The sequence below is a fragment of the Rhincodon typus genome, chromosome 11 (assembly GCF_021869965.1).
Source record: "Rhincodon typus isolate 14 chromosome 11, sRhiTyp1.1, whole genome shotgun sequence".
Taxonomy (NCBI): Eukaryota; Metazoa; Chordata; class Chondrichthyes; order Orectolobiformes; family Rhincodontidae; genus Rhincodon; species Rhincodon typus.
In genome coordinates this window covers 27,947,635-28,091,813 of record NC_063342.1, presented here as the reverse complement: position 1 = coordinate 28,091,813, position 144,179 = coordinate 27,947,635, and the positions used below count along the sequence as shown (strand labels likewise).

Sequence of the window (144,179 nt, the reverse complement as noted above, 5' to 3'; positions counted from 1 at the left end):
GAAACATGATCAAGCAGCACCCCAAACAACAAGCTCTGCTTCGATATAAATGAAAAGCTTTTTACTACCCTCAGACACCATGAGCATGATGTGATTTGAACAGGCAGCCTTCTTTTCTGGAGTCAGACACGCTACCGTTGTGCCACAAGCTCACAGTTCTTGAGTGTTGTTGGAGCTGCACCCATCCAGGGAAATGGGGAGTATTCCATCAAAGAGCTGACTTGTGCCTAAGGCATTAAAAGAAGTAACTACAGAGATCGTGGATACATTGGCCCTAATCTTCCAACAATCCTTAGATTAGGGATAAGTGCCAGAGCAACACATCTATTTCAAAGAAGGAGGAGGCAAAAAAAAAGGTAACTTTCAGCCAGTTACCTTAACATCATGGTCAGTGATGTTGTCAGTCTCTTGCAGTAGTTTTGCTAGGCCTCTGTGAAAATCAACAAGACAGATATGTAGCCAAAAAAGTGCAATATTCAGTCCAATATGTTTGGCTGTGAATTCACAACTTTCCTGAAATGGAACTTAAATCCACAATTTCTTGCTCACAGGCAAGGGTGCTGCCCTTGCATTCCAAGTAATCCACGATATTAAATCCAATCTGAGACCATGATGTTTACATTAAAGTATTAAAAAAACAACTTCTATTTATGTAGCACCTTTAATGTAGTAAACGATTCTGAGAAAGATTGTAAAGCTAGATTCATGCCCATAAGGCAATATCAGTACATATGGTCAAAACCTTGGTAAAGATGAAGGTCTTAAGTACATCTTAAAGGCAGAAAGTGACATATAGGGACAGAGGGTAGTCCAGAGCTTTGTGCCCAGGCAGCTAAAGGCACAGCCACTAATAGTGGAGCAATTAAAATCAGGGATCCCCAATAGGCCACTATTTGATGAGGTCATGTATCACAGAGGGTTGTGAAACCAGAGAAAGTTACAGAAAGAGAGAGGAGTAATGCCATAAGGGAATCTGAAAACAAGGATAAACCTTTTTTAAAAGATCAATGCATTGCAAAAACACCAAAGTAGGTCAGCGATTACAGGGGGTGATAGGTTAACAAGCTTGAAGTGAGCAAGGACGTCGGTAGTTGGCAGCCTCAACTTTAAGCAGCAAATGTACAAAAGACCAGCTAGGAGCATGTTGAAATAGTCAAGTCTAGAAGTTACATCATCATGACTGAGGGTTTCTTCAGCAAATGAATTGAGGCAAGGACAAAGTCAGGAGCTGGAATTAGAGCTTGGAACTCAGAAGACTACAACGCATCAGAGTGAACCTGGTCAGTTCATCTTGTAGCATCTAGATTCTTGGTAAACAGATGGAATAATGTGTTGATTGTGTGCTTTCTGAGAGCTAAAGCGTTACTAATAAGAAGGAAGTTGCATTAGATTCTAATTTGGCTGTCTATTATTTATCCTTCACAAAATTTGTGACCCAATTGGGAAAGGGATCGACATTTCTGGCGTCCTTGGGTGATCTGGAATTTGTTAAATGTGTTCAGGGAAGCTACCTCAAGTAGTATACAGAGGGTCTTACTCAGGAAGGGGCAAAACTCAACCTGCTCCTGGGAAATAGGGCAGGACAGGTGACAGAGGTGAGCACTTTGGGACCAGCGACCATAGTTCCATTAATTTTAAAATAGTTATGAAGAAGAACAAAACTGGTCCACAGGTTCAAGTTCTAAATTGGGGCAAGGCAAATTTTGATGGAATTAGACAGCAGCTTGCAGGGGTTGATTGGAGCAGTTTGTTTGCAGGCAAAGGGACCTCTGGCAAGTGGGAGGCCTATAAAAGTGTGATAGCTATAGTTCAAGATCTATATGTTCCTGTGAGGATGAAGGGCAAGGTTGGCAGGAGTAGGGAACCCTGGATGACAAGGGATAATGAGGCTTTGACAATAAAAAAGGAGGAGGCATGGCTCAGGTAGAGGCAGCTGGGATCAAGGGAATCCCTGGAGGTATATAAGGGATACAGGTGTTTACTGAATAAGGAAATTAAGAGGGTGAAAAGGGGGAACGAGATAGCTTTGTCTGAGAATATTAGGGTGAATCCAAGGAGATTAAGTATATCAAAGGAAAAAGAATACAGAAAATAGGACAGCTCAAGACCAAAGTGGACATATGTGGAACCGCAGGAGATGGGCGAGGTCCTCAATGAATATTTCTCTTCTGTGTTTACCGTGGAGAAAGACATGAAGACTTGGAAACTTGGGGAAGTTATTGGTGATATCTTGGGGACAGTCCATATCACAGTACAGGTGGTGTTGGGCAAATTAAAATGTATGAAGATGGATAAATCTCCTGGTCCTGATCAGATATATCCAAGAGCATGTAAGAGGCTAGAGAAGAAATTGTGGGGGCCCTGGCTGATATACTTGCATCATCATTGTTTACAGGTGAGGTCCTGGAAGACTGGAGGGTCGCGAATGTTGTGCCCTTATTCCAGAAGGGCTGCAATGAGAAACCTGGGAATTATAGACCAGTAAGCTTAACATCTGTGGTAGGTAAGCTACTTGAGAAGATTCTGAAGGATAAAATATGCAAACATTTGGAAAGACAGGGTTTGATTAGGAGGAGTCAGATGGCTTCGTGCATGGGAGATCATGCCTAACAAATTTGTTAGACTTCTTTGATAAAGTGACCAGGAAAGTTGATGAGGGCAAGGCAGCAGACATAGTCTGTGTGGATTTTAGTAAAGCCTTTGATAAGGTTCCGCAGAGTGGGTTGGTTTGGAAGGCTAGATCACATGGAATCCAGGGAGAGCTGGCAAATTGGATACACAATTGGCTTAATGGTAGGAAGCAGAGGGTAATACTGGAAGGATACTTGTCTGACTGAAGTCCTGTGATTAGTGGTGTGCCTCAGGGGTTGGTGCTGGGCCCATTGCTGTTTGTTATTTATACCAATGACATGGATGAGAATGCACAAGGCATGATTAGAAGGTTTGCGGATGACACTAAAATAGGCAATATCCTGGATAGGCAGGAAGGTTATCAGAAATTGCAGCAGGATCTTGATCAGCCGGGGAAGTGGCCCGAGAAATGGCAAATAGAGTTGAATACAAATAAGTGTGAGGTGTTGCATTTTGGAAAGTCAAATTCAGGTAGGAGTTTCATGGTGAATGGTAGGGTCTTAAGGAGTGTAGTGGAAGAGAGGGACTTTGGAGTTCAGGTGTACAATTCTCTGAAATTGGAGTCACAGGTAGACAGGGCAGTGAAGAAGGCTTTTGGCACACTGGCTTCATCAGTCAGGGCATTGAAAATAGAAGTTGAGAAGTTATGTTGCAGTTGTTCAGGACATTGGTGAGGCCGGACTTGGAGTATGGTGTTCAGTTTTGGTCACCTAGCTACAGGAAGGATGTTGTTAAACTGAAGAGCGCAGAAGAAATTTACAAGGGTGTTGCCAGGACTCAAGGGACTGAGTTGTAGGGAGAAGTTAGGAGTTTTTCCTTTAGTGTGTAGGAGACTGAGGGGGGATTTTATAGAAGTGTATAAGATCATGAGAGGTGTGGATAGGGTGAATGCACTCAGTCTTTTTCCCAGGGTTGGAGAATCGAGGACTAGAGGGCATCAGTTTAAGGTAAGAGGGGAAAGAATACATGGGAACCTGAGAGGCAACATTTTTACACAGTGGGTGGTATGCATATAGAATGAGCTGCCATCAGAAATGGTTGAGGCAGGTACATTAACAACATTTAAAAGGCATTTGGATGAACACATAGATAGGAAAGTTTTAGAAGGATATTGGCCAAGTGCAGGGAAATGGGGATATTGTGGATGGACATTTTGGTCAGCATGGGCCTGTCTCCGTGCTGTTTGACTCTATGACTCTATGAAATGAATATCTGATTAGGTCAGGGTACTTTTTCAGGTGGATAAACGTTTTTACACTTAATTCTACCACAGTGGAGACCGTGATCAAAACACTGAAGACAATTTTTATCAGATGAGATTGTATCAGACAACAGTCTGCAGTTTGTGAATAAAGAGTTTAAGAGGTTCACAGCAAAATTAGGAACCAAACATGTCATTAGTTCCCCTCTTCATTCACAGGCCAATGGAGAATTAGAGAGCAGTGAATGTTGTTATGATCAAAGGCAGTGATTGGAATTTAGTTTTATTGAATCACAGGTCAACATCTTTAACTAAAGGATATTAATCAGCAGAGTTCCTTATGAGTAGAAGGTTGAAAGCAGAAATCCCAATACTACAGCAAGATCTCAGACCAAACATCACACCTCAAGAACATCAGACAAGAAGAATCAAAAGAATTGGTATAATTCATGCATAGACCATAGAATTTATCCACTTTGCTACCAAGCCTGGATCAGAGATAGGAAATCAGAAGGTACAGACCTCAGAAAAGCAAAACCGCCATGGTCTTACATTACTCAAATTCCAATAGGAACATTCAGAAAGAACAAAAAAATTGGGATAACAAGAAGAGACTACATTAAATACCTTGCAAATGGTTACACAGGTTACCAAACATGGCTGTCAACTAAGTGGTTTGACTTTCTCCAGAAAGGATGAAGAAAAGAGAAATAAAGCATCTTACTTATAGCTCACTCCTAACTCATAATTACTGGCCTGCTTTTACTGATTACCCAATCCGAAATCTGGGAGAATGTGAAATCCAGCACAGTTTTGATCCTAATAATGCTAGATTTTGAACAGTGCCTGTACGATTGTAAAGAGACATGACACATAGCCTAACCTGGGACAAATTGAGTCAAATACTCAAACCACTGTCGCATGGTGGAATCTCCAAGCAAGCAGACAATTTTTCTACGGAGGCATTCTTTAATTTTTGCAGGAGTGTCAAAACGGTGAATATTGCAGGTCGTTGACATCCACTGGTCCTGATAATAAAAGCCAGATGGTGACACCATGGGCTGTCCCCGGACACATTCTCCAAGAGCCGGAGCTGAAAATAAAGAGAAACGAGGTACAGGAATTGTGATATGCTACATCTTCAAATATCAACACACTTCTCCAATGTTTCCAAAGCAATGACAATCCCAGCAGGGCCATTAGCTGTTGCCACAGGAAGTAAACAAGTACATGAAGAAAAATAATCTAAATAATATTGTGAACAAGTCTGTGTCAATGGGTAAATGCACCAGCTGGTGTGTCACTGAGCTATCATGATAAGGAGGTCTCCCCTTTAAATCTGTTATAATGATAATGGAACCACTTAATAGGTTACATTTAAAGATCATAATCATGTTCCATTAGATATCACATGCAATATACATGGCTGTCAACTAGACCATTAACTATGACCTGAAATTATGATGAAAAAAGCAAATTTTACATGAAACTAAGAAATGACTTCTGACATCTAACTATTGGTTCCTTTGAATTAATTTCCAGTTCAAATACCTTGCACTGTGCTAGCGATAAATATTAAGCAAGACAAGACATATTATATCTATTATCCTTGATATAGAATATAAAGAATATGAACTAATTCTTGAATGGCTTCAGTTAGTTATGTTTTTAATCCAAAACTCCAAAAATAAGCTACATTCAGCATTCTCATGACATAAATATTTAATTTGAGAAGAGTAGAAACAGATTCCATACGTTCAGTAAAATCCATGATTGAAATTACTCTTTAGGTGGAATCTTAAAGGGGGCTGAAATGACATGGGCTGTGGTGAAAACTGTAGCAGAATGACGAAACGTCCAGCGAGGTCAATCTCAACATCGGAAGCAGCTTGCTCTGTCTTTCAAGTATCTGTCAAGCGTTGAGGCAAATTTCTTGCTCGGTAGCGACATGTTGCCTATTAAAGGGACTATTGCTTCTTGATGACCTTATTAAGTGCAGATTGCAGGGGAGGCGATGGCCTATTGGTATTATCGCTGGACTGTTAATCCAGAGACCCAGACAACGTTCTGGGGACCTGGATTCGAATCCTGATATGGCAGATGGTGAAATTTGAATTCAATAAAAATATCTGGAATTAAGTGTCTAATGATGACCATGAATCCATTGTCAATTGTTGGGAAAAACCCATCTGGTTCACTAATGTCCTTGAGGGAAGGAACACTGTCATCCTTATCTGGTCTGGCCTAGATGTGACTCCAGTCCCACAGCAATGTGGTTGACTCTTAACTGCCCTCTGGGCAATTAGAAATGGGCAATAAATGCTGCCCAGCCAGTGACACCCTCATCCCGTGAATGAATAAAGAAAAAAAATTACACCCCACGAATATGCAGGTTTATATTTTATCACCTGGCACAAGCAAAATTGATGAGGCAAGTTCTCGGCATGGAATTCAGGGCAGGCAGCCAGCAACTTCAGCTTGACTTTTGCTCCAAAATCTCTATGTTAGACACTAGGCACCACCAGCTCAAGGCACACTCCATGGGTAACAGCTACTGTGCCCATGTCACAGACATTTGCATCCAACATGCGTCAGCCTCCAAGAATCCTGAAGGTGCATTGTTGATCTATTTACACCATGTTTCTTCAGTTCATTGCTGCACTTCGGAGGAATACAGTAACTATCATTGAAATGTTACAAAAAAGGATGCTGTGTGTTCAGGGACAAGCACCCAGCTTGTGGACTGGACCATGTTGCATCTCTGACTTGTTCGCTTGCTCTCTTAGTGATGATTCAACCTACCTGGATGTTCACAGCATCCCTGCTTTGTATTGCCTTGCATTGCCTTCCCGCGTTTTATTTTCCATGGGAAAGTCGATTGGGATCATGCCCCATGCAGCCCCAGATCCATAGGATTTGGAGATACTTGTGTATGAAACACAGAAAGCTAGCACACGGATGCAGCAGATAATCAGGAAGACTAATGAAATGTTAATCTTTATTTTAAGGGGATTGGAGAATAAGAGTAGAGAAGTCTTACTGCAACTGTACAAATTGCTTGTGAGACCACACCTGGAGTAATGAGAGCAGTTTTAATCCCCTTATTTAAGCAAAGATATTATTTCATTGGAGGCAGTTCAGAGAAAGTTCACTAAAATGATCCATGTATGGAGAAATTATCTTTATGAGCAAAGGCTAAATAGTTTGGAACTCTACTCACTGGAGTTTAGAAGAACGAAAGGTGATCTCATTGAAACATATAAAAATTTTTAAGTAGCTTCACAGGGAAAATGCGAGAGGATGTTTCCTTCTATGGGAGAATCTAGGACCAGAGTGGGTAGTTTCAGAATTAAGGTGTGCTAATTTAAGGCTGAGATGAAGAGAACTTCTTTCTTTAGGAGGATTGTGAGTCTTTGGAAGCATTTGGCACTGAGAGCTGTGGGGGCAGAGACCTGGTGTAATTTAAGGCTGAGTTAGAGAGATTCTTGTTCAGCAAGGGAATAAAGAGTTATGGGGAAAGGGCAGGAAAGTAGATGTGAGGAATGTTGACGGCTATGATCTGAATGAATGGCGGAATAGGCCTGAGGGGCTGAATGGCCTACTCCTGCTCCTATTTCTTGTGGTCTGATTGTCCTATCTTGACTATGCCTATTCTGGGCTGTTTTCCTCGTAGAATGAGAGAGGAGCAGGTATTATGGATGATGAAAATGAATGGCACAGCTGTTACTTTGGTGCAAATTGGGAGTTAAGTGAGTAAGGACCAACAGAGTTAGCAGTGCCAGGGTTCAGGTGGGTGAGAATCAGTGAGGCAAGATGTTGTGGGTATTAGAGAGGGTATTGGTTCCTTGATGGGGAGGTGAGTACAGTAGCAGAGATAGAGTGAGTGTTAGGTATTGGAGAGAAGATGGAAGAGTGGAGAAGGTCTTCCTACATTGCTGGGAATTCCTCCAGGTGGCTGAGACTACAATGAGCTAGGTGGCAACTTGGACTAGACTGGTGTTGTGACCTCTTCTGCTAGTCCTCAGGCAAGGGGACATCCCACCTCGCCACGACCTCAACGACCAGGAACCCCAGTTCCATGTCCATAAGGTGAGCTGCCAATTTTCCCTTTTCTGCCATGTCTGGGGTAAACGTCAGAAACTGTGCAGGAAGACATCAGACTAAAACCACTTCTCTGGTACGTAAATGTCTTTTAAAGATGGTGGCAACCCCAGGGATTCCAGTCCATTGCGGGATATCCTGGCAGTTACAAGTTGTTCCGAGTACGGCAAGTGGTAGGATGGGAATTGGATTAGAGGGATGACATAGAGACAGAGTAGGTTATTAATGAGACAAGTTTGGTCAGATGAGCTGAAATCACTCACTCAGCCTTCAGGAGAAAAACACTCTGAGAAACTCGACAAAGCTGACAGCCAAAAGGAAAGAACGATCTCAGCCCTATATTTATTTCATAGTGCAGGCCCCTTCCTGAACAACAGAGGGACTGTTGGCAGGAGCTTCACTGTTGTCCAGCTGAGGTCTCACATTCCTGTTCCACAGGCAAAGATACTTTGGGAATTCAATCATTTGCAGCAGGGACAGAAACAGGTGATTGCAGATCAGCTGCCTATTCTCCATTCTTTGCCAATACACTGTCTATATCATAGCAGAGATGGTGCAGAGGCATGGAACAAAGTCTGAGCCCAATGTTATTATATTATTCTCAATCAAACGGCATTTGGTTTCATAAAGCACACACTAGGAGCAGATATACATAGAAAGCATGCATTATAACAAATGCTGTATTTAGATTGTTTCATTTTATTTAAAGATTGGCTCCATGTTTATTAATCAGCAAACACCAATCCTCTATGCCCAGCAGTACGATTCCAATATCAAATGCTGTAAACAATGCTCCACAACATGAGAAACAGTGTTATTTAAGGAACTTGTCAGCATGAACCAAAAGAGGATGTAGATGTTAATAATGTTGGATTACATCATACCTGCCTGGATTTCACCTGAATGTTCATCTTCAGCGAGTTAAACAGAAGGTAGTGGATTGGCAGCCCATTATATTCTCCATCTATTTTACTTTCTATTGAAGACAGCACTTAGAGTTAAATGCTGCTGTTTCTATAGAAGTACTTCATTAGCTGTACAGCACTTTGAGGCATTCAGTTGTTATGAAAAGGGATATGTTAATACATGGGGTGTACGTTCCCAATGCAAAAATGGTCACAGTGATCTGTCTGTGCATGCACTGTCTCATCCGGGCCATCATGTCAGCATAACATTAAACTTTAACCATTTGTAAGATCTGGATCCAGAAAACTTAGCAATCATTATAATTAGTTTGTAATTTTCTTAGTAGGAGAGTCCCTAGCTTCAACGAAAAGAAGGCTGATGAATAATCAGACAGCGTTGTACTGCATCTGTATAGAGACCAGACTTTTAACAATGCCCAGAGCACCAATTTGCAAAGAAATTTAGAGACTCATTGTAACTGTTGATATGTTTTCTTGGATCTTACAATTAGGTTAACAGTTAATGTAATAAATTGTTGCTGTCTGGTTATTTGTTTACTGATCAAAATTGTTTTCAGCACAAAAGATATTTTCGTTTTTACTTGATTCAGGCTGGTACGACTCTCCTTTCACAGATTGTGTGCTCCTTCTTACGGTGGCATTGCTCATAAAAATAAAACTATAAATGGCAGACACTTTTCTCTCACTGTGGAAATCTGATTCGGTAAAGTCAATGGAAGGTAAACTCGACCTGAGATTGCAATGGGTGGCTGATCAGCTCCAGCTGTTATATTTCACTCCCTCTGAAGTTGGAATGAAAGTTTAGCTGTTTAAAATCTAATAACATAGAATGAAATGTCATAGTTCGTTGCCATTAACAAACCTTGCACGTAAATTAATCAATTGGAAAACATAGTGATTTATTGGTGGTGGTTAAGTAATGGAAAAAAGATATCGTAGGTGATTTGGTGATGGAAAAATAGTTCAGTTGTGTGTATAAGTACTTTTGGATATTAAAAAATTTAAAATGTTATCATTAGGATGCTCATGTAGCACAGTGGTAGTTTCCCTGACTTGGAGCCAAGCAGCTCTTGTTCAAGTTTCCCTATTGCAGAGACTTGTAACAACATCTCTGAACAGGGAAATATATGAAATGCTGTAGTTCAGATTGTTTGAGTACAATTGGGATTCTTTTTTTAAATCTCATTTTCATATCAGAAATTGAAATATATAAAATTTACCAAAATAATCAAGACTTCACCATTCTACATAATGTAAAATGGTATGGACATTAATAAATGTATGATGTTAAACATCTTGGATCAGGGTTAGTCAGACCTGACTGCACAGAGATCATATGTTTATGCTGGTTAAGTCCTATTTATTGTAAACAAGCAAAGACTCAAAATGCTAATTTACTTAAGGAAATACATGGGAAATTAAATTACACTTTATTTCAAAAAGTTACAAATTCTTGCCTATTTGCAGCAAGGGATTATGCCAACATTCTCCTAATTCGTGTGTCCTCTAACATACCAACCCTTCGATGTAATAGTCAGTGAAATATAATTATCTTACTTGGTTGAGGTGAAGGTTCCACCATTACATACCCTGGTGCTCTGGGTAATATGGGCTTCTTGATATTGACATTACTGTGAAAATAAATATATCATAGGTTGGTCATCGTAATAATGACACAACTGAATACACACAGGACATCACCCAAAAGTACTTTCAACCACCCCATTCTTCCAATCTACAGTAACAATTTGAATTATATTGCCAACATTGCCAGTGAGCATCCCAGTAGGTGCAATGTGAGTGTGTGAACAGCCCTGAGATGCTATATGGTCCAGTCAATGAAGTGAAGTGTCCCTGCACACAAAGTGTCCTTGCCACAGCATTGCCATTAAAGTACAAAGTGCAGCATTAAAGTGTAGAAGTGTACTGTAAGTAAATGAGAAAAGTGTGACATTGAAGTGATGAAGCTGGGATAAATCAAATATTAACTTCCATGGATGTGAGGTGTCTGTGACTGTTGCCCATATAGCATGCAATGAGATGTCAGTAAAATAAAATATAGGAACAGGAACAGGCCATTCAGCCCTTCGAGCCAGTCCACCATTCACATGATCCAACTCATTACTGTTCATACTCACACTTTCTCCCCATATCCTTTGATTCCTTTAACCCTCAGAACTTTATCTGCATCTTTCTTGAAAGTCATCAATAGTTTTTTCTCCTCGACAGTTTCCTGTGGCAGAGAATTCCATTGACTCACCACTCTCTGAGTGAATTCATTTCTCTTCAGCTCAGTCCTAAAAGGCCTACCCCATATCCTTAGACTGTAACCCCTGGTTCTGGATTCTCCAGTCATAGAGAAAATCCTTTCTATATCTACCTTATCTAATCCTGTTAGAATTTTATCGATTTCTATGAGATCTTCCATTATTCTTTTAAACTGCAGTGAATATAATCATAACTGATCCAACTCATCCCTGTATGTTAGTCCTCCCATCCCAAGAAATGGTCTGGTAAACCTTCTTTGCATTTCCTCAATAGCCAGAACATCTCTCCTCACTTAAGGAGCCCAAAACAGCAGACAATATTCCAGGTGTAGTCTTACCAATGCCCATGCAGGATCAGACATCCCTGCTCCTATTATTGAATTCTCTCACTATGAAGGCCTATATACCATTTGACTTCCTCACCACCTGCTGCACCTGCCTGTTTCCTTTCAGTGACTGGTGTACAACTCCACCCAAGTTTTGTTGCACCACCCGCTTCCTCAATCTATTGCTATTCAGATAATAATTCGCCCATCTGTTTTTGTTAACCTCACATTTATCCACATTATACTGCATCTACCATGCATTTGCCCACTTACTCAAATTGTCCAAATCACACAGAAGCTTCTTTGCATCCGCCTTACAGAAGACCCACCCAACAAGCTTTGAGTCATCTACAAGCTTAGAGATTTGGAATGTAGTTTCATCATCTGAATCATAAATACATATTGTGAATAGCTGGGGTTTAAACATTGATCCCTGTGGTGGCCCACTAGTCTCTTCCTACCACTCAGAAAAAGACCTGTTTATTCTTACTCTTTGTTTCCTGATTGTCAGCCAGTTCTCAATCCACTTCAGTATATTACCAACAATTCCATGCTCTTCAATTTTACACGCTACTGTCTTATATGGCACCCTGTTGAAAGTCTTCTAAAAATCCAGCATCCAACATCCACCAGCTCCCCCTTATCCAGTCCACAAGTTGTATCCTCAACAAATTCCAACAGATTCATCAAACACATTTTCACCCTCATAAATCCATGCTGACTCTATCCGATATTTCCACTATCTTCCATGGCTAGTATTATATCTTTCCTAATGGACTCTAGCATTTTTCCCACGACCAATATTTAGCTAACTAGTCTATAATTCTGAGGAAGGGTCATTCGACCCTAAACGTTAACTCTGATTTTTCTCCACAGATGCTGCCAAACCTGCTGAGCTTTTCCAGCAATTTCTGTTTTTGTTTCTGGTTTACAGCATCCACATTTCTTTCAGTTTTTATAATTCATTGTTTTCTCTCTGCCTCCCTCCTTAACTAGTGTGGCTACATTAACTACCCTCGGATTCATAGAAACTGTTCCAGAATTATAGAATTTTGCAAAATGACTACCAGCGCATCTGTTATTTCTAGGACTACTTCTTCTTCATGTTTCTAAGCTCAACTCATGCAGATACTACTTCACCAGAGCTAATATCCTTCCTCACAATCACATCTCTAAAACTGAAAACCTCTGCATATTCAGTTCCCATTCCTGGTCACCTTGCAGCCATGTTTCTGAAATCCCCACTGTGTCAAGGCCATTTAAACTTATTTGCATCACTAATTCACCTGTTTTATTCTGAATGTTCAGCACCACAAAGCACACATTCCAAGGGCTAATCACTTTAGTGTTCTTTGTCTCAATTACAATGGTCATGCTCGATTCTAGTCCTTGAATTCTCTGCCTGCCACATTTCTTATTTCCCATTTTGTCTTTTGGTCTAGTTTGGGATTATGGTTGGCGTGGACTAGTTGGACCAAACAGTCTGTTTCTGCGCTGTATGACACTATGACTCTATGTCCCTTTAAGAGCTCAGCAGGTAAATCAGCCAAGTGTCTGGATGCTATTGTCTGCATCCAGGCTGTCTGCAATGTAGCACTTGAAGCACAGATTGCATCTGGAGACTAATGAGTACTGTATATATCAGTTTAGTTTTAAATAAACACACTAGATATCTTCAAGTAAACGGAATTCACACACCTCATTTGAGTTACATTTTGATAACAAGAATATTCTAAGGAATATTTTTCAATATTTTCCAAGGAAGAGGAAGCCAACAGCATATTAGTAGAAGTAGAGGTTGCAGCGCTAATGGATGGATCGAAATTGATGCAAAGGATGAACTGTAAACACCGAGTGTGCTTCAAGTCAACAGGTTGCCTGGTCCAGAAGCCCAGTGTTCCAGGTTATTAAAGGGCATTGGAGTGCATACAGATGAAGGCTTCCTCTAATCATCCAAGATACAGGGAAGGGACCAGAGGATTAGAAAGTGACAAGAAGTATTCAAGAAAGAGTCTCAGAAAACTCCCAGCAGCTACAAGTCGGTCAGTTTAACATTAGAAGTGGGTAAGGTTTTAACAGCCATATTTTGTGGTTAAAAAAAAGGGGAGATAGCACAGATTTGTTCACTAATTTAGTTTATTTTTTGATGGAATAACAGTAAAAGTTAATAAATGGTAAACAGTGTATGTTGCCTATATGGAATGTGAATAACGCCTTGACAAAGTGCCACATAAAAACTGAGTATCAAAATTGAGGCTCAGAGAACAGGAGGGTGAGTGTCGGCTTGGATACAAAATTGTTTCAGGACAATAAACCAGAAGTCATGGCAACTGGTTGCTTTTTAGAATGAATGTCGGGAGACAGTTTTATCCCTGAACGGCAAGTGCCAGGACCACTGCTTTTCTTGATACACGTATATGAAAGTCTTGGATACTGGAATAAAAGGTAAAATTTCAAAACTTGCCAATGATTTCAAACTTGGAGATGTGGCTGAGGGCAGTACATATACACTTAACGATAAGGTCCTCGTGAGTGTTGCTGAATAAAGAGACCTTGCGGTGCGGGTTCATAGTTCCTTGAAAGTGAAATCACAGGTAGATAGGATAGTGAAGAAGGTGTTTGGTATGCTTGCCTTTATTGGTCAGTGCATTGAGTACAGGAGTTGGAAGGTCATGTTGTGGCTGTACAGAACATTGGTTAGGCCACTTTTGGAATACTGCATACAATTCTGGTCTCCCTGCTATATGTTGTGAAATATGAAAGGTTTCAGAAAAGATTTACAAGAATGTTGGTGGGGTTGGCAGGTTTGTGCTACAGGGAGAGATGGAATAGGCTGGGGCTATTTTCCTTGGAGCGTCAGAAGCTGAGGGATGACCTTATAGAGGTTTATAAAATCATGAGGGACATGGATAGGGTAAATAGTCAAGGTCTTTTCCCCGGGGGTAGGGGAGTCCAAAACTAGTGGGCATAAGTTTAAGGTGAGGAAAGAAGGTTTTAAAAGGGGACTAAGGGGCATCTTTTTCACACAGCAGGTGGTGCATGTTTGGAATGAGCTGCCAGAGGAAGTGATGGAGGCCAGTACGATTACAACATTTAAAAGACATCTGGATGGGTATATGAATAGGAAGGGTTTTGATGGATATGGGCCAAATTCCGGCAAATGGGACTAGATTAATTTAGGATATCTAGTTGGTATGGACAAAGGGTTTGTTTTTGTGCTATACATCTCTATGCCTCTTTGACAGTTAGAATGACCATAAATATAACTAGGACAGAAATAAACAACAAAATGAGCAGTCAAGTACCAGATGAAATTTAAAACAGACGTGTTTAAGTAATGCATTTTAGCAGAAGGAATAAGAAAAAACAGAATATCAATGGACAGGGAAACCTGGGGCTGCTTTTGCACAGATCTTTTGAGATGACAAAGCATATTGAGATTTTGATTAGCAACTTAAATGGGACCTTAGTCTTTATAAATAGAAATGTTGAGCACAAAAGAAGACAAGTAATGTACAAAACTCTGGTTAGACCACAATTAAAAAATTGTGTCCGACTCTCACCACACTTTATGAAGGATTGTTTTAACCCAGTCCATGAATGGTTGTGCATCACTTGGCTATAGCAGCGTTCATTGTTCCATCGAAATTGCATCAGGAGAAGATAGTGGTGAGCTGCCTTCTTGAATGGCTGCTGTTCTTGGGGTAGAGAGACACACATAGTGCTGTTAGGAAGGGAGCCCCTAGTGAAAGACAGTGAAGGGATGGTGATATAATTCCAATTCAGGACAGTGTGTGGCTTTGAGATTAACTTGCAGGTGGTGGTGTCCCCATGCATCAGCTGTCCTTCTAGGTGGCAGAGTTCATGGGTTAGAAAGATACTGCTGGAAAAGGCATGGTGAGTTTCTGCAATGTATCTTGCAGCTAGCACACACTGCTGTCACTCTGTATCAGTGATGAAGGAAATATTGAAGGTGGCAGATGTAGTGCCAGTCAAGCAAGCTACGTTGCTCTGGATGGTGTCAAGTTTCTTATGTGGTGTTGGAGCTACGCCCATCCAAACAAGTCACCCTCTTGCAGATAGTGGGCAGGCACTGGGAAGTTAGGAGGTGAGTTACACACCACAGAATTTCTAGAATCTCACTTGCTTTTATAGCCAAAGTATATATATGGCTACTCCAGTTCAATTACTGATGAATGTCAACCCTGCACCCCTCCCCCACCTTAATCCTTGAATTTTGACAGTGGAGAATCAATAAATGTTATGCTATTGAAAATTTAGTGGGGGGGAGAAATAATTAAATTCTGGATTGTTGGAGATGGTCTTTGCCTGGAACTTGTATGCTAAAAATATTATCTGCCACTTTATCAGCCCAAGCCAGATGATTGCCAGGTCTTGCTGCAGATGGACGTGGACTGCTTCAGTATATGAGGAGTCATGGATTTGTGCATTCATCAGCAAATATCCCCACTACTGATCTTATGAGAGAGGGCCATTGATGAAGCAGTTAAAGATGGTTGCACCTAGAACAATATGTGACGATGCTGTCACTTTAAAAAGGTTATTGTATCCTGGGTTTTTTTCAAGAGAAGTTGTAAAGGCAGATGTGACGAACTGGCTACTGAAAATGGCTTAAGTAAATAATTTAGGATGCCTTTAGGTTTTTTTAAGACAGTTGTAACAACGGAAGGTGTGTGGCCAACTCTCAAAGACCAGGCTTTCCAGTTTTTTTTAGGTGTAGCATCAGAAGCTGTTTGGGTTCCAGAAGATTTGGAAGCTTCAGTAAATGATTCCTAACTGCTACATACTCTGAAATCTCTCTTGATGTTGTTTCCTCCTGGATTGGAGAACTGCATGTGAGATCTGTATCTGAATTGACCTTTTTCCCAAAGGGGAGTGTTTATGGGATGTTACTATATTGAAACAGTTAATTAGTAATTGGTACTGTATTTATTATTCAGTTAAGTCTTCCAATAGTTAGGTTATTCTAAATTCCTATTTCTTTTGGTTATATTTTAACTATAGTGTTTAAATAAATTATGTTCTGCTTAACGAGGAGTAGTTTGACCAGTCACATCACATCTAGAACTTGCACTTCACATCTACCTTTAAAATAAGAAAAAGTTAGGGCCTAGGCTACCTTCTTGAAATATTCTGAGGGGGACTGGTCTGGTCCATAACAAATTGGGGCTCTTGTCAGGATCAAAATCTGTACTTCCAAGTTGGGTTTAGGATTGTTGGACTCAAAGGCGGCAAGTGGTAGGTGTTAGTGTCTTGTGTTTCGGCTGTTGAATTTGGTTGTTAATGTAGTAATGGCACTTTTGGTCACTAAGAGTTTTCTGGGGGTGGAAGAAGTGATTTCAGGAATTTTACAAACAGTGAGCAAGGCAAAGCTGTTGGAATTGGCAAACAAGCTGGATTTGGGATTACCTTTGTGAGAAAAGGGGAGATAATTGCAGCGATAGCTTGACATTTGCTGGAAATGCCATTGGAATCTTTGGAAATGACTAGAATTAATTTGCAGATGAAGCAGCTTGAACATGAAAAGGAAATGAAACAGTTTGAATTATGATTAAAAGCAAAGGAACAAGAAAAGGACAGGAAAGTCTGAGCAGAAGAAGGGCAGAAAGAGAGAGAAGAAAAACAGGCAGAGAGAGAGTTTACATTTCAGAAGTTGGCAATTAGAAAGGAAAGTCAATTTAAAAGGATGGAGGTGAAGGTAAAAGGTAGGCTTAGTAAGGAAGATAGTGATGATGAGCGAACCCATCATAGCCAAAGGCCTGGTGGGGATCTGTTTAAATCTATCCAAGCATTGCCTAAATTCAACAAGAAGGATGTAGAAGCCTTTCTCATTTCATTTGAGAAAGTGGCTAAACAAATGAAATGGCCAGTGACCATGTAGATATTATTGATTCAAACAAAGTTGGTAGGTAGAGCTAGTGAGGTATTTACATCACTAACAGAGGAGGTATCTGGGGAGTATAACGAGGTGAAAAATACTATCTTAAGTGTATATAAGCTAGTACCAGAAGCCTACAGACAACATTTCAGGAATCTAAGGAGGGACCCTGGTCAAATGAACATTGAGTTTGAAAGGATCACAAACAAAGTAATTTTGACAGGTGGATAAGGGCATTGAAAATGGATCAAACATATGATGCTCTTAGAGAGACGATTATTTTGGAGGAGTTCAAAAATTCACTTTTTGACATAGTGAGAACTCATGTGGAAGAGCAGAGGGTTAAAACTGCAAGATTAGCAGCTAAAATGACTGATGATTATGAGTTGGTTCATAAATCAAAGGTTGGCTTCCGACATCAATTTCAGTCTGCTAGGGATAGGAATTGGGGAAAAGAGAAATATTCGGGTGGTAAGGGAAAAGTAGATCTCATTGAAGATAATGAAGATAATTTACCACAGGGTAAAAAGGAAACCCATGAAGGTAGGCTACATGAAGTTGTAGTGTTGGTGGTTTAGAAAAAGCAGTGGAAAGACAGATGTAGGAAAATGGGATAAGCCAGTGAATTTTGTTAAAGTGGTAAAGGAAAGCAAGTGGAACTCAAAAGCTGCACCAGGATGTTACAACCTGGTTGAAGATTGATTGAGAAGAAAGTGCCAGATCCTCTTATACCATTTGCTGGTGAGGGTAAGGTTTACTTGCATATGCCACGGGGAGTAGGTAAAGAAATTACAATTTTAAGGGATACAGAAGCTTGTCAATCTTTGATGTACAGAGATGAGGAGATATGTCATTCAGAAGGACTATTGCCAGAAAAAGTGGTAAAATGTGGAATTCATGGTGAAATGAGAAGTACTTTGTTATGTAAAGTGAGGTTGGAGTGCTCGGTGAAATGTGGAGAAGTAGTGGTAGGAGTACTGGAGGAATTCTCATTTCCAGGAATGCAATTTGTCCTGGGTAATGTATAGCTGGATCACAGGTAGGAGTGGTTGAAAAGCCAGTGGAAAAGTATATCCTGGGAATTTTCCTGACTGTGTGATAACAAGATCGCAAAGCCACCAGTTGAAGCAGGAGGAGAAGTCAAAGAATACAGATAAGGAAGTTGAAGTAGAATTATCAGAGACCATGTTTGAAGGGGAGGCGATGGCCTAGTGGTATTATCACTGGACTGTTAATCCAGAGACCCAGATAACGTTCTGAGGACATGGGTTTGAATCCTGCCATGGCAGATGGTGGAATTTGAATCCAATAAATATCTGGAATTAAGAGTCTAATGATGATCATGAATCCATTGTCAATTGTTGGGAGAAAACCCATCTGGTTCACTAATGTCCTTTAGCGAAGAAAACTGCCATCCTTACCTGGTCTGGCCTACATGTGACTCCAGACCCACAGCAATGTGGTTGACTCTGAACTGTCCTCTGGGCAATTGGGGATGGGCAATAAAATGCTGCCTAACCAGCAACACCCTCATCCCATAAATGAATAAAAAAAACCCTAATGATTGAGTCGAAACAAGAACAGATGGAGGACAAAGTGAATATTTTTAGTTCAGAGAAATTAGTTGAGTTACAACAGAAAGATGAAAAACTGAAGCAATTCTATCAAAAATCATACACAGAAGAAGAATCTGAGCGTAACCCAGAATGTTACAATTTTAAAAATAACGTCTTGATGAGGAAATGGAGACCATCACATATTCAGGTGGATGAGAAATGAGCAGAAGTTCATCAAGTTGTATTACCAGTGGGTTATACAAAGGAGGTGTTGCAGGTACCATATGAATTACCAGTAGGAGGTCATTGAGGACTGAGGAAAATTCAAGCCAAAATACAAAAACATCTTTAATGGCCTGGACTGCATAAGGATGTAGTAGAATTTTGCCAGACATGTCAAACGTGTCAGATAATTGGAAAACCTCAGGCAGCAATAAAACTAGCATCTTTAATACTCATTCCTGCATTTGAGGAATCTTTTACAAGAATCTTAATTGATTGCATAGGAACGCTACCTAAAACAAAAAGTATTTGCTGACAAGAAGGGATGTGTCCACTTGATTTCCAAAGGCCAATCTATTACACAATATCACAGTTAAAAGGATTGTAGAAGAGTTACTCAAATTTTTCACTAGATACGGACTATCCACAGAGATACAATCAGATCAAGGGTCAAATTTTGCATCAAAATTATTCAGGGAGGTTAAGGTTAGCTTAGGAGTAAAACAATTCAAATCCACGGTGTACCATCCAGAATTGCACAGAACATTAGAACAGTAGCATCAAACTTTAAAGACTGTGCTGAAAGCATATAGTCACTATCCACACAATTGGGTTAAAGGAATTCTGTTTGTACTTTTTGCAGTTAGGGATGCACCAAATGAATCGACCAAATTCAGTCCATTTGAATTCATTTTTGGGCATGAGATGAGAGGACCACTGAAATTAATTCAGGAGAAGTTGGTGAGTCAGAGTTCAGGGACCACATATTTGGACAATGTATCAAATTTTAGGCAAAGATTAAATAGACCAGGTGAGTTAGCTAGACAGCATTTAAAAGTAGCACAGCATTTGATGAAACAGGAAATAGACAAGAAATCAAAATTCGCAAGTTTGCTAATAGAGATAACGTGTTAGTGTTACTTCCAGTGGTAGGTGAACTTTTAAAAGTAAGGTTTAGTGGGCCTTATCAAATCGAAAGGAGATTGAATGAGGTGAATTATTTGATAAGAATGCCAGATAGAAAGAAATCTCATCGTATGTGTTATGTGAACATGCTCAGAAGGTATTTTGATAGGGAAGGAAAGAAAAAGGTGAATGTGTTACTGGTTACAACACAGAGTGAAGAACCAAGTCAAGAAGATTCTGAACTGGACATTCCTAAAATTAAACCGGACAATAAGGAAGTTCTGAAAAATTGGGATAAATTATAGACTTACCTTGCAGAGGAAAATTGAAATGACCTGAAAGAGTTATGGCTATCGCATGGGAAGATAAGTGGGAGTAAGCTGGGAAATACTAATCTAATGACACATGATATAGATACAGGAAATGCTGTTCCAATTAAGCAACATCCTTATAGACTTAACCCTCTACAGTTGGCACAAATTCAAAAAGAGATTGAATGCATACCCACAGACAGCATAATCAAAGTGAGTTGCAGTGACTGGAGATTACCTGCGATAGGGTTATAATGATGCCAAAACCAGACGGTACCCAATGATTATGTGTGGACTACCGCAAAGTGAATGCAGTTACAAAGTCTGATTCATATCCTATTCCACATTTGGAAGACTGTATTGAAAAGGTGGGACAAGCAACTTATATTTTCACGTTGGATTTACTCAGAGGATACTGGCAGGTTCCTTTATCTGAAAGAGTGAAGACAATTTCAGCTTTCGTGACACTGTAGGGACAATATCAATTTAAAGTCATGCCATTTGGTATGAAAAATGTGCCAGCCACATTTCAAAGACTAACCAATAAGGTCATTTCTGGATTAACCAATTATGTGGTGCACATCGATGACCTGGTGATTTTTAATTACACATGGAAGGAACATTTGCAACATTTATTGGAATGGTTCAATCGACTTCGGCAGACAGGCTTGGTGATCACCCTGACTAAGAGGGAATTCTCAAAAGCACGAGTCACATTCCCGGGCCAGTTATCGGACACAGACAGATGGCCCCATGGGATGTGAACACAAAGGTTATTGGGGAGTTTCCCATACCATCAACGAAGACAGCAGTACTATGATTCCTGAGATTGAGTGGGTTTTATCAGGAGTTTTTATACTGGATTTTAGTAGTGTGGTTGACCCACTGACTGACTTAATGAAGAAGTACAGAAAATTTTAGTGAATGGTGGACTGTCAGAAGGCATTTGTTAACCACTGCCCCAGTGTTAGGCACACCTAATTACACAAAGCTATTCAAGGTGGCTATTGATGTGGGCGTCAGTGATGTACTCTTACAAGAAGACAACAAGAAGATAGAAAGACCTACCAGGTATTTTTCCAGAAAATTGAATGGTCATCTATTGAACTATTCCATGAATGAGAAGGAAACCTTGAGCTTGGTGGTGGCATTACAACATTTTAACATTTATGTTACCAGTAACGTGTCTGAGACAATTGTATATATTGATCGTCTGCGCTCACAAGATAGTGCAGAATGTCATACAAGCACAAAGCAATGCCATCCGTGCTCTCTAGATCGACCACAGCATTGTCATCAAACCAGCAAACAAAGGAGGAGCCATCATCATACAGAATACTGCAAAGAAGCATCCCGACAACTGAACACCGGGAACACTACAGACAATTCCCTGCCGATCTGACCAAAGAACACACCCGTCAACTCAACAGACCAATCAAGACCTTTGATCCAGACCATCAGAGTATCCCATGCGCTGTCATCCCACGTACTTCTCGCATAGGAGACTTCTACTGCCTTCCAAAAATACACAAAGCAAACACACCCGGACATCCCATCATATCAGGCAACAGGGATCCTGTTGGAGAACCTCTCTGGCTATGTCGAGGGCATCCTGAAACCCATTGTACAAAGAACCCCCAAGCTTCTGTTGAAATACTACAGACTTTTACAGAAACTCAGCACCCACAGACCACTTGAACCAGGAGCATTCCTCATCACAATGGATATTTTAGCACTCTACATCAGCATCCTCCATGACGACAGCATCAGCCTCAGTACTCAATACCAACAACTGCCAATTTCCAGACGCCATCCTACATCTCATCCACTTCATCCTCGACCACAACGTCTTCACCTTCGACAATCAGATCTTCATCCAGAGGAAGAAGCACGTGACGGAATCTACAAACGCTGAAAGACTCCCTCATAAGAATGGGATACAATGCTCAACTCATCAATTGCCAGATCTGGTATGCCACAGCAAAAAACTGCAACGACCTCCTCAGAAGACAGCCACGGGACTCAACCAATAGAGTACTCTTCGTCATCCAGCACTTCCCCGGAAGGGAAAAACTATGCCATGTTCTTCGTAGCCTTCAACATGTCATTGATGATGACAAACATTTTGCCAAAGCCATCCCCACGCCTCTATTTCTTGCCTTCAAACAAATTCTGAACTTCAAACAGACCATCGTTTGCAGCAAACTACCCAGCCTTCTGGAGAACAGCGGCCACAATACCACCCAAACCCACCACAGCAACCTCTGCAAGACATGTCAGATCATCAACATGGACACTACCATTACTTGAGGGAACACCACCCACCATGTACACGGCAGATACTCATGTGACTTGGCAAACGTTGTCTGCCTCATACACTACAGGAAAGGATGCTCTGAGGCATGGTATATTGGCGAGACCATGCAAACACTACAATAACGGATGACACAACAACGACATGACACAACAATCGCCATACAGTAGTGTTCCCTCCCAGTTGGGGAACACTTCAGCGGTCAAGGACATTCAGCCCCGATCTTTGGGTAAGCATTCTCCAAGGCAGCCTTCGAGATGCACAACAACACAGAATTGCTGAGCAAAAACTGATAGCCAAGTTCCATACCCATGATGACAGCCTCAACCGGGGTCTTGGGTTCGTGTCAGGCCACATGTGACCCCACCACACTGTTCTGTATCTGTAAAATCTTCCTTTCTGTCCTGTTTTGACACCATCACCTTGGTAACTTGTTATGATCTCTCTATCTTAATTAGTTTGTACAGTTTTGGATTACTTGTTACTTTGGTTAGACCCTCATCATGCAATTCCAGTCATTTAGTTCATCTCTAGCGCCATCTTATTTTTGATTTTTTGGAATTATCTCTCTGCCTTAATTAATCAGGTCATTGGTCATCCCTTCACTTGATATTCAGCTGTTGACACTTTATGCACACCATTTGATACTTTTGGTCACCTGCAAAGACTTGTTATTCAGCCTGTCGTCACTCTACACACAATATTTGTACTATTTTTTGACACTCTTTATTATGTGCGATTATCTTGCAATTATCTCTCCGCCTATAAACTGTGTGCTTGTGTGCTTCTCTCCACTTCACCTCACAAAGGAGCAGAAGAAGGGTCTAGGCCCGGAACACCATCCTTCCTGCTCTTCTGATGCTGCTTGGCCTGCTGTGTTCATCCAGCTCTACACCTTGTTATCTCAGATTCTCCAGCATCTGCAGCTCCTACTATCTCTGAACCATACTGAAAGCTTCTGATTTCAAATAAACCTATTGGACTGTAACCTGATGTCGTGTGACTTCTGACTTCGTCCACCCCAGTTCAACACCGGCACCTCCACATCACATTTAGAAAGACAATGGTTCATTTGAACTTCACCAGATACAAATTCAAGTCATATACAATTCTGAATTGGAACTATATCCCTATTCCCTCATCATCACTGAGTCAAAATCTTAGAACTTCTTCCCTAAAGACATAAGTGTAATTAGGGATGGGCAATAAATGTTGGATGTGACAGAAAAGCCAACATCCCATGGATGTATCATAGACAATTAACATGCTGAGTCTGAGATGTCAACCAATTTTAAGGCCACTGATAACACCATAACTGGGAATGTCTTAACTTTCTCAGAGGATAGTCTATGATAACTTATTCAATTTTTAATTTTGTTACAGTGAACATGCATCTGAACTTCCTTAAATTAATGACAGCTCCAAATCAATGCACCAACAAAGGTTGTAAATATTGTTATGCTCCAGAAAGTATCTCATGTTCAACTTTTTAAATGATTTTCTAGCGTTGGGAAGTCTGGCTCTATACTTGGTGTCTTCACTATAATCTGAGTCAGAAAGAAATTTGGGAAAACAAATATAAATAAAAGAACCTTAATTGACACACCTTTGGAAATAACGGCTCTCTTCTCCAATTAAGAGATTTTTCTCATAACCTCCTTTAAAATAGTTGATACGAGCATAGCAGGGAAGCTTCTTTGGTTTGTAACAGAACCAGGGCTCCCCAGTCCTGGGATCAGTAAAGTTACAGAGTGGTTGAGATTGAGACAAACAAAGATTACACACACTGATCTCAGAGGCAGCACCATGATATTTGAAGGTACTTTTTAAATACACTCTTTCCGGCCATTCCTCACGTAGTCTTTCAAGTGCTTGGATCCCTTCACTGGGATGAACTAATAAAACAAAAACTTCAACTTTCCCTGGCCAAGATAAATTAAAATTGATATAGTAAAATCCATTTTCGTTGTCTATAACCGTTCCTGCTGAACGAGCTTTTAAAGCTGGGCTGTGGATCCGAGCTTGGAGATAGTCACCTCCATATCGCTTTGGGTGACCTTCAAAATCATACATCTGCAGCATCACTTGTAACTGATCTCCCACATAGAAAGTCTTTGCAGAATTTAAAATTACAAAGCCAACACAGGCTGGTTTGCTGCTTTTCTGAAAGGGCACAGAAGAGTTGGGTGGTTTTGGCCATTCGATCATTTTCATAAGGAACGTTCCCTCTGACCTTTCTTCAGGGGTGAAGCTGTGATTCTGATAGCCATATTGCACCAGCCTGTCAGTCCAATGGAGATTCCTGGTTTCCACTTTCTGCCCTATGGTGTGATTAAACTCCTCCATTTGGAATCAGATCCAATAACCTGAAGTTTATCATACTATGAAAGAAAAAGAAAATTAATGAATAGCTTTTCCACTACCATGTCACACATGTTAGTTCCTAGCAAACACCCTCCATCAGTCAAATAAGAATTTCGCAAATTCAGTTCAGATCACAGGATTCTTTGGAATTGCAGCATCACAATTAATGAGTTATGTATTTCAACAAAACAGCAAGCATTAAGTAAGTTATATTCTCAGACTGCAGCTCAGATCAGCAGAGGGAACAATCCAGGATAAACCTACTCCCAGACTGCTCAGTGAAACCCTCCTGAAGGTGACCAGACCAGGAAAGTTCCCAGTTTAATTCCCAATCTGTGCAGAGTTAGCCTCAGCATTGCTGAGATTGTGAGAGGAAAATGTGCAATCAGTCTGTATTCCCAATCCTGAGCACTGTCCAATGACTCACATTTGAAGAACACATGAAGCTTGAGATTAGGAACAGAGCTGGGCTTCATTACAATGTTGTCCTTCAGATGAGGTAACAGTTAAGTACTCTTGATCTAAGAACTCAATATCACAACTACCTACCAAACTGTGCACGCCAGCATAATTATTTTCGATAACTCTATTCATAATCTTGACAGTTTTAATTAGTTCAGCAGTTTCATGTTCGGATGGTGGCTCAGTGGTTAGCACTGCTGCCTCACAGTGCCAAAGAACTTGGTTCAATCTCAGCCTTGGCTGACTGTCTGTGTGGAGTTTGCATGTCCTCCCTCTGCCTGCATGGGTTTCTGCTGGATGCTTCAGTTTTTCCCACAGTCCAAACATGTGCAAGGTAGATGGATTAGCCATGGGAAATGCAGGATTACAGAGACAGGGTGTGGCCCTGGGTCTGCTGGGATGCTCTTCGGAGGGGGGCTGCAGACCCATCGGGCTGAATGGTCTCTTTCTGCGCTTTAAGGATTCTACAATTCTGTAAGCATCCTTATCAATGTCAAGCAATTTCAGTCGGACATGTTTAATAAGAACCAAGAACTTTGCCACGAGTGAAATTGTAGCAGCTTGATTTTCCTGAAACTAAACACAGACTGGAGGACTGAGGATTTGTGAAGTTTGACCTCTTGGCACAGCATTAGTTCTTTGTTTCAAAGTACCTCTGTCTTTCTGATTGCATCTTCTCTAAAAAAAAGAGAAAGCCAGAAACAACACCTAAATTTTAACTGCATTATGTTAAGATTCTGTGGAGTGTAATTCTCCATCTGAATCCCCAAAGCCTGACCCCACCTCCAAGGTACAAATGAGAAATACGGTGCAAATCTCAGAGTAAGTCTCCAGGACAAAGCGGCCTGCTCAAGCAGAAGCCCACCCAGCACCTTCAACATTCAATCCTGCCATCTCTGCCACATCTGGCTGCTATATGTACATCTACAAGATGCACTGCACCAATTCACCAAGGCCTATTCAACCTCTCCCTCCAAACACCCAACCTCAACCACCATGAATTGAACTGGTTGCATGGGAACACTACTATCTCCAGGTTCTCCTCAAAGTCACACACCTTTCTGAATGAACTGAGATGCCCCACCGGACATGCTACTTAAGGTACATCTGCACCAAATAGACTGCAGCAGCTCATTCAAGAATGTGGACTATCACTGCTTTCTCAAGGGCAATTATGGATGGAAAATAGTGTATCGGATAAGAGAGTGATGGAATAGGAGTGTGATGGACTACTCCCCACTTGTCTGAATGAGTGCAGCTCCAACAACACTCAAGACGCTTAACACCATCCAGGACAAAGCAGCCCGCTTGATTGGCACTACATCCACACGTATCCACTCCCTCCACTACCAACGCTCAGTAGCAGCAGTGTGTACTATCTACAAGATGCACTGCAGAAATTCACCAAAGATCCTCAGACAGCACCTTCCAAACCCACAAACATTTCCATCCAGAAGGACAAGGGCAGCAGATATATGGGAACATTACCACCTTCAAGTTTCCCTCCAACCATCCTGGCTTGGAAATAAATCACCATTCCTTGACTGTTGCTGTGTCAAAATCCTGGAATTCCCTCCCTCATGGCATTGTGGGTCAACCCAAGGAAGGTGGATTGCAGCAGTTCAAGAAGGCAGCTCACCACCATCTTCTCAAGGGCAACCTGGGACAGCAATAAATGTTGGCCAGCCAGTGATGCCCACAACCCACAAATCAATAAATTAAAGGAAAGAATAAATAAAAAATATTGGCTTTGTCATCGACAACCATATCCCATGAATGAATGAAAAAGATTTGATCACTTTTTTTATTGTAGCACGAAAGATCACCAGGGACGATGAATTGAAACAGATTCTTCTTACTGATATTTTATCAGTCAGTATGGGGACACCACTTCTGTTCAGACCACAATGGGCCGTGAGTCACTGAGGCTGTAATAGCTACCTGTAGCGGGTGCTGAGAAGCAGAGGAGAGGGATAAAACAATATATCCTCACCAGATGAATGTTGGGCACCTCCGAGCAAGTGGCCAAAGAGAGTGTGGCCAAAGATCTAGAACATTTTCATTATGTAACAAAAATATATACCCCAGCAGGACCTAACATGGGAAAAAGCCTCAGCTCTGGATTAACGAGAAAACAAATGAAACAATCATATTGGCATCTAAAACATGTGATCCGTGAGAGATAAACCATCCTATTTTTAAACAATCCTATTTTGAACCTTGGAAAAATGATTAATTTACTCAAAAGTTGCTCATGACTCCATTCCACATACCGTTATATGATATAAATTCAGAATTAGCAGCATCAGAGTCATTAGCAGCAATATAAAGTGGGAATGATGTATGGAAAAGTGGAGAATATTTTTTTCATGACTTGTTCATCCATACTGAAACGTCACTGTGCATTAATATACAATCAGCCTGTTCTGCATTGGAAATCTGTAACAAAAGAATTAAATAAATTGAATATCAAGAAATGAGTGGGCGATGTTAGTTTTCACTGGAGAGTAAGTATGATTTCACAAAATACACTGGAAAATAAAACTAGAGGTTTGAAATAAAACATCAAAAAAGAGGCAGGTTTAAGCCAAATAAGTAGAGACCAGTCAATCTTACTTCAGATCTCTGTAAGTTATTAACCTATAATCACAAAGAAACACAAACTCTGAGGGCCGGTAAACACTGATTGGAGGGTAACAAATGGGGTAATTAAATGGTTGCAGAGGTATTCAGGGGAAATGAGGAGGGCTTGGGGGCACAGGAACAGAGATGTTGGAGTACTGTGAGCCTTATCACTGAGGGTGTGATGGAGTTGTTTCTAGATGAGGGCCAGGGACGTGTAAGTAGCCCAGGCTCCAATTCTTTATACAGTCATAGAGCCATGTAGCATGGAAACAGATTCTTCAATCCAACTCATTCGCACCAACCAGAAAGCCTAAACTGATCTAGTCCCATTTGTAGGCATTTGGTCCATATCTCTCTAAACCCTTCCTGTTCATGAACCCATCCAGATGCCTTTTAAATGTTGTAATTGTACCAGCCGCTACCACTTCCTCTGGCAGCTCGTTTCATACACTCAACACCCTCTGCGTGAAAAAGTTACCCCTCCAGTCCTCTTTAAATCTTTCCCCTCTCACCTTAAACCTATGCCCTCTAGTTTTGGACTCCCCATCCTGGAAAAAAGACCTTGGCCACTCCCACTATCCATGTCCCTCATGATTTTATAAACCTCTCTTAGGTCACTCCTCAGCTTCCAAAGCTCCAGAAAAATAGCCCCAGCCTATTCAGCCTTGCCCTGTAGCTCAAAGACTCCAACCCCAGCAACATCCTTGTAAATCTTTTCTGAAGCCTCTCAGGTTTATAGCATCCTTCTTATAGCAAGGAGACCAGAATTGTACGCACTCTTCTAAAAGTGGCCTAACCGATGATCTGTACAGCAGTAACATGACATCCCAATTCCTATCTCTCTCTGTCACTCACTCTCTCTTACGCACACACTCTGTCTTATTCTCTCTTACACACTCTGTCTCTCTCTCCTTCTGTCTCTCACACACTCTTTCTCTCACACACACACTCTCACTCTCCCTCATTCTCTCTCACACATTCTCTCTCTCTCTCACACACACTGTCTCTCTCTGTCACACACACACACACACACACAGGCACACACACACACACTCTCTCTCTCTCTCTCACGCACACGCACATACACTCTTTCTCACTCACACACACAATCTCTCTCTCTTTCTCTCTCTCAGTGATGTTCCGGAATTTTCTCTTTGGGTCCTGGTCATTAATTACCCATAATGCATCACTCCTTCCTGTTCAGATAAGATTTGACATCGGTGCAACGTACAATACACAACACTTACACTCTGTCTGTCACATGGTTACAGTGTGTGTGTCACATGATTATGGTGGGGTAAGGGGACGGTGTGTGTGTCATGTGGTTACAGCATGGGTGCTATTAATAATTCTCATTGTGTATTTTACACATCAGCAATAAAACTTGTTCTCAACAAAATCATTTTAATTTTTAATGTTCTTGGAAATTTCTGTTAATGGTTAATATAATAATAAAATGCATACCAACATAAAAATACACTCCTTGGACAAATTGGGGTTTTGCTTTTATCTTGGTGGGACTAAGATTTTTTGACAAAATAATGATACATAAGATGCAAAAGTTTGAGAACCACTGTTGTATTCCCTTGATAACGCAAAATGAAAGGATGAAGTAACTGCAATGTCTTGGGTGACTAAAGGAGTTGGAAGTAATTCGAGGGAAACTGTTTTCTCTGATGTGGTGTCCCAACTGGGGACATAGTCTTAATATTAGAGCTAGACCATTCTGTGTTGACATCAGTAAACAGTAATACACCCAGAGAGGAATAGAAATCTGGAACAGTCTCCCTCAAAACATTGTCAATCTCAGCTGCAAATATTTAAAATGTATATATTATTTCAGACAAGTTTGTTAAGGCTTAGAGAATCAAAGTGGGTATATTGTTTATATTCATTCTTTGAATCTGAGCATTCCTGTCAAGAGCCGAATTTGCTGGAAATGCTCAGCAGGTCTGGCAGCATTTGTGAAGAGAAATCAGAGTTAATGTTGGTTACCCTTCCTCAGAACTGATGGTAGCCAGGAAAACATCAGCTTATCTGCAGAAGATAGGGTGGGTGGATGTGGTCAGGAGTCAACGATAGGTGGGGATAGAGCCCAAAGAGAGAGAAGAACAGCTGGACAGACAAAGGAGTGGATAACGATCTGGCTAGGAGGGAGAATAGCTGTTAATGGAGACTGTCAATGGCTGACGTTAGGTAGTGTGTAATGGCAGACTGGAGGAGCTGGCAAAAGCTATATGATTCAGTATTGAGAGTGAGACGGAAGCAGGGGCTTGCTGAGATAGATGTCTGGGAGCCTGCTGCCTTTTCTCTGAGGCTGGAGGAATCATACAGGTGCCTTATGACAAAACCAAGTGAACTTTCTGTGGAGACCAGAGCCAGCTTTCTACCAAAGTCAGCCGAGAGCCTTCCACCTTTTTGCGAGGCCAGCAGATGCTCTTTTGCCAAGGTGGCCATTAGCAGAGTCTGGGGGCAGCGTTGGAGGGAAAAAGGAAGTTCCAAGTAAGGATGGAGGTAGATACGGACTAAAGAGAGAGGCAGTAAGGAGGATAGGAGAGAGAAATCAAGGCTAGAAGGAAAGGAAGAGGCAAGGAGGCTGAAACACTGGGGGCAAAACAGATCGCAGAGAAGAGAGAATAGGTTTGAACCCATCATCAAATGAACAACTAGCCAAGTCAAAGCCAGTAAAATTTGAAATTGCCAAGATAATGAATTGCTTGAATATCAATGTAGAATTTCTACCCTGTGGCTGCATGTTTTCAGGAGCTACTGTATGGGAAAAATGCATGTAAATTATTGTAATGATTGTTGTGTCAATTATTAAATTTAAATTTGAGATTGAGATCTGAGATGCAATAAATAAAAATGCAACTTACTGGATTAATATTTTCCTCCTTTGTGAATTATGCAATGGCAAATTGTTACTTATGGCTTCTGGAAGTTATGGATGGGGTGACGGATGTTTGTGTGTAGAACAGTGAGCCGATTACTTTGCAAAAATAAACTTGCCAACTTATGGCCTTGTGCCAATTTAAGTACTGCAGCATCTAGGAAAACAATGCTTTCCTTGGGTGTTGTAGTTTTAAATTTACTGGAGGGTTGATTATGAAGATACTGATGAATTATTCTGTGTGAGTCCAAATACCCCAGATATCAACATGATACACTGTATCTCAAAATAAACAAAGTATATAACAATGAAAAAGAAACTCCTGGAAACAAAAACCTAGCCACCAGGTGTCAAAACGTAGGCCTCCAGAAATCCCAAGAAGCGCCCTTAAAACAGAAAATGATTTTGTTCCCCTGAATGTGTGAATATTACTTGTACTTTATCAACCTAAGCCTGAACGCTGTCCAGGTTTTGATACATATAAGCATTGGCTGCTTCAGAAGCTGCTCCATGCGTAGGTTTTAATAGCTTCTCTTTATGAATAAAGGATTATACAAAGTCGGAGTAGAAGTAGGCCATTCAGTCCTTCAAGCCTGCTCCATCATTCAGAAAGATCATAGATTACGTTATTCAGATTTCACATTCTCATCTATTCCTGATGAGACATCATTGCCTAATGTCATAACCCACTCGGGAAAGTGCTCTGATACTCAATGTCCACTACTCCCGTGGTCACCACAAAATTTAAAGATCAAATCAAATTGCTCAAAGTCCCTGATTTATCCAGGACTCAGGTTAACAGAAAGCACTGACCAAGTTTCTGTATTTAACAGGAAGCTACTATTTATTCCAAATAAATCAATTCTAAACAAAGGCAAACAAAAATACAAATTATCAACATATAACTCTACTAGCTGAAATTCGCACTACCTGCTCCATCTTTGCTGGTTAACTTCCTTGATTCAAAACATATGGAAATACCGTATAACCCTTCTCTGCCTCACTTCAGCATACACACATATAGAGACATACAAAGAAAAACAAACGTAGATGATTTGGGATGTAAGATTGTTACAGCTCATGAGAAAGAGTACTAGGGAAACACAGTTCAATTGCACCAGTGCACAGGATTCAATAAGGCTTCCTAAGACCTTCTGTTCTCTAATCTCCTTTTAGTTTCAGATTCTTTAAATGCTTTGCCGAGGTAGTTAGCAGACTAATTGTGAAGTCTTTCTGTCACTGGCTAAAGGTAACAGCTTACAGTAATTGGTGGAAGAGAATGACTATCTCCCGTGATTTTATTAAAAATTTTATTGCAGAGAGACAGAGATAGAAAAGAGACCTTGGGAAGTCTGAGTGACATGACCGATGGTGAGATATGTGGAAGAATCAGGTGACAAGGGCAACGAGATCCTCTGGCTTCATCTTTTATATTGTTCACAAGCAACCTGGCAAATTTCATGCTAGGAAGCATCAAGATGCCAATTGACAGTCATTGTTGATTGTTAAATGTCTTTTTAATACCATAAGTCAATTTAATAATATTCACACTCCCATCTTGCTAATCTCGCCAAAAAGCTGGATTCCAGGAAATCTTGACAAAGAAATCCAGTGGATTTAGCTCCCCACTTGCTCTGAATGGCCCTTATACTGGAAACCAGGCACTGTCCCCACGCACCCCATATTCCCAGACATTAACATCCGACATTTGCCTGAAACATTTGCTCATCACTGTCCTACATTCCAGTCTTCCTGCCCAGTCCACCAGGGCCAGATCGGTCCTCCTGTCTATGTAATTACCTTTGTTTAACTCTAGATCACTAATGTGGGACTTGCAATTTCTAATGAGCCTGGTTTTGATAATATGTCATTACATTTAATTCAACTTGCTCTAATAGTTATTTCCTTCTGCAGTGTTTCCTTAAAAACTGGATCTAACCTAGTTCCATTTGACAGAATTTGGCCTATATCCTTCTAAACCCTTCCTAATCACGTGTCCATCCAGATGTCTTTTAAATGTTGTAATTGTACCCGCCTCCACCGCTTCCTCTGGCAGCTCATGCCATACACGCACCACCCTCTGTGTGAAAAAGCTACCCCTCAGGTCCTTTTAAAATTTTGTCCCCCTCACCTTAAACCTTGTTTTGGAAAACGTTTTCCACATACTTTATAACCCCGCTCTGCCTCAGCGGAGTAATTGACATTTCTACCCTGGGGAAAAAACTCTGACTATCCATTCTATCCATGCCTCTCATAAGTTTGTAAACTTCTATCAGGTCACTCTCTGCCTCCAACATTCAAGCAAAAATAAACCAATCTCTCCTATAGCTAATACCCTCCATACCAGGCAACATCCTGGTTAACGGTTTCTGTAATCTCTCCAAAGCCTTCACATCCTTCTCATGGTGTAATGACCAGTACACAATATTCCAAATGAGGCCTAACCAAAGTTCATTATAGCTGCAATATGACTTGCCCATTTTTATACTTTATGCCCCAACTGATGAACGCAAGCATGCCATATGCTTTATTGACTGCTTTATCCACTTTCAGGGAACTGTGGACTTGTGTGCCAAATCCTTCTGTATGTTAGTGCTTCTAAGAGTTCTGCCATTTATTGCATACATCCCTCCTGCATTAGATTTTCCAAAATGCATCACCTTGCCTTTGTCCTGATCAAATTCTATCTGCCAGTTCTCTGCCCAAGTCTCCAGCCTATCTATATCCTGCTGTATCTTCTGGTAATCCTCCTCACCAGTCACAGCTCCCCCACACCTCCAGGTGTGGTCTTAGCACAAGCTTACTAGTCAGACCAACTAGATTCTCCTACAAGTCATTTACATATATTGAAAACTACAAGAGTCCCAGCACTGATCCCTGCAGAATACGACTGGCCAGAGGTGTCAAGTCTGAAACTACTAAATCTGTATTCAATGACCAAGCCAATTCTGGATCCATCTTACCAACTCACCATGGATCCCATGTGACTTCACTTTCTGTATCAACTTGCAATGAGGGACCTTGTCAAAGGCCTTGCTAAGTCCATGTAGACAATATCTACTCCCTGCCCTCAATCATCTTTGTCACTTCCTCAAATAGCTCAATTAAGTTTGTGAGACACAAACTTTCCCTCACAAAGCCATGCTATCTGTTGCTAATAAATCCATAAATATTCCAAATGTGAGTAAATCCTGTCCCTAAGAATCTTCTGCAATAATTTCCCAACTACTGACAAAAGGCTCACTGGCCTGTAATTTCCCAGATTATCCCTGATGCCATTCTTAAATGAAGGAATAACATTGGCTATTCTCCAGTCTCTGGGACTTCTCCTGTGACTAAAGAGGATACAAAGATTTCATACAAGGCCTAGCAGTTAACTTCCAGCAATTAACTTTGGAATATCCAAATGTATACCTATGAAAGGATGTTAATTTCATTGCAGGACTCCCACAGCTACCTAGAATACACCTCTTCTCACCCACCTTCCTGCAAAAAGGCCATCCCCTATTCCCAATTCCTTCGCCTCTGCTGCATCTGCTCCCAAGATGAAGCATTCCACTCCCGGACATCCCAGATGTCCTCGTTTTTCAAGGACCGCAACTTCCCCTCCACAGTGGTCGAAAATGCCCTCGACCGTGTCTCTCGCATTTCCCGCAACTAATCCCTCACACCCCCTACCCGCAATAACAACCAAAACAGAATCCCCCTCGTCCTCACGTACCACCCCACCAACCTCCGAATCCAACGCATCATCCTCTGACACTTCCGCCATCTGCAATCCAACCCCACCACCAAAGACATTTTTCCCTCCCCACCCTTATCTGCTTTCTGGAGGGACCACTCCCTCTGTTACTCCCTTGTCCGCTCCACACTTCCCTCCAGCCCCACCACCTCCCTCACTTTTCCCTGCAACTGGAGCAAGTGCTACACCTGCCCCTACACCTCCCCCATCACCCCCATCCCAGGCCCTGAGAAGACCTTCCACATCAAACAGATGTTCACCTGCACATCTGCTAATGTGGTATACTGTATCTGCTGTTCCCGTTGTGTCCTCCTCTACATCAGGGAAACCAAGCGGAGGCTTGGGGACCGCTTTGCAGAACACCTACGCTCAGTTCGCAACAAACAAACACAGTTCCCTTCCAGTTGCGAACCATTTCAACTCCCCCTCCCACACTTTGGACGACATGTCCATCCTGGGCCTCCTGCAGTGCCACAATGATGCCACCCGAAAGCTGCAGGAACAGCATCTCATATTTCGCTTGGGAACCCTGCAGCCCAAGGGTATCAATGTGGACTTCACAAGCTTCAAAATCTCCCCTCCCCCGACTGTATCCCAAAACCAGCCTAGCTCGTCCCCGCCTCCCTAACCATTCCTCCCAACTCAAGCCCCACCCCCATCTCCTACCCACTAACCTCATCCCGCCTCCTTGACCTGGCCATTCTCCCTGGGCCGACCTATCCCCTCCTTAACTCCCCACCTACACTCACCTTTACTGGCTCCATCCCCGCCTCTTTGACCTGTCTGTCTCCTCTCTACCTATCTTCTCCTTTATCCATCTTCTGTCCGCCTCCCCTTCTCTCCCTATTTATTTCAGAACCCCCTTCCCCTCCCCCATTTCTGAAGAAGGGTCTTGACCCGAAACATCAGCTTTCCTGCTCCTCTGATACTGCTTGGCCTGCTGTGTTCATCTAGCTCTACACCGTGTTATCTCAGATTCTCCAGCATCGGCAGTTCCTACTATCTCTGTATTAATTTCATTGCATCACTTTTTGGTTCCAGTCTTTCTTCTTTATCATTTTGGCATCCTTCAGTCTACTCTCTAAAACTAGTTCCCTTCCATCCACAGAATTTCTATTTCTCCAATTTCCTTGTGGATTTCAATCAGAACATTTTCCCCATCTGTAATGGTCTGTTCGAGAACCACCAGCACTGCTGTTTCCTAATCTTCAACACTTGATGCTCATCTAAATAAGTTTTTCCTAAAAATTAGCAGAAATATATTTCTGAACTCTTCCATGATCACAATTTCCCTTACATCCTCAATTCTTCTCTCGCTTAAAGGATCTAAAACACCAATCACACAGACTTTCTTTCTCCATGCAAATTTGATGAGTGGTTAACTTTTCTTTTTCAGACCTAAATGTCAATTAAGAAAATTCGGACACAAGCTGATGATCATTGAATATTGCCTCTTTGGCAGTTTCATACTCTGCAGATTGTACTTTTGACAAACTGGCATATACAGTTACACTGTCAAATTTGTCAAAACACGATGTAACATTAAAGTCCAAACTTCTTTTGGCCACCTCATCCACCCTCAAGTGAAGTAAAAATACCTTTGGATTCCCTCCTCATTAAATTTAGGCAATAAGGATAGATTCTTAGTGAAATCAAATTCCACATTGGAATCAGAATAAGCATCCAAGCTGCTATGTTTTTCTTCGCTGTTTATTCTAAAGTTTTCCTTTGCCCGCTTATGTCCTCTAATTTCTTTATCAGTTTGGAATTTAAGTTCTTTTTTAATTCCATTGCCCTTTGCTTTTCTATTTCCTCTCTTTCTGTTATCCTCCATGTTTTTGTTTTATCCTCTAACTCAAGGCTTCTCAATTCTCTTTATCTTTTAATCTAGTTTTATCATTTCTGTTTCTTAGCTAATTCCAGCTGTGACACCCTAGTTCAGGTTTCCCTTTGTCCAATTCTAACTATTGTGTAAAGTATTTAATCCTTACAAGACCCTGCTTTTTGGTTCTACCTTCAATTTATTTGCTAACTACTTCCTTTTTTTAGTACTTCACTCACAGGATCGGGTGTCACTGGCTGGGTTAGCATTTATTGTCCATCCCAAGTTGCTCTTCAGAAGGTGGTGGTGAGCTGTCTTCTTAAGCCATTATAGTTCGTGTGCTACAGGTGGACTCACAATGCTATTTGGGAGTGAATTCTAACATTTTGATCCAATGACACTGAAGGAACAGTGATATATATCCAAGTTAGGATGATAAGTGGCTTAGAGGGGAGCTTGTAGGTGAATGTATTACCATGTGTTTGCTGTCCTTGTCTATGGAAGTCATCATGGATTTGGATGTTGAGCTTTAGTCAAAGATTTTAAATAATCTATAGTTATATCGTCTTCTTGCAGAAAACGTTTAGCAATATTCAAAGCCATCTTCAAATTTCTATGCAATAAGCATCACCACAACATAGCTGATTTAGACACGGAACCACTCAGAAACCATTACATTAAAAAGGAAGACACAGATGCTTCTTAAATCCAGTGTATTTAAAAATTGCATGAAGTGCTCCAAATTGTTCAGATCCCACTTGATGTTGTTACTGAAAATGTCAGATTCCAGACTGAAATTTGGCTTGATAGGTCATATTTTGTTTTGTTTTTGTTTTAACGAGTTGGTCCTTCACTCGAATATATGTAGACAATGCTGCAGGTTAGTTTTAACAATAACACACAAGGTTATTGAGCAAAAAAATAAAATAAATTAATCTATTTACATATAACACAAACTTAATGATTTTGAAACAGATAAAATACAATCACATCAATCCCAAAAACAGATTCTTACAGATCCTAAACCACCCCATGCAGAGTACCCAAAAGAACCCTTTATACAGTACACACATCAGAGGAGAAAATCTCTGTCTCTAATGCCATGGTAGGCTTAAATAATCTGTGGTTTCAGCTCTCAGTCTGGAAAATCTGATAACCTCTTCTTTGAACTTTCATAAACTTTATTTTGAACATTCTCAGTTTCACATAACCTCGTCAGGGTCTTATCCAAACAGTTCTGAAATTATTACTAAGCTCCTTCCTCTAAGGTAATCTATTTTCTGTCTTCTTCCTTTCTCAGGAGCACTGCTTTAAACATCCAACTTCACCCAAGACATCAGTAGAACAGAAGTTTTTTTTTAAACAAAATTTCTTTTCAGCAACCTTTCAGTTCCCTCAACTCAAAAAGAACAAAGTCCAGAAGATTCAAGCTAAGAACTTACCGTACAATGATTTGCCTTGATCAGTCATAAAATTCTCCTATTGTGAATCAAAGCCCATTAGTCCTGGAGGCTATTTCTCTGCCAAGTTGTTTGAAAATAATCACCCATGGCGACAGAAAAACTTACAAGTTAATTACTAATCCATCCAGACACACAGAAACAACTCATGTCACTATTTCAAAAGTCCAAGTTTAAAAGAAATGATATTGAAATATATATAAAAATCACATTTACATCATACATGAATCTCTTCAAATATGTATTGAGTTCCTTAGAGATTGTAGAGAGTCTGTGCATTTCAGAACTTCTTCTCCAGGGGTCCTCATCCCTTGATTGTGTATTAGCAACTGCATTACCTTGGATTTTCCCTTGAGAATCAGGATATCCAATCCATCCAACAATCAGCTCCTTTTTTTTAGCAAAATCAAGGCATCTCTGTTTCTTCAGAAACTGCCATTTGTAATTTTTCACTAGTTGCAGCTTTCTAAAATTGGTGGCCTCTTACTGCTGATCCTGAAGCACCCCCTTTTCAATGTGAGCAGGTCATGAGCTCTGTGTCTCCAGCTGGAGGAGTGGACTTAGTCTATCCTACAACACCCTTCTTTTTATCATGCTTCTTTATGGTCCTGAACCGTAACATTTAGCAGTTAATTATGTGCAAGTTAAGATAGTTGGACTTGACTGTGACCCTTCAAAAGCTGTCATGGGTAAAAGACATTCTGTAATGGGACAGAGCAAAAGTTAGTTAAGGCTAAATAAAAATCCTCCTTCTTTGTCAGGTGATCTTTTATGTTATGTAGCCCTCTCTTGGCTTTTCTCACCTTGAGGATGCCTCACTGAATTTGTAACATGGACAAATCCATATCCTGCTGCAAAGAGTTGGAAACACTGGTAGATAAATTGTGGTTCATTATCAGAGATGACTACTCCCAGAATTCTATGTGTGGAAAAGTTTCTCTTCAAGTAGGTCATCATAGCCTTTGAGGTGATTCAATATATCTCAATTCATCAGGAATAATAGTCAAGCAGGATAAGAAAAGCTGTCCAATTAAATTTAGATTGATCAATGCCAAGGCGTTCCTATGGTCTAGTTGGAAGTACAGAAGTGGCTTCCTTAGCTCTTGTCTGTCAGTGGCACCAGTGACACACTTAGACACCATGTCGTCAATGGAACATGAGATACCTGGCCAGCAATACAGCTTATACAGATAGTAGGAACTGCCGATGCTGGAGAATCTGAGATAACAAGGTGTAGAGCTGGATGAACACAACAGGCCAAGCAGCATCAGAGGAGCAGGACCCTTCTTCAGAAATGGGGGAGGGGAAGGGGGATCTGAAATAAATAGAGAGAGAGGGGGAGGCGGATAGAAGATGGATAAAGGAGAAGATAGGTGGAGAGGAGACAGACAGGTCAAAGAGGCGGGGGTGGAGCCAGTAAAGGTGAGTGTGGGTGGTGAGTTAGGGAGGAGATAGGTCAGTCCAGGGAGGAGGGACAGGTCAAGAAGGCGGGATGAGGCTAGTAGGTAGGAGATGGGGGTGGTGCTTGAGGTGGGAGGAGGGGATAGGTGGAAGAAAGTACCGGTTAGGGAGGCAGGGACGAGCTGGGCTGGTTTTGGGATGCGGTAGGGGGAGGGGAGATTTTGAAACTTGTGAAGTCCACATTGATACCATTGGGCTGCAGGGTTCCCAAGCGGAATATGAGTTGCTGTTTCTGCAACCTTCGGGTGGCATCGTTGTGGCACTGCAGGAGGCCCAGGATGGACATGTCATCCAAGGAGTGGGAAGGGGAGTTGAAATGGTTCGCGACTGGGAGGTGCAGTTGTTTGTTTGCAGTTGGTTGCAGTTGTTTGTTGTCCCACCCACAGCCTCTAACCTCATCATTCCACAACCCCGCACCGCCCGTTTCTATCTCCTTCCCAAAATCCACAAACCTGACTGCCCTGGTCGACCCATTGTCTCCGCCTGCTCCTGCCGCACCGAACTTATCTCTAATTATCTCGACTCCATTTTCTCCCCCTTGGTCCAGCAACTCCCCACTTACGTCCGGGACACCACCCACGCCCTCCACCTCCTCCAAAACTTCCAATTCCCTGGTCCACAACACCTCATCTTTACCATGGACGTCCAGTCCCTATACACCTGCATTCCCCATACAGATGGCCTAAAGGCCCTCCGCTTCTTCCTGTCCTGCAGGCCGACCAGTCCCCCTCCACCGACACCCTTATCCGCTTAGCTGAACTCGTCCTCACCCTCAACAAATTCTCTTTCAATTCCTCCCACTTCCTACAGACAAAGGGTGTGGCCATGGGTACCCGCATGGGCCCAAGCTACGCCTGCCTCTTTGTAGGTTATGTGGAACAATCCCTCTTCCGTAGCTACACCGGCCCTAAACCCCACCTCTTCCTCCGTTACATCGATGACTGTATCGGCACAGCCTCGTGCTCCCATGAGGAGCTCGAACAGTTCATCCACTTCACCAACACCTTCCACCCCAACCTAAAGTTCACCTGGACCATCTCCAATACCTCTCTCTCCTTCCTGGACCTTTCTGTTTCCATCTCTGGCAACCACCTGGAAACCGATATCCATTTCAAACCTACCGACTCCCTCAGCTACCTAGAATACACCTCCTCCCACCCACCTTCCTGCAAAAATGCCATCCCCTATTCCCAATTCCTTCGCCTCCACCGCATCTGCTCATAGGATGAGGCATTACACTCCCGAACATCTCAGATATCCTCATTTTTCAAGGACCGCAACTACTCCCCCTCAGTGGTCGAGAACGCCCTCGATCGGGTCTCAAACATTTCCCGCAACTCATCCCTCACACCCCCACCCCACAATAACAACCAAAACAGAATCCCCCTCGTCCTCACGTACCACTCCACCAACCTCCAGATCCAACACATCGTCCTCCGACACTTTCGCCATCTGGAATCAGACACCACCACCAAAGACATTTTTCCCTCCCCACCCTTATCTGCTTTCCAGAGGGAGCACTCTCTCCGTGATTCCCTTGTCCGCTCCACACTCCCCTCCAGCCCCACCACACCCGGCACTTTGCCCTGCAACCGCAGGAAGTACCACAGCTGCCCCTACACCTCTCCCGTCACCCCCATCCCAGGCCCGAAGAAGACCTTCCACATCAAGCAGATGTTCACCTGCACATCTGCTAATGTGGTATACTGTATCCACTATTCCAGATGTGGCCTCCTCTACATCGGGGAAACCAAGCAGAGGCTTGGGGACCGCTTTGTGGAACACCTATGCTCAGTTCGCACTAAACAACTGCACCTCCCAAGTGCGAACCATTTCAACTACCCCTCCCATTCCTTAGACGACATGTCCATCCTGGGCCTCCTGCAGTGCCACAATGATGCCACCCAAAAGCTGCAGGAACAGCATCTCATATTTCACTTGGGAACCCTGCAGCCCAATGGTATCAATGTGGACTTCACAAGGTTCAAAATCTCCCCTCCCCCGACCGCATCCCAAAACCAGCCCAGCTCGTCCCCGCCTCCCTAACCATTCCTCCCAACTCAAGCCCAACCCGCATCTCCTACCCACTAACCTCATTCCACCTCCTTGACCTGTCCGTCCTCCCTGGATCGACATATCCCCTCCCAATCTCCCCACCTACATTCACCTTTATTGGTTCCAACCCCGCCTTTTTGACCTGTCTGTCTCCTCTCCACCTATCTTCTCCTTTATCCATCTTCTATCCGCCTTCCCCTCTCTCCCTATTTATTTCAGAATCCCCTTCCCCTCCCCCATTTCTGAAGAAGGGTCTAGGCCCGAAACGTCAGCCTTTCTGCTCCTATGATGCTGCTTGGCCTGCTGTGTTCATCCAGCCCTGCACCTTGTTGTCTCAGATTCTCCAGCATCTGCAGTTCCTACTATCTCCTTAGACAATCTTGTGATTAATGAGAAGAGGCTTTCATCTTAAACAAGTACACCAATCAGACCATGTAGATCCCAACCTAAACCGAGAATGGTAGAAGCAAATCTGCCTTATAATAAACAACAGATTCATAGACTTATGGTAAATAACAGACTCATAGATTTATGTAGGAACAGACTATAGTAGGAACATGATGAACAGGAGCAAGTATTCATTATAAGACATTCATCATATCTTGTGACACACTGTACCTAGGAATGAGGTAACATGTTCTAGCTGCTGACTTCCACTTTCACTTCAAAATTTCTTCTTTGTAGCAAACCTCCTCCTCCCACCACAGGGAACAGGGATATCCTGTGGGTCCTACAATCATTTGCATCATGTTCATGAATATTCTGGAAAAGTGAGAAGTGCCTATCCAGCTGGCAAGTTCCTGTCTACTTGTGGACTCTTCCATGATGTATTAATTCTAATTAAAAAGTTAAAACATAATCATTTCAACCAGAAATCTGAACAACATGCCCAATGTTAAATGATCTACAATTTACAACCACTTCCTTTAATCATTGCTCAGGCCCATTTCAAGTCTAATAATACTGAAACAAATTAAGAAACTTTGATCTGACTTGTGCAACCACTTCCTGTCCCATTCATCATCAAAGCATGAACGCATATTTCTTACTTTAACTTCAGCTGGCGCACCATTCACCATCTTCAACATTCACTCCTTTTGCCTTCACCTATTTACATTCACAATTTTGTCAATGTCTTTAACAATGATTTTAACAGTTTCTGTTTCCTTGTCCTAATCATTTCCACAGACATCCAGTCCTTCAATATCTCCCTCACCAATCAATCTGGTCTGAGGCCTTCTGCATTGTTTCAAAACAGAACACAGTCAGCGTTCTTTCTACTTTCTCTACGTATTAAAGAACCGATATGTCTATGACATTCCCAGTTCTGATGAAAGAGCACAAACCTGAAATGTTGGGGAACTATCTGGTTCATTTTGAAAGCCAACAATGTGTACCATCTGCAAGATGCAGTGCAGCAGCTGACCAAGGTTCCTTCAACAGTAACTTCTAAACCCGCAATCTCTAGCAGCTTGAAGATCTAGAGCAGATACATGGGAACAGTATCAGCCAGAAGTTCCCCTGCAAGCTACACAACATCTTGCCTCAGAACGATTTCACCATCCCTTGTTTAGGAGCACCTAACCATGTTCCCAAGATGGCTGAATTCATCCTCCAGGATTACTGACCAACCTGCCAGATACCCAATGCCTATCCCCTCTCCAGGAAATTAACCTCACTTCCTCCATGATGGTTTAACCCTATCTGTAGAGTCACTGAAAGCCTCTTGTGATTGCCAACTACCACAGCGCCCCACCTCTAGCCTCTACTAACCCCCAGACTGGAACTACCCCAAATAATTAGAATTCAACCCTCACTGTCATGATATGATTGCAGCTTCTCTACCTAGCCCTGAGATGTTGCCTCCTACAGAGTATTTCCTGGATGACAAGGAACCAGCTCTGTCAACCACATTACTTTCTAGAGCCTACTAGGAAGAAAAGTGCATAGTGTGGGTCAAAATTTCTTAGCGTGGGATCTAGTCGTCCAGGTTTCCTGACCACCAAACTTTCTCCCCATGCTCAGAAATCCTGACCTAGTCAAAAGCAAGCCCTTGATCTAGTCTGAGTGGCTTTTTGAGCTATTTCAGAGTGCAGTATAAACGTTAACCAGGTTTATGTGGGCATGGGGTCACACATAGACCAGTCCGGTAAGGACAGCAGACTTTGTTCCCAAAAAGACAGTAGTGAATCAAGGTTGTGTGGTGGGATTTGAGTCCTGTCCAGAATATTCACGCAGGTCCAGATTACACCTAGATTACCAGTGATATTATTACATATGCTACCATTTCCATTATTTTGTTTTCTTTAATGTTTTATGGGATATGGGCTTATTTGGCTAGGCCAGCAGTTATTGCCCATTCCTAGCTATGCTTTAGAATGTTGTGGTGCCTTCTTGAACTATTACTTTCCTTGTGCCCTGTAGAAGGTGAACAAGCTTTTGGGAGTCAGGGAGAGAGCTACTCATTGCAGGATTCCTATTCCTTGACTTACTCTCTGGCCACAGTATCTGGCCAGACCAGTTATGTTGCTTGTGAATGGTGATCCCCTAGGATGTCGCTGGTGAGAATTCAGTTATAGCAATGTGCTTGAATGTCAAGAAAAGATCAATGGATTGTCGTTTGCTCTAGATGGTCGATGCCTAGCACTTGTGTAGTTCAAATATTACTTTCCACTCATCAGCCCAAGTGTGACTATTGTCCAGTTCTTGCTGCATGCAGGTATGGACTGCTTCAGCATCTGAGGAGTTCCTCATGGTAGATGGATGCCAGTCAAGCAGACTGCTTCTGGTGTCAAACTTGTTATGTGTGATTGAAGTTGCAGCCATTCAGGCAAAGGGACAATATTCCATCACAATACTGGCTTGTACCTTGTGTCTTATAAGTAATAGATAGGCTTTGGGAAGTCAGGAGTAAAGTTACTTGACATAAAATATATATTTTCATGTAACCAACAGCTGGAGGACAGTTGCAGAAAATCTTTATTTCGTACATTGACATTACCTACTCTACAGATGGAAACAAATCTTAGAATATGCCGTCAATATAAAGGTTGCCAACTTGAATGGTTGAACCTCTGTATACTAATTGTATAACATGCTTCTGTTTTCCTCTGCACTGCTTCTAGCTTTTTGTTTCTATTTTTTTGTACTCAATATGTTCACCCAAAATGTTGTAGTTTTCATTGCTTATAATAAAAGGAAAGACCTGCATTTATATAACGTCTTACGCTACCTCACAATGTCTCAATCATTCTACAAACCAGTGTAGTCACTGTTGTAATATAGGAAATAGGGCAACTGTTTCACACACAGCAAGCTCCCACAAACAGGCATGTGATAATGACACAAAAATAAAAATTGCTGGAAAAACTCAGTAAGTTTGGCAATATCTGTGGAGAGAAAACAGGGTCAACATTTCGAGTCCAGTTACCCTTTTGTTTTTGTTTCAGATTTCCAGCATCTATGGTTCCTCATCTGATTTTATGTGATGATGACGACTAGAGCATCTGTTTAAGTGGTATTGATTGATGGATAAACATTGACCAGTGCTCTAAAGATACACAAATTTAGTGCACTCACCTCATTTGAATGGTAGTAACATTGGGTCCAGCAGAACAAACACTGCCAATATTTTAAGGATTCAGAATGAGTTACTGTTGTACTTGTGTAAAAGTTACTATGGGGTTATGCTGAAGTTAACTGGGCATCTGCTCAGTTATTGGGCTCTCCTGATGCCTCAAATATATGTAAATATAGTCTTGTACAATTAAGAAATGCTTTTTTTGGATGGAGTCAAAATCCAGTGTTTGTTTGTTTCTTCATATGCTACTGTACAGAACCAATCTGCTTCAGTGACTATGTATGTATGCAAAGATACTTTTATGAATAAAGTATATTTTTGAAACTAAACAGAAAACAACATACTGCTGAGGGGCACACTAAAGCCTGGGGCAACTGTCACCAAGGCACATTGAGGAAAATCCACCATTTAGGATCTTTCTGCCAAAGTGTAACAAGGGTCCATTTAGTTATTAGACCTTCATGGTGCCTTCTAACGAATATAAGTAGTTTCCTGCGTAAGTAAAAATGCCTTTGTTTTTTGCAACTGTAAGAAAATCTGAGAAATGTCAAACTTCCAATGTCTTATTTGGTTTTTTTTTGCTCTCTGCCAAGTCTGCACAGAACAGATTTAGAACATTTATATATACTCATAGCTGATTTTATGAATAAAGTGCATTTTTGAAATAAAAAATGTTGAGTTTCCAAGATTAAGTTCTTAATTAAAAAGCTGAAATCCACCTTCATCCACTTGCTACCACCAAGTTAGTCCATTGAAGACTGTTCCAGCTGATTCCACCCACAAAAGTACCAAAAAAGTATTTTTATTATTAAATTGTTGCTCAATAATAAGTAATAACCTCTACAGAAACAGACTTTAATCTTGTGCACAAAATTTATCAAGTTGATTAAAAACGAAAGCCGTATTTTCACATTTATTCAATTTCACTCTTTTTTTCACAGCGAAGAATACTAATTGACAGCTGAGTATGGACTGAACATGTTTTAAAATCTGTAAAATCACCCTCCTCCTCATTTTTATAACCAAATCACACATCCCAATCTGATCCTTGAATAGCATTGTTGTAATGCTTCAAAAATCATTTGACACAGAGCTGGTTAGGGATTCAAACAAGGCAAGGACTTTAGTCTAGTCTATGGGGATACAGCTCAAGACAGATTGTTCAACAAGCAACAGTTCCTTAATATTTTAATACACTTTGTCGTATGACCAATAGGCTGTACAAGACAGTTACAGTATCAATGTCCAATTAAAAGATTAAATCCGTCCCAGATTGGGATAAGTGTTTTCCATTGTAGGCTGATCAACTTCCTGCTTTGCCTATGTCCAGCAACCCTGCTTTTTGAAACTGCAAACAGGCTCCTATTTACAGTAATTATCTCTCTCAAATTAATAAGTTTGATTTTTTACATACACTGTCATAATTACGTATCTTTGATTAGCTAACTGGTTCATGTCTCCTCTATGTCTAAGTTCTAAATTAAGCTTACATTCAATATATTTTGTGTTAAACCTTAAAGCCTGAGCCAATTGTCAACCTACACCAGTGGTTTTACAATGGGTGTGCTGTAATGAGGTGAGAAGTGTGCTGTGAAATTTTGGGGAAGCAGTGCTGTTTTACCTGAATGCTGAGGACCCTTCTGACCTCCTCCAGAGCCTCGATGTCTTATTGAAGGCAGTATCTGCTGACATTGATCACCGTGCATGTGCAAGAGAAAGAAAATCCAATCTATGTGCCATGGGATTGGTTGTTTGTCTTGTTGAACTGTACCTTGATACTGAAAAGATTCGGAACCATTGTCCTATACCAAACTCCCAGCCTGCTGTGTACCTACATATATATTTCTGGTTATCAAATTAATTTCTATACCTATGGGCATCCACCACTTCTCACCCTTTTAGACTATGGTTGTGCCCAAGGAAGCCACAATCATTGGTGACTCTCGTTCCTCATCCTGGATTCTGCTAGTGAGTCAGTAGGTTAGATTTGTAAGGTCCAATTAATCTGCATAGCTATACCCCTTACCTCCCGAGAAGCCCTTGCCTAACTGGTTGAAACCCTTGAGATCATGCTTTTGCCAGCGCTTGTTGGCATCAATGCCAGCAGCAACTCCATTTTCAATAGTGATTACCAGTGGCACTACCATCAGTACATCGGAAGAAATTCCAATCCAGGGATGAGCATCCAACTTAATACCCCAGTCCCACACCATCAGCCACTACCTTGCATCTTCTAGTTCAGCTTCCACATCTTCTACAGGTTGTTCAATTGCCGGTCGGATTCACTGATACTGCCTCATTGCTGCCCAAGCCTCTCCCTTAATCTTCCGTAGACATTCCCACAGTTTTGGGATTTGTTTCTCCTTGGGAAGTAGGTATCTCAGCAAGTCCTCAGTTAGATCATTAGTTATGTTCATCCACTTCCTAAGGGGAGACCAGATGCTAGACATCACCAAATGTCCAAACATCACCGGATGTGGGGTTGGATGCAGAGACTTGAATTGCTCACCAGGCAGTGGATGATACTGTACTGATATTGAGGCTCACCGAAGGCCAGGCAGTATTCCTCTCCTCCACATTATACCATCATTTTGTGGCAGCACTGGAAATCTCAAGGGTAAAATTTAAGATGATAATAAAACCATATGTCGTTTTCATCCCTAACCCTAAGGGATTTAGGCAGACATTCTCTATACCCAAACAGCAAGCTATGTATTTGGGTAAGTCCTTTATTGCTCACTCCTATGACCCTTGTATTTTTAAGTGTTTTACTAACATTTAAATTCACAATCAAACTTAATTCCATTTGAACAATGCTTTGCTCAATGCCATTTAGAAGTCAACAAGCTTGCTATAGTTAACAGTTTTAATTCATTAATAGATACAGATTAGCCCCCAGACAATTATGCAGGCAAGTCAAAATCCCATTTGTTTTAAAATTAAGGGTTAGAATTGAATCAATGACTCTAGTGGTATCGTTCAGCTACATAATTGGTCCACGTGTTCATGGAGTTTAGTAGTTTCTCTCAGTCAGACTACAAACATTAAACAAGTCAATACATTGTGGAGCTGGAGGAACACAGCAGGTCAGGCAGCATCAGAGGAGCAGGCGGGTCAACGTTTCAAGCCTAGATCCTTCATCAGGACTGGGGAAGGGGAAGGCAGCTGGGAAGTAAATAGATGGAGGAGGGCTGGGCTGGAGAAAGGTAGGTGGGATGGCAATAGGTGGATGCAGGTACAGGGTAGTGGGGATTTGTTAGTGGAAAGGATGGGGCGGATAGGTAGGGAAGGAGATGGACAGATAGTGTCAGGTCAAGGAGGCGGGGATAAGAGGGAGGGTTGGACATAGGATGAGGCCGGGCCTGGGGAGATTTTGAAACTGGTGAATTCTATGTTGAGGCCATTGGGCTGTAGGCTCCTGAGGCGGAATAGGAGGTGTTTGCATGTGGCATCATTATAGCATTGCAGGAGGCCCAGGGTGGACATGTAATCAAGGGAAGTGGGAGGTGGAGTTAAAATGGTAGGTGACTGGAAGGTGCTGTCAATAGTCGTGTACAGAGCGCAGATTCTTCACAAAGTGGTCCCGAGTCTGCGCTTGGTCTCACTGATGTAGAGGATCACACATCGAGAGCAGCAGAATGACCAGGTTCGAGGATGTGCAGATGAACCCCTGGCCCATGAATGGAGGTGAAGGAGGGGAGGTGTAGGGGCTGGTGTAGCACTCCCTGCGGTTGCAGGGAAAGGTGCCGGGGATGGTGGGGCTAGTGGGGAGTGGGGAGCAGATGAGGGAGTCACATAGTGAGTGGTCCCTACGAAAGGCAGATAGGGGTGGGGAGGGAAATATCTCTTTGATCATTGGGTCGGATTGGAGGTGGCAGAAATGGCGGAGAATGACACACTGGATGCAGAGTTTGGTGGGGTGGTATGTAAGGACAAGGGGGATTCTGACTTTACTTTTGTGGGAGGAGGCGATGTGAGGGCAGAAGTGCAGAAAATGGAAGAGCTGCAGTTGAAGACATTTTTGATCACCGGAGGGAGGATGTTGCAGTCCTTGAAACAGGTGGACATCTGGGATGTATGGGAGTGGAACTCTCCACCTTGGTAGCAGATGCGGCGGAGGCGGAGGAATTGGGAGTAGGGGGATCACATTCTTGCGGGAGGGTGGGTGAGAGGAGGTGTAGTCTAGGTAGCTATGGGAGTTGGTGGGTTCGAAATAGATGTTGGTGTTGAGACAGTTACCGGATACGGAGACAGAGATGTCCAGGAAGGGGAGGGAGGTATTAGAAATAGCCCAGGTGAACTTGAGGTTGGGGTGAAAGGTGTTAGTAAAATTGATGAACTGTTCAAGCTCCTCATGGAAGCATGAGGCAGCGCTGATACAGTCATCGATGTAGCGGAGGAAGAGGTGAGGGATGGTGCCAGTGTAAGAGGGACTGTTCCAGGTATCCTATGAAGAGGCAGACATAGCTCGGACCCATACAGGTGCCCACGGCCACCCATTTGGTTTGTGGGAAGAGGGAGGAGTTAAAGGAAAATTTGTTTAGGGTAAGGACAAGTTCTGTTAAGTGGATGAGGGTGTCGGTGGAGGGAGACTGGTTGGGCCTGTGGGAGAGGAAGAAGCGGAGGGCTTTTAGGCCATCTGTGTGGGGGAAACAAGTATACAAGGATTGGATGTCCATAGTGAAGATGAGGTATTGGGGGCCAGGGAATTGGAAGTCCTGGTGGAGGTGGACGGCAACGGTAATGTCCCGAATGTAGGTGGGGAGTTCGTGAACGAGGAGGAAAAGACAAAGCCAATGTATGCAGAGATGAGTTCGGTGGGGCAGGAGCAGACAGAGACGATGGGTTGACCAGGGCAGTCAGGTTTGTGGATTTTGGGAAGGTGATAGAACTGGACGGTGCGAGGTTGAGGAATAATGAGGTTGGAGGCTGTGGGTGGGAGATCACCTGAGGTGATGAGGTTATGGATGGTCCGAGAGACGATGGTCTGGTGATCTGGGGTGGGGTCATAATCGAGGGGGTGATAGGAGGAGATAAGTTATCCAAAATGTGACAGCACTCATAATGGTTAGACAGGTTGACAACTTGAGTAATATTTAATCTGACACAAGTATAGTTATAATTAGGATTATGAAAATCTAAGGTGCAGTGAGGGATACTGATGCTAGATTTAAACATAACAGCTTAAGTATAAAAGAAACCTTAATTGCTACACTTTGCAATACTCAGACACTGCTGTTCATCATTCCCAGCTGTTCCGAGCTACTCCTTAGTCACGCTAGTTTGTTCACCTTGACAGTTAATCTTCACACTCATGATTGCAAGTTGCATTGTTCAAGTTCTTATGGAACAGGCCTTGTTGGATCCCCTGCCAAGTCACTTGGTTCTTATTGAATCACAAATGCCAAACATATCACTAGTACTGCAATTTCCTGATCCTGTGAAGAAAGAATATAGCAGACACCAGCCGTTACCAGTTAGTTGTTATTTTTCTTTACACTTCCATACTCCTTAGTCTGTGTAAAATGCTTCCACCAGCCTTTGTCTTCCACCTACACATGCAAGCGTTTCTGGTTATCACAAATCTATAAGTTCCTTGCCCCAGCAGAATGCTACCCAGGTTTTGCAAGTAGGACCTAACCATTCCTTGAACCCCTCATACAATTGAAACTTTAGATAATGATCACTGAATCTTTGCTTTGACTACTGCAACTTCCTTCTGTCTCTATAGTATTTTAAAATATCCTTTCACGTTGAGGTAATGTATATCCCCATGCACTAGTCCAAATATAAACCTAATGTGCATGTGCATGTTGATTCACTTACCACATCTTACCCCCAACCTTTAGAGATTAAGCTGATGCTACAGATTATGTGGTCTTAGCTTAAGGTAGCTTTTGAAACCATTATCTAGGGCTATACAAGTTCAGAGTAATTGGTTTGTTTAAAGTGCAAGTTGTTTGACCACTCAGTAACTATTTCATATCAGTAGTCTGTAGGAGTCATGGATTCCTGTGTTCCCTGGGAGTTGACAACATTTTAATTGTTTCTTTTTCAAGAGGGATGATTTGGTCTGAGAGTTTAGAATTTAAAGTAGACTAGGGCTTCATCTACAGTCACAGTTATGTATTTTAACTTTAACATCACACTGTCACTCTTACTCAGTAATCTGAAATTTAAATTATCTAAAATGTTTGAAATTGAAATAAATTCGTCAGAGTCTTTTGAGAAATCACAGGACCCAGAAGCCTCAAATCGTTTAACTTTGCCATACATTTTTAAGCCTAAGATCCATCCAATCCAATGCCAAATTCATTATAATTAATTTTTTTTTAAAAATAAAGTACACGGACCTTTAATCCAAGTCTTAAATTTCACTTCAAGCTACAAACGTCACTTTCTCAGCACACTGACCTGTCATATATTTCTGCATCATTCCTCCCCTTGTTAATCCCTTCCTTTTTTTAATAGATTCTATGTCCTGTCTGCTACGATGTACATACCTTCCCAATTGGCTACACTTTTCCTGCCTCTGCTCACCCTTAGCTGGACCCTTGCATCCACTGTTCTGCCTCTTCTACAGGGTTGTTGGAAGTCTGTGCAACATGGACCCTATCTAGAAATTCCACTACCAGCAGGTTAAAAATCAATGCTTGCTAATCATCTAAACCCTGCTTGCTGCCTCTTTCAATTGCAAGAATTTAATACAACTTTGCTCAGACATGCTTCGCAATCATTCATATTTACCATTCACCAGCTTTTGACACACAGAGAGTCAGAACACAGACATAGACTCACACACAGAATTTTCTTTTTTCTATTCATTTTGTGGGATGTGGGCATCGCTGGCTGGACAGCATTTCTTGCCCATCCCTAGTTGCCTATGAGAAGGTGGTGGTGAGCTGCCTTCTTGAACTGCTGCAGTCCTCCTGCTGTGGGTTGACCCACAATGCTATTAGGGAGGGATTTCCAGGATTTTGACCCAGCGACAGTGAAGGAACGGCGATATATTTCCAAGTCAGGATGGTGAGTGACTTGGAGGGGAACTTGGAGGTGGTAGTGTTCCCATATACCTGCTGCCTTTGTCCTTCTAGATGGAAGTGGTCGTGGGTTTGGAAGGTGCTGTCTGAGGATCGTCGGTAAATTTCTGCAGAGCATCTTGTAGATAGTACACATTGCTGCTACTGAGCGTCGGTGGTGGAGAGAGTGGATTCTTGTGGATGTAGTGCCAATCAAGCAGGCTGCTTTGTCCTGGATGGTGTCAAGCTTCTTGAGTGTTGTTGGGGCTGTGCTCATCCAGGGAAATGGGGAGTATTCCATCACACTCCTGACTTGTTCCTTGTAGATGGTGGACAGGCTGTGAGGAGTCAGGAGGTGAGTTACTCGCCACAGTATTCCCAGCTTCTGGCCTGCTCTTGTAGCCACTTTGTTAATGTGGTGAGTCCAGTTGAGTTTCTGGTCAATGGTAACCCCCAGGATGTTAATAGTGGGGGATTCAGTGATGGTAACACTATTAAATGTCAAGGGACAGCGGTTAGATTGTCTCTTATTGGTGATGGTCATAGCCTGGCATTTGTATGGCATAAATGTCACTTGCCACTTGTCAGCCAAACCTGGATATTATCCAGATCTTGTTGTATGTGAACATGGACTGCTTCAGTATCTGAGGAGTCACGAATGGTGCTGAACATTATGCAATCATTGGCGAGCATTCCCAGTTCTGACCTTAAGATGGAGGGAAGGTCATTGATGAAGCAGCTGAAGATTGTTGGGCCTAGGACACTACCCTGAGGACCTCCTGCAGAGACGTCCTGGAACTGAGATGAGTTAGCTGAAATTAGTTTTGCTTCTTTTGTCTTTTCCACAGGAGTCTAGACCACTATTGTATTTCCTAGGTTATTTCTCCTAACATTTCTCAGACTTTTGTCCAGGTTTGTTGTTGCATCTCACACATTTTTGCTTCTCTGGTGAGCCACCAGGATGCAAACGCTTTTCCTTAACTTTATCTATTAATTTTGCTCTCATATCCACCGAAACATTAGTTTTTGAACCTTGAGTCTCCAAATACAGGAGTTGCCTCCAGATATGTGGCTATTCTCAGCAACTACTACCTTAAGTAATTTCTCCTTGGCTCTACGACTATTTACCCACTCCTGCCCCATGGTGACACTCGCCCTTTTCACACAATGGTTCTTAATCTACCCACTGTTAGTCCTGGCCTGACTGCCACGTGCAGGTTACATCCTCCTGGCAGATCTGGGCTCCATATGTTCCCCTTTGTCTTGTTCTACTCCACCATCTCCGAATTCAATCTCAGTTGACTGTTCATCCAGCTGCCAAACTAACACCCTACCTAGAGGTGGTAAAGAAAGGCAAACACTATGGAGGCTCAGTGGTTAGCACTGCTATCCCACAGCCCCAGGGACCTGGGTTCAATCCCAGCCTTGGGTAACTGTCTGTGTGGAGTTTGCACGTTCCCCAAATCTGTGTGGGTTTCCTCCCACAGGCTAAAGATATGCAGGTTAGGTGAATTGATCAAGCTAAATTTTTCATAGTGTCCAGGGATGTGCAGGCTAGTTGAGTGAGCTATGATAAATGTGGGATTATGGTGACAGGGTTGGGGAGTGGAATGCTCTTCAGAGGGTTGGTGCAGATATGATGGACCAAATAGCCTCCAACTGCACTATAGGAACTCTATGACAATAAGGTGTGGAGCTGGATGATCTCTGACTCACCACTGTGGGACATCTGATTATCTGGCTTCAACATCATTAGTACGGAACCCTGCTTGCATTGCCAATTGTCATAGTGTTTCAAGAGACAGCTGATATGGACATGGTTGGTGGTTCACACAAGCAAAGGCCTTTTTTGTACAAAATGCATGTAGGAATACAGCTCAAAAGCAAAGGTTTTGTTACATTTTTATACACTTCAGGGTATACCATTTGTCACATGGCTATCAAAGGTACAAGACAATTACAATATTGATGTCCCCTTAGAAGGCTGGTCCAGTCTGCCGTTGGAATAAATGCTTTCCATTGGAAGGCTCATAAAACGCTGCATTGTTCATGTTGTTGCCTGTATGTTTGTGAATTAAGCTTACAGCAACATCATCTTCATCAGCAATCAGGGATTTCAACACTAGGGGGCATATTTTTACATGAGAGGAGAGAGATTTTAAAAAAACATGAGGGACAATTTTTCTTACATAGAGGTTGATTCGTATGTGGCATGAACTTCCTGAGGAAGTGGTGGATGTAGGCACAGTCCTGCATTTGCCATATTTCGCAAGAGCTTCTGTTGAATTTCTCTCTTTGTTTAAGTTTCTCCTTGCCTTCTTATCCAGTCCTAATATTCCTAAACACCCTCTGGGCTTGTTGTTGCTACATTTCACCCTAAAGGGAACATGTTGGGCCTGTACTCTCTGCTTCCATTTTGAACAACCCCCAATCCCACTACCCCTGTCCCTTCTGCTGTTCTTTTGTAGACTTATCCAGAAGTAGCTGGTCCCTGTCTACTTAGGCCAGATCCTGCCCTATTTTAACAAAATCTGCCTTCCTCCAATCCCAATACCCTTTTTTGCAGACCACCATTTTTCTTTCCCATAATAAACTTACAATAGGTGTTGTAGTCACTCTCCCACAGCCACCTCAAACACCCATCCAGCTTCATTTCCCAGAATTAGGTCCAGCAGGGTGCCGGCCCTAATTGGACTTGCTATATATTAATATAAAAAGCTCTCCTGAAAACATTTCAAGAAATCTGCATTCAACAAATGTTGAGGAAGTTGAAATCCCTGAATTTAATTATCCTATTAGCGTTTTTATACACCTTAGTGAGTTGTCTACATATCTGCTCCCCTATTGCACATTGACTGTTTGGGGGGATGTAATACGCTCCCAACAATGTGACTTGCCCCCCTCCCCCCTTTTATTCCTATTCTCTACCCACCAAGCCTGATTTGAGGACCCTTCGAAGATATCGCCCCTCCTTACTGCAGTCCCGTCTCCTTAATTAATATCATAAACACCACCTTCTCATTTACACCCTACCATGTCTTGCCTGATAATTCCTTGCCCCGGAATGTTGTGTTGCCAATCCTGACCCTCCCTCAATTAGTCAACAATATAGCAACATTATAAATCTACATGTAAATCTAAGCCCTTAGCTCATCTGTATTCTCCATAATACTCTAACACTAAAGTAGAGACTTCACTCAACATGGCTGAATTCTCTCTACCTTGGTTCCTTTACTAAGATATGCTGTGTCCCTATTATGATAACACTCTGTGTCACCTCCCGCTGTTGAAATAGTTTAAATTCCTCCTCGCAGCCCTAGCAAACATACCCACAAGGAAGTCCTTCAATTCTGAAGAAGGGTCACTAGACCCAAAACATTAACTCTGATTTCTGTCCACAGATGCTGCCAGATCTGCTGAGATTTTCCAGCAATTTCTGTTTTTGTTTGTGACACCCACAAGGATGTTGGTCCCATTTGAATTCAAGCGAAGACCATCTGCTTGTACAAATCCCACCTTTCTCAGAAACAGTCCCAGTGATCCAGGAATCTAAAACCTTCCCTTCTCCACTAACTCTTGAAGCTGTGCCTTCATCTGCTTATTCTCCTATTTCTGTACTCGCTAGCATGTGACACTGGAAGTAATTCTGAGATTACAATCTTAGAGAAAACAAAAATAGAGATTGCTTGAAAAACTCAGCAGGTCTGGCAGCATCTGTGGAGTGAAATCAGAGTTAATGTTTCGGATCGCGTGACCCTTGCTCAGAACTGGATCTTTGAGGTCCTACAATCTTAGAGATCCTGCCTTTTAGTCTACTATCTAGCTCCCTAAATTCTTGATGGAAGTCCTCATCCCTCTATATCATTGGTACCAGTATATACTACAACCTTTGTACTATCAACCTTCCCCTTACGGGGACCTGCAACCATGCAGTGACATCCCTGACCCTGGCATTACCAGGGGCAACATACCATCCTGGAGTCACATCTGTAACCACAGAAACACCTGTCTGTGTCCCTAACTAATGAAGTTCTCTCGCTGGTGTTCTTGCTTCCCTACAAGCTTTCCCCCACCCAACACCCCCATACAGTCAGGCTACTTGTGATGCCAAAAGCTTGGCTCAGTCTGCATTCCCTTGTGGAGCCAGCTCCATCATCGGCTTCCAAAATGGGAAGCTCAGGGGACTCCTGCACCTGTTTCTCTTCGACTGCCTGGTGATCACCCATTCCTTTCTTTCCTCCAGTCCCTTGAGCTGTTGTGAGAGCACCTCTTCAAACGTGCTTTCGTGTAACTCTCAGCCTCACTGATGTGCAGAATCTCGAGCTCTGAAACATGGAGCTTATGTTTCTGCAGCAGGGAGTACATCCATCATCTAGCACCCCGGTAGGGTCTATGACTTCCCACATGTGACAGCTTACATATGTCATTCGACCGACCTCAGATGCCATGACTCAAACTTGCTCAGTCTTACAAATTCCTTACCCATGCACTGCCAAAAAGACTTTACAAACTATAAACAGCATTTAAAAAAGCAAAAAGCACCTCTTCCACTCTGCACCAAATTCCCACTGTGCTGCAAATTCTCAGAAATGCACACTCACTCTGGATGTATCTCACTAAGGATATATTCTCTCCCAATTGCTTATGCAAAGCTTACTTTGTCATTTAAACTTTACCATTAATGTGGATGACTACTCCTTCAGGGAATTGCTGTTTGGAGGTACTTTTTCTCTTGCTTGTCATTACTGATTAAGCTTTGTTCCGTTGGACATAACAACAACACAACTGTGAAGCTAATCTTTACATGGTCAGTTGCCTTCACTAACATTGTGTTCTTTCTGACCTCATGCACCATTTGACCGACTGGCATGTCAAATTTATGGCCATCTCACTGAGATTCCTAATTCAGGTCTATTTATATTCATTCCTTTGTCAATAATTGATGTTAAACTGCAGAAATTTGATAAATGTGCTATCAACAAATTCTACCAGAAGACATTGTAAAATCTTCTTCTTCTGTCGCAGTACAAATGTGTTTATCTCCTGTAAGCCGAGTATGAAAAATCCAGTTGATATTTATTACAGAGATAGTAGGAACTGCAGATGCTGGAGAATCCGGGACAACAAGGTGCAGGGCTGGATGAACACAGCAGGCCAAGCAGCATCATAGGAGCAGAAAGGCTGACATTTCGGGCCTAGACCCTTCATCAGAAATGGGGGAGGGGAAGGGGGTTCTGAAATAAATAGGGAGAGAGTGGGAGGCGGATAGAAGATGGATAGAGGAGAGGATAGGTGGAGAGGAAACAAACAGGTCGAAGAGGCGGGGATGGGGCCAGTAAAGGTGAGTGTAGGTGGGTAGTTAGGGAGGGGATAGGTCAGTCTAGGGAGGACGGACAGGTCAAGGGGGCGGGATGAGATTAGTCGGTAGGAGATGGAGGTGTGGCTTGAGGTGGGAGGAGGGGATAGGTGGGAGGAAGAACAGGTTAGGGAGGCGGGGACGAGCTGGACTGGTTTTGGGATGCAGTAGGGGGAGGGGAGATTTTGAAGCTTGTGAAATCCACATTGATACCATTGGGCTGCAGGGTTCCCAAGCGGAATATGAGTTGCTGTTCCTGCAACCTTCAGGTGGCATCGTTGTGGCACTGCAGGAGGCCCAGGATGGACATGTCGTCTGAAGAATGGGAGGGGGAGTTGAAATGGTTCGTGACTGGGAGGTGCAGTTGTTTATTGCGAACCGAGCGTAGGTGTTCTGCAAAGCGGTCTCTGAGCCTCTGCTTGGTTTCCCCGATGTAGAGGAAGCCACACCGGGTACAGCGGATGCAGTATACCACATTGGCAGATGTGCAGGTGAACATCTGCTTGATGTGGAAAGTCTTCTTGGGGCCTGGGATGGGGGTGAGGGAGGAGGTATGGGGGCAGGTGTAGCACTTCCTGCAGTTGCAGGGAAAAGTGCCGGGTGTGGTGGAGCTGGAGGGGGGTGTGGAGCGGACAAGGGAGTCACGGAGAGAGTGGTCCCTCCGGAAAGCTGATAAGGGTGGGGAGGGAAAGATGTCTTTGGTGGTGGAGTTGGATTGCAGATGGCGGAAGTGTCGGACGATGATGCGTTGGATCCGAAGGTTGGTGGGGTGGTACGTGAGGACGAGGGGGATTCTTTTTTGGTTCTTATTGCGTGGACGGGGTGTGAGGGATGAGTTGCGGGAGATGTGGGAGACACAGTGGAGGGCATTCTCGACCACTGAGGGGGGGAAGTTACGGTCCTTGAAAAACGAGGACAACTGAGATGTACGGGAGTGGAATGCCTCATCCTGGGAGCAGATGCGGCAGAGGCGAAGGAATTGGGAATAGGGGATAGCATTTTTGCAGGAAGGTGGGTGGGAGGAGGAGTATTCTAGGTAGCTGTGGGAGTCGGTGGACTTGAAATGAATATCGGTTTCTAGGTGGTTGCCCGATATGGAGACAGAAAGGTCCAGGAAGGGGAGAGAGGTGTTAGAGATGGTCCAGGTAAACTTAAGGTTGGGGTGGAAGGTGTTAGTGAAGTGGATGAACTGTTCGAGCTCCTCGTGGGAGCACGAGGCGGCGCCGATACAGTCATCAATGTAACGGAGGAAGAGGTGGGGTTTAGGGCCGGTGTAGGTACGGAAGAGGGATTGTTCCACGTAACCTACAAAGAGGCAGGCGTAGCTTGGGCCCATGCGGGTACCCATGGCTACCCCCTTTGTCTGTAGGAAGTGGGAGGAATTGAAAGATGCTATCCCCTATTCCCAATTCCTTCGCCTCCGCCGCATCAGTTTTGACTACCATCAGTTTTGAGGAAGGGTCACCGGACCCGAGACATTAACTCTGATTTTTTCTTCACAGATGCTGTCAGACCTGCTGAGCTTTTCCAACAACTTCTGTTTTTGACACCATGACTGGTACTGTTGTACAGCAGGGAAGGTCAAAGTGTAGTTAAGCAGTTGTGATAAGGGACTCCACAGTCGGCACACAGAATAGTGCCTCCCTGATGCCAGGGTTAAGGATGTCTTTGAGCAATACAGGATATCCTGAAAGTGGAGGGTAAACAGCCAGACATTGTGGTCCATATTGGTACTAATGACTTGGGCAGAAAGGTAGATGAGGTCCTCCAAAGGAAATTTAGGGACTTCGGCAGGAAGCCTTTGACAAGGTTCTACACGGTAGACTGATTAGTAAAGTTAGATCATATGGGATTCAGGGAGAGCTTGCCAATTGGATACAAAATTGGTTTGATGGTAGGAGACAGAGAGTTCTGGTGGAGGCCTGTGTCCGGTGGTCAATTCCACATTGGATGAGAAAATAGGAAGCATTGTTAAGTTTGCAGATGATGCCAAAATTGGTGGTATGGTAGACAGTGAAGAAGGTTATCTAAGATTACAAAGGAATCTTGATCAATTGGGCAAATGGGCAGAGGAATGGCAGATGGAGTTTAATTTAGATAAATGCAAGGTGTTGTATTTTGGTAAGACAAACCAGGGCAGGACTTACACAGTTAATAGTGCTGTAGAACAGAGAGTTGTAGGGGTGCAGGTACATATTTCGTTGAAAGTTGCATCACAAGTAGACAGGGTGGTTAAGAAGACATTCAGCATGCTTGCCTTCATTGCTCAGATCATAGATTATAGGAGTTGGGACGGCATGTTGCGGTTGGACAGGTTATTGGTGAGGCTACTTTTGGAGTATTGTGTACAGTTCTGGTCCCCTGCTATAGGAAGGATATTATTAAAATGGAGAGTGTGCAGAAAAGATTTACAAGGATGTTACTGGGATTGGAGGGTTTGAGTTATAAGGAGAAGTTCAATAGGCTGGGACTTTTTTCACTGGAGTGTAGGAGGTTGATGGGAAACCTTATAGAGGTTTATAAAATCATGAGAGACATAGATAAAGTGAATAGCAAAGTCTTTTCCCTAGGGTTGGGGAGTTCAAAACTAGAAGGCATATTTTTAAGGTGAGAGGAGAAATATTTAAAAGGGTCCTGAGGGGCAACATTTTCACACAGAGGATGGTTCATATATGGAATGAACTGCCAGAGGAAGTGGTAGATGCAGGACCAGTTACAAAATTTAAAAGATATTTGGACAACAACACGAATAGGAAAGGTTTAGAGGGATATGAGCCAAATGCAGGGAAATGGGACTAGTTTTTGGGAAACTTGGTCAACAAAAGATCTGTTTCCATGTTGTATGTCTCTATGATGCTGTAAATTGAAAAGTGGGACTCCTAGGGTTGTAATCGTAGGATTATTCCCTGTGCCACGTGCTAGTGAGGGCAGAAGTAGAAAGTTAATACAGTTGAAAGTGTGGCTAAAGAGCTGGTGTAGGAGGAAGGGTTCCAGATGCCTGGATCATTGGGATCTTTTTCATAGCAAGATGGAGCTGTTCAAGAAGGACAGATTGCACCTAAACTGGAGGGGCACCGATATCCTCGCAAGAAGGAATTTAAACTTGTGTGGCAGGGAGAGTGGGAACCAGAACAGTAGGTCAGCATGTGGGGTGTTTGAAAGGAAGAGAGGGGCTAAGTCAAGTGATTCTAGTAGGAAGAACAAGCAGGGCCAGGTTAATGAACACATCAGGACTGATGTATATTTATTTTAATACTAGGAGAATAACAGATAAAGCAGATGAGGTTAGAGCCTTGATTAGTACATGGGACTTCAATGTGGTAGCCATTACAGAAACTTCATTGAGAGAAGGATAGGACTGCCAGCTCAATGCTCTGGGGCTTTGATGTTTTAGGCATAATAGAGAGGAATGTAAAAGGGATGGGGGCATTACATTGCTGATTAAGGAGAATGTCACAGCTGCACTCAGGACATTTTGGAGGGCTCATCCAGCCAGGCCATATGGTTGGGACTCAGGAATAAGAAAGCTGCAATCACTATGATGAAGTTATATCATAGGCCTTGCAATAGTCAGTGGGAATTAGAGGAACAGATGTGTAGGTAGATCATGGAAAGATGTAAAAACAACAGGGTTGTGTTAATGGGTGATTTACTTTCCCCGATAATGACTGGAATTCCCTTAGTTCCAGGAGTTTAGATGGGACATCCAGAAGGGTTGCTTGAACAAATATTTGATTTGATTTATTATTGTCACATGTACCTAGGTGCAGTGAAAAGTTTTGTTTTCCATGCAGTACAGGCAGATCAATACATACAAAGTACATAAGGGTAATAGAACTTAGTGAGGAATAAAATGTTATGGCTGCAGGGAAGATGCACAGAGAGTGAGATTAACGTTAAATATGAAGATAGTCCAACTACAGAAGGGGCTGTTAGATCTTATATTGGGGAATGAGCCTGAGCAGGTGATCAAAGTTTCACTGGGGGAGCATTTTAGGAGAAGTGATTATAATCCCATAAGTTTTAAGATAGTTATGGAAAAGGATGAGACTGGTTCTTGGTGAAAGTGCTAAATTGGTAGAAGGCATTAGGCAGGAACTATAAAAATTGGATTGGGGACAGATGTTTGAAGGTCTAGTTCTATGTGTTTGTTGGTAGCCTTCTTGGTGGCGGTTCATAGAGGCCTGGTTGTCCACCAAGAAGGTCATCAACAAACACATAGAACTAGACCCTATATATACACCACTATGAAGAAAAATCGAAAATGAAGTAATCAAATCCAGCAGACCCCAGAGTTTAAATACCACGCGGGAAAACATAACAATGCTTCATCGGACGCTGCACTGATGATGTTACAGCAGGGTAATGAAACATCTGCGAACCAACGAACCAGCTCAATCTCTAGTAGTACTGTGGTCAAACTCTGAGTTACCAGTGTCAAGTCTTGATCCGTACTCAACTGTCTGTCGTAGAACCTTGTCCCTATTTCCAAGATTTTCTTAAGTTCTCAAGTCCGAACCTTCTGGTGTACTGTCGCCAAAACAATGGAATTTACTACTGAGGTCCCTGTATGAAATTAGTGCTGAAATGACATCATTGATTTTAGTCAATCTTTTCACTGGACAGGAGGTGTGGCTATTTACCACCCTCCATTAAACCATATGGCCAGTGTTGTCACTTGTTTGACCAACGCTGTATACATTTCTAAATGTTTAGAACAATATATATCATGAGCTGGTATCCACTATCGTGTTAATTAAAATAGGTCAATTTTCTGCTAATCTAAATCCAACACTAATTAAATCTGGGAATTTAACAATCATTGCTCCAAAGAGTCTCCACCAATCTACAACTTGAGTCAAATGTCTGGATGCTTTTACTCCTCCTGTTATATTCAGTGTCCTGTTGAGTGAGGCACTCTGTCTTGATTGCGGTATGACTTAGTCTAATCTATAATGTGGGTGTTTGTTGGGTGGTACTCCTTGTTCCTTATCTAAGAACACCAAGAATTCGATGCAAACACCATTCTCTGTGATGTAATGATCATCACTGGTCAGTTGGGATTAGTTCTGCAAAACAAAATGAAAAATTAATTAGTAAAATGTTTCGGTTGTGATAAATTTTTCCAGCGCCCTTTCCCTTTTACATCCAAGCAAACGCACGTACCACTGATCATGATTACCTTGTATAGTCCTACCCACCTACGTGCAAACCTTAACTCCCACATTGGGTATCTTTAGCCTGTTCTGTTTTCACTTCTGCCTTTATATCACGCAGAAATAGCTGACCTCCAATCTCCTGTTGCACCTTATGCACCAGCTTGTCCTGCTTTCTCAAATCATTTAACCCTTTCACTTGTGGGTCCTGCTTCATCACTACCAGTCACGACATTCCCTGGCAATCTCCTCGCCCTTTCTATTATCAATTCAAATGGAGTTAATCTACTTCCTTTTCATGGATGTTGCCATATAGACCCATTAGGATACTAATTGACCCACTCATCTCTTGTACGATAGTTAGCTAATACTTTCTTCAATGTCCCATTGATTTGTTCTGTCATTTCTGAGCTCTGTGGATAGTAGGGGATGTGAAATATTGTTTGATTCCTAGCAATTTATATCCATAAAAACAGAAAGAATAAGGAGTAGGCCATTCAGCCACTCTTAAGCGTGCTGCAGGCCTCAACTTCTTGATATCTCGAAAATTTATCTAACACTCCTTTACATAATTTCAGTGATCTAACCTCCACTACCCTCTAGGGTAGAGAATTCCAGACATTCACTACTCTCTGAGAGAAGAAATTCTCTCACATTTCATTTTTAAATGCGTCCCCTTATTCTGTAACTATGTCCCTTGGTTCAGGACCCCTACAAAGGGAAACATCAATTGTGTCACATACCATCAGAATCTGTATGTTTCAACAGATCACATCACATTCTTCTAAACTCTAATGAATAATCCTCTAATCTGTTTAGCTGTTCTCAATAAATTAATCCTATCATCCCAGGAATAAGCCTATCGAATCTCTTTTGAATGCCCTCTAATACCAGTATATCTCTTCTTTTAAAATACAAGATCAAAACTGTACACAGTACTCCAGGTACAGCCTCACCAACACCCTGTATTAGTGTAAGAAGATTTTGCTATTTTAAATTGTTTAGTAACAAGGGCCAAAATTCCACGTACTTGCTGCAACTTAACCATTGTTCCATAAAATGTGTTTCCTGATCTGAATTCACCTGTAATGGCATTCCCCATTTTGGGATTGCCTCTTTTAACATTATTCAAGCAACATTTGTTGCTACACAGTGTCATGTGGGATATGTTTCCACCCAGCCCATAATTTGATCAATAACAACCAAACATGTTTCCTCAACTCAGCATGAATGGTCCTGTAAAGTCGATTTGTAATTGTTCCCAAGACTGTTTGGTCTTACTGACTAGTCTATTGACTGGTCTTACCGGGTCATTTTGAACACATTGCCAACAGTGCTTTGCCATATCTCTTCCCATTCCTTGCCACTACCAGTATTTGTACATCCTTCACCACAACATCCTACAGTTGCCATTCCTTCCTCTCTTCTACCACTCCTTGTGCTCCCATCCCCTTTTTTTCCTCTTCTGTGTCACTGTAAATGTACCACATTTATTTCCTCCTAACCTATTGCTCCTGTGTGATGCTCAGAGACTGTTGCAACTGCCTTCGTAGTTTCAACTGCTCATCAGTCTGTTCCCATCTCATGTGCTTTAACCTTTATCATTGCTGTCTTTAGTGATAGAGTCATAAAGCTGTACAGCATGAAAAAGACCCTTCGATCCAACTCGTCAATGCTGACCAATTATCCTAAATTAATTTAGTCCCATTTGCCAGCATTTGGCCCATATCCCTCTAAATCCTTTCTATTCATGTACCCATCCAGATGACTTTTAAATGTTGTAATTGTACCAGCCTCCACCAGTTCCCTTGGCAGCTCATTCCATACACGCACCACCCTGAGTGTGAAAAAGTTGTCCCTTATATATCTTTCCCCCTCACCTTAAACCAAGCCCTCTAGTTTTGGACTCCCCTACCCCTGGGAAAAAGACTTTGGATTTTTACTCTATCCATGCTCCCCATGATTTTATTAACTTCTATAAGATCATGCCTCAGCCTCTAATGCTCCAGGGAAAACAGACCCAGCCTCTCCCTATTATTCAAACTCTCCAATCCCGACAACATTCCTGTAAATCTTTTCTGCACCCTTTCAAGTTTGATATCACTTAATTATTGTCTCATGCTGTATATGCCCTCCTCCTGAGGTGATATACCCCCTTCAACTCCATGTTACCTGTAAAACCCTTAGGTCTCACCTACTGTCTATATAAATGTTAGCCTGCTGAGTGTAATATTCCTAACAACAGCAATCAAACAATTTTATTTCATCCCTGGCACTAACATCTTCGAATGTGTTCATACTTTGCATTTGGGCCTTTAGGCATTTCACAGTTCTAGATTCAAATAAGCTAACAGATTCCCTTTTAAATCGACGTGTGTGTGTGTGTTTTAATTCTTCCTTTGATTGTTGCTATCAATTTTCTTTGGTTCTACAGGAGCCTTGACCTTGGCTGCTCTCCAGGAATGAAGAACAAAGGAAGTTGTGTCACTTCACTCTTACTCATTATTTCACCTGCTGGTATGCCCCTTCTTGACCACAAAATGTCAGCTTAAGCGATTTAAGCTTTTCACTATTTGATTTGATTTATTTGATTTAATTTATTATTGATACAGTGAGAAGTTTTGATTTGTGTGCAGTACAGGCAGATCATATGGTGATTGAACAGAGCAAGTTATGGCTGCAAAGAATGTGCACACAAAAGCAAAATCAACATTAGATTTGAAGTTTGAGAGGTCCATTCAGAAGTCTAATAATGGCTGGGAAGAAGATGTTCTTGAACTTGTTGGTACATGAGTTTAAGGTTGCTATGATCTTATCCAACAAGCTTCCACCAGGGTGAGTTGACTTATCAGTAGTTAGGTGGTAAAGCCAAAGAGTTTGTATTTTTTGACTAATGATCAGGCATCAACTATTACTCAAGTATTAATGGTATATTAAAAATTAGTATGTTTTCATGATTCTATTTTCTTAAAGCATAGTGAGCCTTATTTTACATCAATACTGCCTTACTAGAGTCAAATTATAATTTTGTCTATACAGAGGGTCATAAAGAAGGAACGGCTGAGGTGGCAAATGGAACCAACCAGGGAACAGGTGACCCTGGATTTGGTAGTGGATAATGAGGCAGGTTTAACAAATGGCCTCAGGGTAAAAGATCCCCTAAGAAGTAGTAATCAAAGCATGGTGGAGGTAAGGGATAGAGATATGCTTACGAGCAGGAAACAGCAAGTGCAGATAAGGAGTTCTTTTCAAGGCTGGCCAACTGTAATAAGTGGGTTTCCATGTAAATCAGTGCAGAGACCATAATTGTTCCTGATATTCATTAGTCACATGGTGAAGGGAAGTGAATGAACTGTCGGCAAATTTGCAAATAACACAAAAATAAGTTTAAAGGCAGGTTGCAAGAGGGATACAAACAGTTTGCAGAGAAATGTTGATTGGTTAAGTAAGTGGGTAAAACATTGGCAAATGGAGTATAATGTGGGAAAATGTGAAGTTATTCATTTTGGAACGGAGAATAAAAGAACAGAGTATTATTTAAATTGAGAAATAAAACTGCAGAAAGCTGCAACACAGACGTGGGGGTACTTGTACACGAAACACAGAAAGCTAGCACAAAAGTGCGGCAAATAATCAGGAAGGTTAATGGAATAGAACAAAGAACGAAGAACAAAGAAAATTACAGTACAGTAACAGGCCCTTCGGCCCTCCAAGCCTGCACTGACATGCTGCCCATCACAACTAAAACCGCCTACCCTTCCAGGGACCATATCCCTCTATTCCCATCCTATTCACGTATTTGTCAAGACGCCCTGTAAAAGTCACTTTCACTCTCTCCTCTAGTAGTGAGTTCCAGGCATCCACCACCCTCTGTGTAAAAAACCTGCCTCGTTCATCACCTTTAAACCTTGCCGCTCGCACCTTAAACCTATGGCCCCTAGTAATTGACTCTTCCACCCTGGGAAAAAGCTTATTTCAAGAAGGTTGGAATATAAGACTAGGGAGGTCTTACTGCAACTGTACATGGTGCTGGTGAGGCCACATTTGGAGTGCTCTGAGCAGTTTTGATCCCCTTATTTAAGGAAAGATAAGAACATAGGAACAGGAGTAGACCATTCACTCCCTCGAGCCTGTTCTGCTGTTCAATAAGATAATGGTTGATCTTTGACCTAACTCCTGTCAGGCCCATATCCCTTGTTACCTTTGCTTAATAAAAAAATTGTCTATACTCCACATTCTTGGCATGTACAAGTGCTTTATAACACACCTCCTGAATGGCCTGGTCCTAATTCTTAGATTACTCCCAATTCTAGAACCTTCAACCAGTGGAAATAGTTAATCTTTATCTATCGTGTCAATCATTTCATTGGAGGCAGTTCAGTGAAGGTTCACTAGGATCATCCCTGGTATGGAGGGATTGTCTTATGAGCAAAGGCTAAACAGGTTGGGGACTCTCCTCTCTGGAGTTTAAAAGAATAAGAGGTGATCTCATTGAAACATATGGGATTCTTTAAAAGGCTTGGCAGGGTAAATGCTGAGAGAATTTTTCCCCTCATGGAAGAGTCTAGGACCAGAGGGTATAGTCCCAGAATAAAGGGCGCCAATTTAAAACCAAGATGAGGAAGAATTTCTTCTCTCAGAGGGTTGAGAAGCTTTGGAACTCATTGCCACAAAGAGCTGTGGGAGCAGATTCCTTGTGTATATTTGAGGTTGTGATAGATAGATTCTTGATCGTAGGGGAATCAAGGATTATGGGAAAATCATAGGAAAGGGAATGTAAGGAATATCAGATCAACTCTGATTTCATTGAATGGCAGAGCAGGCTCGAGAGACAGAACAGCCTACTCCAGTTCCTATTTCTTACAGTCTTATGTAACACTACTTCAAGCAGTACCATACAAATTTTACTTCATTTCCCAGGGCAAGCAGCCTTACACCTGTAGCCTTACACCTGTAGCCTGTGCAACATTGGTCAATGATATTTGTGCAGAATGCTGTATGGCCTGTGCTCCTGTCTTTTGACAGGTAATTGGTACAAGCCCACGTACCGAGTGATACTGTGTAAATGAAATTCTCCCTTGTGTTGTAAGTTCTGCTTTGAGATTAAGTTGCTTCAGCTGCGTTGAACTTTCTTTCCCAGTGTACAGTAATGAGCTTCTCAAAAAAGTTCAACGTAAGTAACCAATAGGCTTACATTGCATATTTGTCTTTCCAGGAAAATATATCTTACTAATCATGTCTCTGAGCAAGGGACTGGGAGTTCCTTTCCCAAATACTACACAGTAGCTCTGCAGCAAATTGGACGTGTCTGGACTGGAGCCTCTGCTATGACATTTACCAATATCAAATAATGTGCTGGCAACTGATTACTATTCAGGCTCACAAATCAACAGTGGCCACTTGGAAGGGATTATGGCCAGAGGAAAGGGCTGCAGGAAACAACTATGAATGATGCAACCATAACCCACCGTGAGTTAATATAATCAGCAGAAAAAGAGACAAAAATTATGGGTGATAATTTTAGAATGGTGACTGTGATTGGATTATTCATTTACATATTGAAAATCCAAGTTTCAGATAAACAGCAGAGCTCACCTTTCAGATAGTTCCAATTCACTTTCACACTAGACTTTATTAAGTTCTCATTTAGCTACCAGTAGCTTCATTAATTTAAATACTATCTGAAACAGGTCAGAATGAAAGAAAGTAGCACAATGCTGTTAAAGTACGTAAATTAATAATGTCATTGTTGCACAATCGCACTACAATAGCTGTCTTGAGCAACAGTGGTAAGTGGATTCTAATTGGTATGTATGTATACATGGAGAACACAGCAGGGTAGTTAAAATTCAAATCAAGCAGCTCTGACTGATTAAAGATTACCAAAATCCCCAAGCATTTTTTTAGTTACAACGTAAGGCGCACTTGTACAAGTCCTTTCTGTTTGTAAAGTACGGGGCCCATTAATTAAGTACACGGAGTAATCCACACATTAATATCTTTAAGGTCCTGCTTTTTAAACATCTACTCTAGTTCATGAAAATCGCATCATATGACCTCAATAACTGTCCTCTTTATGTCATTGGCACCAAGATGTACTGCAACCACTGGATCACTCCCTTCATTGTGTAGAATATTCACCTTTTAGAGATTGCCTTTACATAAGAATGTAAGAACTAGGAGCAGGAGTAGGTAATTCAGCCCCTTGAGCCTGCTCCACCATTTGATATGATTATGGCTGATCACACCTCAGCCTCAACTCCATTTTCCTGCATGCTTTCCATAACCCTTCAACTCATTACTAATTAAAAATCTATGTCCTCCTTGAATTTACTTAATGTCTCAGCAGCCACCACAGTCTAGGGTACTAGATGTAATTGATTCATAAACTTTTGGGAGAAGTAATTTCTCCTCATCTCTGTTTTAGATCCGCTAACTCTTATCGTAAAACTATGACCTCTCATTCTAGATTGCCCCACAAGAGGAAACATCCTTTTAACATCAATTTTGTCAATTCCCTTTAGCATATTATATACCTCAATTCGATCTCATCTCATTCTTATAAAGTCCAAATAGTATAGGCCTAAACTGCTCAATCTGTCATCATGACACAAAACGCTCATGTCTGGAATCAATCTAGCAAATCTCCTCTGAACTATCTCCAGTACAACTACAACCTTCCTCAAGTGAGGGAGCAGAATTATACTCAATACTGCAGGTGCGATTTGACTAATGCCTTCTCAGCAATTACTTCCCTACTTTTGTACACTTTTTCTTTACCAATAAATGCCAAGATTCCATTTGCCTCATTCCCTGCTATACTTGCATAGTAGTTTTCTGCGATCCATGTCCAAGGACACCCAGATCCTGCTGCACCAAAACACTTCGAAGTTTCTCTCCATTTACATAATAACTTGCCTTCCTACTCCTTGGCCTCCCTTCCCTTCTGAATGAAGGTGTCATGTTAGTATTCTTCCATTCCACAGAACCCTTTCCCACATCCAGGGAATTCTGGAGTATTCTTAACAATGGGCCATTAATCTCTGGGGCCACTTCCTTGAAGACCCTAGGATGTAGGCCACCAGGCACTGGGAACTTGCCTCCTTTAATAGTTTGCTTAGTAATTTTCCCTCTGATGCCAGTTATTGGTCTAAGTTCCTCCCTTTCTATTACTTCTGTATTACCTGTTACTATTGGGATGGTACTTGTGCCTCCCATGTGAAAACTGAAGTAAAATGTTGACTTACTGGCTCCATCAGTTCTGTGCTCCCCACTACTAATTCCTCAGTCTTATCTACCGAAGGACCAGCATTTACATTAGCTACTCTCTTCCTTTTTATATATTCATAAAGCTTATTCTGTTTTTATATTTGCACTAGTTTTCTTTCAGATTTAGGTTTTTTTTGAGATTTTAGATTTTTATTGTCATGTGTACTCAAGTACAGGAGTACAGTGAAAAGTGTATAAAGTCACCACACTTGGCATCATCTTAAGTACCATGGTGCAAAAAAAAACTTGGGTACAAAATTGTAAGAGAAACGAGAGTTAAAAAGTTAAGCATTACATTTACTTTTGTATTTTATGATTTTTTTTGTAACCTTTTGTTGATCTTTAAAACTTCCCAAATTTTCCAGCCTGCCACTCATTGTTGCAATACGGCATGCCATAGCTTTTAGCCTTCATATTATTTTTAATGTCCTTGCTTAGCCATTGATGCTTGTTGTGACTCATAAGCTTACTTCCTTTTTGGAATACATTTCAGCTGGGAGCAACTGACTATCTTCTTATACATCTGCAACTGCTCATCATCTGTCCTACCTTTTAGTCTTCCTACCTATGCCACTATCCATCTGCCTATGTAATTGCCTTTATTTAACATCAAAGCACTGGTGCAGGACTGGTTTTTGTCCTCCAATTGAATTCGAAATTCTAGCATGCTATGATGACTCTTCCCTAGACGATCCTTTACTGAGATCATTCATTAATTCCCACCTCACTACACAACACCAAATTCAGAATAGTCTGCTCCCTTGTTGCTTGGAGGAAAATGTGGTGGAACCGATCTCTAATATATTCAATGAACTCTCCCTTGAGGCTATTCTTGCCAATTTGCTTAATCTACCGCTACCTAATCCAGTTTACCCCGACATCAGGGAAAACAATACACGACGAAGCCCAACACTCTCAACTAATGTACAAAGACAGACTGGATGAGTTAACCTTATATTCACTGGATTTTAGAAGAATTGGGGTCGGGGTGTGTAGATGGTGGGTGGATTAATCTCAAAGAAATTAATAAAATCTAAACAGGATAAACATAGGAATGATGCTCTCAATGACTGCGGAGTCCAGAACCAAGTTAGAATCTAAGGATACCAGGTGAACCATTTAGGACTGAAACAAGGAGAATTTTTTTTGCACCTAGTGATAAACCCTTGGAATTCTCCACAAGAGAAAGTGATTGAAGCCAAAACAGAGCTAAATGCAGTTCTTAGGGCGAAAGGAATCAAAGGGTGTAGGGAAAGCTCAGGTATAAATGGTAGGTTGGTCGAGCAGCCGTGATGATATTGAATGGCAAAACAGGCTCAAAGGCCTGCTCCTATTTTCTGTGATTTCAGATATGTGCTGCTGTTTAGTAACAGAAATGCCTGTCTGTCCCCCTAACTGTAGGATCGCCCAACTGCACTTCTACACTTTCTACACACACACTTCCTCCTGTGTGGCGCCTTTCCTATTGAGACCATAGGTCAGATTGCACATTTTTCAATGGATTCCTTCCTCACACTGTATTTGGCATGTTCTTCATTTAGCTGGAGGAAAATTCCCACTGAATAAAAAAAAAAATGGTGTTTGCTACAATCCCTATCCCATAATACAGTATTCTACATTACTTTGGAAAAATTCCATTACACAGCAAATAGCCACGGAGTACAGTTCCTTTAAATTAGATTCCTCCAGTTATAATGGAATTTTTGTACACAAAAATAAATAAGTTATTTGGCTCCAACCATAATGAATACTCCCACACATGAATAATTAAAAAATTATCATTTGTTTAAAAATGTGTTGTCATCCATGTTAGAAAATGCATAATAGTTTAAGGCAAGTACATAAATCTAAGTTTTCTGATATTACTTAGACTTTGAATCCCATGATAACTGAAATCTGTTTAGAACAGATCTAATACATAATTTATTTCTATTTATTTTCAGAAGGACACACATAAGAAAGAAATACATCTATTTCATTTTTTACAATGACTCGCTCAGGGTGCAAGTTATGTGGCAGGTAATGTGCTAGTGTCATCTCCCAGGCATCTACAAATGCCACACTGATGCCTGTGAACATCTTCCTCATCGTGATATCAAGCTGGTAGGAGTACCAGTCACTGTTATACAGACTGACATCTCCTGGCAAGGCCTGCACATTGGCAGTCTTCAATACGACCACTGTATCTGGACTCCTCCCTTGTAACTGCAAAATTGACCTGCGGATGTTCTGTAGTCTTCGGATATAAACTTCCACTGGAAAAGTGCTGAAATGAGACCACAAAGTGATGGCTATGACCGTGTCCTTGCCTCCTTTAATTTCATCCAGTTCATTTGCAACATAGTGTAGGTCCTGGCTCGAAATGGTGTTAAATCGGATTGGTGGGCCATGAGGATGATATGCTACCATGATGTTATGCTCCAAATCCACAGCAAGATGAGGGCCTATATTTTTTGGATTGTGAAGATCAAATATTTTGAGACCTAAAACAGAATAAAATGATTTGAATTGCTAAGCTGCAATATTGCTGATGTTAACAGGTCTGAAATAGGAACGGTATCTAACTTCAAACACCCAAATGCAGCCACAGATTTAAGCATACGATTACATCTCACGACATGAGCAATGTGGCATCCTACAGCAAGCAGAGCAGCTGACAAATAATCATACTCCAATATCTCATTTGTTTACATCTTTCTGGTTTGTTAAATCATTTACTTCTTTTTTTTTTTAAACATACAGGATATTGCAGTTTTCCAATAGTGGCCTAACCATTCAATTCCAGCCTCCCTGCTTTAGGAAGAACACTGTGAAACTTGAAAGGGTTCAGAAAAGATTTATAAGGATGTTGCCATAGTTGGAGGGTTTGAGCTATAGGGAGGATGAGGGGTGACCTTACAGAAGTTCATAAAATCATGAGGGGCGTGGATAGGCTGAATAGTCAAGGCCCTTTCCCTGAGGTGGAGGACTCCAAAACTAGAGGGCATAGGTTTAAAGGTGAAGAGGAAAGATTTTAAAAAAGGGACCTAAGGGACAACCTTTTCATGCAGAGGGTGGTGTTTGTACAGAATGAGCTGCCAGAGGAGGTAGTGGGGGCTGGTACAATTACAACAACATTTAAAAAGGCATCTGGATGGGTATATGAATAGGAGGAGGTGTGAGGGATAGAGGCCTAATGCTGGCAAATGGGACTAGATTAATGTAGAATATTTGATGAGCAAGTTAGAGCAAAGGATCTATTTCCATGCTGTACATCTCTGACCACGTTTCTTCACCTTAAACTAATGCACAATTCACAATTCTGCCAGACTGCTGTCCTATTTGCAGTGGGCAACTGGTTTGTACTACAGAGTGGTGCTAGCAGCATGGGTTCAATTCCTGCACTGGCTGAGGTAACCATGAAGGGCGCTCTTTCTCAACCTCTCCTTTTGCCCGAGGCATGGTGACCCTAAGGGTCTCCCTGTAATGAGAGGAGCAGCCCTGTGGTCCTGGAGAACTACAATTACTTTACTTATTATTAGTTGGACACAGTAGACTAAGGAATTCAAGTTACTGCTGTCAGCTGAAAAATTTCTATTAGTTGATCACCACATACAAAAGCTATCTCTTTTCATGCAACCATTAGTCTATTTCCTCTCCACAACTTAACTCCTTTATTCCCTGTATCGACTTGCTTTGCTGCTCCTACTGTCTTGTTCTATATTCCACTCCTACTTTTTGTCATGTCCCTTTTATTCCATCTTCTAAACAATCATCTTACCGTTTTTCTTTCCTTCCATCTAATATTTTTCATAAATACCACATTACCCACATATACACCTGTTGAATCATTTTTAAAACATCAAAATAACTGACAACATAGAATAGATCAGATATTCATGCCAAGTCCAATCAATCAGGGAGAGGACAACGCTGGATGAGGAAACAGTGGCCTAAGAGCTACAGCAACATTTGAGTGAGGGAAATTAGAAGCTTGAGCTGCAGGGAGAGACAATGCACAGAATGAGACAGGATTCATGGTTTGGGTTTTCACCCAGGTCCACTATCAAGATGAATCATAACAATCACTACAATTGCTTCAGACATACTGCAAAGATATACAGGCAGAAACAGAAGCTCAAGGTCTGTTACTGGAAAGCAGGAAGGTTGAAGCTGGGTCTAGAATCTAGGAATGTGGCTGAGAAGCAGTGACTGACGAGGCAGACTCAGGTATACTGGGCTGTAGAATCGTCAAATGTGTAACCATGAAAGAAACAGATCTTTTGAAGCAGTCAAATGTTTTTTAATTGAATAACTGGATTGACCAAACTGTTCTGTTCTGCACCACACACAAGAATCCTTAACAGTCAGGATTCAGAATGAGCATTCAGCCTCACCTGCCAGAGATGCCAGTCTCACACTCACTTGTCAGAGTCTCCACAGCTCCAGTTATTCTTCTATCTCAAATGCATTAGCCTACAATTTTCCCCCAATGCCGCAGTACAAGGTCACATACAGAAGAGAACAGAACTGAAGCAACATACTCTGAATCCTGCAGAAGATATGGTGCTTCACATTGTGGGGCAGACTCCAACCAAACTCGGACATAAATGGCATCACACAGAACACTGGAGATGTCAGGATGTTACTGCCTTGTGCCCTTTCTTACTTCCAAATAACCGTCACCCTGCTACTTGGCATTAAGTATAAACTGCAGATAGTGGGATTATGGAGACCTTGCTTTCCATCTAATCTCACCCCAATCCCTTCTGCTCCCAATTGTCTGCTTTCAGACAATAAATAGAAACCTAGAAAACAGAGCAGGAGTAGGCCACTCAGCCTTTTAAGACTGCTCCACTATTCATTATGATCATGGCTGATCATCCAAATCAGTAGCCTCTTCCCACTTTGCTCTGTGTTCTGTGTCCTTTGATTCCTTTGGCCCCAGTGCTATATCCAACTCCTTGAAATCATATGGTGTTTTGGCCTCAACTGCTTCCTACGGTCAGGAATTCCACAGGCTCACCTGGGTGAAGGAATTTTTCATCTCCATCCTAAATGGTCTACCCACATCCTAAGGCTGCGACGCCTGGTTCTGCACTTCTCCATCAGCAGCAACATCTTTCCTGCACCTATCCTGTATAGACCGATTCAAATTTTAAAGGTTTGAGAGATAACATCTCATTCTTCTGAGCTCTAGTGGATATAATCTCAAACGATTCAATCTCTTGTCAAACGTCATGAATCATTCTGGAAAGACTGTGCTGCACTCCCTCTATAGCAAGAACATCCTTCCTCAGATATGGAGACTAGAACTGCACGCAATATTCCAGATGTGGTCTCACCAAGGTATATTTGCAGCATAACATCCTGCCCCTGTACTCAAGCCATCTCACTATAAAGGCCAACGTACAATTTGTAGTTTTACTGCCCACTGCACTTGCACACTTACTCTCAACAACTGGTAATATGAGGACACCTAATTCCTATGTTCCTATGACATCCAGGTCTCATTGCACATTCCCCTCTCTCAACTTATAGCCATTCAGATAACAATGTGCCTTCATGTTTTTGCTGCCATAGTGGATAACCTCACATTTATCCACAGTACACCGCATCTGCCATGCTTTTGTCCACTCAGCTTGTCCAAATTAAACTGAAGCATCTCTGCATCCTCCTCACAACTCAGTTTCCCAATCAGCTTTGTGTCATTGCCATCTTGACAATATTGCAGTTAGTTCCTTTGTTCGTGAATAGCTGGATCCTAGCACTGATCCCTGTGGTACCCCACTGTCTGCCATTCCAAAAAAGTCCATTTATTCCTACTCTGTTTCCTGTCTGCCAGTTTCTATCTATCTCAACACAATACGCCAATCTCATCTATTTTCATTTTACAGGCTCATCTCTTTGTCAAAAGCCTTCTGAAAGTCCAAATAAACAGAGCCACAGGCTCCACTTCATGAACGCTATGGGTATTATCCTCGAAGAATTGGTCAAGAATGACCTCCTTTTCAAAAATCTATGCTGACTCTGTCCAATCATGCCACTGTTTTCCAAGTGGTCAGTAATTAAATAATTTATAATGGACTTTAGCTTTTTCTCCACTACCTTTATCAGGCTGATTTGTCTACAATTCCCAGATTTCTCTCTTCCTCCTTTAAGGGCACAGGATACAGGAGCAGAAATAGGGCCATTCAGCCACTCAAGTCTGCTCTGCTATTCAATCATGACTGATACATTTCTCAACTCCTTTCTCCTGCTTTCTCCCTGTAATGCTTGATCCCCTTGACAATCGAGAACCGCTCTCTATCTTGAATATACTCAATGACGTGGCCTCTACAGCCTTCTATGGCAATGAATTCCATAGAATCATCACTCCCTGGCTGAAGAAGTTTTTCCTCATCTCCGTTCTAAAGAGTCTTCCCTTACCCCCAAGGCTGTGCCCTTGGGTCCTTGTCTCTTCTGCCAATGGAAACATCTTCCCAATGTCTACTCTATCCAGGCCGTTCAGTAAGTTTCAATTAGATCCCCCCTCATCCTTCTAAACTGCATTGAGTATAGACCCAAAGTCTTCAAACGCTCCTCTTACACTAAGCCTTTCATTCCTGGGATCATTCTCATGAACTGCCTCCGGACCCACCTAGGGTCAGTACATCCTTCCTGAAGTACGAACATAGCACAATACAGGGCCCTTCGGCCCACCTTGTGCCGACCAATTATCCTACTCTAAGATCAAACTAACCTGCATACCCTTCATTTTACTATTCTCCATGTGCCTATCCAAGAGTCGCCCAACCATCCCTAACATATCTGACTCTACATAGAGTAGTGGGTGTGTGGAATGTGCTGCCAGCAGTGGTAGTAAAGAACCTGCCTCTGATATCTCCCCTATACCATCCTCCAATCACCTTAAAATTATGCCCCCTCGTGATAGCCATTTCTGCCCTGGGAAAAAGTCTCTGGCTATCCACTATCTATGCCTCTCATCATCTTGTATACCTCTATCAAGTCACCTCTCATCCTTCTTCGCTCCAATGAGAAAAGCCTTAGCTCCCTCAACCTTTCCTCATAAGACCTGCCCTCCGGTCCAGGCAGTATCCTGGGAAATCTCCTCTGTGCCCTCTGTAAAGCTTTAACATCCTTCCTATAATGAGGTGACCAGAAGTGAACCGTCCAAGTGTAGTCTAACCAGGGTTTTATAGAGCTGCAGCATAAACTCATGGCTCTTAAACTCAATTCCCCTGCCAATGAAAGCCAACACACCATACGCCTTCTTAACAACCCTATCAACTTGGGTGGCAACTTTGAGGGATCTATGGACCTGGAACCCAAGATCCCTCTATTCCTCCACACTGCCGAGAATCCTGCCATTAACCCTGTATTCTGCATTCAAATTCGACCTTCCAAAATGAATCACTTCAAACTTTTCTGGGTTGAATGCCATCTGCCACTTCTTTGCCCAGCTCTGCATCCTGTCAATGTCCCGTTGCAACCTACAACAGCCCTCCACACTATCCACAACTCCAGCAACCTTTGTGTCATCAGCAGACTTACTAACCCACTCTTCCACTTCCTCATCCAAGTCATGGGGCCAAAAATTGCTCACAATTTTCTAAATGCGGTCTGACCAAAGCCTTATAAAGCCTCAGAAGTATATTCCTGCTTTTATATTCTGGTCCTCTTGAAATAAATGCCAACATTGAAGGTTAACTCGCGGATTGAGTTGGTAGTTATGAAGGCAAATACAGAGAATGCTGGACTAGGACTCCCAAGTCCCTTTGCACTTCAGATTTCTGAATTTTCTCTCCATATAGAAAATAGTCTGTGCCTCTATTCTTTTTACCAAAGTGCATGGCCTCACACTTTCCCCACATTGTATTTAATCAGCCACTTCTTTGCTCATTCTCCTAACTTATACAAATCCTTCTGCAGCCTCCCCACCATCTCAATACTACCTGTTCCTCCACCTATCTTTGTATCATCTGCAAACAGCCAGAATGCCCTCAGTTCCTTCATCTAGGTCATTAAAGAGAAAAGTTGTGGTCCCAACACTGACCCTTGCAGAATACCACTAGTCACCACTGCCATCCTGACAAGGTGCCTTTTATCCCCACCTTCTGGCTGTCTGCCAGACAGTCAATCTTCTATCCATGCTAGCACCTTGCCTCTAACACCATGGGCCCTTATCTTACTCAGCAGCCTCCTGTGTGGTACCTTATCAAAGGCCTTCTGGAAGCCCAAGTAGATAAGATCCATTGGTTCTCCTTGGTCTAACTTATTCATTACCTCCTCAAAAGAACTGTAACAGATTTGTCTGGCATGACCATGACGAAACCATGCTGACTTTGCCATCTTTTACAATGTACTTCCAAGTATTCTGAAATCGGATCCTTCACAATGGACTTCAAAGATGGAGTTACATTAGTTACCCTCTAATCTGTAGGAACTGTTCCAGAGTCGATAGCACCTGGACAGTGTCCAGTGCATCCATTATTGTTACGGCCATTTCCCAAGTACTGTGGGATGTAGGTTATTGAGGCCTTGGGGATTTCTCTGCCTTCAAATTACCCCAAAATCATTTCCCTACAAATACTGATTTCCTTCAGTTCCTCCCTCTCGCTAAAACCTGCATTCCCCAACATTTCTGATATGTTAAATTTGTGACCCTCTGTGAATACTGAGCCAAAGTATTTATTTAGTTGCTCATCTATTTCTTCCTTCTCCATTATAAATTCTCCTCTAAGGGACTGCCATTTGTCTCCAATCTTTTTTCTCTTCACCTGTAGAAATTGTGCTCAATGACAGAAACCTCTGGAGGAAGAGAAAATGTTAACAGTGCATCGCTGATGAAGAAACATCATTATTTGATCCAACACTTACAGTAACTAGTGCAAATATAGGTACTCGAGGCTATATTAGAATCAGGAAATGCACATAGAGGGTGAGTAAGCTGCAGTCAAACCACAGGGAAAAAATAAGCTGATGTGCTAACTCACCAGAGCGTGAGGTCAATAAAGTTCTGAACTCAAAATCTTAACTCTGTTGCTCCCTCCACAAATTTTCCCAGATCGAGAGTTTCTTTAGCATTTTTAGATGTTTAAGAGTTTCAGCATCTGCAGTATCTTGCTATTATTTGACAGATCATGGTTAATCTATGACTAAACCCTGTATATCCACCTTTGTTTCATAACGCTTAACATCTTTGCGATTGGAAAAGATTTGCTAACTAGTTTCAAACTTAACAAGCAGGCTAGAATCAATTGCTATTTGCAAAATAGAGTTCCAAACTACATTCCCACTTTGCATGAAGAAAAGCTTCACAATTTCATTCTGAAAGGTCTGTGTAATTGCTGAGAGATGGTAAACTTAAATTGGCAAGTCCCTTATGCCTCGAACATTCAACTCAAACTGAAATTGCTATTTTTGCATGTTAAGTGGATGTTTAAGACATGTAACATATGCAACTAAATGCTGGCAAATGTGTGTAAAAAAATGGATCTAGTTCTACAGTTCACTGAGCTGTTTTCTGGAAAACAATGATAGCAGAGGATGGGGAAAATAGAAAAAACTACAAAGGTAGAAAACCAGCTTAGTAGCAGAGAGCAAGTGCAGATTGTCAGGGCATTAGTTGCTAATATACTTAACCTCAGCCAAATAAGGGATGAAGTAGATATGTCAGCATGGGTTAAGTCACTACCAAAGGAAAAAAAAACAAAGTGCAGTCATTTGGCATGAAAAGAGAAAATTAGAAGTAAGATATCATGGATAGCAATCAAAGGTTTGCTCCTTCTATTGGAGTTCTTGGGTGAAATCTGCAAGACTGACTGACTATGAAGTACAGTTAGTCATGAGACATGGTCAGACTTTCAGATTTTAGAAAAACACATCATTCCACTGAAGAATATGCCATGGACTTTATATGGCCAATATATCCTTTTTTCAGGAAATGATTCCCAGAATTGTTCAGAATACTCCAAGTTTGGATTCTTCAAATCATTGCTTTAGATAGTTAAAACAGGCCTTCCTACCCCTGATATTAAACCACTTTGGATAGCCACCGAGTTAAGCCTTTCACCTTACAGGAAGTACTTTTGTTTTAACCATGTTAGAAATAAAATTTAACTTTTACCGACATTCAAATACATTTGACAACTTTAACATACGATGGGTCAGGCTCCAACTTGGCAGAGATATTACATTATATTATATTGAATGTGGAGCTGATTATTTGCAACATGAAAGAGGTGCGCAGCCCCATGACAGCACTTGCAGATTCAGCCATGATGTAGTGCCTGGGTGACTACTGTCTCAGTTTCAAAGTCGATGACAGGCAAAAGTACCCAATGTTTCTGGGCTGCAGCAGAAGCTCAGGCCCAGAATTCTGACATGCAAATCCAAAACAGGTATAACATTCTACAATACATGCACACCACATCCTTATTAGTACCCTTTTAGCATGGCATGCCATGTATGCTATGAAGAAAATGTTCCGAAGCACAGTGCACTGCCATTGAGACAGTGGTTTTCTATAGTGGCGACACAAGCAGCATTATAAAGCCGGATTTCAATGTCTGTGACTGACTGGTAACAGAATATGACACCTCATTCTGAAACACTGCCTTTACATGCTGAAATTGTGAAAACATATAGACAATGCATTTAAGATCATGTCAGAGGGCCTCAGTTTGACTTTCAAATTGAAAAGTGCACTTTTCCACTTGTCCTGGTTTGTACCGAGGAATGTTTGCAAACATGCACACTCAGAGGCTATGACATTTACCTTTGATTAATAGATTATAGCGGAAGAGAAATATATATTAGGCAATACTTTTTCAGACACCTATCTTCTCTAGAAGTGGTCAAAAGCAACAGCCTCAAAATGCAGAGCTCCTGCCCCAAACCAGACACAGTCGGCATTTGCTGTCCTATGCCGGTACACGACCTATGGTTTCCCCATTCTGGCCCACTGCACAGGCTACCAACTTCAATCATGCTCCACAATCCAGGTTTTCTCACTGCTAATACAGGCATGAAAAGCAACAAAATATTCCAGGTAGACAAAACTGAAGATTAAGAGTTACCTGGTTGTCTCTGCCTTGCCATCAAGGCCATTTCTCACTTCCCCATTCCCTGATCCATGGGGGTTCTGAGCACAGACCTGAGCTTCATTGAGTCTGTCTACATTCCTCTGGGTAAGTAATGATGGGTGGGGTTGCACTGGAAATTCTTTGTTTAGTTAACAGATACTTCGCTGTGCTGTGTTACTGCAGGCACTGACTTAGCTCCTACCACCAGGGAAATCCTCAAAATCCAGAGGCACTTAAAAGGATCATAGATGGATCAAAACCGATCTCTAGCTACTTTTCCTACTCTTTGCAACAGGGAAATGGCCATGCCCTTTGCTCAAAGGGCAAAGGAATTGATCGTCAGAGCTCATATGTGAACAAGACCTTCATACAATATTATTAATAAAATACCCAAAGATATTAGATGTTATTGCCAAGTTTAAATAAAGTTATTTCACAATATGTATTTTTAAACATTTCATACTCAGTGGATCAGGAGGGTATAAACAGCAGACCAAAACAATTTTCCAGGAAGACTGATCTTTTTGATCGGTTCACTTGCACTTTTATTGGATGGTGAGTCACAGGATATTTTTCCTAAAATCCTGAGGAATTTCTTTTGTTCAGATGTGTACTTTAGCCAATAATGTATGCATAAGTGTCACGCACATTTAATCCATGATGCATTCTAGTAAAAAGATAGACGCGGGTAAATAACTAGATTAAACAGGCAGACAACAAAAGAGAAGCAGGCTGAGAGACTAAGAAACCCAACCTGGAATGAATTCAGTCAAATATTCAAACCACTGACGAACAGTGGAATCTCCAAACAGAAAGACATTTTTTCCATGAAGACAGTCTGTAATTTTTGCTGGCGTGTCAAAGCAGCGAATATTGCAGGTTGTTGACATCCACTGGTCTTCGTAATAAAAACCAGATGGTGACACCATGGGCTGCCCCCGGACACATTCTCGAAGAGCTGGAGCTGAAAACAAACATAAAATAAATACATACAATCACGATACGCCATACATTCAGCGATCAATACAATTTTCAAAGTTTCAATTATGACAAATCTTTAAATTTAACAATCATGTCTTTACATATATTTTACCTGCGTGAGGTGAAGGCTCCACCATTATATAACCTGTGGAACTGGGTAATATAGGCCTCTTTATGTTGATTGCACTGAAAATGCAAAGATGTTATACATTAAACCATTGTATGAACGCAAAGACCTATATTTTCAGAAGGCAGCCCAAGTTGAAATTTTTTTTTTTTTTTTTTTAAGAAAGTAAAAGCCTACACCTCAAAAGAGTTAAATATATAAACATTTAACTTGAGTTTATTTTATAGAGTCATAGATTTTAATTAGCAATCGTTATATACCAGATGGGAGAGAGGAGTTCTGGACGATAAACCTCAAATACAGGCTTCTCCAGACATTAATAGTAGGAATATTTCTTGCTCAACAGCCAGCTAGGTTGACAAGAAACTCTCCTGTCATGTTGGAAAACCAAATGGTAACTGCAGCCAAAGATCAGACAGACAGTGGGTAGGGCAGGAGAAGTTGCAAGTGACGGAAGTGACAGATCCCAGTGAGCTTGTCGTCAGGATGAGGAAAGATAACACAAGTGATAAGGGGGATGCAGAGCTCACGGGGAAGTGGGTAGGGGTGAAACCAGCCAGGGGAACCATAATGTGGACATTGAAATGATTGGGTCAGATGATCATGGGGAGAAAAGTAGATTAGTTTATTGGACTACCAAGAAAATACTCCTGCACCTCCAGGTCCACAATCAGTAACATAAAGGGCACTGACCTTCTGGATATAGCCCTTCTTGCCCCTATCACCTGCTTGATTTCCATCCACAACCACAAGCTAAAAACCAAGTATTTCATGCTAAGTTAACTAGTGAGCCCTGTATAGGTTGTTCATGTAACTTTTGCATTACAGATCTGCAAGGCTGTTTTTGTTCAATCACTACTCCTACGCCAGATTATTCATGGCACATTGATTTTTGTTCTCATTGGTGTTCTGTAATTCACCTGATAATAAACCTAAACTTTATTATCCATAGGGAATTGGGACATTGCTCGCCTGCAAATACCACTGCAATGACAGTTCATTATCTAATACAAAGTACCTAGAAGTACTGCATGATCTACCAGGATCTGTTGGGGTGGGGATGGGGAGATTTCAAAAAAAAAAAGAAAAGGGATCTGGAGCCTTCTTCACAAGTACACGGATCTGCCAGGACTGAACCTGCAGACAATGCAGACCAAGTGTATAATCCAGTACTTCAGCGCAACACACCTCGACTATATAGCAGCTATCAACATCTCAAAATCCACAGTCTACAATATCACTGATATTTCATTTTAAATGCAATATAGCTTAGGTATCCTTACTCCCACCAAACTTCCTCTACTACACGAAGCTTTTCATCTGATCACTATCAAGTGACTGATACCTGAAAAGTACAAAATCAGATATGGTATAGTGATTTTCTTTGTTCTTTCCTTCCATGGTAATTGGAATTTGCCGAACAGAGGATAATAAACTGCATTAGTTAGCTTCTCTAAAGGGTAAAGCTTTTAAGAACTTAAAATGTTCCAGTTTCTTATCATGATTGACCAATTGCCTTCACAGTTTAACACAGTAAGAAAAATTATTAATTGAAGACAACTAAAATTTTCCAATTGATGCATTATAAATTTAGCATCTCAAAACAAAAATTATACAATTATTTATCTTTTAGAAATATCCGGTGTTTGCAGCAATTTGATGGAATAGTGAGAGATATGGAATATTCAAAATATTTCACATTTTTTGACTTTACACATTTTTTTTCCCCTCCGTTACCACTCAGTCTGATTTCTGTCAGTACTTTCGCTCTGCTGATTGGGCATTAGGAAAAAGTCCTCATAAGGTGTATGAGAATGGTCTATTATTTTTTAAAATCCATTTTTGTGGGATGTGGATGTCACTGGCTGGCCAGCATTTATTGCCCATCCCTGGTTGTCCTTGAGAAGGTGGTAGTGAGCTGCCTTCTTGAACCACTGCAATCCACCTGCTGTGGTTGACCCACAATGCCATTAGGGAGGGAATTCCAGGATTTTGACCCAGCGATATATTTCCAAGTCAGGATGGGGAGTGACTTGGAGAAATTGAAGGTGGTGGTGTTTCCATATATCTGCTGCCCTTGTCCTTCTAGATGGAAGTGGTAGTGTTTGGAAGGTGAGGATCTTTGGTGAATTTCTGCAGTGCATTACATAGATAGTGCACACTGCTGCTACTGAACATCGATGGTGGAGCGAGTGGATGCTTATGGATGGAGGGCCAACCAAGTGGGCTGCTTTATGTTGGATGGTGTCAAGCTTCTTGAGTGTTGTTGGGGCTCCACTCATCCAGGCAAGTGGGGAGTATTCCATCACACTGCTGACTTGTGCCTAGGGCATTAAAGGAGTAACTACAGAGATGGTCGATGCATTGGCCCTAATCTCCCAACAATCCTTAGATTAGGGAAAAGTGCCGGAGACACACATCTATTTCAAGAGGAGGAGGAGGCAAAAAAAAAAAAGGTAACTTTCAGCCAGTTACCTGATCATGATCAGTGATGTTGTCAGGCCTTGCAGTAGTATTGCTGGGCCTCCATGAAAATGGACAAAACAGATATGTAGCCAAAAAAGTGCAATATTCAGCCCAATATGTTTAGCTGTATCATGAATGGAACTTAAATCCACAATTTCTTGCTCACAGGCAAGGGTGCTACCCTTGCATTCCAAGTTCTCCATTACCTACAGTTAAGGGGCAAAAATAATCCACGATATTAAATCCAATCTGAGACCAAGATGCTTACATTAAAGTATTAAAAACAACTTCTATTTATGTAGGAACAAAAACAAAGTTGCTGGAAAAGCTCAACAGGTCTTGCAGCATCTGGGGAGGAGAAAACAGAGTTAATGTTTTGGGTTCGGTGACCCTTCCTCAGAACTGATGGTGGCTGGGAAAACATCAGTTTATATGCAGAAAATAGGGAGGTGGGTGGGGTAGGGAGTAAACGATAGGATAGAGCCCAAAGAGAGAAAGACAGTTGGACAGACAAAAGGAGCTGCTAACGATCAGGCTGGGAGGGTGAATAGTTGTTAATGGGGACTGTTAGTGACTAACAACAGGGGGTGTGTAGTGGCAGGCTATGTGGTAACAAGGCCTGGTGTGTGGGGTGGGGGAGCTGGGACATGGGAGAGTTTAGGCCCTAAAATTATTGAACTCAATATTGAGTCCGGAGGGCTGTAGGGTCCCCAAGCAGAAAGTGAGGTGTTGTTCCTCCAGCTTGCGCTGAGCTTCACTGGAACACTATAGCAAGCCGGAGACAGATGTTGGCCAGGGAGCAAGGTGGTGCATTGAAGTGGCTTGGGGACCCTACAGCCCTCCGGACTCAATATTGAGTTCAATAATTTTAGGACCTAAACTCTCCCATGTCCCAGCCCCCCCACCCCACACACCAGGCCTTGTTACCACATAGTGACTAACAACAGGGGGTGTGTAGTGGCAGGCTAACAGTCCCCATTAACAACTATTCACCCTGCCAGCCTGATCGTTAGCAACTCCTTTGTCTGTCCAACTGTCTTTCTCTCTCTTTGGGCTCTATGCTATCGTTTACTCCCTACCCCATTCACCTCCCTATTTTCTGAATATAAACTGACGTTTTCCCAGCCACCATCAGTTCTGAGGAAGGGTCATTGGACCTGAAACGTTAACTCTGTTTTCTCCTCCACAGATGGTGCCAGACCTGCTGAGCTTTTCCAGCAACTTTTTGTTCCTGATTTACAGCATCCGCAGTTCTTTTGGTTTCTATTTATGTAGCAACTTTAATCTAGTAAATGATTCTGAGAAAGATTGTAAAGCTAGATTCATGCTCGTAAGGCAATATCAGTACATATGGTCAAGACCTTGGTAAAGATAAAGGTCTTAAGTACATCTTAAAAGGCAGAAAGTGACATATAGGGACAGAGGGTAGTCCAGAGCTTTGTGCCCAGACAGCGAAAGGCACAGCCAATAATAGTGGAGTAATTAAAATCAAGGATCCCCAATAGGCCACTATTCCATGAGGTCATGTATCACAGAGGGTTGTGAAACCAGAGGAAGTTATAGAAAGAGAGAGGAGTAATGCCATAAGGGAGTCTGAAAACAAGGATAAACCTTTTTTAAAAGATCAATGCATTGCAAAAACACCAAAGTAGGTCAGCGATTACAGGGGGTGATAGGTTAACAGGCTTGAAGTGAGCAAGGGCATCAGTAGTTGACAGCCTCAACTTTAGGGAAGAAACATACAAGAGACTAGCTAGGAGCATGTTGAAATAGTCAAGTCAAAAGGTGACATCATCATGACTGAGGGTTTCTTCAGCAAATGAACTAAGGAAGGGACAAAGTCAGGAGCTAGAAATAGACAGTGTTAACAACAATATGGATACGTAGTAGGAAAATCATCTCAGCGTTTAGTAAGACACCAAGGTTATGAACAGATAGGTTTAGTTTTAAAGGTGGTTGCAGGGGCAGAGATGAAGTGTGGATCTCAAATCAAAAGAAATGTCATCAATCATCCCAACATTTAAGTGAAGGAAGTTTCTGCTTCTCAAGCACTGGATGTTAAATAAGCATTCTGACAATTTAGAAATTGTGAAGGATTCGAAAACTGTGCTGATGAGCTGAACATGGATTTAGTTAATGTATATGTGGAAAAGAATGATGTGCACTTGCATATTTTCACTGAGGGACAGCAGGTCAATGAGGTAAGAGGGAGCCAAAGATAGATCCTTACGAGGCTGCAGAGGTAAGTGTGGGAGCAGACACAGAAGCCAGTGCAAATGATTGTGATCTTATGGATAACTGTGGCCCCATGGCTAACAACTGAAACTCAACAAGCATGATGGGAAATTATGCTAACTTTACATAAAGACTAGATCAGCTTGCTGTGAAACAAAGAAGTAAAACCAGACTGCTGACAGGAAAAATGGCAGACACTAAAGGTTATTCAAACTGTATGGTTGCAACAGGGGATAAAATAAGACTGATAACAGGAAGCATAGACACAGATTTCTCCTGTTTTGTACAACTCTTAGATGAGCTCACAACTTGAGTGTCTTGAGCAAGGGAACATGACATCTCAGTCTTTTTTCATAGAATCCCTACAGTGTGGAAACAGGCCGTTTTGCCCAACAAGTCCACACCAACCCTCAGAGCATCCCATCCAGACCCATCCCTCTATAACCCACCTAATCTACACATCCCTGAACACTATGGGCAATTTAGCATGGCCAATCCACCTACCCTGCACATCTTTGGACTGTGGGAGGAAACCAGAGCACCCGGAGGAAACCCACACAGACACTGGGACAATGTGCAACTCCACACAGACAGTTGCCAGAGGGTAGAATCGAACCTGGGTTGCTGGCGCTGTGAGGCAGCAGTGCTAACCACTGAGCCACTGTGCCGCCCCAGTCTTCAAGACTGGGAAAAGTCATATAAAAAGAAGGCTCAAAGAAATCGACAGCAAGAACAAGACCAACCACCGCAAAGAGGAAACCCTGAGCTTGGAACTCAAGACTACAACCCATCAGAACGAACCGGGTCAGTTCATCTTGTAGCATAGCATCTAGAATCTCTAAACAGATGGAATAATGCGTGGATTGTGTGCTTTCTGAGAACTAAAGAGTTACTGACAAGGAGGAAGTTGTATTAGATTCTAATTTGGCTGTCTATTATTTATCTGTTACAAAATTCGAGACCCAATTGGGAAAGGGATCAACATTTCTGGCGTTCTTGGGTGAGCTGGAGCAGAAGTGACTGAAATCGCCTCAGGATTCAAACCACCAAAACCTCATACATTTCAATCACCCAGACTGAGTCTGATTAAGAGGGCAAATATCCCACATGATGGCGAGGAATTAAAGTGGATGAAGGGAGCAGAGGTAATTGACCAGTGATTGGATGAATACACCAAGTATTTTCCTGGTGTGATAGTTCCTCAACTGCTGCAGTTTGTCTAAGTTAGTTAATAGGTGAGGGTAAACTCTAGAAGTCAGCCTTGAGGAGTGTACCTCCTGTGCATTGACTAGGAGGAGTCAGGCGGGAATTTGATGAAAGAAAACTGCCTTTGAGGCACATGTCCTCCTGCTGCAGAGTTGCTGGGCCCCAATCCTCATCACCTCCCACGCCTTTTTGGCAAAGATTAGACTATTAAGTATTTAGAAAGTGGTGAACAATTAGCCCAAGTTGCAAGTTGTACTACTGGGTCAGATATAGTGAGAGACTACTAATGGATCCGGAACTCTCAGGAGAATAATACTGGGAGGAAACACAAAGGAGAGCAGGGAAACACAGATCCCATCTCAGTAAGACCATGGCAATAGCCAGTTGCTTGAAGGACAGATTTAAAAGGAGGCGGCGGGGGGGTTGGGGGTTGGGGGTTGGAGGGAGAAAGTTTAAGTTCAAATAGTGATGTAAAAAGGATAGACTGGACCTAAAAGTTAAAAGTTCTAAATTGGAGGGGGGCCAAATTTGACGGTATTAGGCAAGAACTTTCAAAAGTTGATTGGGGCGGATGTCCACAGGTAAAATGACGGCTGGAAAATGGGAAGCATTCAAAAAGGAGATAACTAGAGTCCAGAGACAGTAGTTCCTGTTAGGGTGAAGGGCAAGGCTGGTAGGTATAGGGAATGCTGGATGACTACAGAAATTGAGGTTTTGGTCAAGAATAAGATAAGATATTAGGGATTGATTGAATACCTAGAAGAATATAAAAGGCAGTACTTGAAAGAGAAATCAGGAGGGCAAAAAGGGGACATGAGATAACTTTGTCAAGTGGGAAGTATTCCATCACACTCCTGACTCGACTCTTGTAGATGGTGGGCAGGCTTTGATGAGTTACTCGCCACAGTATTCCAAGTGTCTGACCTGCTCTTGTAGCCATTGTATTTATGTGGTGAATCCAGTTGAGTTTCTAATCAATGAAAACTCCCATTATGTTGATGATGGGGGAAGTCAGTGATGGTAACACCATTGAATGTTAAGGGGCAGTAGTTAGATTGTCTGTTATTGGCGATGGTCATAGCCTGGCATTTGTGTGGTGTGAATGTTGTTACTTGCCACTTTTCAGCCCAAGCCTGGATGTTGTCCAGATCTTCTTGCATTTGGAATCAGAATGCTTTAATGTCTGAGGAGTCACGAATGGTGCTGAGTATTGCACACAATCATCTGCCCTTATAATAGGAGGAAGGTCACAGATGAAGCTGCTGAAGACATTTGGGCCTAGGAGACTACCCTGAGGAACTCCTGCAGTCGTGGAGTTGAGATGACGGACCTCCAACGACCACAACCATCTGCCTGTGTACCAGGTTTGACTACAACCACCTGAGAGCTCGCCCCTCTCCTCCCCGCAAGACCCATCAATTCCAGTTTTGCTAGGGCTCCGTGATGCCACACTTGATCGAATATAGCTTGATGTCAAGGGCTGTCACTCTCACCTCGCCTCTGGAATTCACCTCTTTTGCCTATGTTTGAACCAAGGCTATAATAAAAGTCAAGAGCCAAATGGCCCTGGCAGAACCCAAACTGGGTGGCATTTATCAACGGTGCTATCAAGCAGCACCTGCTCATCGACTCAGTTGTAACCGTGCTGGAACAGCTTGCTTAGGGAAGCTGCAGGTTCTGGAGCACAAGTCTTCAGTACTATTGCCACAATGTTGTCAGGGTCCACAGCCTTTGCAGTATCCAGGGCCTCCAACAGGGTTTTGATATCACGTGGAATGGATCGAATTGGCTGAAGACTGGTATCTGTAATGCTGGGGACTACTGGAGGCAGCCAAGATAGTTCATCCACTCAGCACTTCTGGCTGAAGATTGCTGTGAAAGCTTATCTTTCGCACTGATGTGCTGGGCTCTTCCATCAAAGATGGGAATATTTGTGGAGCCTTCTCTTCCAGTCAGTTGTTTAACTATCCACCACCATTCAAGACTGAATGTGGCAGGACTGCAGAGCTTAGATCTGATCTGTTGGTTGTGGGATCACTTAGCTCCATTACTTGATGCTCATGTTGTTTGGCATGGAAGTAGTCCTGTTTGGTGGCTTCACCAAGCTGACACCTCATCTTCAGGTATGCCTGGTGCTGCTCATGGCATGCCCTTCTGCATTCTCCATTGAACAAGGGTTGATCCACTAGCTTGATGGTAATGGCCGAATGGGGATATGCCATTCCCGGAGGTTGCACGTTGTCCTGGAGTGCAATTCTGCTGCTGTTGATGGCCCACAGCACCTCATAGATGCCTAATATTGAGTTGTTAGATCTGTTCAAAGTCTGTCCGATTGAGCACGGTGATTGTGTTATGTGGCACTGTGGAGGTTAATCTCAAAGTGAAGGTAGGACTTCGTCTTTGCAAGGACTGTGCAGTGGTCACTCTTACCAATACAGTCATGGACAGATGCATTTGCAGCTGGCAGATGGGGAAAGGATGAGGTCTAGTATGTCTTTCCCTCTTGTTGGTTCCCTCATCACCTGCCACAGACCCAGTTTAGCAACTAGGTCTTTTAAGCCACAGTTGTTCATAAGCTTAGTTGAAGTGGAAGGTCATAAAGAGCATGTTAAAAAAGGTGGTGGAAAGTGCAGGGAATTATTCTTTAATTTTCCAGCTTTCACTGTAGTACCTAATTGCCTGAAATAAGTGACAAAACCAAAAAGAAAACTTCAAAACTCCAACCCCAATTTCCAGGGATTTTCCCCTCCCAACTTCTGTAATATTCTCCAACCTTGTTTCAGATATGTACCTCCAATTTTGCCCTTTTGCAAATTCTCCATTTCAAAAATCGCTCAATCATTGACAACTGGATCTTTGGTAGACAACACCCCACGTTCTGGAATTCCCATCCGACACTTCCCCTGCACTTTCCATCTCCTTTAAAGATGCTAAAGGCCTTCGACTTCAACTAAGCTTTTGATCAACGTGCCGATATGTCCTATGCGGCTTAGTCACATTTTGTTAGATAAAACTCCTCTAGAGCACCTTGAGATGTTTTGCTATGTTAAAGTCACTTCATAATCTCAGGTTTTGTTGCTGTTAAATACAGTCATATTTCGAACAGACTTACCAGAGTCAGAGTCAGAGTCAGAGCCAGAGTCAGAGCCAGAGTCATAGTCATAGTGATATAAGCACAGAAACAGACCCTTCGGTCCAACTCATCCATGCTGATCAGATATCCTAAATAAATCTATCCCATTTGCAAACATTTGGCCCATATCCGTCTAAACCCTTCCTATTCATTACCCATCCAGATGCCTTTTAAATGTTGTAATTGCACCAGCCCCCACCACTTCCTCTGATAGCTCATTCCATACAAACACTACCCTCCACGTGAACAAGTGGATCCCTTAGATCCCTTTCAAATCTCTTCCCCTCTCACCTTAAACCTATGCTCTCTAGTTATGCACCCAACCCCTGGAGAAAAGTCCTTTTCTAGTTACCCTATCCATGCCAGTCATGATTTTATACACCTCAGTAAGGTCACCCCTCAGCCTCTGACACTCCAGGGAAAATAGACCCAGCCTATCCAGCCTCTCCCCATAGCACAAACCTTCCAATCCTGGCAACATCTTTGTAAATTTTTTCTGATCTCTTTCCAAGTTTCACAACATCCTTCCTATAGCAGTGAGTCCAGAACTGCATGCAGTATTCCAGAAGTGGCCTGTACAGCTGCAATGTGACCTCCCAACTCCTATACTCAATGCACTGACAATAAAGGCAAGCATACCAAACGCTGCCTTCACTATCCAGTCAACCTGCAACTCCACTTCAAGGAACAAATGAACCTGCACTCCAAGGTCTCTGTTCAGCAACACTTCCCAGGACCTTAACCTTAAGTACGAGGGTCCTGCCTGATTTGCCTTTCCAAAATGCAGCACCTCACATTTATCTAGAGCAAAGAAGAACAAACAATACATCACAGGAACATGCCTGTCGGCCCTCCAAGCCTGCCCCACCGCATTTTGCCCTTCCACACTAACTTCCCTCTATTCCCTTCCTATTCATGTATTTGTCCTGGTGCTTCTTGAATGTTGCTATTGTGTCTGCTTCGACCACCTCCTCTGGCAGGACATTCCAGGCAGTCACCACCCTTCGTATGCAAAACTTGCCTCCCATGTACCTTTTAAACTCCACCACTACGCACACCCCACACCTTGAATCTGTGTCCCCTAATAATTGATCCCTCCACCCTGGGAAAAAGCCTCATACTTTCCACTCTATCCACGCCATTCACAATCTAATAAATTTCTATTAGGTTGCCCCTCAACCTCCTGTGTTCCAGTGAAAATAAACCCAGACTATCCAACTTTTCTTCATAGCTAAAATCCTCCACGCCAGGCAACATCCTGGTAAACATTTTCTGTACCCTCTCCAAAGCATCCACCTCCTTCTGGTAGTATAGTGGCCTGAATATTAAACATCTAAATTAAACTCCATCTGCCACTTCTCGGCCCATTGGCCCATCAGATCAAGATCCCATTGTATTCTGGAGGTAACCTTTATCGCTGTCCACTATACCTCCAATTTTGGTGTCATCTGCAAGCTTGCTAACAATACGTCCTAGGTTCACATTCCTATTATTTATAGGAATGACAAAAAGCAATGGATCCAGCACCAATCCTTGTCGCACACTGCTGTCACAGGCCTCCACCACCCATCTTCAAGCCAGTTCTATATCCAAAAAGCTAGTTCTCCCTGTATTCCATGTGATCTAACCTTGCTAAAAACAGTCTACCATGAGGAACCTTGTCAAACGCCTTACTGAAGTCCGTGTAGATCACATCCACTGCTCTACCATCAATTCTCTTCGTTACTTCTTCAAAAAAAACTCAATCAAGTTTGAGAGACACATGTTCCCACGCACAATGCCATGTCAACTATCCCTAATCAGTCCTTGCCTTTCCAAATCCTGTCCCTCAGGATTCCCTCCAACAACTTGCCCACTAATGGCAGGCTCATTGTCTGTAGTTCGCTGGATATTCCGTGGCATCATGTTAGCCAACCTCCAGTCTTCCAGCACCTCTATCAATAATACAAATATCTCAGCAATAACTTCCCTAGATTCCCACAGAATCGAGAGTATAACTGATCGGGTCCTGGAGATTTATCTACCTTTTGTTTTAAAATGTCCACTGCTGATTCCTCTGCAATATGGAGATTTTTCAAGACGTTGCTATTTATTTCCCCACCTTCTCTATCTACCATATCCTTCTCCACAGTAAACACGAAGTATTTTGCATCAGTATTTCCCCCACCTCTTGCAGTTCCACACATAGACAGCCTTGCTGATTTTTAAGGGGCCCTATTCTCTCCCTATTACCCTTTTGTCCTTAATGTATTTGCAAAATCTCTTTGGATTCTCCTTCGTCTTATTTGCCAAAGATATCTCATGTCATCTTTTTGCCCTCCTGATTTCTCTCAAGTATAATCTAGAATTGGGATGTTTGGTTCTATACCTCATGTTTTTATAACAGTCTGCTTGAGATTGAGATTTTAAAAGAAACCAAACAATAAATAGAAGAACATTAATTCAGTTACCTTTGGAAATAATGCCTCTCTTCCCCAATTAAGAGATTTTTCTCATAGCCTCCTTTAGCATGGTTGATACGAGCAGAGCAGGGAAGCTTCTTTGGTTTGTAACAGAACCAGGGCTCCCCAGTCCTGACATCTGTAAAGTTACAGAGTGGTTTAGATGGAGGCAAATTAAGATTACACGTAGTGGTTTCTGAAGTACCCCGGTATTTGAAGGCACTTTTAAAATACACTCTCTCTGGCCGTTCCTCACGTAGTCTTTTAAGTGCTTGTATCCCTTCACTGGGATGAACTAATAAAACAGAAACTTCAACTTTCCCCGGCCAAGATAAATTAAAATTGATATAGTAAATTCCATTTTCATTGTCTATAACCGTTCCTGCTGAACCAGCTTTTAAAGCTGGGGTGTGGATCCGAGCTTGGAGATAGTCACCTCCATATCGCTTTGGGTGACCTTCAAAATCATACATCTGCAGCATCACTTGTAACTGATCTCCCACATAGAAAGTCTTTGCAGAATTTAAAATTACAAAGCGAACATGTGCTGGGTTGCTGCTTTTCTGAAAGGGCACAGAAGAGTTGGGTGGTTTTGGCCATTCGATCATTTTCATAATGAGTGTTCCCTCTGACCTTTCTTCAGGGGTGAAGCTGTGATTCTGGTAGCCACATTGCACCAGCCTGTCGGTCCAATGGAGATTCCTGGTTTCCACTTTCTGCCTCACAGCAGAATAAAATTTTGGAGTTGGATAACTCCTCCATTTAGATTCGGATCCAGAAATTGAATATTTATCATACTATGAAAAGAAAAAGCATTTGTTATGAATATTTTTTGCACTGTCATCACACACATTTTATCTCCAAACACTTTCAACAAATAAAGCACAGAAGAGTGGATCAGGTAACAGACTTCAAGATTGCTGCACCACATGCAGGTTTTTTGGATAACTAACACAGAAGATATTGGAGAAACTCAGCACATCTGAGGAAGAAACAGAGTTAAAATTTCAAGATCAATGTGACTCTTCTTCAAATACAGAATACTCCTACCAGTCTGAAAAGTTAATTATGTTTCAATTTCCACTCATTCTAACAAACCTGCTGAGTTTCTGCAGCATTTTCTGGGTGTTTTTCTGATTTCCAGCATCTGCAGTATTTTGCTTTTATTCAGGGGCTTTTCAGGATTCCTGCCCTGCCACCCAAAAAGTTGCTGAAAATGCACCAGTCACAGCTATTTCACACGTGACAACGTTTTACTTATTCAAGGGCAGGCGATCCAGCCCCATCTGAGCCAACAGATGGCTGTTAGCTTTGAGTGTTCAACACCAGCCTCTGCAACTAAAGCTGCCAGGCTACCTATCTGGCAGGCCTGTTAGTTCAGATAGTTAGGTGACTGCTGTAGAGTTCAGAATAAGTGTCATACAACACATTTCCATTCCAGCTGAATTAAATTTAGGACCTGCCTCCTTGCCCTACTCCTGAGGGGAAGGCAATGGTAAAACACTAGTGACAAAACCAAAACCACAAAACAAACACAAACACGATTCTGAGGGATCGTGGTGGGTTGGATACAGGGGAGATGTTTCCTCTTACAGAAGAATCAGGAATGAGGGGTCACTGAGAAACAGAAGTTGGCCCTTTAAAACTGAGAGGAGTTTAAAAAAGAATCTGGAGGAGATCAGGAGTCTTTAGAACTCTTTTCCTGAAAAAAGCAGAATCTTTGAATACTTTTAAAACGTAGAAGTAGATAGATTCTTGTTAAGTAAAGGGGCGAAAGGTTATCAAGGGTAGGCAGGAAAGCAGATTTGAGGTCACAATCAATCAAGCCACGATTCAAATGAATGGCAGAACAGACTGGAGGGGCTGAATGGCTGATCCCTACTCCACGTCGTCTGGAAAACAGATACTAAGCAGATAACGAGCCAAGGGCCAGCTTTCAGGCAAAGAACGATGAAAGGGAATGCCATCTCCTTTGCATTTATAGAGTAGGATTTACAGTGTGCTTGGGGCATGAAGCACCGGCTTCAGAAGGTTGGCACAGACAGAGTTTCAACAGAAAAAATAAATTAAAATCAGTCACATTACAGGAAGACTAAATTTGACTAGTTGCTGAGAAATTACCGCTAGAAACTGAGCGGAAATAAGTTAGTACACTATGTTAGGCAGGGTGAGTTCTTTAAATTGCTGGAAACCTACAAAAATGGAAGAATGAAATACATTTAAGCAGCTATATTTCAGCTTGGGAAGTGACAAAAGGTAGCAAGAGCTAAGCAGTGCACAAAATGCAGCCACAGGCAGAGTTGGAGAATGTAACATCAGAACTAAAATTATATGACATTGGTTCCTTCTGCTGAGCCAACTGGTGAGTAATTCTATCTTCTAATCTCCAGTTTTCAATAATAGTCTGCAAATTAAAGTTAATACACCGCAGAGCAACTCAGCTGCACAAAAAAACTTGCATCTTAGGACACAGAAAACCATTTACACTTCCTCATGTCTCAGACAACCACGTACACAGGAAGTGTCACTTGTTATAGAAACTTGAGCTCAGAAATCAGTTGGAATCACCGTGATGCACCCTCCAGAGGTTAAGAGCTATATGAAGAGCTCATTTAGGAAGGCCGTCACACTGCAGGTTAAGAGAATGCAGGCAGAAGGTGACCAGTCAATCTAGGAGGGCCAGGCAGGGAGCGCTGGAGTCTGAGTACATCGGGTTCACTCACCACTGTTCTGTTTTGCTACTGGTGAAGGTTATTCCCTGGCTTACAGGAGCGCAGCCAAAACAAACCCACAGTACAATGGCTCAGCTGCACAAATAGGAAGGAAGAGGTATGGAAGAGAATAGCAGTAAGAGATTCAGCAGTGGGGGAAACATACAGGCACTTCTGTAGTCATAGATGAGATGTCAAAATGGTGTGTTGCCTCTCTGATGCAAGTAGCAAGAATGTCACTGTGTGGCTGCAGAGCATTCTTTTGCTAGAGGATGAACTACCAGGAGGTGGTGGTTCACATTGGTGGAAAGAACAGCAATATCCTTAAGGAGGAGGATTTAGGAGCTCAGCAAAAACACTGAAAAGCAGGACTTCCAAGACAGTTATTTCTAAATGACACCAAACGTCACATGCTAGTGAGTACACAAACAGGACTGAACAAAATGAATGTTTAACTGGAGAAATGATGGAGAGATTGCTCTATGCTTCTGAAGTATTGGAAGTTTCTGGGGCAGATGGGACTTGTAAAAGGAAGATAGGTTACACCTTGACAGAACCAATACCCATTAGCGAGTGCTATTGCGGTGGGGGGGGGGGGGGGGGGGGGCGCGGTGAGAGAGGCTTAAATTAGCTTGGTAGTGGGATGGGGACCTGAGAGGGAAGTCAGATAAAAGAGAAACAACCTGATAATGTTAGGAAGATTAGAAAGCAACATTGAAAGGCTACAGAACAAAGGCCAGTATCAAACGGTGTCAAAATCCATAAAAAATGTTAAGGGTGTTCGACATTTAGAAACAATAAACAAAAAGTAAAGAGAGGCACTAGCACAATTAATAAAGGAGGGGATCAGTACAATAGTGAGAAATGATTTTGGATTGGAAGATCGGGACGTAGAAACATCAAGAAGCAGCAGACGTTGCCAGGAGTTGTTTATATGTGTCACCAAACAGTGGTAACATAGGACAAACTATAACTCAGGAAATTAAGAGACACATATTAAAAAAGAGGTAATACAGTAATCATGGGTACTATATAGACTAGGTAAACCTAACCAGTAGTATTGCAGTGGAAGTTAAATTTCTGGAATTTATACAAGACAATTTCCTAAAACACTATGTTGGAAAAACCCATTAGAGATTGGGCTATTTTAGATCCAGTATTATGGAATGAGAAAGCAATATCAATAGTCTCATGGAACAGCCTTCAGGGAAGACTGACCAGATAACAAACGTCTGATGTAAAGTTTGAAAGAAAATGTAGTTCAATACGAAACTAGGGTCTTAAAGCTGAACAAACTATACTACAAAACCATGAGGTGAAAAGTGGCTGTCATAAGTAGTGAATCTGTCTCAGAGCATGGAGTAGACAGGCAATGGCTGACACTTAAAGAATTAATACATGGTTTACAACAAAACTACATTTCTTTGGAGACACAAAAAGCCAACAAGAAAAGTTATACAACTGTGGCCAACAAGTGAAGGTAAAGACTATAATAGATCAAAAGAAAGAGCCAGCATGACTTCATGAAAGGGAAATTATGTCTGACCAATTTTGAGTTTTTCAGCAAGTCTCAAACAGTGGACAGAAGGGAAGCAGTAGATGTAAAAGACATTCGACAAGGTACCTCAAAAGGTGAAGTCATAGGGTAATAGCTCAGTGTTGGAGGTAATATATGGGTATGGATAGAAAATTAGTTAATGGACAGGGAATACCAAGTGGGGATACGGAGTTCTTTTTCAGGCTGGCGATCTGTGACCTGTGGGGTTCCACGAGGATCAATGCTGGGACGCAACTGTTTACAATATATATTAATGACTTGGAAGAAAGAAGTGAATGTATTGTGGCCATGTTTGCCAATAAAACAAATAGGTGGAAAAGCAGGTTTCAAGATGGATAAAAACACTTTACAGAGAGAGAGATTGATAGTATAAGTGGGCAAAAAGTGGAGAAATGGAGTATAATGTGGGATGAGTGTCTTTGGAATTCCTTGTCACAGACAGCTGTGGGGGCAGAGTCTTGTGAATATTTAAGGCTGAAGTCAGGGAAATCATGGATTACGAGAATAACAGTAAAGTGGAGATAAGGAATGTTGGATCAGCAAGGATTCTACTGAATGGTGAAACAGGCTCAAAGGGCTGAATGACCTTCTCCTGTTCCTATTTCTTCTGGTCTTCAGAGGCATATAAAGTTGCCAAGAGAAAGGAGTGAGCCCAAGGACAGAGGATTTTAGAATTTCAACAGACAACCAAAAAAAACTGAGGGGAAAGTAGAATAGGGAAGTAAAGTAGCATGAAATATAAAAACAGATAGTAAGAGCTTCCAGATATCTAAAGTGGAAGAAATCAGCAATGGCAGATGCGGGTCTATTGTAGGTAGAGACAACAGAATGAGGAGAAAGGAAATGGTAGAGAAACTAAACAAATACATACCACCCTTCACACAGGAATCTCAAAATCCTCCCAGAAATACTAAAACCACAGAATGAATGTAAACAAGGAAAGAACAAGAAACAAGCAATCATACTGGGAAGAAGTTGGGTCTACAAGTTATAAATCATGATGTTCAGGGGATTTACTATCCCAGAGTCTGAAAGAGACTGTCCACAAATTAACGCATTGGCGATCACCTTCCAAACTTCTGAATCTGGAATGGTTCTTGTACATTGGAAGATGTCTATGTCTCCTCACACTTGCTAAGTTGCCAGAATAAAGGGAATAAACAAGCTAGATGAAATAGAATATGAAAAAATATGAATTTGGCCACATTGGTAGAAAACAAACTGGAAAGGCATTCTTAAATGGTGAGAGATTAGGAAGTGTTGACATCCAAAGTAAAAACTTGATTTTCTTATACACAAGTCACTTTGAGCTAACATTCAGATGCAAAAAGCAATTAGGAAGGTAAATGATATCATAAAAGGATTTGAGTTCAAGAGCAAAAGACATCTTACTGCATTTGTACAGAGCCTTAGTACTCCACATCTGGAGTACTGAATATCGTGTCTTATCCAAGGAAGGACATACTTGTCATATAGGGACTTCAACAGAAATTCACAAGACTGATTTCTGGGATAACAGGAATGTTAAGATGAAATTAAGGAGACTGAGCCTGTATTGTCTAATGTTTATGACAATGGGGTGATCTTAAAAACATTTCAGTAAGAATACTTCGCATTCTTCGAAACTCTAGAGATTATGAGCACGCTATAATTTAGTGATACACATGATGTCCAAAGCAATTGACGTGCTCTTGCTCAGTACTTCACAACCCCCCTCAACTTACCATTCCACATTTTTGTACCAAAGTGGTTAACTTCACACTTCCTTACATTATATTCAAGCACAGTCACATTTTGTGTCTGAGGCAGTTTAGAGAGAGGGTTTACCAGCCTAATAACTGGAATGAGAGGTTTACCCTGAGGAAACAGTGGATAGGCTTGGCATGTATCTGCTGGAGTTTAAAAGAGTCACAGTCAACTTGATTGAAATATACAAGACCCTGAGAAGGTCCTAACAGGTACATATGTAAGGTGTTTCCTCTTAAAAGGAGAATTATGAACTGGGGGTCACTGGTTAAAAATCAGAGGATGCCTATTTAAAATGGAGATGAGGAAAAACATTTTCTCTCAAGATGAAAGACATTGAAAGTCTCTTCCTGAAAGGTGGTGGAAGAAAAGTCCTTGAATATTTTTAAAGCAAAAGGTGAATCGATCAATTATTGTTTAACAATGGGCAGGAGTGTGGATTTGAGGTTACAGTCAGATCTGGCATGATCCTACAGAAGAGAGGAACGGGATTAAGGAGCTCAACGGACCACTCCCACTCCTTACTCATTTGTTCATATTTCAACTGCCACGTGCTTGCCCACTCAGACTCTTCAAGTCTGTATAAAGCCTCCTTTGATCTTTTTCATTTCCTTAATTCTCTCATGAGATGTGGGTATTGCTGGCAGGACCTAGTTGCCTTTCAGAAGTGCGTGGTGAGCTAAAGTCCATGTGCTGTACATAGTCCCATGATGTCCTTAGGGAGGGAATTCCAGAATTTTGATCCAGCAACATGTTTCCAAATCAGGATTGTAAATGGCTTGGAGGTAAACTTACAAGCGATGGTGTTCCCATGCATCTGCTGCCCTTGTCCTTCTAGATGGAAATGGGTCTACACAGTTGTGGGTTTGGAAGGTGCTGTCTAAGGATCTTTGGCAAATTTCTGCAGTACATCTTGTAGATAGTACATACTGCTACCACTGGGCAATGGTAGTGCCAGGAGTGGGTGCAATGCTAATCAAGCTCTGCCTTGGATGGTGTCAAGCTCAGTGTCGTGGGAGCTTAAGTCATCTTGGTATGAGGGGTATTCCATCAGACTCCTGACACATGCCTTGTAGATGGTGAACAGGATTTGGGGAGTCAGAAGATGAATGATTCCCTGAGTATTCCTAGCCTCTGATCTATTCTTATCCCAAAGCTGTCCACAAATTCTAGATTCCTTGAATAGGGATCTCAATACGCACCACAAGCCCCTTCAAAGTTTCATTGAGATCACCACTTATTCTTAGAGACTTTAACAAATTTAAGCCAAATATACTTAGTCTCTCATCATAGGACAAACGCACCATCTTAGGGAACAATTTAATGAACCTTCTCTTCACTGTAATCATAAATATAAATCCTTTCATAAAATGTGAACAGCAAAACTGCACAGAGACAAATGGACTTAAACTTCTTACTGATGTTACGGCACTCAATCAGTAAGACCCAAATTCACTATTCCTACTCTGAAATCCTGATGTGATTCTGAAGGGGCTATCATATTTGTCTTCATAGGTGGGGAAAGGGAGAAGAGGAAAACAGACAAAACATCTTCAGACGGCTGTTGTATCCCTTCTAATTAGGTGGTCAACGACGGTATGAGGGGTGGTCTGGAACCCAATGGTCACCATACACTGAGCACATACAACTCAACAGCATTCAAACTGGGAGAAAACTCAGCCCTACTTGTACAGAGAAAACACACCGAAACGTGATCAAATTGGCATTCTCCATTTCAACGTCTGATGCTGGAGAAACAAACCATTCTATTTCTTAAAACAATCCTACTTCAAACCACAGTGCACATGATCATTTTACTCCAAGCATGCTGGCTATATTACTGTACATACCTTCATATTACGCAAGTTTAAAATCAGCATCAGTACTGTCATCAGTATGAGCAATATGAAAAGGGACCGATGGACATAGCAGGGAAGAATAGTTTCTTTCGTGGAGTGATCGTCCATACTGAAGAGGTCACTCTGCACCAGTGCATAATCAGGCCAATCTCCACAACAACTTTGTAAATCTGCAACACAAGGGAAATTCATAAATTTAATATAAAGAAATCATTGGAAATTGAGCGGTTCACTCAAACATGAAGGAAACTTCTGACCATTACTTCACAACATGTCCTGGGAAGTAAAATTGTGGTAGAGAACCGGGAGGATCAGAAACATAGCATTCTTAAAACAAATGGAGACCGCAATTAGCTTGAGTAATTATGAACTATTCAGTCTTACTATTGGTCAATTAACCTATATCACAAAGCATTTGAAGCAACATGAGTAAAACAGTACTTGTCAGTGCAGATCTCAAAATAGTTCACGCTGGAGCAACATGACAATTAATTTAAAAAAGAGCTAAAAACATAGATAAAAGATGTGTTGATGCTATTTCCCTGAACTTACACAAGGCACTGGAAAAGATATAATAACATTGAAAGCAAAACGAATACATTCATGTGTCAAGAGAGCAAGCAGTAGATCAAGATAAATTTTCTCAATTAAAAATTGTGTGCAGTGCCTTTACAAGATTCTCCAAAACTAGTAGCAGGCCAACACCAGCATTCCCTCCCAAGCCACCATGGTCAGCATCAAAGGAGTTAATCACACATAGCCAACTTTGCTGGAGGGGCATGTTGACAATAGACTCCCAAAGCAACTGTACTCAACTCTGATTAATGATTTGTACATACCAATGGAGGTAAATAGATAAGATTTAACTGCCATTACAGAGAAGTGGTTATAAGGCAACCAAGACTGAACTGATTATCCAATCATATTCCACATTTAGAAGGGATAAACAAGAAATAAAAAAGGTAAAAGAAAGAGGTGGGACAGCACACATAAAGGATCACATCAGTATGTTACTACCAGAGGATCTTTGTTCCAAGGATCAAGATGTACAAAGTGAGGGTGAAGATAAGAAACACAAAAAAAAAGGGGATCAGACAGTGTTGAGAGTGGCTTAGAGAAAACCTGAATGTAGTACTAATGCTGACATACTGTTAGTCAGGAAATTAAAGATGCATGTAAACAGGCGTAATACAGCAATAAACAGGCTATTTTGACTTGCATATAGACTGAGTTAACTGCTGGAAAGGATAAATTACTGGAGTGTTTACAAGATGGATTTCTTGAACAATATGTTGAGGAGCCAACTCAGGATCTGGCAATTTTGTATTTGGAATTGTATAATGTGGAAGGGCAACTAATAGCCTTGCTGCAAAAGGAGTCATGGGAAAGTGACTATAATATGATAAAATTTTACATGAAGTTTGAATGCAACACAGCTCATTCTAAGACTGTAGCCTTAACTCTGAGCAAAGGAAACTAAGAATATATGAGGGCCTAGGATGAATAGGGAAAATACACAAGATTTGACAGTGTTGGGTTCCCTTTTAGGAGATTCCTACACACTTGATACAAATGCAATATGCCAACTTCTGTGAATAGCTGCAGTTTATTTAAGTACAAGCTTTGGAGGATCACTTAATCTTCGCAGGGCTTGCGGAGCCGTGTCAAGCAATGCTCTCTAATAAGGGAACCGTCCTCCCTTTATATAGGATTTTACATCACAGTCAGTCATGTATGCAAGATACAATTTTTTACTCCTCCATAGTCACATGCTGAGCAACAGTGATAGTACGTAACTTAATCACCTAACAGTAGAAGGAAAGGTCAGCCGCCCACAATGTGTACAACTAGATAGTTTCTTATCTTTTTAGCCTTAGTTCAACATTTAGAGAGCAAAGTATAATTAGATTACCACATTTTGTCTGCAAGACAGAGGCAACCACGGCACATCTTAGCATCTAATTTCTTACATGTCAGCAGAACAAGTATTAACCCTTTAACATTTCATTCCCTCCTTTTATCATTTCATGATAACCAACTAAATGGGGGCTGAGAAAGGTGCCGCCAGCTTATTCATAAGAATCTTACAGCCAGTATTTAAGCAAGTTATTAACACACAACATACAATGATAACAACAAGAATTACTAGCCCATGCAGTAGATAGGATCCCCAGGATCCTCCCAGTAGCCACCCTAGCCAGTCATCTCCTTTCTTAGGACCTTGTCTGACATCTTCCAATTGTTTCTTAATAGACTGGATGGCGTGGGTTACGTTTTATGATTCGTCCGTAACATGGGTGATGCATTTGTCTCCTACTATTGTACAAACTCCCCCTGTTGGGCCAATTGATAATCCACTGCATATCTAGTCTGTTGCGCGTAGAGCCTTAACTCTGCCAATTCCCGATTAACCGCTTCCAGTCCCCTCACTGCACTGTTTCCCAGGATAGTTAACCCACAATGGAGGTAGTTCCGGTTCTTCGCTGCTATTACTCCCGCTGATCCTCCGAGGGACAGCGCCCCCAGGAACCCGTAGCCAAGGGAAGATCCCAGAGTTACTGGGTCCTTCCAATCCGCACAAAATTCCTCACTAATAGCTCGGGTAACTATTCTGCACAGGGTGTGTGCTTTCTGTGGGCATGGGACAGTAAGTGGTCCTATTGTCCCTACACCGAATAGGACGGGGAGAGCCGGGGTGGCCGTAGTAAAGGTCCCGTTGAGAAGGAACGCAAACCCTCTTTTGGTCCAGTAGCATTTGACTACTTTGTTATTGGCACTTGTGAACTGTTTATATCTCCAGTTTCTTTCCTGGCCGGAATTCCCTCCGGATCCCATCAGTTGGTAATCGTAAAAAGGATATGACCAAAAGGCAGAGCTGACATGGGTTCCGTTACAATGCCCACAAATGAACTATCTTCCTGCAGTAACATTTAAGCACCTTTCCTCATCACAGGTGCAGGTGAATATTCCATTGCTCACCTGGCAACATCTGCGGGCACATTGTCTTTGGGCACAAGAGGCATTCGTGGGGACCAAAGCGTATGCACAACCCCATCCCCGTCCTGAGAAGCAAAGTGGATAGTTCATGGGATCAGAGCAAATTCTACCATTTCTTCCCTGGGTTCCTGTGCAGCTAGGGGACTGAGATCTATCTGAATTTATCAGCTCTACGCACCGTCCTGATGTCCCCCTTCTGAGCCTCCCGCTTTGACCCACACAGGGGGCGTCTGAAGTATCTGTGGTGTATAGGTTGAGGAGGGGGGTCCACCCAGGGATGGCTACAAATAACGCCTCTACTGACTGGGCAAGCAGGTAACACACAGTCAGATTACCATGCAAATGCATATGAGCCTTATAAAACAAGTTGTCCTCCAGGCCTAATACCGCAGAGTGCGAGTGTAGTCTTTAGGCCATCTGAGGGCCCCATCGTTTACAGTCACTCAGATGGATCCAGCGACTCTGTCCTCGGACTTTGACTGCCGTTGGCGTCCGAAGGAGTATTTGGAATGGTCCTTTCCACCTGGGTCCGAGCTTGGGGCAATCCCAGTCTTTGATCAGCATGAGGTCTCCCATTTGCAGTCTGGGGGGGTTCATTCTGGTCGTCTGATCTCTGATCCGTCGCTTGTGATGGTGGTCCGAAGGTGTGCTTTACCTGTGAATGGAGAAACTTTAGAGACGATGATAGCTGCTGAAAGTATCTTTGCATTTCCTCTCCCATAATATACAAGTCTACGTGGGCAGGTGGGTCTGTGTCGGCCATAAATTATTTCTGCGGCTGACAGTCCAGTGGTCGAGTGTGGGGTAATCCTCATATGATACAGGGCTAAAGGCAAGACCTTCAACCAGTTGAGGCCTGTTTCAGACATTAACTTAGTTATTATGGTTTTAAGAATCCCGTTCGTCCTTTCCACTATTCCTGCCGCCTGAGAGTGGTAAGCACAATGGAATTGCTGCTGGATATGCAGCACCTCACATAGTTCTTTGTTGATGTTTCCTACAAGGTGGAGGCCATTGTCTGAACTAATCTGTCGAGGCACTCCAAACCTCAGTATGATGTCTGTCAGTAGCAATTTTACCACCATTGGAGGCTTTATTATTAGTGGTTGGAAAGGCTTCAATCCATCTGCTAAATACATCAACAATAACAAGACAATACCTATAGCAATGTACACATGGCAATTCAATGAAATCAAGCTGAATACACTCAAATGGGCCGCCTGGCAAGGGTGTTTTCCGTTACACACCGTATTCCTTGGCCGGCATTAATTTTGCTGACATGTCAGACATGACCTGACACACTTCTGGGCTGCCTCAGCTAATCGGGGGTGCCACCAGGTACGTAACATGATATTACTCATTCCCTCCTTGGCAAGGAGGGAATCAGTATGAAGACAGTCAATAAGCATTGGTAACAAAGCATCAGGTATACACACTTGGCCAACTGGAGTGATCCAGAGACCTCTTGACGCAGAGTGCGAACTCCCATGCGTCTTCCATATTTCTTTTTGAGAGTCAGGGGCATCCCCCTGTAAATGCTGCACAGTGACAATGTCTGGTATGCCCGTTGTTTTCAAGGCAGGTGAGCGATTTAACGCCCGCCGGTTCATAGAGGACACAATAGAATTGCGTGCTGTTGCAGCGTCTTTGGCAGCTCGATCAGCTCTGGCATTGCCTTTGCTGATATCCGTATTGTCCATTACATGGGCCGCACATTTGATTACGGCCAATTGCTTGGGGAGGAGGATGGCTTGGAGGAGATTTTGGATGTATAGTGAGTTCTGAATACGTGTCCCTGAGGTCAGAAATCCACGCTGCGACCATAGCTGGCCAAAGTCATGGGCCACGCCAAAGGCGTATCGTGAGTCCGTGTATATATTTACCGATTTTCCTGTAGCCAGGGTACAAGCCCGTGTTAAAGCAAAGAGCTCTGCTTTCTGAGCAGATACCGGAGGATCGAAGGAGGCCGATTCTAAAGTGATTGTGTGGTTCACAATTATGTATCCTGAAAGGGGAACTCCTAAAAGGTGATATCGAAGAGGGTAAGATCCGGTGTGGGTAATGGGGCATCTGAAAGGTCCGGTCGAGGGGAGGTTAAGAAGTGGTGGCACAAATGGTTGGATGGGTGGGGCACTAGGCGGAATTTGCCAATCCCCCTCCTGGTCATCGGTGTCATTATTTTGGAACAATATTGACAGACCAGATATGTCAGGAGGTACCTCCATTTTATTCCCACGTGATAAACCGGCTTGACACTTCAACCCGGATTCCTTATTTTGCCTCTCCTTTCTCAATCTTTCCTGTTCTGCTTTACTCGTATCATAATCCTCACACTGCCGCTTCAACACCTCCCATGACTTAGGGTTTCCCTCATGATCACATACTCAAATCCCTCTCTGACGTGCATTGTTCTCCCAGCTGGCCTGTTTAGATTTATTCATTATTTCCTCAGCAGTCTTTCTCCACGGATATTAACGTTTTCTATTTCGTCCCCGTATTACGTTTCCAAATTGCCTCTTCCGCTGTTATACATTTATCTACATCCCAAGTTCCCCCTATTGGCCAAATTTCATTTCCCAATTTCTTATTTAGGCATGCCGACAGCTGTCTGAACTGTTCTTCGCTTTCGGGGTCATCCCAACATAACCGATGCAAAGGGGTTCCGACTCCCGGCTTATCCAACGTCGGTCCCATTTTAACACTTCAACTTCTTACTTATCTCTATATACTAGTCCAGTGTCCTTGGTCTCCACACCCACTTCAAGGTCCTGACCTTCGCATGGGGGATTTCCCCTCTTAACAACTGGTCTAAGGCAGGGTGGTTGAGACAGACACTGTCGTTATCCTTTACCTTAGGTACTATGTTCCAGGGACTCGAACCCTGGTATTGGAGGACTCTAACCTCCAAATTTCAGGGGGACTCAAACCTCCCGGAGATGAACTCGTCAGCGTACAAGTGCGTAAGTTATCTCGGAGATTCCGTCACTACAGAGTTCTAGGTGACGAGGGGGTCGACTGAGTGATAGGTTAATGAGAGAGATCAAGGTAAATCTTACCTCATGGGTCCATCCGTCTCATGTTACCGTCACACAGGCGATCACTTATTCATTCCCCCACAAGTTCCATATATGTTGGAATCCCACTCTCGTCGCCAAATGTTGGGTTCCCTTTTAGGAGATTCCTGCACACTTGATACAAATGCAATATGCCAACTTCTGTGAATAGCCACCGTTTAATTTAAGTACAAGCTTTGGAGCATCGCGTGTCAAGCGATGCTCTCTAATAAGGGAACCGTCCTCCCTTTATATAGGATTTTACATCATAGTCAGTCATGTATGCAAGATACAATTTTTTACTCCTCCATAGTCACATGCCGAGCAAGAATGATAGTACGTAACTTAATCACCTAACAGTAGAAGGAAAGGTCAGCCGCCCACAATGTGTACAACTAGATAGTTCCTTATCTTTTTAGCCTTAGTTCAACATTTACAGAGAGCAAAGTATAATTAGATTACCACATTTGGTCTGCGAGACAGAGGCGCCCACGGAGCAGCTTAGCACCTGATTTCTTACATGTCAGCAGAACAAATATTAACCCTTTAACATTTCAACAGTAGATAGGCAATGGCTAGAATTCAAAGAAATACAAGGTCGAGAAAAAAATATGCATTCCGCTAAGGTAAAAACAAAGAAAAACGTGACCCAACCATATAGTTAATGCAAAAAAAAAATCAACAACTGCAGTAGATTAAAGGAAATGGCATTTAAGAATGCCAGTAAGCATGATAACCCTGAGGATTGAGAGTTATTTAGGATCAAGCAAAGGACAGCAAAGAAATTGGTAAGGAAACAGCAAAACACTGCTTCTATCAATATGTGAAAGGAAAAGAGATGAGAAAGGATGAATGTGGGCCTATTAATGGGGACAGGAGAACTTATGATGGACATCAGGGAAAGAAACTAAATTGTTACTTGGCACCTGTCATCACAAAAAGATTACTCAGAAAAAGTGTCCTAGAACTAGTAAGTGACTAAGGGGCTTGTGAACTGAAGTACTAAGAGAAGTTAGCATCAGTGAAAAAGGTACTACTTGAAAAAACAGCTGCACTGAGGTTTGATAAGTTTCTGGACCAGATGACATTCATACAAAGCCGTAGTCGTAGTGTTAATGGATGCATTAATGATCACTTTTTCAATTATCTAGATCACAGAAAAGTGCCCACGACAAATTAGCAAACGTAACTTCCACTATTTCAGAAGGGAAGCTGAGGGAGAGTGGAAGACTACACACCTGTTAGCTTGATGTCCACAGTTGGGAAAATATTAGAACCTATTAAAATGCAAGTATCACATCTTGTTTTTCAACTAGGGACTAGAAAAAGGAAAATACAATTTTAAAACAAAGCTTTGAAAGAGATTTGCAAAGAGATGGCTGCAGTTTTAAAAATAACCGAGCACAGTGTGTGTTGTATAGAGTGTTGTGCTTTTGCGGATCACGGAGGGCAAAATCTGGTGTGTGAACATGAGAAATATCAGTAGGAATAGGCCACTCAGCTCCTGAAGCCTGCTATTCTATAAGATTATGCTTGATCGGCTTAGGCCTCAGCTCTGCTTTCATGCCAGCTCCTAACACACAACTTTTTGATATTCCAAAAAAATAACAGCTATTTACTTCCTCTGAAATACTTTAAGTGATCTACTCTCTTCAACTCTTTGGGGTACAGAATTCTAGTCATTCACTGCACTTTGAGAGAATAAAACTTCTTCACACCTCAGATATGAACGAGTGTCCCATTATTCTAACTCTTAAAGGTCACAGCCTCATCACAACTCTCCCCTTTAAAAAAAAAAGATGCATTAATGTGCAAAGGTGGCTTCATTTTTAACAACTCATATCTTACACTATTAGTACAGTACCATTCAAATATGTTACATTGACTCTATGCATGCAAACATTCACGATTACAGTTTATTGCAGTCTGTTTATTCCCACCATCAAATGCCTCCATCTGTCTTCAGCAACGTGTCAGCAATTACGTTCTCTCGTCCTGCCACGTGTAAAATTTTCAAATTGAACGGCTGCCATAAACAGCTCCATATCAAGTCTGGAATGTATGTCCTTAATTTTCTCCAAAAACTTTAAAGGGGTTATGATCAAATACGCAATTGTCTCAGACACATTGCTGGCAATACAAATGTGGAAATATTGCAATGCCAACACCAAGCTGAAGGTTTCCTTCTCAAAATCATGGACTATTTCCATTGATGATGGCTCAATTTTCTGGAAAAATACCCAACAGATCTTTATTTTCTCATCATTTTCTTGTAAGAGTACAGCACCAACACCCACATCGATGCCACCTTGAATGGCTTTGTGTAATTAGGTGCAGCTAACACTGGGACAGTGGTTAACACAGCTTTCAGGCTGACCAATGCCTTCTAAGAATCTTCCATCCACTGAAATTTCCTGCATTTCTTCAATAATTCAGTCAGTGGAACAACCACACTGCTAAAATTCGGTGTGAACTTGCTATAAAAAACTCACTCAATCTCAGGAATCGTAGTACCTCCTTCATTGATGATATTAGATAATCTTTGTTTTCACATTCCATGGGACCATATGTCCACATCCAATTTTTGAGAACTTCCACATTCCTCAAACTAAATTGGGCAATGCCCAATTCAGAATCCTCTGAACTTGGTTCTTCATGCTGTACTGTAACATTCTCCTTTTGTTTTCCTTCTTGATCAATATACCTATTGAGCATATTCACATGACACCGACTTCTTTGTATCTGGCATTCTTATCAAATGATTCACCTCACTTGCTCAATTTCCTTTTGATTTAATAAGACCCACTGAACCTTGCTTTTAAAACATTCACCTACCACTGGAAGTAACACTAACATTTTAGCTCCATCAGCAAAATTGCAAATTTTTGATTTCTTGTCCACTTCCTGTTTCATCACACGCTGTGCTACTTTTAATGCTATCAATTTAATTCACCCACTCCATTTAATCTTTTCCTAAAATTTAACACAGTCCAAATATATGGTCTCTGAACTCTGACTCATCAATTTCTCCTTAACTTCAGTGGTCCTTTTACCTCATGCCCAAAAACTAATTCAAATGGGGGGATGAATTTGATAAATTCACAATTTGGTGCATCCCTAATTGCAAAAACAAATGGAATTCCTTTCTGCCAATTCTCTTGAAGTCCCTAACTTGGGCAGCATGGTGGCTCAGGTGGTTATAGCACTGCAGCCTCACAGCACCAGGGGCCCGGGTTCAATTCTGCCCTCGAGCAACTCTCTGTATGAACTTTGCACACATTCTCGCCGTGTCTGCATGGGTTTCCACCGGGTGCTCGAGTCCCTCCCGCAGTCAAAAAGGTGCGCAGGCTAGGTGGATTGGCCATGCTAAATTGCCCATAGCGTTCAGGGATGTGTAAATTAGGTGGGTTATAGGGAAAGGGATGGCGGATGGGTCTGGGTGGGATGCTAAGGTGTGGACTTGATGGGCTGAAGGGCGTGTTCCCACACTGTAGGAATTCTATGAACATGGTCTTTAAAGTTTGATGCCACCGTTCTAATGCTCCCTGCAATTCTGGATGGTACACATTTGAATTGTTTTATTCCTAAGCTATCCATAACTTCTTTGAATAATTTTGATGTAAAATTTGACCCTTGTAAAATTTGTCTCTCTGTAGGTAGTCCATATCTGGTAAAAAAAAAAAAAAAAAAAAATTGCATTACTCCTCTACAATCCTTGGAGATAGCAAGAACTGCAGATGCTCAGAGTCCTGAAGAAAAGGTCCCAACCTAAAACATTGACTTTCCTCCTCCTCTGACGCTGCCTGACGTGCTGTGCTCCTCCAGCTCCACACTCTATTCCTCTATAATCCTTTTAGCTGCAAAACTGCATAATAGAATGGCCTCTGGAAATCTAATGGACATATCCATTATGGTCACCAAAAACTGATTCCCACTTTCTTTTTTAGGTAGGTGTCCTACATTATCAATTAAGACCCTTGTAAAAGGTTCCTCAAAAAGGTATTAAGTGTGCTGGTTTTATCACTACCTGAAGTTTTCCAATTACCTGACACGCGTGACTTATCAGGCAAAATTCAACCACATCCTTACAGTCCAGGCCAATGAAAATGCTTACGTATTTTGGCTGGAGTTTTCCTTACACGCAAATGACAACGTATTGGTAATTCATACGCTACCTGCAACAATTCCTCTCTACAAACCACAGGTAATACAACTTGAACTTCTGACCACTTCTCACCTGAACGTGTAGTGATCTCCATTTCTTCATCAAGGTGACATATTTAAGAAAGTAACATTCTAGGATACACTCAGATTCTTCTTCTGTGTATGATTTTTGATACAACTGTTTTAGTTTTACATCTTTCCATTGTAATTCAGCTAATTTCTCAACTAAAAATATCCACTTTGTCCTCCACCTGTTCAGGTTTTTTTCTTAACTATTCAATCAAACATGGTCTCTGATAATTGAACTTCAACGTTCGTATCTTTATTCTTCAAAGTTTGTTACCACAGTCTGGAAACATCCCAGGATATACTTCCTGTAATACCTCGGTTGTCCGATTTTTCACTGGCTTTTCAACTACAGTAGGTACCACTCCCACCTATGATCCAGCTATATCATTACCAAGCACAAATTGTATTCCTGGAACCAAGACTTTCTCAAATACTCCAACCACCACTTCTCCACATTTCATCACACTTTTCAACCTCACTTAACATAACGGAACACTTCTCATCTCACCATGAATTCTACCTATTACCACTTTTTCTGGCAATACTTCGAATTACATCTCTCACCAAAGATTGAGATATGGGACCATGTCAATTTTAATTTGTTTACCTGCTCCTCCTGGCATATATGAGTTGGTTCTGGAGGAACTTTGGCTCAGAATTGATGGGCTGGAGTCCAAGCTTCAGACACTGCGGCACATCCGGGAGGGGGACAGTTACCTGGATGCTTTGTTTCAGGAGGCGGTCACACCTGGTAGATTAAGTACCTTAAATTCAAATTCAGTCAGTGGTCAGGGACAGCAGAGTGTGACTGCAAGCGAGGCAGGTAGAGGAAACTTGCAGTCAGGGACAGAGGAGCCTCAGCTCTTCACCTTGTCCAACAGGTATGAGGCACATGCTCCTGGTGTGGATGAGGGGCAGGGCTGCAGGGAGGATGAGCCAGCTGGCCATTCAAGAGGTGGGTGCAAAAAGACAAGTGGTAGTTGTAGGGGATTATATAATTAGGGGAATAGATAATAATATTTTCTGTAAGCAGGATCCAGAGTCCCAGATAACAAGGTGTAGAGCTGGATGAACACAGCAGGCCAAGCAGCATCAGAGGAGCAGGAAGGCTGACGTTTCGGGCCTAGACCCTTCTTCAGGGACTGAAGACCCTTCCTCAGAGTCCCACGTGGTATGTTGCCTGCCAATGCCAGGGTGAGGGACATCCCTGGCCACTTTGAAAGGATATTGGAGAGACAGGGGGAGGATCCAGTTGCTGTGGTCCACATCGAGACAAACAACATAGGCAAGACAAGGAAAGAGGACCTGTTTGGAGATTTTCAGAAAAATTAAAGAACAAATCTTCATGGGTTATAATCTCCAGATAACTACCTGAGCCACGTGCAAATTGGCATAGGGACTAGAGAATAAGAGAAGTAAACGTGTGGCTAAAGGAGTGGTGCGGGAGAGAGGGTTTCCATTTCATGGGACACTGGCTTCAGTATTGAAACAAGAGGTATCTGTACCGCTGGGATGGTTTCCACCTGAACTGAGTTGAGACCAATGTTCTAGCAAAAAGGATATAGGTGTTGTATAGAACTACCAAAGTGGGGGAGGAAAGGGTAAAACTCCAAGTAGTATAACAGCCAATAGGAAACAAAGCAGCAGGTCAGCATCTGTGGGGGTGTATTCAATTGCATGAAAAAGAAGATTTTTTAAAAGATGAAAAGAAAGCAGAACTCAGAAGAGGTTATTAAAGTCTGCAGAACACAAAATAGGACAGATTGTTTGGAAAGGGTTAGGATTCTAACTTCAAGCACATTGAATAAAAGGGGTGACAATGAGAAGGACAGTAAATAAAGGACTAAGGTATGGCATCTGAATGCACGCAGTATATGAAATAGGGTAACTGAGCTTGTAGCACAGATTGAAATTGGCAGGTGTCATGTGATGGGTATCAGAGACATGGCTGCAAGGGGATCAGGACTGGAAGCTAAATATCCAAGGATATACATCCTACCAAAAAAGATAGGCAGGTGGGCAGAGGGGATGGGGTTGCCTTATTAGTAAGAAATGAAAGTAAAATCGATAGCAAGAAACAAAGTAGGGTCAGATGGTGTAGAATCTGTGGGTAGAATTGAGGAACCACAAAAGGATTCTAAAAAAAAAAATCATAATGGGAGTTACATACAGGCCTCCAAACAGTAGTCAGGACTTGGGGCACAAGATATATCAAGAGATAGAAAAAGGTGTACAAGAAAGGCAAGGTTACAGTGATCATGGAGGATTTCAGAATGCAGGTGGACTGGGAAAATCAGGTTGGTAGTCAATCGCAAGAAAAGGAATTTGTGGAATGTCTTTGAGATGGCTTTTTGGAGCAGCTTGTGGTGGAGCCCACAAGGGAATAGGCAATTTTGGATTTAGTAATGTGCAATAAGACAGATTTGATAAGGGAGCTCAAGATGAAGGAACCCCGAGGAGGCAGTGACCATAATATGATAGAATTTACTCTGCAATTTGAGAGGGAAAAGCTGAAAATCAGATATAATGGTATTACAGTTGAATAAAAGCAACTTCAGAGGCATGAGGGAGGAGCTGGCCAGTATTGACTGGGAGAGGAGCCTAGCAGGAAAGACAGTGGAACAGCAATGGCAGGAGTTTCTGGGAGTAATTCAGGAGACACAGCAAAAAGAAGCAAACTAAAAGGGAGGACGAGGCAACCACAGCTAACAAGGGAAGTCAGGGACAGCATGAAAGCAAATGAGAAAGTATATAATGTGGCAAAGGGCAGTGGGAAGCCAGGGGATTGGATAGAGGATAACTTAAAAAAAAATACGAGAAATAAGGAGGAAAAATATTAAAAGGAGAGTAAGCTAGCCAGTAATATAAAAGAAGATTGCAAGAGGAGTTTCTTTGGATATATCAAGGGCAAGAGAGGCAAAAGTGGACACTGGGTCACTGGAAAATGATGCTGGAGAAGTAGTAATGGGGAACAAAGAAATGGTGGAGGAACTGAACGAGTACTTTGCATCAGTCTGAAGACATGAGTAACATCCCAAAAATTCAAGTGAAAGTCAGGGGGCACAGAGGAGTAAGGTGGCTATCACCAAGGAGAAGGTGCAAAAAAAAAAGAAAAACAAAGGTCTGAAGTTGGATAAATAACCTGGGCCAGATGGGCTACACCCCAGAGTTCTGAAGGAGATAGCTGAAGAGATAGTGAAGGCGTTAGTGGTGATCTTTCGGGAATCACTGGAGGAAGGGAGGGTCCCCGAGGGCTGGAAAAATAAACATCACTAATGCAACACCCCTGTTTGAGAAAGGGCCAAAAAAAAAAAAAAAAAAAAACAGGAAATTACAGGCCAATTAGCCTGACCTTGGTTGTTGGTAAGATTAGAGTCCATTGTGTCGGATGAGATTTCTGAATGCTTGGAAGTGCATGGTAAAATAGGGCAAAAATCAGCATGGTTTCATCAAGAAGAGGTAATGCCTGAAAAATCTGCTAGAATTCTTTGAGGAGGTAACAATCAGGTTCGACCAAGGAGAGCCAATGGATATTATCTACTTGGACTTCCAGAAGGTCTTTGATAAGGTGCCACAATAGGAGGCTGCTCAGTAAGATAAGGGCCCATGGTGTTAGAGGCAAGGTACTGGCATGGATAGATGGTACTGGCTGTCTGGCAGAAAGCAGAGAGTGGGGATAAAAGGGACCTTGTCAGGATTGCAGCTGGTGACTAGTGGTATTCCGCAAGGGTCAGAGTTGGGGCCACAACTTTTCTCTTTGTACATTAATGATCTAGATGAAGGAACTGAGGGAATTCTGGCTAAGTTTGCAGGTGATACAAAGATAGGTGAGAGACAAGTAGCACTGAGATGGTGGGGAGGCTGCAGAAGGATTCTGACAAGTTTGGGGAGTGGGCAAAGTTGCAGATGGAATACAATGTGGGGAAAAAGTGTGAGGTCATGCCCTTTTGTAGGAAAGATAGAAGCATAGACTATTTTCTAAATGGGGAGAAAATTCAGAAATCTGAAGTTGAAAGGGACTTGGTAGTCCTAGTCTGGCATTCTCAGAGGGTTAACTTGCAGGTTGAGCCAGTAGTTAGAAAGACAAATACAATGTTGGCATTTATTTCAAGAGAACTAGAACATAAGAGCAAAGAGGTACTTCTGAGGCTTTACAAGGCTCTAGTTAGACCACATTTAGAGCTTTGAACGAATTTGGGCCCAATACCTCAGGAAGGATGTACTGGTCCTGGAGCGGGACCAGAGGAGGTTCATAAGAATGATCCCAGGAATGAAAGGCTTAAACATATATGAGGAATGTTTAAGGACTATAGGTCTATACACTCAATGGAGTTTAGAAGGATGAGGGGGGATCTAATTGAAACTTAGAATAGTAAAAGGCCTGGATAGAGTGTACCTCGGGAAGATGTTTCCATTAGCAGGAGAGACTCGGGCTCAATGGCCCAGCCTTAGAGGAAAAGGAAAGCCCTTTAGAACAGAGATGAGGAGAAACTAGAGGCAGAGAGTGGTAAATTAATGGAATCCATTGCCACAGAAGGCTGTGGAGGCCAGGTCATTGAGTATATACAAGTGGTGACCTTATATAGGCTTATAAAATCATGAGGGGCATGGATAGGGTAAATAGACAAGGTATTTTCCCCCAGGGGTGGGGAAGTCCAAAACTAGGTGGCATTGGTTTGAGGTGAGGGGTTGGGGGCGGTGGAATTTAAAATGGGACCTCAGAGGAAATACTTTCCACGCAGAGTGGTACACGTATGGAATGAGCTGCCAGAGGAAGTGGTGGAGACTGGTACAATCACAACATTTAAAAAGGCATCTAGATGGATACACAAATAGGAAGAGTTGAGGAACATGGGCCAAATGCTGGAGAACGGGACTAGATTTATTTAGGCTATCTGGTCGACATGAACAAGTTAGACTGAAGAGTCTGTTTCCATGCTGTATGTCTCTAGGAGTCTGTACTTAAGACAGGTTATTGATTGTTAAGGGGATCAAAGGTTATGGGGAGAATGGGGTTGAGAAACCTAATCAGCCAAGATTGAATGGCACAGCAGACTCAATGGGCTGAATGGTCTAATTTCTGCACGTTTGTGAGGGTAAGACCATAAGACACAAGTTCTTTCAAGCGACCTGGCTCTTTCTTCTCCAACTCTTAACCAGGTCATACGTTCTGGTGCAGATTTTTAGCTTCCACTGTGCTTTCCTTCATCAGATCCATCTTCCCAGTGCTTCTTCTAACCCATCAACACGGACTTCATGTGGCCTACATTATTGCAGTGAAAACACCTGGGCTTTTTCACTTCTTTCCCTTCCATGGGTTTCCTTTTTCCCCTGTGGCAAATTATCTCCTTTTCCCCCCAACTTCTGTCCCTCACAGACTGAAATTGATGTTGGAAGCTAAATTTTACAAGCCAACTCATATTCATCTTCCATTCAGGTGCTAATCTTTCAGTTTTAACTCTCTGCTCTTCCACATGAGTTCTCACTACAACCGGAAGCAAATTTTTGAACTCCATAATAACCATCTCTCTAACAGCGTCATATGTTTGATCTATTTTCAATGCCCTTATCCACCAATTAAAATTACTTTGTTTAATCTTTTTAAACTCAATATACGTTTGACCAGGGTCCCTCCTTAGATTCCTGAAATGTCTGTCGGCTTCTGGTACTAGCTCACATGTAGTTAAGATAGTATTTTTCACCTCATTATACTCCCCGGATACCTCACTAACTCTACCTACCAACTTTGTTTGAATCAATAATATCCACATGGTCAGTGGCCATTTCATTTGTTTAGCCACTTTCTTAGATGAAATGAAAAAAAAGACTTCTAGATCCTTCTTGAATTTAAGCAATACTTGGACGCCATTAGATCCCACCAGGCCTTTGGCAATGACAGGAGTGCTCTCCATCACTGTCCTCATCACTACTTTTCATCTCTACTTCTGCCATTTTAAAATCAACTTTTGGGAGCTCAGTTTCAACCTCTGAAGGTCAAAAACTTCTCATTCTCCCTTCCTTATACCAGGTTTTCCTCTGCTTTTAATTGTATTCAAGCTGTTTCATTTCCTTTTCATGTTCTAGTTGCTTAATTTTCAATTGAATTATAACTATTTCCAAAGATTCCAATGGCATTCCTGGCAACTGTAAATGCTGCGCAATTGCCACAAACATCTCCCCTTTCCTCACAGACCCAGCTACCCCCAACTCCAGCTTGTTTGCCAATTCAGAAAGGTTTGCCTTGAACACTTTACGTAAAATTCCCAAAAAGTGACTTCTGCCACCCTCAGGAAACTCTTAGTGACCAATAGAGCCATTACTACACAAGGCACAACCTGTTTAAACCAACCAAATGCAACACCCAAACACTTACTATTTACTGACTTCAAGTCCAATAATTCTAAACCCGACCTGGAATTAGAGATTTTGATCCCGACAATAGCCCCCAGTTTGTTATGGGCCAGACCTGACCCCCTCAAAATATTTTAAGGTAACCTAAGCCCTAACTTTTTTTCTCATTTTAAAAGACAAATATTAAGTGCTGTGTTCCAGACGCAATTCGACTGGTCAAACTACGCAGCATTAAGTAATATGCAATTTATTCAAACATTAGTGGAATGAGATGCCAGAGGAAGTGGTGGAGGCTGCTACAATTGCAACAACAAAGAACTGAAAGGAAGAGAGAGAGAGTAGTAATTAACATGATCAGAACCAGAACATTTTTGGCAAGAACAAGGAGAAAGACAGTCTAATCTTTTCTTAAAAGGAGACAGCCAAGCCTGCAAATAGTTATTATACACAAGAACATAGAAACAGTACTACACATTACTCAATTAAACCATGACTAACCTGCATCGGTTCTATAACTCTCAACACCTTTTAGGAAAGGAGTTCTATATTTCCATTGCCTTTTGTGCGAAGATTAGTTTTCCAATATCAACACGATGTTCTAGCTCCAATTCTAAAGGTATACATACCCTTGCTCCATACTGATCAGAGAAAATAGCTTTTTTGTCTACAGAATTGACTCCTGATCATTTTGGACACAATTAATTATGTTAATCTTCTATACACAAAGAATAGAAGTTAGTCTTCGCAAACTCTCCTCACGATTTACCTCTTTAGTCCAAGTATCACATTCTGAGAATTGAGCTGCAACCTGACCAAGCCTAAGCTATCCTTGCTGAGTTGCAGTGCCCAGAATTTTAGTAATAACAAAAATTTCCTCCCTTTGTATTCCAGTTTCTTTTTGTTAAATGCTAGCATTCCAATGGCCTTTTGTTTTTTTTAAAAAACACATTTCCAAGAACTGGTTAATGATTGTACAAGGAACCACAATTATCATTGTTCTTACACAGATTCTGATTTCTCAGCATTTAGAATTTTGTTCACCTTTCTTCCAGTATGAAGCAGATTACCTCATAAATCCAGTTTGAATTCATGGGTCACTTAATATATCAATGCACCTTTGAAATTATCAGCCCTCATATACATTATTGACTCTACCACCTTGGAGTTGTCAGGGCTTGGCCTCTTACTCCTTTCATCTAGATCATTTATAAAGATAATGCAAAATAGAGCATCTTGTACAGATTCTGGAGAAGCAGCATATCAGAAATGCACTCTGCATCTATAACCTCCTACCTCAAAACAAGCCCCTAACCAATTTTCTACCTATTCCATTAATTCCCATTTTCATTTGCAGTCTATGCAATGGATCCTTATGGAATGCTTTCTTCAAGACTAATTCTGGGGTACAGCCTTGAGAATAGCAATCACACTTACAACACTCACCTTTATCATGGAATAATTCAGACAACCACTTCCAGAAGTCACATGCACACAATTTCAGAAATGCAAAAAAAGTAGCTGTCCAATTAGTCCTGCTCTTTCAGAAGCTTTGCTACCTAGGTACCTCACTGACAAATTAGGCACTGAAACGCACAGAGGCATCCTTATCAAGTAGACACAATCTATTCCCAAGACATCAATTCCATCTTTCTATCTAGCAACTGAGAGAGGCTGAACCAAGCTGTTTGCAACTTTAGTGTCATATCTGAGCCCAAAGTGAGAGTCCAAGCACATATCCACACCATCACAGACTTCCTAGAGTCATACAGCATGGAAACAGGCCAACCTTGTTTCTATCAACCAACTAACAAAATCACACTAGTCCCATTTATCTGCACTTGGGCCATTGCCTGTGTACTGGCATTTTAAATACTCAGAGATGCTTTTCAAATGTTGAAAGCGTATCTGTCCCCACCAGGCAGCACTTCCTCAATTTCCATTCCGACAACACTGGTGGATATTCTATCAACCATCTAGAGTTCCCTCCCTGTTTCTCTCTTTCTTAAGATAATCTTTAAAACAACCTCTTTGGTCACCTGTCTTGATATCTTTCTGATCAGATTTTACTCAACACTACCCCTGCAAATGCCCAGGAGTGTCCCTCTGCACAAAAGGCGTTATGTAAATGCAAGTTGTTGATCCTACCATCTCAAGAGGCACTGCACACACTGTTAGTTAAAGTTGCTCTTCACATGAAACAGGAGCAGGAGTAGACCATCAAGCTCCTTCAGACTGCTCTACCAATCAGAGTCAGAGTCATACAGCATGGAAACAGATCCTTCGGTCCAACTAGTCCATGCTGACCATGTTCCCAAATCAAACTAGTCCCACTTCTCTGCATTTGGCCCATATTGCTCCAAACCTTTCCCATTCATGTACTTATCCAAATGTCTTTTAAAATGTTGTAACTGTAACTACACGCACCACTTCTTCTGGCAGTTCACATATGAACCACTGTGTAAAAAAAGCTGCCCCTCATGTCCTTTCTAAATCTTTCTCCTCTCACATTAAAAATATACTCCCTAGTTTTTAAAACTCCCCTGCCCCGGGGAAAAGGCCCTTTCTATTCACCTTATCTATGCCGCTCATGATACACCCCTCTAAGGTCACCTTTCAACCTCCTATGGTCCAGTGAAAAAAGTCCCAGCCAATCTTTATAACTCAAACCTTCTGTTCCTGGCAACATCTGCGAAATCTTTTCTGAGCCCTCTCCAATTTAATAATACCCTTGCTATAGCAGGGCAACCAGAACTGTACACCATACTCCAGAAAGGCAACACCAACATCCTGTACAACCTTCACATAACATCCTAACTCCTTTACGCAAGGGTCCGAGCAATGAAGGCAAGCATGCTAAACGCCTTAACCACCTTGTCTACGTGAGACATAAATTTCAAAGAATTATGTACTTGAACCCTTAGGTCTGTCTGTTCTGGAGCATGCAGTGACAGGAAACATTACAGGGAACACAAGCCAACTTGGTCTGTCCTGCCGGTGGTTTGGGACATACCCGGAATGGTGTTGGTGTCATTAGAGACGTTGTCTATCAGGTTTGATTCCGTGAGTATGACTATGTCAGGGGGGCTGTTGTTTGATTAGTCTGAGACAGCTCTCCTAAATTTGGCACAAGCCCCAAATGTTGATAAGAAAGACTCTGCAGGGTTGGTGGGATTATATTTGCCTAACTCATTTCAGGTATCTTAGTTGATGCCAGGTGATCAATCTAGTTTAATTACTTTTTTTTTCCCTTCTCTAGAGGTTCATATAATTGAGTGGTGGAGTAGGCGGTCAGAGGGTCAATCACATTGCCGCAAGTCTGGAGTCACATGTAGGCCAGGACAGCAGGATTTGTAAGGTCAGCTGTTTTACTTTGCTCAAGGACATTAGTGAACCAGATGTTTTCCTACAACAAAGGTTTAATGGTCATCATTAGGCTTTTAATTGCATATGTCGTCTGAATTCAAATTCCACCGTCTGCTGTGCTGGGATGTCAACCAGTGTCCCAGAGTATCATCTGACTCTCTGGATTTCTAATCCAGCAAAATACCACCATGCCCTCATGAAGATTTCTGGGCTGCACAAGGGCACAAAGCTAATTTCCTCTCACTTTGAACTGGAAATATTTGACACCATGCTCTTCTATGTAATATTATCTTCTTGAATTATGTTGTGAGGCAGAGTTTGCAACTTTTTAGTAATCCTACTGCGTTTACAACCTCCAACTCTAATTGCAGGCATGCCTTGTGCTGCATATGTTGGAATAATGCCCACTATATAAAATGTCCATGTATAGGCACATTCTATGGCCCTCTTTGTTGGAGTCCTCCATTTCTCACTGTGCACTAAAAACGGTCATTTGTGAGCAATGTAAATCGCTGACTACCCCTAATTGAAGAACCTGTTCTGTTTCTGATATTTCCCATATATGTTCACTGGAGCCAGGACTAATGGATCCAGCTACAGCAGGGGTTATTGTCAAAATGGTCCTAATGCTACAAGAGGTGCAGAGAAATTATAAGTCGCTATTACCATAAATCTATTGTTGACTAGTGTGGGATCTCACAATCATCAACCACAAATGTATCAAGGCTGTAACAAGTACAATTTGTGACAGATCACTTCACTTCACCTTCTTAACCGGTGATGAGATCAGTGCTAAAGCCCAGGCAGTAGTAACATAGCTGGCATCGCCCAGGTGTAGGGCACTACAGACTGTATACACATTGCGTTGAGATCACCATATTGTAATGTGACTAACTTCATCACCACGAAAGTATTCTATTCCATCAATGTGCAAGTCATTGGTACCACATTCTAGAAGCCTACGCAGCTACACTTGGAGATGTCATGATACCTATATCCTTCCCAATTCTCCAGTTAGTGCTTCATTTCCTAGCCTGAGTACCTCGTATCGATGGTTATGGGAGAAAAAAGGGCTACCCTCTGCTACCATGACGATGACACTGTTATTAAACCCAGAGGCTGAGTGCAGGTACAGTGCGTGAGGTTGTTGGCTTGCTCGCCAAGCTGGCCGGCCGCCGCACCGACGCCAATCAGTAAGGTCATAACCACCTGTACTCCACCTTCTTGCAATATCCTCACATGCCTTTAAACTTCCCCAGGGAATTTGTCACCTGTCTTGTATGTACTCAAGAACAGTGCACCCATAACCATCAAGAGCACAGAAATGTAAGGATTCAGAACCCTTTGAGTGAAGGCATTTCTCCTGATTCCTATGCTGGATAAGCAGCCTCTTTTTGTGAAGCTGCAGCTCCATGTTCTAGAATCCCCAGCCAGAAACAGCACTTTTTCAGTATCTACTCTGTCGAGCCCCTGAAGAAATTTATACTTGATCAACTTGTTGTCTCTAAATTCCAGAGAATACAGGTCTAGAATACTCTGTACATGGGCTGCAACAGTTCCAGATGACAGCCTACCAACACCTCTCCAGGGCAACAAGGTACAGGCAATAAATGCAGGCCTGGTCAGTAACATCTTGTAGAAGATTGAAAATTATCCTCACCACAAATTTGATGTGTTTTCATTGTACTTCCTCTATAGGGCAAGTGCATTCTTCTTGGAGTCTACTTTATCAATGTCACCTCACCCATGCTTCAACCCATCTTTTGCCAAAAATCTCATCTATGCCTTTGGTATTTCAAGTCTTGGCTATTCCAACACTCTCCTGGCCAGTTTCCTGCACTCTACCTTCCGTGAACTGGACGTCATCCAAAAATCTGTTGCAACTGCCCTAAATGGCACCAGGTTCTGTGCAGGCATCATGTCACCCCACCAACCTACACTGGTTCCCAGTTAAGCAACACCTCAAGCTTTATATTTGCATCCTTGTTTTCAAATCCTTTCATTGCTGTGCCCCTTCTTACCTCTAACCCATTTCAGTCCTCCAACTCATTCATACTCCTCTCATTCTGATCCCTTGGATATACTGGATTTGCATGGCTCCACCACTGGTGGCTGTGCCTTCAGCTGCCAAGACTCTAAGCTCTAGAATTCTCTTCATGAATCTCTTCACTTCCTTCCTTTAAAGGAGGCTCCCTAAAATTGCTTCTTTAACCAAGCATCCTGTTATGGAAAAGGTACCAAATTATGTCTTATACCAATCCTGTGAAGACCGTTGCAACATTCTATTATGTTTAAGCTGCTACATAAATGCAAACAGTTGTGTTTTGTAAATAACATCAGTTAGTTAATCACTTCCTCCAAACATTCAACAGGGCTCATGATTCATGACTCACCCATTACAAATCCATGCTGGCTTCCTCCGATTCGATTCTTCTGGTCTGGATACTTAGTTGTTTGTGCTCAATAGTAGAATGCAATAGCGCACCTGAAATCAAAAGAAGGGAAAAGTACATTTGAAAGGTCAGGTTAATTCCGGACTTCAGGAATCTGCAACCACATGTTCATCCGATTCTTACTATATTTTCTTCTCAGTGAATCACGCATAGGATAAAGGGTGGGTTTTACGATTTCTAAATTATGGTGCAGATCTGAAGGAGCTTATTCAGAGTCAGGCTACTTACAAAGGCCCAGCTCACGTTCCCAAGGACATTGGTTGAGCTGTCCAAGTGGTTCTTCTGCTCGCTCACTCACCCTCCCCCCCCACCTCCATTGTCCTGTTCACAGCCCCTTATATTTCCCCATGCATCTTCATACTCATCCATACTCTCTCTGATCAATTGCCCCTACACCCATATGCACAGTCCAGGCAATCAGGATGTTCCTGATTTCTTAGAGGGATCCAGCCCCCAGGGGCTTCCAAGTCCCATTCAATTCAGTCAGAATATTGGGAAAATAAATTTTCTGTAGGCCTGTCAATGACAACCAACATCACAGGTCATGCATACCCAGCCCAATGTCTCAAGTTGAAACAAGTAACTGTGAGATGGATTTCATAGACATGATACTCATGGTAAGAAAATAAATGAACTTTGATCACTAAATTTGATCAGATGAAAATGAGTACTCCGAGTTTCGTATTGCAAATTCAATAATGAAAAACATCACATAATTTGTATATTTGAGAATTGAAAGATTGCAACCCAAGCCTCTTTATTGCAGCCCTTTTCACCTAACAAAGATTTATTTCATATTCAAACAGTCCAGGATTTTACATTTCCCACCCTCAGTAAACCGTTGGCTGATTTACCTTCCCTACTAATTTAAACCAGATTTACTTCCTAGTATTTACCTTTTCCAGCAATGCCACCCAACTTTACTTCACCACTTTCTTCCTAGAACCTTCCATTAATTTGTCACATTATTTACCTGGTATACAATAGGGATGAGAACAACCTTTCTTCGATTAAATATTAGAAGACCAAAGCCATTGTTTTTGGTTGCCGCAAGTATCTCCATTTCACTCCTGACAACTGCCTGAGGTTGAACCAGACAGTTCGTTTCCTGGGCATCCCTCTTGACCTTGAAATAAGTATTAAGCACAGTATACATACAGCCAAGACCGCTTACTTTCTCCTTCATAACCGTGTTTCTGTACTCTGTCTCTTCGAATTGATTATTTCATTTTCGCAATTTAAACATAAAACAAATGAAAAACACTAAAGGGAAACAAATCAAGTTGCTTACCTCCTCAAGCCTGTTCTGTCATACAGTTAGATTACAGGTGATCTATACCTCAAAAATCAATGTTTACATATCATTTACATCAGAAAATTTCTTCAATCTCACTAAAATTTCAACTGATTCATCACCTACACATCTCCAAAAACAAGAGTTTCAAATTCAACTCCCCATTGTGTTAAAGTTGCTTCCTGACTTCACTCATTGCTAACTTCTCCAAGTTTAAAACAAATCCCCCTTGTTCTGGATTCTTTTACCTGGTCAGTGGTTAGCACTGCTGCCTCACAGCACCAGGGACCCAATTTCAATTCCACCCTCGGGCGACTGTCTGTGTGGAGTTTGCACATTCTCGCTGTGTCTGTGTGGGTTTCTTCCGGTGCTCTGGTTTCCTCCCATAGTCCAAAGATGTGCAGGCTAGGTGGATTGGTCATGCTAAATTGCCCGTAGTGTGCAAGGATGTGTAGATTAGGTGGGCTACTGGGGAAATAAGTCTGGGTGAGATCTTCTGACGGTCAGTGTGGACTTGTTGGGCCAAAAGGGCCTGCTTCCACACTGTAGGGATTCTATGATTCTATGATCTGAGGAGACTGTTTGCTGCAAATACCCTGACACTCAAGAACACAAAGCATTTTTGTGTAACCCATACTCAATGCCAGTATCATTTTGGTGAATCCACATGGTATCCCTTCTTCAGCAGGATATTTTTCCTAGCTGAAAACCAAATCCACGATCTCATATGGTCTAACTTGCTAAACTAACTGCTTTCTCACTTTTGTATTTCATCACCCTTCAGATCATGACTTGAATTTTTTATTTGCCCGCTTGATTACTGAATGCATTCTGAAAGTCTCCCCCACTTTGAACACACACGAATCATTTTGGGTAGCTAAATATGCCAGTTGCAGTTTTTCATAACTATCTCATCGCCATTGTTTGTGAACTATAGTATATACTTCCCTTCTTGTTTAAAACTTATGTTCTTTCATGCAAAGAATTATACGATTTTGCTTTTTTTTTTGAATACTTCATTCAATTTTTTATTAAGTAATAAAGCAACTTAGGTCGTCATATTTAGAATCTCATGCAGCTTGCAGAAACAGTGAAGGAGGGCGCCATTTGGACCCATCATCAGCAAAAATGCACAGTTACCTTAGTGCCATTCTCCTGTCTTCTCTGGTAAACCCACACATCCTTCTATTTCAGATTAACATTTATCTCCCTTAAGGATGCTTTGACTGAACCTAGCTCCAGCACACACTCAGGCAGTGTAGTCCAGCCATTAATGACTTGCCATGTAAAAACAAAATTCATTGCATTTTTACATTTTTTTTTAAGCCATTCATTTAAATCTGTGCCCTCATTCGTGATGACACAACAAGTGGAAACTTTCTTCCTATCTACTGTAACCAGACCCCTCATTATTTTGAATACTTCTTCCAAATTTCCTCTCAGCCTCTTATTCTCCAAGAGAAACAGCCCCATCTTTTCCAATCTACCTTCATAGCTAAAGTTCCTCCACCCCAGAACTATTCTTGTGAATCTTTTTTGCTTTCCTTCCTAAAATATGGCATCAGAACTAAATGTAATATTGCAAATAAGGAATGAGTTGCTGGGTAGAGAACAAAGTTTACAGAAGCACTGAAGACAAATATTTAGATGGTAGACACATTTGCTCCAGTACTGGATGTTCTGCATGATAAATCAGAGCCAAGTAAGGGGCATCCAGAGAGGCAGGCATGAGATAGAACTGGGTGTCATGAATACACATACCAACTCTTAAAACACACAGGAGTGGAGGGTAAGTTTAAGTTCAAAAGCCACCAAGACACCTGGGGGGAAAGAGAAACTTCACAGATCACAAGGCTGATCAATCAGATAAGTCACAGCCTTAAGGAGATTGGATAGAATTGGTGAGAAGCTGCTCTCCAACTACAGACTGGTTGTCTCTCGCCAATCAGCTTATCACAGCAAACCACACAAAAAAAAAAGAGAACAAGGTGCAGGTGTCTCGGATTCTCCAGCATCTGCAGCTCCTACTATCTCTGATACAAAAAAGAGAAAATGCCTGTGATCAGAGCATCATAGATGAAGTGAGTGGCAAAAGTGAGCAAGAATGCTGAAGCCCATGGTAGTGAGTGTGAAAGTAGCAGAAAATAATGCCAATGTGGCAGGAAAGAAGATGGTGAAAGGGGTCAAGGCCAGGTCACAGGAGGGCAAGACTGGCAAGGTGGAACCCAGCAGAGGAGGTGGACTGCAAGGCTGGGACTAAGGAACTGACGTAATGAATTCCTTGCAAATTAATGTAAACTCTCTCGCTTAAGGCTGCAAGAGTTCAGGAGCTACTATAATGGGGATAAAAGTCTAGTGCAGCATGTTGTAATGAACACTGTGCCAACTGGATTGTTTCATATTGAACAGTTTTATTTCATATTTACATTTGTGCATTATCAAAAAATGGTTTGCATACTGTGGACTACTAAAAGTGCAGTGATTGTTGGAGGCACAAATTGTGACCTCTTTGGTGCATGGAAAGCACGTTTTCTTAAAGTTTTACCAAAGATTTGTAGCTCAGGTTACGGGGGAGGTTGTTGACTTGCTCACTGAGGTGGCTTGTTTTCATTCAGATGTTTCATCACCATGCTAGGTAACATCATCAGCGAGCCCTCCGCTGAAACAACCTTGTTCTACTCCGCTTGGAATTTATATTGTTTGGTCTGTTATAGTGAGTAGTGTCATTTCCGGTTTTGTTCTAAATGGGTTTGTACATGGGGTCCAATTCTATGTTTCAGAGATAGTAGGAACAGCAGATGCTGGAGAATCTGAGATAACAAGGTGCAGGGCTGGATGAACACAGCAGGCCAAGCAGCATTAGAGGAGCAGGAAGGCTGACGTTTCGGGCCTAGACCCTTCTTCAGAAACGAGGGAGGGGAAGGGGGTTCTGAAATAAATAGGGAGAGAGGGGGAGGCGGATAGAAGGTGGATAAAGGAGAAGATAGGTGGAGTGGAAACAGACAGGTCAAAGAGGTGGGGTGGAGCCGTAAAGGTGAGTGTAGGTGGGGGGGGGGGGGGGGAAGAGGTGGGAAATAGGTCAGTCCGGGGAGGACGGACAGGTCAAGGAGGTGGGATGAGGCTAGTAGGAGGGGATAGGTGGGAGGATGGACAGGTGGGAGGATGGACAGGTTAGGGAGGCAGGGACAAGCTGGGCTGGTTTTGGGATGCAGCAGGGGGAGAGGAGATTTTGAAGCTTGTGAAGTCCACATTGATACCATTGGGCTGCAGGGTTCCCAAGTGAAATACGAGGTGCTGTTCCTGAAACCTTCAGGTGGCATCGTTGTGGCACTGCAGGAGGCCCAGGATGGACATGTCGTCTAAGAAATGGGAGGGGGAGTTGAAATGGTTCGCGACTGGGAGGTGCAGTTGTTTGTTGTCCCACCCACAGTCTCCAATCTCATCGTTCCCCAACCCCGCACCGCCCGTTTCTATCTCCTTGTCAAAATCCACAAACCTGACTGCCCTGGTCGACCCGTCTCCGCCTGCTCCTGCCCCACCGAACTTATCTCCACTTATCTCGACTCCATTTTCTCCCCCTTGGTCCAGCAACTCTCCACCTACGTCCGTGACACCACCCACGCCCTCCACCTCCTCCAAAACTTCCAATTCCCTGGTCCCCATCACCTCTCTTTACCGTGGACGTCCAGTCCCTATACACCCGCATTCCCCACGCAGATGGCCTAAAGGCCCTCCGCTTCTTCCTGTCCCACAGGCCCGACCAGTCCCCCTCCACTGACACCCTCATCCTCACCCTTAACTTCTCTTTCAATTCCTCCCACTTCCTATAAACAAAGGGGGTGGCCATGGGTACCCGCATGGGCCCAAGCTACACCTGCCTCTTTGTAGGTTACGTGGAACAATCTCTCTTCCGTACCTACACCGGCCCTAAACCCCACCTCTTCCTCCGTTACATTGATGACTGTATCGGCACCGCCTTGTGCTCCCACGAGGAGCTCGAACAGTTCATCCACTTCACCAACACCTTCCACCCCAACCTTAAGTTCACCTGGACCATCTCTGATACCTCTCTCTCCCCTTCCATCTCTGGCAACCACCTGGAAACCAATATCCATTTCAAGCCCACCGACTCCCTCAGCTACCTCCTCCCACCCACCTCCCTGCAAAAATGCCATCCCCTATTCCCAATTCCTTCACCTCCGCCACCGCCACATCTGCTCCCAGGATGAGGCATTCCACTCCCAAACATCTCAGATATCCTCGTTTTTCAAGGACAGCAACTTCCCCCCCTCAGTGGTCGAGAACGCCCTCGACCGTGTCTCCCGCAACTCATCCCTCATACCCCCCCCACCCCCAACAATAACAACTAAAACAGAATCCCCCTCGTCCTCACGTACCATCCCACCAACCTCCGGATCCAACACATCATCCTCCGACACTTCCGCCATTTGTAATCCAACCCCATCAAAGACATTTTCCCCTCCCCACCCTTATCTGCTTTCCGGAGGGACCACTCTCTCTGACTCCCTTGTCTGTTTCACACTCCCCTCCAGCCCCACCACACCTGGCACTCTTCCCTGCAACCGCAGGAAGTACTACACCTGCCCCTACACCTATCCCAGGCCCCAAGAAGACCTTCCACATCAAGCAGATGTTCACCTGCACATCTGCTAGTGTGGTATACTGTATCCACTGTTCCAGATGTGGCCTCCTCTACATCAGCGAAAACAAGCGGAGGCCTGGGACTGCTTTGCTGAACACCTACGCTCGGTTCGCACTAAACAACTGCACCTCCCAGTCGCGAACCATTTCAACTCCCCCTCCCATTCCTCAGATGGAATGTCCATCCTGGGCCTCCTGCAGTGCCACAACGATGTCACCTGAAGGTTGCAGGAACAGCACCTCAGATTTTGCTTGGGAACCCTGCAGCCCAATGGTATCAACGTGGACTTCACAAGCTTCAAGATCTCCTCTCCCCCTACCGTATCCCGAAACCAGCCCCGCTTGTCCCCGCCTCCTTAACCTGTCCTTCCTCCCACCTATCCCCTCCTCCCACCTCAAGCCCCACCCCCATCTCCTACCTATTGGCCTCATCCCGCCCCTCGACCTGTCCATCCTCCCTGGACTGACCTATTTCCCCCCACCAACTCCCCACCCACACTCATCTTTACTGGCTCCACTGAAATGTTAAAGGGTTAATATCTGTTCTGCTGACATAAGAAATTAGGTGCTTCGTGGGTGCCCCTGTCTCGCAGACAAAAAGTAGTAATCTAATTATACTCTGCTCTCTGTAAATGTTGAATTAAGGCTAAAAGGAGAAGGAACTACCTCATCTTACACATTGTTTTACTGTTAGATGATTAAGTTACGTGATTATGGGGGAGAAAAAAAAAAAAATTGTATCTTGTATGCATGTCTGACTGTGCTGTAAAAACCTATATAAAGGGAAGACGGTTCCCTTACAAAGGGCATCGCTTGACACGGCTCCGCAAGCCCTACGAAAACTGTTAAGTGATCCTCCAAAGCTTGTACTTGCTTAAATAAACTGTGGCTTTTCACAGAAGTTAGCTTATTGCGTTTGTATCAAGTGTGAAGGAATCTTCTAAAAGGGAACTCAACACCACCCCCGCCTCTTTGACCTGTCTGTCTCCTCTCCACCTATCTTCTCCTTTATCCAACTTCTATTCGCCTCCCCCCCTCCCTATTTATTTCAGAATCCGCTTCCCCTTCCCCATTTCTGAAGAAGGGTCTAGGCCCGAAACGTCTGCTTTCCTGCTCCTCTGATGCTGCTTGGCCTGTTGTGTTCATCCAGGTCTACACCTTGTTGTCTCCAATTCTATGTTTGTTGATTGCATTATGGGTTGAAAACCATGCCTCTAGGAATTCCTGTGCGTGTTTATGTTGACCATTTGACCAACAGGGGGTTCCAAACCTCTGTATACAGCAAAGCAACCCACACTGACTAAATCCTCAACTTCCACAGCAACCACCGCAACGTCCGCAAACAAAGCTGCATTAGGACACTATTTAAATAGGCCACCACTCACTGCAACATTCCAGAACTACACAGGAAAGAGGAAAAGCACCTATATTAAAATCTTCACTGCGAACATATCTGTTCATAACTTCATCCCCAAGTGCCTACCAAATAGACAACAAGTACGCCCTAACACACTGGCCACACTGTAACACATCATGAACATGTCAGAACTGACGAGACTCCTAAAACCACTAGGAATCATGGTAGCACGCATAATCCCACAGCCACTCTATGACAAACACAAGGATTAAAGAGCCCATTCCCACAATATGCAGAACCAACAGTTTACAAAAATACCATGCAACAACTGCCACAAACATTATGTTGTCTGCTAGGAAGGAATCTAGCCATTAAAATACATGAACATCAGCTAGCAGTAAAATGACACGACAAAATTCCTTAATATCAGTACACTAAAGACAATGAAGGCCATCAGTTTAACTGGGACAACGTAACTATCGTAGCCCAAACCAAACAGACACACAATGGAATTCCTAGACGCATGCTTCTCAACCCGTAATGCAATTAACAAACATACAGAATTGGACCCCACATAAAAACCCCATACTAAACAGAAATGACTTGGCCTGCTGTGTTCATCCAGCTCCGCACCTTGTTGTCTCAGAAATGACACTACTCACCATAACAGACCAGACAGTATAAATTCCAAGCGGAGTAAACAACATTGCTTCATCGGAGGCCTCACTGATGATGGCATCTGAACAAGAACAAGCCAGCTCAGCAAGCAAGTCAACAACCTCAGCATGTTTTTTTCATATGTAGCCATGAGTCAGTTTTAAACTGAAAAACATGTTAACTTGCATGTCTTGTGCCAATTTAAATAGCAGCGTCATTGAAGTTGATGCTTGCCATGGGTGTTGTAGCCTTAGGCTAAGTAGAATCATGATGATTGAGAATGTTGATGAATTCTTCTAATTCTGCTTCTGAAAGTCCAGAATGACACGTCAAATCAAATAGAAGCCCTCATTACAAGATAACTGCATAACCTCAGCAAGGATGATAAAGAAATTCTCAAAAACCAAAACATGCTCCCAGAAATCTAAACATACCCCTCTAGAAAATATTAAGCACAACCCTTGGGACTTGACATTTTCAGATGGGGTGGTCAAAGGGAAAGGCAGAAGAAAAATAGAAGGTGACGGGGGAAGAGGATAGAACCATTGAGGGTCACCTGAAGTAATAGTGTGGGAATACAGAAGCGCATTACAGGTGACTGGTTGTCTACGACTTGACAGACCAAAGACAACAGCATGGCTAACCAAACATAAACATACTTGTATTAAGAAATTTAGTACTGACTCAAGTAACAGTAGAAATAGCAGGTACTTACCTAAAAATCAACCAGGGGGTGCATATAATCCTTTCTGATGGACGAATCAACGTGTGAAAAACGTAACAGCTGCAGCAAGGTTGTCACCAGCCCAGGAATGAGGAGAAAAGGTCAAATCTAACCGTCAGATATTAGCCCCAGCTCTTTTTTTTTCGAGAAAAAGAGAAGCACGTTATTATTTCTTCCATTTGCACATAGACTTTACGAGAAGAGGGTTCAAATAAACCGTGAAGGTTCACTTATGTTTCCTTCCCCCGCTTTCGGAACTGATAATAAAAACTTCAAGCCCGAATTGAAATAATGCAACTGTGCAGTCAACCTGAAGGGCTTTCTGATCAGGTAACAACAGACATGGAAACCCTTCCCATCCCCCGATAATCACTGTGAAAGGATAACAGCGGGACGATACCCCTACCTGACAACCGCACTATCGCCCTCCCGACCTGCCTCTGACTGCCGCTCGAGCTCTCAACTGCACTGCGCCCCCTGACGGTTGACTGAATGCTCTTCCAACCAATCATCATCCAGCAGCCCGCCGTCCATTGGTCACCGGCCTGTGAAGACCTCATCCATTCAGCGTGTTGATCCCATCCCTACCTACGCCGCCAAGCCAATGAGACTATGGGGATGACGATTGACAACACCAATATCCAATAGGACTGTAACCCACCCCTGCTCCGTCCCAGTCAATGATGTTGCTGCCGTCTCAATAATGTGCAGCGATGGTGGTAAATTGATCTTGACGCTACTGCAATAGAATTATACCAAAACCGTTTTAAATGATCTCGGCAGATGTTTTCCCACTGATTTATCAGGTTGATGCTAACCAGCGGTTGCAAATGTGATCTGAAAAGACTCATACCGGACTCGAAACATTCACTCTATTTCTCTCTCCACAAATACTACCAGATCTGCTGAGTTTATCCTGCTCATTTTTGTGCTTATTGCAAAAATAATTCACACTGGCTTGTAGTCAGCTGCAGTTAAGCTCACCACACTGCCCCTGCAAGATGCATCGTTTGCTGTTGTTATCATGAAAGAAAAGGGCAGTGCGGAAATTGCAATCATCTGATAAGTTATTAGCTGTTTATCGAATAATAGAAATGCTATCTGCATTATTTCCCCCGTACTCGTTAATACTGGGTGCTGGGTTCACTGACCTCGTGGGTCCACATGGGATTTCAATGACCCACATTGCCAAAGTCTTACTGCCGCTCTGCTTTAACATTGACTACTGTATACTTTTCCAACTAAAAATAGTCTGGATTTTGGAGTGGGACGTACCGTTCCAATATTTGCACTTTCGCAGTCTACACTCAACATGATAGAAGTAAGACCAGGAACCCTTGAGTTTCCTACAAAGACACAGTGGGAGGAAATTGTCCCGAAGTGCCTCTGCTTGGTAAGCCCAATCTCATTGTCAGGTTGGAGATGGTGAGAACCACAGCTAAAATGATTATTTTCCCTGATAGAGATCTCAGCTGTAAATTTTTTTGTAAGGCTAAGTTGATACAGCTGAATGAACCCAAGTATTCTCACTGAAGCCAACTCTTCCAGCAAGTCACTGTGATCAGTCCCCTTGGTCTAAGCACGATATCTGCATTCCAAGTAATCACATCCATTCCCACCTAATGTTGGCACTCGATCTCAAAGAGGATCAGAAACTTACATTTTAGTTTGTTCATGGGATGGGGACATTGCTGACCAGAACTTACTGCCAAACCCTTATGGAGAAGCTGGTAGTGAGGTGCCATCTTGAACCACTGCAGTTCTTGGGGTGTAGGGGCACACACAATGCAATTAGGAAGGGCATTCCAGGATTTTAATGCAGCACAGTACAAGAACAGCAATGTAACTCCAAATCAGGAAGGTATGCGGTTTGGCGGGAACATTGCAGATGGTGGTGTATCCACTAATCTCATGTCCTTGTCCTTATAAAGAGTAGTGGTTACAGGTTTGGAAGGTCCTATCAAAGGAGTTGCTGTCACACATCGTGTAGATGATACACATAGCTGCCACTGTGCATTGGTGGTGAAGGACATGAATGTTGAAGGTAATGGATGGAATGCTAATTGACCAGGTTGGTTTGTTCTGAAAAAAAGAAGTGCTAGAGAAACTCAACAGGTCTAGCATCTCAGGCATCAAGATGTGTCCTTCTCAGGAGCAATAAAAGCAAAGTACTAATGCTGGAGCAAAAACAAAGTTGCTGGAAAAGCTCAGCAGGTCTGGCAGCATCTATGAGGAAAAAAACAGAGTTAACGTTTCAGGTCCGGTGACCATTCCTCAGAATCCGGTTCACCGCAACCGAAACGTTAACTCTGCTTTTTCACTCACAACTGCTGCCAGACCTGTTTTTGTTCCTGATTTACAGTATCCACCCTTCTTTCAGTTTTTATTTATTAATGCTGGAGATCTGAAGTAAAAACAGAAAGCGTGAGAAACTCCAGGAACAAAAACAGAAATTGATGGACAAACTCAACAGGTCTGGCAGCATCCATGGAGAGAAAGCAGAGTTAATGTTTTGAGTCCAGTGACACTTCTTCAGAACAGGACAGAAACTCCAGGTCTGGTCTCGTCTGTGGAGAGAGCAAAGAGAGTTGATGTTTCAATGTGACTCTTCTTCAGAATGCTGGAGTGCTGTGCAACAGAATGCAGGAGATGTCAGAGTTTGGGGGTTGTCATGTAGTAGAGTTCTATTACTCACCTTGTCTGCCTTCATTAGGTCATTAAACATCTTGCAGCACTGCATCCAGCTGCAAGGGATCACATGCCTGCTGCTCACATACTCAGCAAACCTTTACCCATCCATGTTCAGCTTTCCTCACATCCACTACAAACAACATTCTGCCTCCAACTGACTCAAGCATGATCCCAGGGAACAGTCAGAGAACTCAAAAGTGCTGAGTTTGAGGGTTGACGGTTGATGAATAGCATCCTCAACTCTTCCTATTGTCCTCTGTCTTTATTCTGCCTTCGGTAGCAATGCTTCCTGCAGTCATTCTGGACCATTTTAAATCGGGATCCTTCCTTTGCCAAAATTTGGATTGTCTTCATGCCTATGCTCTTGTCAATGGTTGGAAACCAGAAGTGTGATGCTGATTCCAAAGTTGAGGTAAAATAGATAGGTTCTATCTGAAGATTCTATCAGGATTCCTAACTGGCTGCTGGTCATTCTCCTCCTCCAGTGGTAAAAATATCATCCTATCAATCAATCAAAGACAAATTTAAATGGCACTTAGAAAACCGTGAGCTAATATATTAAAGTCAGCACAGATTTCTTAAAATTAAATTATGTATGACCAACTTGACTGAGTTCTTTGCTTAATTAATAAAGACAGTTAAGCTTTCTTCTTATAGAAACTTCAAACCAGACCTTTGACAAAGTACCACAGAAGAAAATTGTTAGCAAAATTAAAGCCTATGAGAATAAAGAGACAGTGACAAAATGGATGCAAAACTGCTAAATGTTCAAAGAGAGTAATGATGAATGGTTATTTCTTAGACAGGACCTGAATATATTGTGGTTTTTCCTCAAGATTAGAATTAAGACAAATGCTCTTTATGGACATATGATAATGACGTGGTAGACACGGCATCATTCAAAGCTTTTCAAAGTAAGGATATTCCAAGCAATTACAACCTGGTTAGTTTAACTTCATGGTGGGGAATATTCTAAAAAAAATTATTCAAGATGGAATTAATAGACACATAAAAACAACTGGGTTGATCAGTAAAAGTCAGTACCAATTTGTAAAGGGGAAATTGTGTATAAATAACTTGCTGGAGTTTTTTGAGGAGGTAACAGAGGGGTTGATGAGGATAACATTGTTGATGTAGTATGCACGGATTTCCAGAAAGTGTTTAGTACAGTAGCACACAACAAACTTGTAAGGAAAGTTGTAGGTCTTGATATAAATAACAGTCAGTAACAGTCAGTAACAATGTTGGCACAAAATTAGCTGAGCAATAGGAAACAGAGAGTAATGGTCAATGAGTATTTTTTGGGCTGGACAAAGATTTGTGGTGGAGTTCCCCAGGGATCAGTACAAGAGACTTTTGCTTTTCCTGACATATATTAATGATCTGGATCTTGGTGTTCATAGGACAAAACCAAAGTTTACAAATGACACAAAAGTTGGAAGAGTTGTAAACTGTGAAGAGGACAATTCCAAAAAAGTATAATTGGCAAGTTGGTGGAATTGGTGGATAGGTGGCAGATTAGATTCAATGCAGAGAGGCATCAGGTACTGCACTTTGGTCAGAAAAACATTGAAAGACAATATAAAACAGGGTTACAATTGTAAAGGGGGTGCAGAAGTAGTAGGACCTAGTATCTGTGCACAGATCATTGAAGATGGCAGGACAGGTGGAGAGCAATTAATAAAGCATCCAGTGTTCTCAGCTTTAATAAACCCCGTTGCTTCATCTGACTTGGCATGGTACAGAATCATCCTCACATTCCATTTCCAAATAATGCTTCAGAATTATTGCTGGTTCAGCCATGTTGCATTTTCACAGAAATTCTGTCTGTCTGCTGTATCTGAGTGTGTTTATTCAGCGTAACTAACTTCCTTTAACCTATTTTCTTGAATAAGAATAAATTAAAATTAATCTTAAATGATCTATATGATTACTGCTTATGAAGTTAACTAAAACTCTCTACCTCATTCTAACCCCAGCTGGAACCTTATGTGGATTTACAGGCTAATGCACGTCAGACCCAAATTTCTCTCCAGCAGTTTCTCCCTATTTACTTTTTTCAATCTCTTTATGATTATGAATATCTCTAGCAAATTTTCTCGAGTATTTCTGTTCTAAGGAGAACAACCCCACCTTCTCCACTTGCAGACTCACGTTCCTGAACCCTTTTAGTAAATCTTTTCCGCACCTTTTCTAAGGATTTGACGTTGGTACTAAAGTTTTTCCCTTCGCACTATTTCTCTATCAATCAAGCCAGGGTTGCATATTTAAACAAAAACAGAAATTGCTGGCGAAATTCAGCAGGTCTGGCAGCATCTGTGGGAAGAAAGTAGAATTAACATTGAGTCTGGTGACTCTTCATCCGAACCATCACAAATTTAAAGCCTTCTAAACTTCGTCTGACATTTTTACAAATATTTGTGTGTGCATACCATTAAGTGTTTCTTTTTCTGCATTACATTCAAAATAGTACTATATAGTTCATAATGCCCTTCCCCATTCTTCACATCAAAATGCATCATTTCACACACCTGCATGATAAATTTCATCTGTCGTGTGTCCATCCAGTTCAGTAATCTCTCTAAATCCACCTGAAATCTGTCACAGCCCTCATACTCATATCCTGCAACTATTTCTAACCAAAAAAATCACCCACTACCCTCTTGAATACCTCAACTGAACTTGTCTCTGCCATGTTTCCAGGCAGTGCATTCCATACGCTAACTATTCGCTGTATGAAACATTTTTTATCATCTCACCCTTGCTTTTTTGCACATCAATTTATATCAATGCCCCCTCATTCTTGTTCCTTTTATCAGTGGGAACAGCTTCTCTCTATCTACCCTGTCCAGCCTGGTTTTGGGTTTGAAAGCTTCTACAAAATCTCTTCTCAGTATTCTTTTCTCCAAGGCGAACAGTCCCAATTTCTTCAAGACCAAGAGTAATGAGAACTTTGCCACTTTTGGAATATGTTACAAACAAGAAGCTTGTCTAAAACAGACATTTCAGAATACAAGTAATGTATGGTCTACGTAACTTACAATGTATCAATAGCTGATGAATCCTTGTTGAGTTAGAGTGTGCTATTTCTGAATCTTTTCTGGGGTAGGCTCTCCTAAAATTGGCTCAATGAATGATCGTTAACCTGAAACTCCTGAGATAATTTCCTGAAGTAATCTGCCATAACAATTGGCATCACAAACTGGATGCTCATATCTGATCATCAGAAAGGCTCTGTGAAGGGGTGGGCATATTTTATTTACCACCCATAGTTAGTGCAGTAAGCCAGGGAACAATCTGGTCAAGTACCAAGAGGCTAAGTCAATTCCACGTTGGACAATCCAAGCTGGCAATAGGGTTGTGAGAGAAGCCAATCCGCACCGGACAAGCCATGCTGAGGCTAGGTAATTTCCACGCAGGACTAACGTTTCCAGGACCAATGACAGAATAGGCTATATCAGCACTGGGGCTGGGGAAAATTCAGGAAGGCTGCAGAGGGGTGGGTAAGGGGACCTTACTTATACGAGATATAAGAGCTATACAGATTTGAGAACTGACCGCACAGGAACAGGCAGGAGAATGTTTGCGGAAAGAGGAAAAGTTATCAATTTTAAGATGGGAACAGAAGGCTCCAACACAATGTTTACAATGGAACAACAAGAAAAATTAGTTCAGAAAGTGCAGACGGCTGGTTGGGACCCACATAACATGCCTGTAGAACAGAAGTGTTGATGGTTGGGTCAAAACAAGGACCAAGAGCAGAAAGAAATGATAATAGTTAGTGTACATTTACAACGGACTGGACAAACAAATGGAAAGTCCCTCGAGAGGGGATGACCAATGGCTAGAGCTTGTTGCAAGCAGAGTGAGCATACCTGATATGATTAAGCACCATCAGCAACTACCCTGTGGCCCTGAAGCCAATTACTAGTAAAACTAGTAGCTCCAGAAAATGGGCATAACTAAAACAAAAGGAAGAAATGATCATCAGTTTAAAATTTGACATTGTGCAGATAAGTTAATGTTAACATAACATGAAACTGCAAGACAGTTGATGCAATGGCGCCAATGAGGATATGGTAGAAACAGCTGAAAAAATGGGGAGAAGACATCCAACCCCATATAATGAATCACAACTACCCACTGCACTATAGTGCGAGAAGGCAGTAACCCACAATATAGTTAGAAAGAAGTCAATGAAAGTTAGGATATTGTTCACAAAACATCTGTTCAAATCCCAGGAAATGGTGTGAACTGTACCATTCAGTTAATTTGAAGACATGCTTTTATGTTGCATGAGCTCAAGTTATTCTCACAAAATAGATCACTTCAATTTTGAAGACATCCAATTTGAACTTAGAATTTGGAATAAAAAATACTTTGTCCTTATAAATTTCTGTAAACAAAGAACAGTACAGCACAGGAAAAGGCCCTTCTGCTCACCAAGACTGGTAAGCTATACATCAGTGGTAGAGAAATTACTGGAGAAGATTCTTAGGGATAGGATTTACTCACATTTGGAAAAATATAGACTTACTAGCGATAGGCAGTGAGACTTTGTGTGGGGAAGGTAGTGTTTCACAAACTTGATTGAGTTTTTTGAGGAAATGATTGATGAGGGCAGAGCAGTAGATGTTGTCTACATGGACTTTTAGCAAGGCTTTGACAAGGCTTCCCTCATGACAGGCTGGTACAAAATGTGAACTTGCATGATATCTACAGTGAGCTGGTAAGCTGGATACAGAATGGACTTCGTCATAGAAGACAGAGTGTATAGGTAGAAGGGTGTTTTCCTAACTGGAGGTCTGTGACCAGTGGTGTTCCACAGGGATCATTGCTGGGAGCTCTGTTGTTTGTAATATATGTTAATGATTTGGAGCAGAATGTAGGTGACCTAATGAGTAAGTTTGCAGATTTGAGTGAAGCAGCTGTGGATAGTGAGGAGGATTGTCAGAGAATTCAACAGGATATAGATAGGCTGGAGACTTGGGCAAAGAAATGACAGATAGAGTTTAATCCAGACAAATGTGAGGTGATGTATTTTGGAAGATCTAATGCAGAAAGTACACAGTAAATAGCAGAATCCTTAGTAGCATCAACATAGAGGGATCTAGGCGAACAGGTCTACAGTTCCCTGAAAGTGGCAACACCAGTGGATAAGGTGGTCAAGATGCATATGGCATGCTTGCCTTCATCAGTTGGGGCATAGAGGATAATAACTGGCAAGTCATGTTTCCACTGTATAGAAAAGTTAGGCTTCCATTGAACAAGGGTGGATCCCCCAGCTTAGTGGTAATGCTTGTGTGGGAGGATATGCCATGTTATGGACCAGACCAGATCCCTTCAAAATATAATAAGAAGGTGGCCAAACCCCACCTTTTTCTACATTTAAAAGGTAAATGTAAGGTGCTGTGTCCCAGATGCAATTCGATTGATCAAACTACTTCATGTTAAGCAAAACACACTTTATTCATATAATATAGTTAAAACACAACCAAAGAAAAAGGAACTTGGTGTAACTTAACTTTAACAGAATAATAGATTATTTTACCACTAAACAGTAACTGTTTCAATCTAGTCATGCCCCATAAACGCACCCTTGGCAAAAGGCAAATTCACATGCATTCCAGCAGCCCAGGGGGAAAAACATCCAGAAAAAACAGAGAGCGAGAGAGCGAAGCAGCTAGGAGAGATTCACTGCCTTCTAACCTTGCTGAGACTCCAGCAGCTTCTGCTGAAAGCTAACTAAAAATCCTGGTTCTGAGAGAGCTTGACCATACCCGCTCAGGCTGCTTCTACTGTTCCAACTTTTAAAAAAAACCCAAGGCCTCGCAAGCTGTTTACTTTATTGGCATTCCAGCTCAACAGTTTTTCACCTCTGTCCTAAAACCGCTCTTTAAAATACAGAACAAAATAATCCCTCATGATTTTATAAACCTCTAAAATGTCACCAATCAACCTCCTATACTCTTAGAAAAAAAAAATCACAGCCTATCCAGCCTCTCCTTATAGCTCAAACTTTCCATTCCAGGCAATATCCTGGTAAATCTTTTCACAACCCTCTCCAGCTTAGAAATATCCTTCTTAAACAATACAATATCCTACCTAATAACAGGGCAACCAGAACTGGGCACAGAGTACTCCAGAAGATGCCTCACCAATAAGCTGTACAACCTCAACATGAGCAAAAACAGCTCCTTCTCCTTCAGAGATCTGATGGTTTCTGCCAAAACATTCACATTCACAAGCTACCTGGTATCCAATCATATTGTTGTTGTCAGGCAGAAGCCTTTGTCATCAACACGTCAGTAATCCACAGTCCAATCAGTGACATGTTGCCAGCTGAAGGTCCATTTGTACATATTCCTTGGCTCCAGGTCATATGCAAACTAGACATCCACTTTGTTTGAAGAAGCAGCTGCATAAACAGACTTACAATGTGTGTCAAGTTCCTTGATCTTTAAAAATGCAGCAATTCTTCAATAATCCTTGGAATTTAAAACAGTTCTTTTCCCATTTCAGTCCACAGTCTAAAATCCATAAATTTAAAATGATGCCATGTTTACACAAGGATGTCATCAGGTCCCATTGTCTTTTCTGTATCCAGTGTTTGCAGCTATTTCTTGATACCTTGTGGAATGGAGTGAATCGTATTACTGAAAACTAATATCTGTGGTGAGAAATTGAGGAGATGGCCAAGATTGATGATCCTTTTGGCACTTCTGGCAGAAGGTGGTTGATTTTTCTTTTGCACGGATATAGTGGACCATTGAGGATGGGGATGTTTGTAGAACCTTTTCTTTGTTAATTATCTAATTATCCATCATCAGTCCACACCTATCATTTCCACTGCCAAGCTTATTGTTAGGTAATCTGTCCAGTTTTAATTTTATTCGATCTTTCTGTAGTGGTTTGATACAACTGAGTGGCTTATTAAACTATTTCAGACAGCATCTAAAAGTCATCACATTTCTAAGTCAGCAGTTGCATACAAGTCAGACCAGGAGGATTGCAGATTTCCTTCCCTAAAGAGCATTAATGATCAGATGATAGCTTTTTAATCATAATCTAGGAGATGCATGGTTACCTGTGACTAGCTTTTTGTTCAGATTTATTAAATAATTGAATTTAAATTTGCCACGATGCCATTGTAGGTTTTGCATTCCAGTCTTTGGTATCCCCTTGGGTTTAGTCCAGTGAAATAGCCACCAGGCTATCCTTGTCTTATCTTGCTTCTCCTAAATTGCATCAACGTTATTTGCCTCAATTACTCCTTATGGTTACAGGTTTAACATTTTCCACAATTATCGACTGAAATCCCAATTGGATTTATTGTTGATTATGTTATATCTGTCGCACCTAATTCTTGTTCTTACCCAAAAATGGAAACCTCTTTTCAAGTCTACACAAACCCTATCAGGTCTTCCCTTTGTCTTTACCCAGTTGGTAGATAACAGAAGGCAGAATGGTGCTCCATGTACCAAACTAAGCCTGCGGGTAAAACAATCACTGATCTGAAATTTTGATCAGGGTGACCCCTTAATTAGCATAAACAAAGGTTTCTTACAAAATAAAGGTGGATGGATGGCTTTCAAAGCTGAAGGGTCAATCTTCTTCCAGCTGCAAGGGAGCACAAGCTGCTGTACAAAATAACTGCAAGGCATCCTCTCAGGATTTTTTAAAAGAAGAAAATACAAAACAAAAGCAGCTAGGCCATGACCACCAGCAGCAGCTTATTGGTGCAGTCCTATGCAGGCAAGCAGTGAGGATCTGCAGACCTGGAACACTGGCTCACAGTCTGCAGCTGGGCAGTTAATCTGTACTCCACCACCCCTGCAGATGGGAGGCCAATTGAAAATTGGCTGAATTTGTAAAAGTGGTCTCGAAGCATTTAGCCAGGCAGTTTTCAAGTCTTGTCTTTCTCTGTTCCTAATGTCAACAGGGTGTGAAATGTCAGTCCCTGGCTTCATTTGATACCTTTTCCAGTGCATCTACATCCTTTTAATAATAAGACCAACAAAATTGGCCCAGGTTTGGTATAATCAAAGTTCTGTACATATTTAATATTCCTCCTCTGATTTTTCAATCTATCCCTCTAGATATCAACCTCAATGTTTAGCTTTTGAGGCTTATTAATCTGTGTCACTACTTGAGGTGATGTATCTGTCTGTCTGTGGGTTGAAGTGTATAAGAGACTGAATGTTATTGACAAGGTGGATGTCAAAGGAGTGGGTAAATCCAAGACTAGGGAGCCCTGTTTTAAAATTAGTGTTCTCCCTTTTAGAACAGATATGAGAATTGTTTTCTCAGAAGTTTGTGTGACTTTGGAACTCTGTCTCAAAAGGCAGTGGAAGTCAGTGAATATTTTTATGGCAGAGGTATGTGAAGTAGGCCCCAAAACCAGAGAAAACATACAACACAGCAAGTAACCATTCAGCCCATCTAGTCTGCCAGCCAGAAGGAAAAAAATAAAACCAAAACTAAGCACCTAATCTAATCCCACTTTGTCTTCAGGTGCAGATCCAGTTATTGTTTCAATTAGTTGAAGGTTGGTGCCTCAACCACTGAAAGTGTTTAAAAAAATACTTTGCAAGCCAATATTTAATGGCACACAGTTACATGCTGCTCGCTGTGAATAAACTCGATGTCACAAAACAACTAGTTCAACAAAACATGGGAAGATATACAGATCACGATACAGTAGGAGCAGGCTTATCTGCAAGATAACAAAGCAATGATACTGATAACGTTTACAGCCACACAAGGATGTTTATTTCAAGAAACCTTTGCGCTAACAAAGAAGTCATAAAAATACAGCAGAGATTGGACAGGGGAGGATGATTGATATTTACTCAAGCACTGTTAGGTTAAAACAAATCGTAGCAATTAGACCT

General features: G+C 42.1%; 2 protein-coding genes across 15 annotated transcripts in view; both read right to left on the bottom strand.

Moving 5' to 3' along the window:
• The window catches only part of LOC109929418 (NXPE family member 3-like), a 456,754-nt gene extending 409,486 nt beyond the window's left edge, over positions 1 to 47,268 (bottom strand). The window contains 7 exon segments of the mRNA XM_048603068.1: positions 4,716 to 4,925; positions 10,417 to 10,490; positions 24,267 to 24,999; positions 25,002 to 25,041; positions 27,760 to 27,859; positions 30,444 to 30,636; positions 47,148 to 47,268. Of these exon segments, the coding sequence (XP_048459025.1) occupies positions 4,716 to 4,925; positions 10,417 to 10,490; positions 24,267 to 24,999; positions 25,002 to 25,041; positions 27,760 to 27,859; positions 30,444 to 30,636; positions 47,148 to 47,268 (1,471 nt within the window).
• A 24,538-nt stretch (positions 47,269 to 71,806) lies between these two features.
• Positions 71,807 to 133,070, bottom strand: LOC109929434 (NXPE family member 3-like). Of its 14 annotated transcripts, XM_048603318.1 has the most exons (10): positions 133,001 to 133,070; positions 132,586 to 132,728; positions 123,841 to 123,932; positions 107,504 to 107,635; positions 104,835 to 105,102; positions 101,442 to 101,620; positions 93,586 to 94,373; positions 82,081 to 82,154; positions 81,742 to 81,951; positions 71,807 to 72,404 (listed from the first exon to the last, which is right to left on the bottom strand). In XM_048603318.1, the coding sequence occupies exons 5-10, from the start codon at positions 104,875 to 104,877 to the stop codon at positions 71,851 to 71,853; spliced, it is 1,848 nt and encodes a 615-aa protein (XP_048459275.1). In that variant the 5' UTR covers positions 104,878 to 105,102; positions 107,504 to 107,635; positions 123,841 to 123,932; positions 132,586 to 132,728; positions 133,001 to 133,070; the 3' UTR covers positions 71,807 to 71,850. The 14 variants fall into 14 exon arrangements, with proteins under 14 accessions (XP_048459275.1, XP_048459273.1, XP_048459278.1 ...); XM_048603316.1 differs by having other exon boundaries at positions 104,835 to 105,117; positions 132,586 to 133,054; XM_048603321.1 differs by having other exon boundaries at positions 104,783 to 105,102; positions 132,586 to 133,054.
• Between the last annotated feature and the right edge of the window lie 11,109 nt (positions 133,071 to 144,179).

What these genes read in the sequence shown, in the direction of transcription:
- LOC109929434 (XM_048603318.1), bottom strand. Translation starts at nt 104,877, where the DNA reads ATGGGGCCCTCAGATGGCCTAAAGACTACACTCGCACTCTGCG. An exon ending in GAGAGGCATTATTTCCAAAG is followed by an intron (nt 82,155 to 93,585) that starts GTAACTGAATTA and finishes TTGCATTTTCAG; the next exon opens with TGCAATCAACATAAAGAGGC. An exon ending in TTTGACTGAATTCATTCCAG is followed by an intron (nt 72,405 to 81,741) that starts GTTGGGTTTCTT and finishes ATTCTGTTTTAG; the next exon opens with GTCTCAAAATATTTGATCTT.